The sequence below is a fragment of the Zootoca vivipara genome, chromosome 8 (genome assembly GCF_963506605.1).
Source record: "Zootoca vivipara chromosome 8, rZooViv1.1, whole genome shotgun sequence".
Classification (NCBI taxonomy): Eukaryota; Metazoa; Chordata; class Lepidosauria; order Squamata; family Lacertidae; genus Zootoca; species Zootoca vivipara.
The window spans coordinates 51,115,796-51,259,974 of NC_083283.1; the positions used below are offsets into that span (position 1 = coordinate 51,115,796).

Sequence of the window (144,179 nt, forward strand, 5' to 3'; positions counted from 1 at the left end):
TCGAAACTGATATGTATTTTAATGGGTTTTTTTTTGTACAGATTATTATTTTATTTTTTGGTGGCGGAACCACTAATGAATGCATCAGCGGCACACGATGAACAGATATGAAATTGACATACAGCAGAAATAAATTGATTTGCCCAACAGATTCCTGTGCCCTCACATTTCAGATCTGAACTGACAAAATGTGATGTCAAAGTGCAACTTTTGCTCCGTTTCAAAATGTGATGATGTCATAGTAAGAAAAAATATATAAAAATGCATATTTTACATTAGAAATGTCTCATCGTTCTCTGTATAATTCCATGAAGTAGCGCTAAAGAATTATGCTCCTATCTGAAGCTTCAGGAACTTGAGTAGAACATGGGGCTTTGTGTGAAAACATGACATTTCTTCAGAAGGCAAAATTTCCATTGATGGGTTTTATTTGTACACCAATAGGCACAGCGGCACTTTCGTCTTCTATTTTTAGCTTTCAAAGCAGCAAAATATACAGAAACCACAGGAAGCCATCCAAACAAGAAAAAATTGACATATATTGAATTGAGGGTAAAAAGAATAAAATCATCTGGAATGGGCATCTTTTTATGTGCCAAAAGAAAAAAAAAGAATGAGGAAAGAAACATGTTTACTTTTTAACAAGAGACCTATAAATACCCACGCAATTGTCAATAATTTGAACCAGGCTCTAAAATAACATTGTTAGGTTCATTAACAAAACAGTACATATATCTGCTCAGCCATAGGAAACAGTTTGTATGGGCAGTTTAATTAATATATTTTTAAAAACTTTCAGGGGACGAGGAATGTTGACTTTATTCATAAAGGCACATGTGATCTTATATCATGTATACAGTGACTTCTTTTTGTTTTGAAATCCTTGAGGGCACAAACACAGATCCTGGCTTTCCTCCTGGCAATACTGACATTTCTACTGCAGAGCTGACCTAACGTGTTGCTTACTGTCTACATTGCATAGGGGGGAAATATTCTTTCTTTCAGTTCTCCCCTAATACCACAGTATTTGACACCTACTTAGTTTTATAAATCAATGGACTGAAGAGGCAAAATGACTAGATGGAAGAAATAGGGTAATTCTGGAATGCAGAAAATGAAGAGATGAAACTGAAGTGACATGAAGGAAGGAAGAAGTGTGGGAGGAGCCAGTCATAGCAAAAATGTTAGGGTTATGCAGGAAAACAGAAGCTCCGGCAGTTATCATAACCTCAGAGCAGTGATGGGTAGGAGGTCAGTCTGGATCTGCTGGTAGATCTCTGGGTGATTTGAAAGTGTCTGCCATTATCAGACACACTGCACACAAATGCTAGGGATGATTAAACCAAACCCAGTATTCACCAGGATGGTCATGTGAGGCATAGGTGCCAACTCCCAGATTGAAAAATCCAGGATTGGCAGCAGCACGGTACCGGAAGTCGTGCTGCGGCCATTTTGGAACTGGACAGAGTGGCACCGGAAGTTGCTTCTACGCATGCTCTGCCCATTTCCAAAATGGCTGCAGCGCCAGAAATCGCTTCTGCACATGTCCAGAGACTCCAGACATGCGCAGAAGGAGCCGGTAAGAATCCAGGGGATTTACGGGTTTTTTAAAAAATCTGGGCTGCCAGCGGAAATGGCTGGAAAAACGGGGGTTTCCCGGAGAATACGAGAGACTTGGCAGCTATGATGTGAGGAGCCAGCAGATCTCTGACTCAGCTGGCTGATTCTCAGTGCAACTGAGCTATGCTCAAACAAGCCCCATATCCTGGCTCAGCCAGAGATATGCTGGCACAATTACCTCATCCAGTCTAAACTGGGGCTCAGATGGCTAGACTAAGACTGGTGGATTTGATGTTGCTGTAGGCCTTGAAAAATGGGGTACTGGGGTAGGGGGGATGACCAAGCAAGGGGTACTTATGCTGGTCCCTAACTCAGTTCAACATTTTTTTCCTCCACCAGGCTTAGGCCAGCTCAGCTGGTGATAGCTCCTGAATTGAGTTTGGAATAGGCATAATTTGCACTGTCTTAAATTAAGCCAGCATGAACTTCACTATTCTTTATTTAGAATTACTTTTTAAGCTTACCCTAATGGACACGAGTGGCACTGTGGTCTAAACCACTGAGCCTCTTGGGCTTGCCGATCAGAAGGTCAGTGGTTCGAATCCCCGTGACAGAGTGAAAACAGCCTTAAAATACTGCAGATCCAAACTCCATGTGGAGTGGGGCTGCTGCTGGTTGAGCCAGCCTAAGCCTGGCGAATGGAAAGCAAACTTTTAAAATAGAGTGTGACTTTCATCACCCTTGTTGCCATTGTAAATTCCACCAGGTTGCCAGGTCACATTAATAGAGCTCAAGTTTGAATCCAGCACAAGTCCTTCATCCTCTGATCCTGCTCCTGCTATTCCTGTAGAATACCATTCCCCGCCCCCAACTCAGCTGGCTTAGCCCTAGCTTAGCCAGGATGAAGGAGTTACACCACTGTATCTCCATCTGATCCAGGGTTGGGGACTCAACAGGCATAGCCTGGTTGAGCTGAGAACCTGCTGCCTGATCCAGAGATTTGCCAAATCCTAAATTGCTCATCCCAGCAGATCTAGGGTTAGGACAGCACCCTAATTCAATATTTTATGTTATTCCACATATCCAGCATTTATTGCATATATTGATTCTACATTACTGTATGTATATATATTGGTTTCTACTCTAAACACTGAAATACCATCATTTTCTTCTGTGTATACCTGCATAGGTTGGAACAGGACTTTCCCTCCTTTGTGAGTCTAGCTTTCATTAAATTTCAGTGTTCACCTACCTTCAAACAATTTTCACTTGAATCTGTTGTTAATAAATAAAGGGAAGCAGGTCTGATCTGAAGCCAATTTACTGTTTATTGCATTCTGTTAGCCATTCTCAGCCTGTCTTCATTGCATTGAAAAACACAATCAAATTCCCCATACATTTAAGAATTCAAAAGGAACAAAGCAAGAAAAGAAAATCAGGGGAACAATTGGCTTGTCTTTCAACATCTCATTAAATAATGCCAATTAATATATAAATACAAATTGCACACCAAGCTTCTTAGCCAGCATGTTCACATTTGCACTCACACTTCATTGTGTTGTGTTGTTTGTTACTCCTTCCCAGTTGAGTCCGTACCAATATGGAGAAGGATGTCTTGTCAGACAGAAAATCAGAGTCAATGCAGAAAACCATTTTACATAGTTTTTTTAAAGCTCTCATTGCTTTTCTAAGTTAAACTTGTATTTATATTTTCATCTTTCCCTAAAAAGGCAAGCAAAATATACTAGCCCCAGCCCCAAGATCCTCCTGATCTCTCTATTTGGCCCTCAAGACTTTCCGCAGGATACACCTTGGCCCTGACCCTACTCTGCACACTCCTCAAAAGCTCAAGGAATATGTTCTTGAACTATGATAATGCTTGCCTAGATAGAGGAGAATTCCTGGGACAAATAAGCAGACACCTTGAGTTCCATAAAGAAGCACTCCACCAAAGCCCAAAGCTTTCTAAAAACCAGTTCGTTGATATCCCACCTTCTCCCGCTCCTGCACTGAAAATCAACACAATGGGAAAACACACACCTTAGAGCTGGGCTACACAATCACGACATGGGGGCTGCTTAAAAGCACCTTCGTGATGCAACTGCTCCTCAGAGTGGCTGCTGTTTTAACCCCTCCAACTGAACAGACTGTGAGCTGATTTATATGGAGCAGGCAAGGAAATGATCACATCATTGGCTCAGACTGCATTGGCTCAGACTGCATGGCTCTGTAGCAGTATGGGTAGAGTATGGAGAAGACACTCTTACAGTGCTCTAGGAACACAGGAATCTGCCATCTCTCCATGCCAGCAGTAGATGTGCTTTGGAAAGGCTCCTTGCAGTCCAGCTGACTCACAGCATGTCGACCAGCATCTCTAGTGAGAAGAAGTGGATTGACAGCTTGCCTCCAACACCAAGAACACATCCATAGGGAACGGGCAGGTGAAGCCCCTGCTTCAATTCCCAAGTTTCCACTGCTCTCTGGATAGGCCCATGCTATCCTCGAATATGTATAGCATCCTTCCATTTTGCATTCCCATTGGCGCTTTGGCGTGAGAATGGATTTATCTTGCCCTCTCTTTGCTTCCTTATCAGAATTTGACAACAAGAAATGAAAAAGGAAGGGGCGCACATTCTGCCCATTAGATTACATGTAAAAGGTCACCATCAATTGGTTTAGTAGTATCTGTCAAACAGCCAGAGATAAATGTATGCCAGATTTCTTAGAAATCATGTCGCTGATGCTTAAATCACTGTAGGGCCTATTTTCAGCTGATGACCTTTTCTAGTTAGGAAAGATGTCACAGCAGATCTCATACACAGAAGCCCTGAAACAAAAATCTTTAAAGAGGAATTTCAGTTCTATAAATAGCCCGAGCACGTGATATGGTAAACTGTTTAATCAAGCCAAGCTTTATGTGGTATCTATGATCTGTGGTAACTTTCGTAATCAAGAAATGTGATCTAGAAGAGGCAGAAGGAGCAGGAGGGACCACAATAAAAGCTGTGGCAACAGGTTCCACCACTTACCCATGTGGTGCCATTTCTTTTGCTCAAAGCCACATTATTTGTCCCAAGGCCCTCGAACACACACAAAATAAAACTCTGTTGCCAAGTATGGGATATTTATTATCTGATGGTAGATTTACATTACAATGAACATGCGGCCAGCCCTGAAACTAAAAAGCCAACACTGAATTCTTCCTTTTGTAACATGTAGTTAAACTTACTCACGTCCTGATATCACAAACTCAATGGTAGAGCAACAGCTTTGCACTCAGGAAGAGATGTTGTACATCTGGAGGACATCATATTGACTACTCTTGATTTGGAGTTAAATTCAAGAGCTACCCATAGTCTTGTGAAATTTTGATGCCTGGACATGAGATTTTGGCATTAGCACTGCATCAAGCTTGTCAGGGGGTGAAAAGGCACTGGCATACACAAAGGGCACCGAAAACTCCACTTAGTAGCAGAGAAACTTGTTATTAACTATGGATGGGAGAATCTCTTAATTTTGACTCTCTCACTTATTCATTTTTCCATTCTTAAGCTCACTTCTCTACATTTCCACAACAATTTGAATTTTCTTAAATGGTTTCCATGAAAATTCACCTGCATTTTAGTGCAAAATGCTCCTAACAGACACATTTTTGTATGAATTTTTGCCCAACATACACATTTTTGCAAGCAATTTATCCTCATAAAATACGTTGTTGTATGCTATGGTACTCATATATGCATTTTATGGACACACATGATTTCGCTGAAGAAGTGCATTGCAAAATTCAAAGAAATGTGCTGCTACGTGCGGTTCACACATTGTTTTGGAAAGTGTAAAGCAGACAAGTTTACCTTTAAATGCAAATTGAATCAAATCTCTCTCCATTCCTCCTTAGAGATAAACATCCACCTTTCCGTACTACTGTTCTTCATGCATCAAATTTAATAGCGAGGGTGCATAAAGCACAAGTTTGTTATTCCACTATCAGTTGTCCCTACTGGCTTCTTTCCCCCCAAGATATTTATGCAGTTGAGTTTCAAGGATGAAACTAGATCTGAGTGGAAAATTAGAAGGGTGACTGTGTGTGAATTAGGTAGGTTTTCCCTGAACTGCATCCCATCTTCCATTCCCATTCGTAACTCATCACTCACTGCTCTTCCTTGTAGATTAGCGGGTATCCCTTGAAACAGGGGTGAGAGAGTGCGGAGAAAGATGCCCTTCTTTGCATGCCCTACTTGCTGCTTTCAGCTCCTACATGGTTCATAAAGGTGAAACCATATAACTCCTGGGAACTGAATGTTTAGGCCTGCTTGCCTGATGCATCAAAATCTACACTGTACACATATTACCAGTCAGGAGCCGGAATGTTTTCCTACTGAAGTTGTTATTAGCTTACTCCACCCTTGTGAATTCTCTGGACTCGAATATCTCAGCTTGTCTGACATTTATTAGTAAAGTCCACATATTCTCTACAGTCATGAGAGGAAAGATATACATTTTTATTACAGTTAACTCAGGCAAATTTATCAAAGCCACCCAGAGTTCTGAATATCAAACAGCCATTTGAAAAGATCCAGGAAATCAGTCAAGGAGAACCATAATGTTATTCCCAAATAAAGCCAAATATATCACCTGCTATCAGTGTAAAGCATGAATGAGGGGCTGTGGTCTTCCAGATGCTTTTGGACTCCAGCTTTCATTAGCCCCAGTCAGTATGACCAATGATTATGGATGATGGGAATTGTAGTCCAACACCATTTGAAAATCCACAGGTTCCTATATCCATAGCTGCCAAGTTTTCCCTTTTCTCGCGAGGAAGCCTATTCAGCGTAAGGGAAAATCCCTGTAAAAAAGGGATAACTTGGCAGCTATGCCTATATCTTTGGTGTAAGGAAGCAATAAAATACATTGTTTGGCAATAGTAAATATCTTAAATTATTTACACTAGTGACTATATTACAAGTAAGTTGGAGGAAAGATGAGTGTGAGGAGACAGAAGGATTGGAAAACATGCTTTGGTTTTTGTTTGAAATGAAAACCTTTCAATAAAACATTAAACACAAAATATATCGACTAAATTAGTATGCCAGTGTGATGACTCTCAGTAAAGCTATACTTCAGCTTAGCAAACACGTTTGGTACTTGTTTAAATTTTGTAATTAAAATATTACAATCCCACATAGAGCCTGCCATAAAATGCATCCTTGTGAGAGTGTTCCCCCTGGGATTCATAACATTTACATTATTCTAACTATGACCCCAGTTGAATGTAGAATCTGAAAAGTCGGTATATGGTATAATGGCCATCCATTTTATTATGTATTTTTATATTTGTTGTGCTGTGATTTCATAAAGGTAGTGGGTTCTATCTAACTAAGTTTTACTCAGATTAGACCCATTGAAATGAATGAACCTAACTCAACCTGTCTCCTCAGAGAATGACTAATGCTGGAAACAACTGAATTATTCTTATTATTCTTAAAATTTATATACCACCCTTCATCCAAAGATCTCAAAGCAGTTCACAAGATAAAAATACAGTAATATTTTGAAAGCTTCATATTCTAGGGTGTGCATAGAAATGTATATATTACGGTAGTGAAAACAGCATACAAATATGCAATCTACCTGGGGAAATTGGTTTCTAAAATTGTGCAGATTAAGGGAAATTGCATACAAAAAATGGCACATTAGGAGAAAAGTGCATTAAAATGCTGACAAATCTTCATGAGATTTTTTTTTAAAAAAATTCAAGCTGATGTGGAAATGTGGAAAATGGAACTTAATATCGGAAAAATGAATAACAGAGAGACTGTCAGATTTTGCCATCTCTAAGTGGCATCAGCTGGTAACACAAGTAGTGAGCTCATATCCTGTGGTGAAAGAATAAGATCCAAATGAATATTTTTTTTCCCTCCTGGTTCCCCCAGGCTCAATGCACTCACAGAAATGAGTGTGGGGGTGGTGATTGGATCCGGTGCTTCCTAATAGTTTTGCATATTAATTTTAGCCACTTTCCCTCTTCTAGAAGCATCCCTCCAAAAAGGATACAAAGGAAATTGGCATGTGCTGTGTAACAGATGGATCGTCTCTCTGCCTCTTCCCAACACATACTCGGGCTGCAATCCTGCCAGCCACACTTCCTTTCAGATTTGTTCGCTAGTGTTTTAATAGCCACTTTGGCATTTACACCACTGCCCACTCCAAGATCAGTGAGGGAGGGGCAGCAATAACCAGTTTTTATAGATTAAAACAGAACAAATTATCACAGTCTTAAACCAAACTGTAGACGAGGTTCTGTATAAGACCACTACATGGCTGCTTGAAATGTGTCTAGTTGCCAGTGAAAATAAGACACCTTCATGCATCACCTGTGTGAAGGGGCTATGTTGATGAAAGGAACGTGGAGCTGAGCTCTGCTGACCCAGACAACAATGTATAGTTATTCCTCTTAGTTACCTGACTTTCCAATTACATATAGGGCTCATTGCTATGTACTAAAATTGCACCCTAAATTTTAATCTAACACTGCAGTTTACCTGCTATGCTTGCCCCCCCCAACTAATCATCAGCACCGATATATTGTCATAAATCTGGGGGTGCAATGCACCCTAAATTCCAGATTAAGCCAGTGTTAGAATTTAATTAAGGTTTGGTGTATTAAAACCAGGAAAGGGCCAGACCCATGTGTATCTGAGAGTGACCCACGTGTGTATTTGAGCCATGCTAGACCTTGCTAATCCTTTAATTAAGGCAAGTGTTACAGCTAATTAAGGTGGCCAGTGGATTGGCAGGTCAGGGTTAGGAGTGATATGACAAGCGGAAAGCAAATGGGCAGAGAAAATCACCAATATCTTCTTTGAATCCAATGCTGCTCTTATGGAGGAAGCAAGACCTAACTCTGGAGACTCCTCCATCATAGACTCAAGTTTTATATGTGTGGAAATAGGCCATATATAATAAAGACACCACAGTCTCCGCTGTGCCTCATTTCTCAAAGGAAACAGACCCTGGTAGGTAAAGCACACCTGGAATTGCCTGGAATCTCACACTGCTGTGGCAATTGCGGGTGGCATGTAACAATGTTCAACATTGGTAAGAAAGAGGCCTTTACACTAATTGCTGCTCTATATCATGAGGACTTCTAAGGTGGTCAGAAATCTTGATCATTTGGTAACCTTTCACATGGTCCACTATATACTCAGACATTAAGGGGAGTGAGGTCAGTGGGTAAGTGATTATTTCTCCTCACCACACACATTGGGTATATGATTTGGAAGGGGAACACAAGTGTACCATAATGGCCTGCCTTCTTGAGCTCTGTCCCCCCCCCTCCATATAATGTTAAACTCCCCAATAAGTGGCCATGCCGGCTAGGAGTTACAGTCTGATAACTTTTGCAGGGCACCATGTGGGCTAATCATGCCTTAGTGATCCAGATTGAGATTCAGATGTGCTGTGAACATCTTTTTAAACACACACTCTTTAAAAGGCACAATAATGTATTGAAGGTTGAATGTAACTTTTGCTCCTGTTCTTAGGCACCTACGTTGCTACGAGCCTTGTGCTTTAAAGTCCTTACAATTGAATTTACCATTCCCCAGACTTCTACAATCTATGCTGGTTTATGCTGAAGTCAAAATTCTACTCAGTAATTACTCCACTATAATTACAAGCTTACCTTTGGTAAAAGTATATGCTGAAATAATAGAACAGATTGACACCAACAGTCATCAGAGAGAGAGATCCTCTTCACCCAAATTAACACAAGCACTGAAAAGCCATTAGTATGTAACACAAAGACCAAAAGGTGAGAGCAGCTAGTTCAGCAGGATTTGCTAAAAGAATAATTTAATTTGCAGTCTAATTTTGGGCCATGTTACTATGACAGTAGAGGATGGATTGAAGAAAAATATGCAAAGGAAACTTTTATTTATTCAGGCTGGCTACAAACCTTTAGGATACATATGCAGATGTTTTTAGTTATATCATATATAGCCCCCCCCCCCGAATAAAATTGCCTGAAATCACACACACACACACACACACACACACACACACACACACACACATCATCATCATCATCACAAGGGGGAAGTAATTGTATGTTAGTATTTTGCTTCTTCAAAACAAAATAATAACATCCAATGATACATCCAAACAGTTCCGTAAGATCATGTGCAATGTCCAGTACAGGCTCAGCTTCTTTGAAATAACTTTAACTTATAAAAGAAGCTGACAAACAGAGCTCACTCGCTCTCATCCTCCATTTTGCCTGCATTCCACCCCCAAAACTATGTGCTCCTGGACAGCCATTGACATGTCTTCACTCTCAAAGAGTCTAGGAACAAAGTCTCAAAGGCAACTCCCTTCAAAACAGCAATTTGCAATTCAATACCTTTGTCACTTGATCTAAGGATAACCCTCAGGTGTTAGCTAGCAGAAAACAATAGTTAATTATCAACTCAGTTAAAGCTCATAGTCCTGTTCTTGGCTTCAATATAGCCCCATGGAAAAATCTCCATATTAAAGCCTTCAGTAATACACATTTAGGCATTCACCATTTCAGTGTTAAGTATAAACTAATTATATTTAAAAGCCTATGTGCGGAAACAAAGCTACTTACTGTACAAAGGCGAATTTTACATTAATTACTCCACCTACTTTTTCATCTGGCTCCAACTCACACTGGCACATGACCCTTGGGCTGAAAACCGTTCCCCACTACTGCTGTATAATATGTCTGGATAGAGACCATCGTTTACAAAGGTCCCTGGGAGGCATGTTTGTCCCAGACCGGTAGCTCCATAGCCCAGCCCAACAGTGGGATCCTTCTTCAATACAGTGATTTTGCCATGTTGTCATTTATTTCAGCCACAGAAACTCTACACTTTTGTGTTCATATGCAAACTAGTAGGGAAGAAGACAAAAGCACCAAAAAAATCCATGATCAGATGAGGCAAATGAATCCAATTCCAAAGAAGCAGAAATTATATTTACATCAACTGCTATCAGCCATGACCCTAACATACAATGAGAAACAATGAATGAAATGGAAAACCATGGGATTGGTCCTATGGATAATGGACTGAAACAGGAAGGATTTCCCTTGAGTCTAAACCTTTGTTACAGTTCTGGAAACAAATTGAAACCATTATTTCAGTTCAATAAAACATGTGCCTTATGAGCTTGGCCACTTTGCTGGCATGCTGTGTGTGCCTTTTTACTTTGCTCTTTTGGGTCATCAGACTGAGGCTGTAGGCAAGAATCCATAATGCAACTATGTGGGAATGTGACTCGTAGATACTGCTACGGTGACAGTCGCCAGATGGTGTGATTTGGGTGGGTGGGAAAATCTCACGAGCTCTTCTTCTTGGAGTCAGAACAAATATTTGATCTGAGGCAAGTTATCTGAAATAAAATCTGATCAAGCAGCAGAATTTACTTTCTGAAAAACCTACAGTTGCTTGCACATAACTGGAAGTGCTATTGATCCAGTGGGATGAATGGCCCCACATACCTGCCCTCTTTCAGGTCATGACCGCCATCATCCTCTCCCACAGAAGGAGAAGATGGAAGTTAGGTTTAGACGGCTAGTTGCATAATTTCTTGCATTTATTCTGAAAGAGACAGTTGGTACAATCAACATATGAGATGGCTCTTTCAGAATAAATGTAATCCTCATGTCACTGGTTATGTGAATTTTGAACTGATTGTTGTTTGATAAGGCTATAGACACACACTTCTAAACAACCACAGGCAAGATAAAGTGTTCTCTGCTACTCTGCTGTGTTTCACAATTAATGACAATTATATGACAAGTTTAACATCTAAAGTGTAGATGGTGGAAACTTTGACTATGACTGGGCACAGGTTAGAGGCCAGACCTTCTCTCTGGTAGCAGTGGTAGGAAGAAGTATTTCTCCATCAACATTTCACCTGTTCAAAGTTGGCCAGTTGATCTTTTGAGATGCTGCCAAGCCTGGTGAAACATCATCAGGTTGATCCATCAAAGGACTGTTGTGACCCATTTGCATTACATTTTGCGGATAAAATCGCTTGTCTCTGTTTTGGCTTAGGTGACCTACTTTTGACTGAATCAGAGGTGGAGGCAGCCAAGGTTCTGCTTGGTCATGTTGTTATGGATATTTTGGAGCTTCTGCAGCCTGAGGATGTAAACAAGCTGCTTGGCTGGATGAAGCCAGCCACCTGTGTTCTGCCTCCCTTGGAGGCACAGCTAGTGGCCATTTTCATTTGCAGCACCCAGACTGTGTACTCCTACTCCAGAAACACTTTGATGGCCCCTTTCCTGAAGAACATCAGGCATGCTGTTAAGATTTCCCCCCAAGACAGTTTGTTCATACTGGTTTTCTCCTCCTGCTTGGTTTTAATGTGCTGACTCCTGTTTTACTGCTTATGGCATTCTTATGCTTTGCCTACATTGGCGTGCCTTTAATAGGAAGCCTCATTTGTGATGCAATGGTTTCTTGTCATGCTCAACATGGGATGATCCTACTTGCTCAGGTTGCATTCCACATCTTGGCTCTGCTCTCCAGGCAACACACAACAGATTCCGGTATCATAACAGGCTCCTTTAGTAATGCTGTACATAAGAAGACATTCACTTCTGAGGAACCACTTGGTCTCAGTTCCAAGGCCTGCTCTAACGCAGGTCTCTGGGAAGAAAAAACTAAAACCTATATGATATCTTAATGCTATATCATACCCTAAAAATTAGGGCTTTTTTTTAAAAAAAAATCTTATACTCTATCAAGAAGCATCCCTTTGCAATGACAAAAGCCAAAACTGTCAAATGTCCCTGTCAAATTACAACAGCGACACTTACATTTCAACATTAAAATGTAAACATTTAGAATGAGGATGGCATAATGAAAGCCTGCATGCTCTTCAGGAGTTCTCTTCCATCATGATTTTTATCTGAACTTTCCTCTTTTCTTTCCCCTACCCTAGGATGTCTGTATTGTGGGTGGGAAGAGGGGAAAAAAATCTTCTGCCTACGTATCAACTAAAGTCAGCAACTATTTATGCAGAAATAATGGGCAATGCTTTGAGCTTTCACCCCAAGGTTAGACTATCACATACTTTGTTTTTGGGATATTCTGGGGGGGGGGGGAGGCCTGCACAGATTTCAAACTGGACAAAATGCTGTTGTCGGAATTTTACTCACACTAAGTGGCCTCAGCATGTTGCAAGTATCCTGAGGGAGCTACATTGGCTCTCTGTCAAACATAAAATTGATTTTCAAATTGCTGTGATGGTTTATAAGGCAGGGCAGTTTGGGCACTGTGTATTTATTTGAGGCACTGTCTCAGCATGTGCTCAGTCTCTCTTTGAGATCATATGAAGCAAGTAAATTGGCCATTCCAAACACCACAGTAAGGTTAAAAATCTAAGGTTCTCACACTGAGCCAGTTTGTAGTAGAGTATTGCAATACGACTCTAGTATGTGTTCAGTGACCAAACTTTTCATTGTGTACTTCACTGGCCCATCCCTATAGTAATATATAAAGAAGTTCAGATACTTGAGGGAAGCAACTGATGGACATATTTTTATCTAGACCTGTGCAGTCCATGTCTTCTAGAAGGTAAGGCTCAAAGTCAGTGTGCATTAGACTGAAGACATATAACATAGAAGCCATTACTTTTTTCTGTATAAATGTTGTTGTGACGCCCATGACTCTTTACTTTCATAAAAGGAAGATGCCTCCCCTCTCAGTCATCCCTGTACTGGGGTTTTCCTAGCACTCAGATTTGAATTTAACACAACTTTGGCTGTAGTTCTGTTTCCTTGCATGCTCTCTGATATGTATGGCAAGGCTGTATGTCTGCAAAGGAATCCCTGCAGGAAAGAGGATGCAACCTAAATTTATCAGGAACTAATATGCCCCTCCATTTATCCCAGCTTCACAGAATTTGTGGCTATAAATGGTGATGACAGTTATTTCCATTTTGACTATCTGTGAGGATCTGGATGAGTAGTTTTGTATCAAATCATGCCTCTCTGCCTTGCTGACATGTCTTCCTAGATGTACCTAATTATGATTTTGCAAAGCCACATTTTGCTGTTGCTTTGTTTAATTTCCAAGCAAAGGGTCTGCTGGTTTCTCTTTAAGGTTTCCAGACTCAAAAGAGAGCAGGGCAATTAAAGGCACAGAAGTCCTGTCCTCTATTGAGTCTGGCAACCCTGTTTGAGAGACATTGTTTATGGCCCTTACTTTTTCTGCACACTAGGATGCAGACATGAGATAATATATGGGATGAACAGTATACTTCGTCACATCTCTATCTGCAAGGTAATAAAAAATAATTGTCTCAATGTGGGTATTGCTCATTAACACGATGGCTACATTTTGACTCCATCCCCATCAGGATACCTTTCCCAGCCTGAGATCAGCCCTATTCCTTGTAGGTGATCCTCTCAAGGAGCTGAGGCAACTACTGGCAGAAACATTAACCACAAGGTGTTTCATCTTTCTGTGCCCCAGGGAGGTTTCCATTCCTCTTCCATCCCACCACGCAGGCTTGAAGGTTGATTCAGGCCTAGTTTTACTGAAGTTCTATGTGTGTGATGGCTTTTTGAAAAACAAAGAAACCAAGCCACATTAAATCAGCTTCACTCTGAAATGAAGCAGTCCAGACACAGGTTTACTACCTTTGTGAGATCAAGGCCTCCAAATGCATCTGTAAAGTGATAGTTTTCATATTACCATAGCTCACATTAAATCTATAAAGTCTTGGGAGATTTCAGTAGGTATTGTAAAACTAATTGTGAATAGATTATGATAAATCACAAAAGGCTGCCGCAGCATTTCAAACAAAGAATTTTTTTTTGCTTATTCAATTAAGCTGTGATTTTATTGTGCATTTTTATAACAGATATCAACAATCCTGATGACATTTTCAATATGGATATCAATGTCTCTCATTACAATTACTTCAAGAGCTTTGAACTTTATGCTTTGACAGGGAGGAAGGAAACGCAGATGACATTAGATTTTATGTTTTCTTAACAAGCCTCTGTAGACTATGCTTTAAAAAGTAAAAGTGTTCCAGAACATAAAAATCAATTATAATTATGTGAGAAGAAAAGACAAGAAGTACAATTTCATCAACTTTCTGGAAGTTATCTTGACTGCATTAAGAAGAGTTAAAATAAAAGCAAAGTACCTTCATGAAATTTGATATGATCAGACACTTTTCCTGGTGCTATGGCCACTCTATGGACCATTGTGAATGTTATAACTTTTCTACCTTGAAAATGAAAAAGAATGTTTTGCATTTAACTTGTTTTAAAAGAAAGCTACACTGTAAGTAGCAAAGCAAGCTTATTTCTGATGAGATACCATAGCTTGATGCTACTATAAGAAAAAGGCCTCATCTTCACAGAGCAGGTCCTGGTGAAGATAGCTGTGGAGGTTCATATGAGAGGAGGTGGTTCTTCAGAAACCTTGTTCTAGGTAAGCAAGAAGAAAACTTACTTCTCGGAATAAATTAAATAATGCCAAGAAAATGATGCCAAGAGATAGAAGCGGCATAATTATTTTTGATATCCTAAAAATAAAATAGTATTTGCTACAGAATGTTCTAGCGAAGCAATGCTAGAACTAAATCTAAGCTAATCTAAATGCAAATTCTTAATGCTTTGTTTGTTAGCATGCAAGAGGGGAGGTGTTGGCCCCATAATTGTTTGCCCAGCAGACAGAAAAGATGCTGAACACAAGTTTCGAAACAGTATCCTACTAGGGTTGCCACTCAATAGAGGACAGGACTTCTGTGCCTTTAATTGCCCTGCTCTCTTTTGAGTCTGGAAACCTTAAAGAGAAACCAGCAGACCCTTTGCTTGGAAATTAAACAAAGGGTCTGCTGGTTTCTCTTTAAGGTTTCCAGACTCAAAAGAGAGCAGGGCAATTAAAGGCACAGAAGTCCTGTCCACTATTGAGTCTGACAACCCTATATCCTACAGGGTCTAAGGCTGTACTTGTATTAAAATCCCCATGTCCTCTTTGCAGGATGCCATTTTGAACCAAGATGGCCAGCAGAACCTTTCAAAACTACACTGATTTGGGGGGGGGGGGTTTCTTAGAATTCCTGAGCAATGCTGGGTGTGAGGTTGCTAGTCCTTTGTAAAGAATTAAAATATGTATTTAGTGTTTTGAACTGTTATGTAATACCAACAAACCTGTATGTGTTTAGATATTATTGTCGTAGCTGAGCTCATTATAAACAATCTTTTCAGTAACCTTAACCAAAATATTTTCAAACTTTTAATACTGCAGGTATTTCTTATTAGTTTTTAAAGCCTACCTCTATTTCATTTTCTGTTTTGCAAAAAAGTAATTTTATTTATTTAAAAGGCTATGCATATTGAAAATAAAGTCGTTGGTAAATATTTCTAAGTTACGTAGGTAAAATATAAACAAGTTTTGTCCCAAATGAAAACAAAATATAATAGAATTTAATATTCAATATTCCTCAGGCATTCTGAATTAATTCAGCACTGAAATATAAAAAAGACCCAAAGAAAAGGACTCATGAATGAAGCCAAATACATTGTTTTAACATCCATTATTATTTTTCTCGCTGAAACCCAGGAGGAGGGGGAATATTGATTTACTACATTTGTAGCCGTTAGTTATCATTGATTTATTATTTCTCTTTCTGCCATCAGACTAAAAAATAGCTTAACTACACAAATTCTTAATTTGTATTTCCCAAACTAACCCTTCTTAAATATCAGGACAATTGGCCCTTTTGACACAAGCTTGAGACAGCACTATTCAAATATCAAGAGTTTAATAGCAATTTTCAAATGTTTCAGGAACACAATTTGGCCATTAACTTTTCATCAGCCATTCTGATTAACTATTATCTGTAATAGTCATATATTTATTTCACTTTTATTTGGCAAATGTTTTAGAACTTGAGCCTCGGTCAATATAACATACTTTTTTTTTACAGACTGCCTGAAGAAAAATGCTTTAACAAGCCATGCAATCCCATACATGTATAATTTATATTAGAGATTGATGGTTGCTTTAAAGGATTTTTATGTAAACAATGCCCTTAATTTCAACATCAGAAATAAAGGAAAATAGTTCAGGCAAGGAAGACCGATACAGTCCTGGGAGTAAAGTTAGATAACTGGGAGATGATGGAATGGCATTGGCTGAGGTGGATATAGATTTATAAATTGCTCTCTGCCCTGTGGCTACTGCAGGGTGAAAAATGGTTTCTCACACTGTCAACATGAGATTATATTAGGTTACAAACAGAGTACTTGATTAGTCAGACCAAAGTATTAGAATGGAGGGAAGCTTATTTTGAGTAAAGTGCTGTGTTGATATGCTGTCAGAATAAGGAACAGCTATATTTTTCTAATAGAAATAGTTCACCATTATAATAAACATAAGAGATCACTGAGTGCTCACTGGAAGGACAGATCCTGAAGCTGAGGCTCCAATACTTTGGCCACCTCATGAGAAGAGAAGACTCCCTGGAAAAGACCCTGATGTTGGGAAAGATGGAGGGCACAAGGAGAAGGGGACGACAGAGGATGAGATGGCTGGTCAGTGTTCTTGAAGCTACAAACATTGTTGTTGTTGTTTAGTCGTTTAGTCGTGTCCGACTCTTCGTGACCCCATGGACCATAGCACGCCAGGCACTCCTGTCTTCCACTGCCTCCTGCAGTTTGGTCAAACTCATGTTCGTAGCTTCGAGAACACTGTCCAACCATCTTGTCCTCTGTCGTCCCCTTCTCCTAGTGCCCTCAATCTTTCCCAACATCAGGGTCTTTCCAAAGGATTCTTCTCTTCTCATGAGGTGGCCAAAGTATTGGAGCCTGACCAAACTGCGGGAGGAAATGGAAGACAGGAGTGCCTGGTGTGCTATGGTCCATGGGGTCACGAAGAGTCGGACATGACTAAACGACTAAACAACAACAACAAAGAGATCACACTCAGACAGACCCAGGATGTATCTAGTCCAGCTTTCTGAGCTCATAGTGGCCAGCCGGATGCCCATGGAAAGCCCCCAATCTCAATAGCACTTTCCCACTTGTTATCACCAGCAACTGGTCTTCAGAAGCTTACTGCCATGACTACTGGAAGTAATATAACTATTGTGACTAGTAGCCATCAATTGCCTTATCTTCCATGAACCAACCCTGATCATCATCTGAGGCCCATCTCATGTGCCTTCTCTGCCAGAGGGCTGGAGGCAACACAAAAATGGGCCTTTTTCTGTGGTGGCTCCTTGCTTGTGAAATGCTCTCCCTGGGGAGGCTCACCTGGCACCTCCATTACATATCTTTAGGTGGCAGACTAAAACATTCCTCTTATCCCTGGCCTTTAGCTAACTAAACAATCTATGGCCTTTTAAATTGTGTGTGTTGTGTGTGTGTGTGTGTGTGTGTGTGTGTGTGTGTGTGTGTTATTATGATATGTATTATGCCTCGTGATCTTATGACCTTGATGCTTTTATCATTGAACTTTAGATTGTTAAATAAGAATTTATTTAGATTGCATGAAACTATCATGATCAATGGCTTATGGTTTATTGGAAAAGACCTTAAGTCCAGATCAACCAAAGCTCAGTCTTAAGTTTCATCTAATTCTTTCTTTTCTCTACAATAGTCTGAAACAAGTATAAGATTGGCTCACTTACCTAAGTTAGTGGTTGTATTTATAAATAGTCCTTGCTCCCAGGCAAGCAGAATTAGAGAGACTGAACAGAATCTCATAGGCCTTTATAATTCAGCACCTTGAATTATGGCTAAAACCAATGCACCAGAGATCTTGTAGCACATGGAATAATAAGAGCTGTCTAATGGCACAAAAAGGCTTTGCATTTTCTTAACGACTTGTTAGAGCTGCTAATATCTATTGGGGAGTGGGGGGGGATGTAACTCCTTAAGCTTGATAACTGTTACTTGGAATATGCTCTATAGGTGCACCAATTATCCTTACCTATGGAAGGTTATTATTCTTTCCAGTCCAGCTGGACATCAGCTGCTCATTAATTCAGATTAACAAAGAGAGGTTCACAGCATTCTAGACAAGGGTGACATATCTAGGACACTGTGGAAACCCACAGCACTACCAATGGGACAGACATATGTTAAATGTTCTTATTAAGAATACAGAAATTTCCCGAACTGTGACAATAATAGGACTATGGTTCCATGTAGTAATGAGACGGGCCATTTCCTCTTTAAATACACATGGGTGGTTTTTTTTTTGCTTCTGATATATTTCTCTGCCCTTGAAAAAATGACATTATTTGCCCATGAACTATTCTGTGTTCTTGTGTATAGCACACTTTGTCCATGTAAAAGGCTGGATAGCTCAGCTGGTTAGAGTGTGGTGCTCACAATGCCAAGGTTGCAGGTTCGATCCGCTGTATATTTGATAGATGATCTTCAGGGTCCCTTTCAACTCCATGATCCTAAGTTGGGTGGGGAGGAATTATAGGTTTTCGTTTTACAAAAAAATGATGGGAGATGTGAAATAAGCTTTATTTTCTTGACTAAAACAAGGGAGATAATACACAAATGTGGGAATGCTGGGAAGTATAGCTTGCTCCATCGGCTCTGCTGCAACAGGCCAGCTTTATGAGGGCTCCTCTCCTTTGACCTTCACCTGGGGCAGCCATTCCATCAGACTGCCGCAGTAGAGGAGATAGGTTGTTGTTGTTTAGTCGTTTAGTCGTGTCCGACTCTTCGTGACCCCATGGACCAGAGCACGCCAGGCACTCCTGTCTTGCACTGCCTCCCGCAGTTTGGTCAAACTCATGTTCGTAGCTTCGAGAACACTGTCCAACCATCTTGTCCTCTGTCGTCCCCTTCTCCTAGTGCCCTCAATCTTTCCCAACATCAGGGTCGCAGTTTGGGGATGCCTGGCCTAGACTCTCCTGCCACCTGCAGCCACCCACTTGCCTTCAAAATCTTCTCCAGAGGTTTGGGGTACCCTTTGGTGCAGATATGGGGGGCACCCAGGAAGAGGAGAGAAAGGGAAAGCTGCATTGTGCAAGCAGAAATCCACTGGCACAGTGCTGATACACCATAACACTTATGCACATAGGTCAGAATGGGGTGGGGTGGGGGCTAAAGCCAGAGCACTGAAGGACTCCTATGGGAAAAGGATACAAGAAAATTTCTCTTGTGGAAACATTGAAACAACAACTTCACAGAGACTTGGTCAAAAGGGAGACTAACAAGAGATACAAAAAAAAAACTGTATCAAAGGTAGAAAGTTATATTTCATTATAGTTTTATCAGGGTTCACCAAAGGCTAAATATATCATTTGGCATGCTGAGAATTGTATTTTCAAATGTTCTCACACTGTGTTTATAAAGATAAATAAATAAATGAAAAACACTGTTGATACACCTTTTAAAAACGCGGAGGGAGAAAAGAATTCACAGTGTACCATGGCTGCTGTGTGGGGGAGGCTAGCCATCGCTATTTAACTCAGTAATTAAAGCAATCATAAAATTCTACCACATATGCTTGGCTTTCATTAGAATAGTACTATATAACTGGAAAGGAGTGTTCCAAGTAAAAGCAGATGCAGAAACTTATAAAATGTCCATAGGTATCTGGCATTCTCATCCACATTTGTCTTACTGTTATTTTTCTATCCCATACTAGTTTTCTGACACATACACAAAATCAAGTTGGCATACAGAAGCTTTCTTGGATGAAATTTTATAATTGACAGATTGGAGCAGTGGCCAGAGGGGGTGAGAGTTTCTGCATTTCCTGCTTTGAAATGATGCTGGTTTGTCAGCATTGGAAATTAGTGGCAATAATTGTCCCTGTCTAGCAGCTGAAAGAATGAGGTGCCAACTGGTGGCAAAGGAGGAATACAGACAAACCAACCCTCCATTCTTTTATTTTATTTTTTAGTGCTCCAAAGTGCTGAGAGGCAACAGTGAATTATTTCATACAACTATTCAGAACATAAGTAAATGCAGGATTTGGGGGGATAGCGATCTGCTCCTATTGACTACTTCCATTTGAAGAGACAGGAGTCTGAAAATACTGATTGCTCTTACTGCTCAAACTGTGTTTCCACTGGCTGGATCAGGCCAATGACCCATCTAGTCCAGCATCCTGTTCTCACAGGAGCCAACCAGATGCTTATCCCCTAATAATTTCTCTCTTGACAGCTCTACAGGACAATTACACACAGAAAGGTTGTCATCTATTATCTTCCATTTTAGAAAAATAGCCATTTTAGAAGAATAGCCAGTCAGGTCTCCCTGACTGAAATATTTTAAGGTCTTTTTTTTTTTCTGGTCGAGATGAGGGGGAAAACATTAAAGGATGTGAATTTTCATGTGTTCTGAGAGCAGACAGTACAATGTCTTCCAAGCAAGCCAGGCTAAAGAATGAGAACAGTTAATGTCATTCTTCATAGTAGGAGGTCAATAGGATTGTTATTATTATCAAGAAAAGAGTTATTTTAGGTAATTTACTGCTGTAGCTAACACAAAAGCATGCTGATAGGCATGAAAGGAAGCAGGCTCATTATCAGCCAAGAGTGGACAGGCTGGTAAGTGTTAGGTAATAAGGTTGAGGAAAGATACTGCTGTATCAAATCACAGCTCAAAGTTCAGAGCCACATTATTGAATATGGTTGATGCAAGATGTGGCCTTTCATGCCAAGAGTGCAATATGATGGGAAAGTTTCTCAGCAGTAAGAAATTAAACGCTAAAACTGACCAGCCTCTTTAAAACATCGTCATCACGTTCCAATAAAATGTCAGGCACTTATCTAATTTACAGTGCAGCACTAAGAACTTCACTACAAGGAAGCCCCATTGAACACAGTCACTTGCTTCCAAGTAAACTTTATTGTTAGTGAAACTACTTTTGCTAGTCTACCACTTTTTACTGCTGTTAGATTATTCTTTTTCTAGTCACACCTACCACCACAATTGTGTCCTTGCAACATGTTACTGTGCCCATGGTGACAAGCTAAAAATAATTCATCAGCACCTTCTCATAGATTAACTTATATAGTTGTAGGTTATATACCTGATGTCTTACAATAACTAGATTACTAAAATATCACACACACACACACACACACACACACACACACACACACACACACACACCATTTCCCTATCTCCTTCTCCTTCTGTACTTTCATATTTATCCCTCCCATTTTTAATTTAGTTAAGTGCTTTAAACAAAAACATTGACATTATCTCACAAGAAGCTAAAGTATATTGTATCCATTCTGCTAGCCAAGGATCTCTTTAGGAATTATTGTGGTACAGTCATACCTCAGAAGTTGAACACCTTGCAAGTCAAACATTTTGAATGTCGCAAACCTGGAAGTGATTGTTCCAGTCTGCAAATGTTCTTTGGAACCCGAGCATCCGTCGCGGCTTCCGATTGGCTGCAGGAGCTTCTTGCAGCCAGTTGGAAGACACGCCTTGTTCCCTGAATGTTTTGGAAGTCGAACGGACTTCCTGAATGGATTCCATTTGACTTCCAAGGTACCACTGTATACTGGTCTGTGACATCCCTCTTGCATTCTCAACACCTTTACCTTATGAGAAAATAATCTGCAAAGAATTTAATCTATTTTGCAGTCCCCTCTTTCCTTGCTTTTTTGAAGCTGGACAAGCCTTGGAGATACAGAAAGGTCCTCTCTAACCTGCTCCTCTCCTTCTATAATAAAGAGGATGAGGAAGATCCATCGACCTTGGTGCCTGCCTGTCAAAGCAAGCCCTACCATTGGACAGTGAAGCATCTACACCTGGGAAACTCACCAGACTTGTGATAATCTGTAACTGGGTGTGCACAGTGCAGCTAATTAAATGCTGAATGGTACATAGCTGTAGGAAGGCTGAGGGGCCTGCCCATCAAAACAAGTGTGGACTAGGTTCCAGGAACCATCTTTGTTATGAGAGTTTGGAGGTGAAATGTGAGTTTGTCTGAGCCCTAGTTGAAGGCCAGGGTAGATGGATGGAATCCTACAGTAGGTGAGAGCTAGGAGACTGAGCAATGGTGTGTCAGAAGAAGGCATTTATACTGGCTTATTTATTTATTAATACTTTGCATGAATATATTTCTACAGCATTTGTTGTTATGTTAGTCTGCTGTTTACTGCTTTAATATTTTTAGAATGGAAATGGTCTAAACAAACAAATAAAATAACCTTCTAACCTTCAGCAAGAGGTCTCACTCCTTTATAAAGTGCTTGCAATGTCAACTTCACCCACCAGCTTAGGAACTTCCTTTTCACAAGTTATATGTATGATTGCTCCTCCAATAGCAACTTTTCAACACTGCTGAAGGAGTGTTTTCTCATAGTCAACTGGGAGCGAAATTGAAACCCTGGTTCCACATAGCACCTACTGGTTTCTTCTCATCTGTTTTACCTTTATAGCAAAACTGAGTGATTTCACAATAACAAATGGGAAATAAGGGTGGGGTGGGGGTGGGAAGAGAAGCAACCTGTAATTAAGGTACTTTCCCCCCAGTGACTCTCATTAAAGAATAATTTGGAAGCTAGTCACAGGGCAATTCAAAGGTTATTCACTAGTAGTATCACATTATCCTCAACTAGAAGCAATAAAAGGGAGAGAAACTGGAGGAACCTTTTAATTAAAGGCTCATTAGACCTGAGAGGTCTCTATATATCTTTGCCAGTCCATACTGGATATCTGGCACTGACACTGCATTGTATTACAGAGAGAGGGGGGGGGAGAGAGAGAGAAGGAGGGAGAGGGAGAGGGAGAGAGGGAGGGAGAGAACACAACAGGTTTGAAAAAAATCTGAAAGAGCAATATACCGGTAGAGACCTCTAGAAAATAATGGGCTAGCAATAATATTGTATGGATCCTAGGTAAAAAGTGAGTGGCAAGTTCCAAACTAATGTGATAGTATGTAAAAGCTACCTGTACAACGGTGATGGAATAAATCAGGCCATATTGTTATTGACAGCAACAGTCATGATAAGGGTTGGTATGGCATTGTGACCAGGATCAGTTCATCATTCCACAACCACATATTGATAGAATGGATCTGTTGGGTTTGGACCACCCCAAATCTATTCCATGGGAGTCAGCCAGTGTGGAACCTTGTTGTGGTGCAAGCCAAGGAAGCAAAGCTCTCATTGGGGGACCAGGGTGCAGATTCCAACCAGGCAGATACCCCAACCCAAGCTTGTGAGGTGCCATGGTCAACCTGCCCCTTAGCTCTCCCCGCATACTATGTTGGTCCTGCCCAATGCCATTTCTGCCCTCTTACAATGTACTTCTGCTTAACAAAGGAAGGCCATAATTTCACTGAGGGGAAGGTGAGAAACCCCCAGAACCAAGTGTCTATCATGCTGAGAGACAACATTCCTTTCTGGCTTGTCAACCAGCAACCCAAAAGTGATCGGTGAAGGCTCTAAACGGAGAGTGGGTGGGAGGGTGGGAAGCACTCAAGGCAAAATGCCCCTGAGCTCCTTGCCTAGTGTTTTGCTGCAGTCTATGGCCCACAGCGCTTCGTTTTCTCAACAGATCTATAGCGTAACAAAATCCCACCTCCTTCTCATTTCTATCAGCCTGAAATAAACCATAACCTACTTTTGCATCCACCCACTGTATTTCTTTATTTTGTCATAAACGTGCATCTTGCTTTTTTGCTGGCATCAATTTGCTGCTCTTGAGCTTGTTTGGAGGTTCTAGCAGGGGAGCGCAGCTATCGTATACCTTTGACCAAAGAACGGTCATCCTTCTATCTGGGGTGGTCGTCCTCTTACACCGAGCACACAGCTTCGGAAGGGACGCACATGGAGCGGGGAGGGAGGAAGGGGATACCCGCCTAGCCAGCCAGATCAGCCAAATCAACCCTGGCGATCAATGGAGTGACAGATGTCGCAGCCAGATCGCCTTCACATTTGCTGCTCTTAATGACACGTATGTGACAGGGATTGGTTTCTGTCAAGTTCTGTAGCTATGTCCCCCAAGCAACTTTTCCAGAACTCATTTTGAACAGCGGATAATGTGTGACTGTGAATATGCTAGAGTGAATATGCCAGTTGAGCCTCTGCTCAGCATTGTATAAGCACCTTTTTCTCTGAAATTCCTGATTTGCTATGAAATAATTTGTCTGTTTTTATGTTCAACATCATCCACAAATTTTTGGTTCACTTCCAACTTTTCCATGCCATCCCCTAAGAAAGCCTGCCTTTTTATTACTGGTAATTCAAAGAGTTACCAGTATAGTTAAAGCTATGGTTTCCCCAGTAGTGATGTATGGAAGTGAGAGCTGATCACCGAAGAATTGATGCTTTTGAATTATGATGCTGGAGGAGACTCTTGAGAGTCCCATGGACTGCAAGAAGATCAAACCTATCCATTCTGAAGGAAATCAGCCCTGAGTGCTCACTGGAAGGACAGATCCATAAGCTGAGGCTCCAATACTTTGGCCACCTCATGAGAAGAGAAGACTCCCTGGAAAAGACCCTGATGCTGGGAAAGATTGAGGCCACAAGGAGAAGGGAACGACAGAGGACGAGATGGCTGGACAGTGTTCTCGAAGCTATGAACATGAGTTTGACCAAGCTGTGGGAGGCATTGGAAGACAGGAGTGCTCTGGTCCATGGGGTCACGAAGAGTCGGACATGACTAAACGACTAAACAACAACAATTCAAAGCGACCTGTGGAAGGTGATGATGGTAGGAGCAAGGGCAAAACTCCTAGCAGAGATTTGTGTGTGATGTTGCTTTGATGTTAAGTCAGGCTAAAACTCCTTATTCCATTAAAATTCCCAGCACACTGAACCACAGTGTATTTTCTCTACTGGAGAAAAATACTTTGCATCTTGGAAAGCATATACGTATTTGATTCTTGATGAAATATAGAACAGAATGAGAAATGAAAGATCATTGCAAATATCTTTCCCCATCATCATTATTTTACTCATAATATGAGCAAGAAAAATGAATTAACCAAGAATATTTTTTAAATTCCTAAGGCAATAATATGGATAATTGCAAATATTATTACTTTAGCTTGAATTATACAGACAAGGTATTTCAACAATTTACAGTACAACCGTATACATGTCTACACAGAAGCAAGTCCCAATAATTTCAGTGGGGCTTACTCCCAAATAGATATACATAGGATTTCCAGTTTGGGCTGCAAGCCTAACCCCACTTACTTGGGAGTAAACCCCACTGAATTAAACAGAGCTTACTTCTGAGTAGATCTCTTTAGTACTGCATTGTTGCGGTTGCCTTCCAGTTCTAGGTGAGAAGACAAAAATGCAATCATCCAGAGAGAGAAACTGCATAGAAAAATTGACAGAGTTGTGCATTTGATAAAGGAAAAAATAAATACACAAAGTTACACATAAATAAGCAATGACAAAGAAAAGATTGATTATTTGGGGCTTTAATACCGTGTTTCCCCTTTTTTAAGACACCGTCTTATAACATTTTTTCATCAAAAAAACACACGGTGTCTTATTTTCAGGGGATGTCTTAATTTTTTAATTATGTTTTTATGGTACCTTAAGGCCTCCTTGGCCGGGCCGGGCCGAGGGCTCGGGGTGCTGCTGGGTGCTCTGCATGGTGCTGCTGGGCGCTCTGCGCAGCAGCAGCAGGTTCCAGGCACCGAGGTGACAGGTCGCTGGCTCTTTGCTCTGCCCAGCGCTGCCGGGCGCTCGGCGCTGCGGAGCGCTCCGCCCTGCAGCCGCCGATTCCAGCGGCGGGGCGGCAGGTCTCCTTGGCCGGGCCAGGAAGAGGCCAGGCCGCTGGCTCGGCGCTCCGCCCGCTGCAAGACGCTCCGAGCGCTCGGCGCTGCAGAGCGCTCCGCCCTGCAGAGCGCTCCGCCCTGCAGCCGCCGATTCCAATGGCGGGGTGGCAGGTCTCCTCGGCCGGGCCAGGAAGAGGCCAGGCCGCTGGCTCGGCGCTCCGCCAGCTGCAGGGCGCTCCGCGCACTCGGCGCTGCGGAGCGCTCCGCGCACTCGGCGCTGCGGAGCGCTCCGCTCTGCAGCCGCCGATTCTGACGGCGGGGCGGCAGACCACCTCGGCTGGGGCAGGAAGAGGCCAGGCTGTTGGCTCGGCGCTCCGCCCGCTGCAGGACGCTCCGAGCGCTCGGCGCTGCGGAGCGCTCCGCCCTGCAGCCGCCGATTCCAGCGGCGGGGCGGCAGGTCTCCTTGGCCGGGCCAGGAAGAGGCCAGGCCGCTGGCTCGGCGCTCCGCCCGCTGCAGGACGCTCCGAGCGCTCGGCGCTGCGGAGCGCTCCGCCCTGCAGCCGCCGATTCCAATGGCGGGGCGGCAGGTCTCCTCGGCCGGGCCAGGAAGAGGCCAGGCCGCTGGCTCGGCGCTCCGCGCACTCGGCGCTGCGGAGCGCTCCGCTCTGCAGCCGCCGATTCTGACGGCGGGGCGGCAGACCACCTCGGCTGGGGCAGGAAGAGGCCAGGCTGTTGGCTCGGCGCTCCGCCCGCTGCAAGGCTCTCCCAGCGCTCGGCGCTGCGGAGCGCTCCGCCCTGCAGCCGCCGATTCTGGCGGCGGGGCTGCAGGCCTCCTCAGCTGGGCAAAAAAAGAGAAAGAGGCTAGGCCGCTGGCTCGGTGCTCCGGTCTGCAGCCGCGGCAGGCCGATCCTATGCGGAGCGAACCTTTATCTGCCCGCGCTTCAGCATGCGGGACCCGGGAGACGCTGCAGCGGGGAGAAACTAACTAAAACAACAACAGGGGGACGAAGAGTGTGCGGGGTGGCAGCAGTAGCGGAGGTGGCGATAGCGAGGCTGGCCACCCTCAGGAGCTCTATCCAGGGCCGTCTTAGGTATGGCTTATTTTCGGGGTGTGGCTTATATTTCTCAAATGCTTGAAAATCCTGCTACGTCTTATATTATGACTACGTCTTAAAAAGGGGGAACACAAGCTGAAAAAGAAAATATAATAAACAGAAAGAACATTCAAGATTAATAAGAATTATGATGAGCTGCGATGATTGCAGGATTTTGAAAATAATGGTTTTCCAGTAGTCTTTTCAGCCATCATTATATGGACATAAACCCTGTAATTTCTTCTTCTTCTTTTCATTAGACTGGTAGTAAGCAAGAGTGTTGGCTGTGTTTGGCAGTAGGTTATGAAATGGGGAAAACACCCAACTCAGAATGATTATAGATCAGGATAAAAACTTGAATGATTATACTTCCTAGTTTTGAGGTCACTTGTCAGGGACACACAAATAAAATAGCCACTTTATCAGTGTTTGAAAACAGTTATTACTTTGCCATTCTCAGAAGCCACTGTTATGAAATGCACTTTCCTTTCCAGGGTACAAATTGCCATGATGCATTGACTAAGAAGGGGGTGGTTTGAGGTCTGGATAGCTTTTTCCACTATAGCTGAACATGACCTTACGTTTGAGTCTGTGCAGTTTAAATATGAGTCTGAGCAGTTTACATAAAATGAAATTAGGAAAAAATATAAAGTATTATTATTATTATTATTATTATTATTATTATTATTATTAAATACTAGTACTACTAATAGCTTCCCATGAGGCATACCAAAGTGATTTAGGATCCATGATACAAAATGCAAAAATGACAACAAAACTTTTAAAAACATAAATAAAAACAGAATAAAACCAACCATAGATAAAACTGAGCAGTTTTATTCAGTGTGAGGGGCAGAGGTTTGTTTCTTTGTGGTTTTGATATTTTTCAGTTGAAACTTTTGAGAACTCTGTTGCTGACATCTTGTGATCTGGAACTTGATCCTTATTGTATGCTCAATGTCCTTATTCAGACCAGATCTCTCCATGGTTTTAAGCTTGGTAAAGACACCTGGTCTGAATAAGGACATTGGATTCTTATCTCATTCTACATGACAAAGCTTTCTTTAGCCATCTCAACCCTTTGCTTTTTCCTGCAAGACCAATTGCAGTCGTTAACAGTTGTTAACAGGTTTACCACTCCTATCAGCCAATCACCCATTCCCACCACCCTTCTGAGTAATACCCCTCCCCACCCTCTCACTATATATAAGGGTCTGGTGACTTCTGTTTCGGTGTATCTGAAGAAGTGTGCATACACACGAAAGCTCATATCTATGACAAACTTAATTGGTCTCTAAGGTGCTACTGGAAGGATTTTTTTTTTATTTCCAGGTAGGTTTGCTTGTTTGAAACCCTGGAGAGCCACTGCTAGATGAATCAATGGTCTGATTCACTAGGCAGTTTCCTATGTTCCTGTATCTTTTGGGGACTGCAAATCTAATACTGTACCACCATACATTTGAACAATGCCACTTGAAACGGCCTGAATCAAACAATATAATAAAAACACAAATCTGACATTATTGGGTCATTTCTCCTGTAATGCCCTATCACCACTTCTGATCCAAGTGTCTTGAAGATTAAGCTAAGTTTGCAATTAACCTACCGGTACATGGTTTTTCTACCGGAGTCCTTTAAACAAAATAAGCTTGTTTCATTCTTCTTGAGAAGACTGGTTTTTATGGTAGCATACTTGGTTCTCCCCTTCCTCATTTAATCCTCACAACAACCTTATGAGGTAGGCCAGGCCGAGAGGCAGTCACTGGCCTAAGGTCATCCAGTGAGCTTAATGGCTGACTAGAGATTCTAGTCTCCCAGTCCTACACACTAACCACTATGCCACACTGTCTCTCCAAGTTTGTCCAAGGCTTTCAGAGGGATCTGGAGTGTTAAGAGATATGTGTATCTCTTACTAGGTAGAGGAAATAACAGGTAGCTGAATATTTCGTCCCAGAGTGTTAATATTATCTTCTCTCTCTCTCTACCCCCTACTTCCACTCTCTATTTCTTTCCCTTTCCTTCTGAGTCTCACTTCATTCACTTTTTATGTTCTTTATGTCGCAATAAAAATACTATTAATGAACTTTCTGCAGGTTTATAGACTTGAGAGGCAGGATGGCAGAAAATACATTATGGCATGTATCCTTGATCTACTTACCTTGCTGTTACCATCTTTGTACTATCTTGTTCCCTGCGTGACTCTGCATATCTTTGCTGGGATGTCAAACAGGGTCCCAGTATTTTAAGAAATTAGTGAAGTTATAACCGAATGAGAGATTATATATAGTTCTATTTAGAAAGAATCCATAGCAAATCCATAGCTGCCAAGTTATCCCTTTTTTTAAGGGATTTTCCCTTATGCTGAATAGGCTTCCTCGCGAGAAAAGGGAAAACTTGGCAGCTATGAGCAAATCTACATTAGCTTTCAATGTCATGCTTCCTCTCAAAACAGCTACCTCTACAGATAACCATATTCTCTCTCTCTCTCTCTCTCTCTCTCTCTCTCTCTCTCTCTCTCTCTCTCTCTCACACACACACACACACACACACACACACACACACACTAATAGCACAGTGCAAATGTATTCCTAATTTGCCTCCCCTTCACTCTAAGGCAGGCACCCCCAAACTCAAACTTCAGCCCTCCAGATGTTTTGGACTACAATTCCCATCATCCCTGACCACTGGTCCTCTTAGCTAGGGATCATGGGAGTTGTAGGCCAAAACATCTGGAGGGCCGCAGTTTGGGGATGCCTGCTCTAAGGTTTTGGGACAGGTTACAATCACAGAAATAAGGTGGGTTCTAAAAATATACAGCTCAAGTGTCAAAAGCCAGGGTAAGCAGTTGAATCTTCACCATTCACCAAAAGCTGAAACTCCCTTCCAGAGACTCCTAGGGCTTGAAGTGTAGGGCAAGACAGATGAAGAAAACCATCCCCCGATGGCCAGTTTAAAGGCTCTCACCCCGTCATGTTTAGGCAGAAGTACATGGAAAAGAAAAGCAATGCCTTTTCAGATCCATTTTGGATGTGTTTTGTTGGTTTTTACAGAACGCTTCAACTATGAAACATGCTCAGAGGAGCAAGCAGGTTTGCATGCTTCCCCCCTTGGGAAATGTTAGCAGTGGCCACTGGCCAGTACACAAATAAGATTTGTGTCTTATAAATAGTCTTGTACATGCTAATTACCCTACTGGAAATGTTCAGTCAAATAAACTGTTGCAGTGGGGGAAATTAGAGAAGAAATGTAGCTGCACGCAACAGATCTAGGTTATTTCAAAGACATACAAGCTGCCATTGTGGGAAATTAAGAAAGAATGGGGCCCAACAATGAAATAATGTTCAAGGTTACCCATGTATGCTTACAATTAATTAACAGAAATGAGTGCATTAGTGCTACTTAAAAATATTGACGCTGCGGCATGATGTAATGGCATGGGGGAAGCAAGAGTCAGCTACTGCTGCAAGTCAAGTAAGTCTGAAATATTTGCATTCGATCTCATCTAGTCTCACCGACTCACAGGTTGCTAATACAGTTTAACTTTGAGATTGCTTTCCCACATTGCCTTTCTATATAGTACAACTACTACTATTAATTAATTTTTCTATGCCACCCATCTGACTGGGTTGCCCCAGCCACTCTGGCCAGCTTCCAATATCATGGAAACTGAATTCTATTATGTGTAGGCCATTTAAGGTGCATCTAAGCAGTCACCATAACTAATGGATAAAGTCTGCTAAAAGCCAGTTCTCAAGATTTTCATTCTGCACAGTTTTTAACCTTGAAAATGTCTGTTTCTGGGTCCTCAGAACAAATTCTTCTTTGTACTTTATAGGTGGACATAAGTGATGGATGATTTCCTTAGCTAGTCTGTGGCCCTGAAAGAACAGTGCAGCTCAGAAATCTTCATGGTAACAGGTCTTAGTGCTATGGGCCCACCTGTGCTAATGTTGCTTGACTTGGATCTAGTTCTGTTTATAGCATATTGGCTGCAGAACTGCCTAGTTGTAGTGTTTTTGCTGTATGGCTTTGTTTATCTGATCCCTTTGGGAAAATCCAAAACATTAAAGCCTGGAGTACTAATAAAATATACATATATGGCTTCTATTCTATATAACAGCAGATTTTATTCTATTTTAGCAACTAACCACCACACAATTTCAATGAAAATGTCCACTCACCTTTAGCTTCACTGTGACATTAATCCCGAATCATACAGACTAAAAGATATAGAACTACAGTGAATTAAAATGCAAGTGAGCAGCCTGGTTCACATTTGTTGCACTTATATCCGGGGGAGACAGTGAATTCCTGCTAGACATTTTACAACTGCAACCTTAAGTAGATTCATTCAAATCCAAGCACTTTTTCAAAGCTACTGTAATGAATTTTGCTATCTTTAATGTGCCGTACCTACACTGATCTCCTGCCAACTTAGCAGTTCGAAAGCACCTCAAAGTGCAAGTAGATAAATAGGTACCGCTACAGCGGGAAGGTAAACAGTGTTTCCGTGTGCTGCTCTGGTTCGCCAGAAGCGGCGTTGTCATGCTGGCCACATGACCTAGAAGCCGTACGCTGGCTCCCTCAGCCAATAATGCAAGATGAGCGCCGCAACCCCAGAGTCGGTCACGACTGGACCTAATGGTCAGGGGTCCCTTTACCTTTACCTACACTGATCAGGTAGTAAATCTTCTAACTTATCATGGCTTTCTTCTGAATTTCAGCCATAGCAATTACACATTTCTAGTTTCCCACTGCATTAAAAATATGCAAAAGAACCTGTATTCTACATAGTCTATATACAAGGTACACATATTGCGGAGTTGTTGTGGTAAACTTAGGGAGCAATCTTATGCACAAGAAGATGGCATAAAGCATACTGCTGTTAAGTTAAGTAGGCGTGAAGTTACACCAGATCAAAACACTACTCAGCTGCACAGCTGCTGTTGCTGTTCTGCCTGGTAGAAGCAGGGGGGACAACCTTTTATAATAGTATTTTTTGCTGGGTTGCTAGGTCTTGTGACAGAGCTGAACTCGGTCCTACGTACCCCCCTCTGGACCTGCCCCCTCCTTTGTGGGACTGAGCCCCAGCTGAGGCAGGATGAGCAATTTATGCTAGTTCATCTTCAGCTGAGCAGCGGCTTGGCCTTAACATTGGCCAAGCCCAGCTGATCTTGCCACAATATTGCCTCCCTTAGTGACATATTTGACTAAGTGAAACTAGAATGCCACACCTGAAAAAATTTTTATTTTAGGAATGTCATTTGCTTACATCATATTTTGATTCCCAAACACCACATTTGCCTTGATCCCTTGATCTATTGGGGAGGGTGATGAATGCAAGGCTATCAATGAATGCAAGGATGACCTATCCTTGCACCTTCTGATGTAATGCCCTGAAGTGTGTGTCTTAAAAAAAAAAAAACTCCCATAGGTTGTATGACACCAAATGAGAAGTAAATGCAGAAACATCAATTAATTTTCAATCTAGTTACTCAGTGGTCTTGGTTAACTCATCCTTGGCAGGGGGTTGGACTGGATGGCCCTTCCAACTCTATGATTCTATGAAATACCCCAATAATTTAGGAATTATTTAGAAAGGAACAATGACAGCACAACATTTTTGACAGTGCTCTCACAGCTACAGAGTTTCCTCCTCAGGTAAATGCTCACATACTGACTTTTAAAAGAATGTTGACATTGTCTTCTAAAAGAGCCATGAACTTTATTTTTTAAAGAGCTATGTTTGTTTGATGTGGTTTATGTGGTTTTATGTTTGTTATTTATTTATTTATTTATTTATTTATTATTATTATTATTATTATTTTAAAAAATCCTTCTTAACCACCTTGGGAGAGCTGTGCTCTGAAAGGGAGGTTAGGAATAAATAAACCACAAATAAATAATACCTACACAGTAGCTCACCAGGGACAGCTACCAGGAAAAGTGGGATTTTTCTTGGGTCATTTGGCTCAGAAGTCAGCATATGTAGTACTAGCAGCAGCATAATGGTGACTGTGATAGAACTAGTCAGGTGAGTAGAATTTAGACCTTAGGCATTTCCCTTCATTATTTTTTAGACAGAAAAGCTGCAAATTCTTTGGATTTCAGAGAAACCTGAATGCATTATGTGAGAGAAAATCCAGAAATCGCAATCTTTTCAGTTGAAGCGCTCCTCTAACAGACATAAGTTTATTAAAGCCCTTTATGAAATACTCTATCTGACTGCCACTGAAAAGTTAATCACAATATGAAGCTGTGACTGGATATCAGGATTTCCCCCAATAAGCTCTGTGATCTGCACAGAAGGCTCCACTGTAGCACTTCTGTGCTTTACATGTTCAGGCTTGGACCCACAAAAACCACTTTAAGCTGAAAAGAAAGGCAAGAAACACAGTAATCAGAATTTAACCTAATGCAGGAGCATGAAAGGATCTATATAATCATGTGCTTAGTGAAAGCTGCTTGTGCAGTAATTCTCACTAAGCACTCGTTCCTAACGCCCTTAGTAAAGGCACTGCTTAAAAAGATGGCAAAACTATTCTTGTCAGCAACTAAAATTACTGCAAGGACAGCAATTCTTAAAATACTTTTTGGGTTTAAAAAAAAACACATTTCAAAGCTCACTGCAGTTGCTTTACACTAATCTAGCAGTTTGGAGAAAACTGCTGGAATGACGATAGAGGTATTCCACATTTAATGACATGGCTTATTAACTTCTTTCATCTTTTTCCGGAAAACTGTATCTTGTGTTGTGTGGACCATAGGGTAACAAAGCATCCTGCTAGATTTAGGCTGCAATTCTGTAGACACTTCCAGGGAAGTAAACCTCATTGACCTGAGTGGGATTTGTTACTGAGTAGACGTGTGCAGGGTTTGCATTGTTTGTGGAAGCCTGACTCACTGCAAATAGAGAAATGTGGATGGCACTGTGGGTTAAACCACAGAGCTTAGGGCTTGCCGATCAGAAGGTCAGCGGTTTGAATCCCTGCGACGGGGTGAGCTCCCATTGCTTGGTCCCAGCTCCTGCCAACCCAGCAGTTCAAAAGCACGTCAAAGTGCAAGTAACAGGTAGGTAGCCATGTTGGTCTGACGTAGTCAAAACAAAATAAAAAAAATTCCTTCCAGAAGCACCTTAAAGACCAACTAAGTTTTTTATTTTGGTATGAGCTTTCGTGTGCATGCTTATATGTAGAGAAAGGGTGGGGAGGGGTATGGGTGATTGACTGACTGATAGCTGTTGACGACTGTAAACGACTGCAAATGGTCTTGCATGAAAAAAGCAAGGGGTGAGATTACTGAAGATCGCTTTATCGTGTATAATGAGATAAGAATCCAACGTCCCTCCATGGTTTTAAGCTTGGTGATAAGTTGCAATTCAGCAACTTCTCTTTCCAGTCTATTTCTGAAATTCTTTTGTAGTAAGACAGCTACCTTGAGAGCTTGTATAGAATGTCCTGGGAGATTGAAGTGTTCTCCTACTGGTTTCTCTGTCTTGTAATTCCTGATGTCAGATTTATGTCCATTTATCCTTTGGCATAGGGTTTGGCCTATTTGTCCAATATAGAGAGCTGAAGGGCACTGCTGGCATTTGATGGCATACACAATGTTAGAGGATGAACAAGTAAATCAGGCATCCCCAAACTGCAGCCCTCCGGATGTTTTGGTCTACAACTCCCATGATCCCTCGCTAACATGACCAGTGGTCGGGGAAGATGGGAATTGTAGTCCAAAACATCTGGAGGGCCGAAGTTTGGGGATGCCTGAATTAAATAGTCCTGAGATGGTATGTTGGATGTTGTTGGGGCGAGTAATGGTGTTGTCCGGGTGTATGTGGCAGCAAAGTTGGCATCTGGGTTTACTGCAGGCTCTGGTACCAGTGTCCATGTTAAGTCTGGTGGTTGTATTATTATGGGTGAGGAGTTGTTTCAGATTGGGTGGCTGTCTGTAGGCAATGAAAGGTCTTCCTCCCAGAGCTTGAGAAAGAGAGCTGTCATTGTCTAGGAGAGGTTGTAGATTTCTGATGATCCGTTGTACTGTTTTAACTTGGGAGCTGTATGTGATAACTAGTGGTGTTCTGTTATTTTCTTTTTTGGGTCTGTCTTGCAGCAGGTTCTCTCTAGGTATCAGTCTGGCTCTGTTGATCTGTTGTTTAACTTCATCAGGTGGATATTTTAGTTCGAAAAAGGTTTGCTGTCAATCTCTTAGGTGAGATTCTCTGTCTGTAGAGTTGGAACAGATGCGGTTGTAACGTAGGGCCTGGCTATAAAGTGCAAGTAGATAAATAGGTACCACTCTGGCGGCAAGGTAAACGGTGTTTCCATGCGCTGCTCAGGTCCTCCAGAAGTGGCTTAGTCATGCTGGCCACACGACCTGGAAGCTGTACACTGGCTCACTCGGCCAGTAAAGCGAGATGAGCGCCACAACCCCAGAGTTGTCTGCGATTGGACCTAATGGTCAGGGGTCCCTTTACCTTTAGACATGTGCACTGTTTGTGGAAGCCTGACTCATTGCAATCAGAGAGGCACACATTTCCAGCTTCAGAGAGGTGGTAACCACTGGGCCTGGATGATATTATATCGACCAAATATCCATATTTACCAAAGATAGTCTGTTTTTTCTGGGGCTATGCTGAACATTTCTCCTTTTCCTACTCAGCCATTCCCCTTTCACTTAATAAGACAATAAAATGTATTTGAAAATTATCAAAAGGTAGATAAATTATCATAGGTGTTTTGCCATATTTATTTTTATTTTCAAGGTGGATGTTGGATGTTTTCAAATGGCCTTCCTTTAGTTCAACAAATCATCTCTCTAGGCCACCTTATAGTGATAAGGCCAACTCAAAACCCAACACTGAAAGAAATTATGAATTATGAAATTATGAAGTGCCATGAGAATGAGAAAAACGGAAGGGCAAGAACACTTTTGAGAAATTGGAGGATGGATGTTGGTATAGAACTAGAATTTTCTAGTAACTGTCCTGGGAGAATGACTGCCCTTTTGCTCTTGATGCCAGAGATATTCAAGTTTCACTCCCCAATCTCTAGAATTTGAAAGGGGGAGGGGGGAATGAAACCTAACTCCCATGCAAATAGATGCAAATTTCAAAACGATAGTGCACTATCTTCCTACATAACACTCAAACATCCTTAAGCATTGCTTCTTTCCACATATACTTTTATTAGTTTAGGATATAATAAAATAGTAATGAAAGGATGGAGCAGCTCTAAAGGCTCACTATGATCTAAAGAGGACATGGGAACTCTAACTGCCTTCTGTTCCAGACATAATGGCCAAAAGTCCAGAATGATGGAAATTGTAGTTCAACATATCCAGGGCTGCAACTTCCTTGCTCCAGGCAAGAGGTGGATCTAGCAGGAACATGCAAGTTTTACTGACTTGGGTTAGGAGCTGCATTTTTAAAGAGATTTTTTGGGGGCAGGGGTGTGTGTGCAGTTTCTTTTTCCCTAAGGGAAAATAATATGAAAAGGATTCCCTGAAGGTATCCTTTTCTGCAGGTTGGTAAATTGACAATGGTGTCTTCAGCAACAAGGAAAAGCTCTGTATCACCATTCATGTGTTAATAATTAGAGAAACAACAGCGACTCCTTGTGCAAATTGCAGCTTTTTATCTGCAAATATGATGAGATGCAAACGGAAATGAAATGTATCTACAGAACACACACATCCTTTTAGGGGGTGTCTTTAAATGTGTTCATTTCTTGTCCTGCTTTGACCATTTGCTTTGTGGAGATGCAATATTCACTCTTTGTCAGTGTTTAATGTTGGCAGAAGCCATTTCACTTTGCTTTCCAAAGGCAGAGGTTTCCTATCATAAATGATGTTAATGCATAATGATGAACTTTTATTTCTAGCACACATTCCTTTTTTATTGACATAGTTCTCTGCTACTTTTCCTTCACATATAAAATGCATTAGAAAGGCTGTATTGCCAATCCAAATAATTAAAAAAAATCAGCCAGCAATGTAAATGAATTTCACAAAACCACTATGCAAAGACACTTGAATAAAGCATCAGGTAGCCTACATAATATGAAATTCAAAGACAGCCTTTCCTCAGGTTGGGAATCCTTTGTCAGGAGAGGGCCGCTGGGCTCTTATGGTGTTATATATCCTTTTAAAAAAACAAATATACAAGTAGAGTTTAGGTGGAGGAAAAATTAAAACAAAGATAAAGCACTATTTCTTTTTTCTTTGCCTGTTAAATATAGTGTTTTTCAGTTTCCTTCTCACATTTACTATGTATACTGTATATGGCAACTTGTATTTCTCCAAGGGAATCCTTCTCTCTCCCCTCACCCCAATTTTGTCAATATTTCCAGCCTTATTTCCAGACTATATATTTTATTTCATTTTGTAGCTTATCTCAGCTCTCCCTAGTGTTGCAATATATCCCATTTTTATCATTGGCAAATGCCATTAAAATGCTGTTTATCTCCTCTTCCTGATCATTAATGTAGGTGTTATAAACAACGTGGATCCTGTTTTTTGCCCCAGGGAACATTTCCCTCCATTTGATGTGTTGAAGTTTATCATATTCCTTTATTTATGATCCTTCAGTTACTTTCCAATTCTCTTGACAAACTAGGTAGGTATAATTGTCAAGAATATGGAGTATCTGGCTGCTGACTAATTTACCTTGAGGCTTTGACTGTTTATCTTCTTCTTCTTCTTCTTCTTCTTCTTCTTCTTCTTCTTCTTCTTCTTCTTCTTCTTCTTCTTCTTCTTCTTCTTCTTCTTCTTCTGTGCTAGTCTTTCATTAGCCTTCATATAAACTGCTAGTTATCTAGTACAATTTGTATACTTTCAAATACCATTAAAATTATAGGCGCCTCCTTTCTTTAGTGTAGTATTACTCTGGCTGAATCTGTGATGTCTTGAAGCGCCTGTTCCTTCATAAATATGAAGCATGACTCATTTGGTGTCAGGCAGACAATTTAGGAAAAATGAGGGACATCTGCTGCCACCTTATTGAGGATCCACTCTGTATTTATCAAGAACTGCTTCATTATATTTATCAAACACCAAGTGCTTACATCTTGTTGGCATGTAGTGAATCATGGGGCAACAGAAGTGTGCATGTCTGGAGCGGGAAGGAGAACAGCAACCGTCTGATGATGGTAATTGTTGTGCTACACACCTTCCAACATTTCTCCAATAAAAATAGGGACATCCTACTATACCAAAGAGGAGAAGAATCCTTGGAAAAGACCCTGATGTTGGGAAAGATTGAGGGCACTTGGAGAAGGGGACGTCAGAGGACAAGATGGTTGGACAGTGTTCTCGAGGCTACGAACATGAGTTTGACCAAACTGCGGGAGGCAGTGCAAGACAGGAGTGCCTGGCGTGCTGTGGTCATGGGGTCACAAAGAGTCGGACACGACTAAATGACTAAACAACAACTATACCAACATTTCTCAGATGAAATTTAGCATGCCATGGTGACATAACAATCTACAAAAATGCAAACACAACACACTGGCTAATAACTGTTAGTAAATATGTAATCGTCTCACAAAGGTCTCAGCTACATTATCCAGTGATCCACTAGTATGATCTTCACTAGTATGTTTATTTCATTGATAATTATTCGGTATGTACCTCTTTATATAGGGATACAGGTGGCGCTGTGGGTTAAACCACAGAGCCTAGGGCTTGCCGATCAGAATGTCGGCAGTTTGAATCCCTGTGACGGAGTGAGCTCCCATTGTTCAGTCCTCCTCCTGCCAACCTAGCAATTCGAAAGCAAGCAATGCAAGTAGATAAATAGGTACTGCTCTGGCGGGAAGGTAAACACCATTTCTGTGCACTGCCCTGGTTCACCAGAAGCGGCTTAGTCATGCTGGCCACATGACCCGGAAGCTGTACTCTGGCTCCCTCGGCCAGTAAAGCAAGATGAGCGCCGCAACCCCAGTCATCCACGACTGGACCTAATAGTCAGGGGTCCCTTTACCTTTACCATTACCTCTTTATATATTTTGTTCTACTGTATATCTTACATACAGGTTGCTCAATTTTGCTGTCATTCATTGCTAGCAATTCCATTTCTAGCTGATGAAGACTTTATTCTGAAGCAGTTGAACTATTTCAGATGCACTGTCCTGTTGAGACTTTTGTGAGATTTTTGTCTTCCTTTGAGAGAAGGTTTGGCGTTCCTCGCTATTCATTGGTTGTTTGAACCTTTGTTTGACTCTGATACATATAACAACTTGCAGTTGCTTGTATATTTTGTGAGATGTGTTGTATAATATATATATTATTTTGAAGTGGCTTGTTCGTATATTTTGAATGACATCATACCAATTATATATTTACTAACAGTTATTAGCCAGCATGTTGCATTTGCATTTTTGCAGATTGTCACATTTTGCAACACAGGGGTTTGTGTTTGTTCAGATGGTGGTATAACAGTCAAAGAGCCACAGCTGTATAATGCAATGGGTGCTGCTGTGTAAAGGGAACATTAGCAATTGGGACAGTTTGTATCTGTTAAAATAACACAATAAACCCCATGTCTGAATGCAGCCCTAGTCTCTGTGGCTACATTGAGCTGTACTGCCTTTAAATAACATAACCAATTCAACAGGGCCGGCTCTAGGTAGACCCCCGGTGGCGCGGTGCGCCAGGCCGCCGGGCCGGTAGGCTGGGCGCCACGCGGCAAAGACGCACGGAAACCATGCTGCACCCTGCGAGGGCGGGAGCGCCGGAGTGATCTCCGCCCCTCAGTGCCAGGGCGGCCAACCTGCTCAAGACTGCCCTGCAATTCAATATTAATGGCAAACAACTGGTTTGTTAATTGTGCATCCAGCAAGTGCAGTTCATGAGAACAGAAGTACTAGAGCTTGTGTTAGAAAATGAGTGTTTAATAGGACATCTGAAATAGGAATGTTTGTGGAACTGGATTCTTTGTGAATTTTGATATCAAGTGAGCTGATTCGAGCCACCTGGATTAATGTATAAAATTGAATTAGTTATCCACTGGCTTTTGTCCTTCCCAAACATTGCATTTCAATCACAGTTTCTCTGTTTCTCTGTTTCTCTGTTTCTCTCTCTTCTCTCTCTCTCTCTCTTAGTATATACACATTTTTTAATTCAGTTTTTGATAAAACACATTTAGAAATAATTTTCTTTGAGAAAACATATCATTAAAATACATGTTTTCATATGGACTTTTTCATATGGACTTTTATATATCTATATCTATATAAATCACAATTGGCACAGAAAAAGCATTGAAAATGTATTGAAAGCAGATTTATTCATCCATTCCCTAGTCTGAAAGGGGTTAGCTATGCACATAGAGCTGTAATTGTACAGAGGCTACATGTGATCAGGAATTTTGACCGTGCTGGATTTTTATCAACTGGAGGGCCTCAATATTTAGATTGTATGCATACATATAGACTGTATACACTCAGTCTCAGCTATTTCACTGAATATGTGGACATCAAGTGGGATGACAATGTAACCTGATATATTCTTAGTGAAATAATTGTGTCTTACTTTTACAGTGGTTTGGGGTGTGTCGACAGACAGATGGATCTCTCATTGTTATAAGAAAGAAGAAAAAAGCCTCCTTTACTTAAGAGAGAGGAATGTGGGTGATTATCATTTGTGCTCACAGGTATCCCTGGGTGTCTCTGCCAATGAACACATGGAATAACTATATTTAGTTTTCATAGCCACATTCACTCCCAGTTATGTATCTCCGAGATGAAGTTTCATTCTTCACTTTTAAGGAGATCTGTAAAACTTCAGGAACTCCTTGGTGCTACACCACATAAAAGTAATTTAACGAAGTGTAGTGAGGAAACTCTCAAACTGTAGTGTCCATTGCTTTTACTTTGACACCTCCACATAAAAGAGGAAGCATGCCCTGAAAACTCAAAGTACCATGTTATATGGGGGTTTGTGTGCTGTTACTCTATATCCTCCAGCTAAAGGGAGAGCAGCATAGCCTGTGCTTTCAAATATCAAATCCACTGAATTTCATATTTCATCAGATCCCTAAAGGCAGAAGGTGTACACATGCCGTTATGTCCTACATTCTGGCTTTCTAAGACAGCACAGAAAATGTCCTCAAGCCAGGGATATGTGTGTGTGTGTGTGTGCACGCACACACGTAATTTCATTTCATTATTATAACAACCAAATAAAGTAGATTAGGCTGAGAGAGTAAGAAATCCCTGAAACCATTTAAGCAACTTTCATTGTGGGGAAAAGATTGAGTTTGTGGCTACCCAATACTTAAACTTACCTCTTTAGTCCCGGTATCTCCAGGCTGGGTGAATTGACCTAATGTTGCTGGTGAACTGTCCTGTCTGGGGACTGCAGTAGTTATTATGGACAGCAGAGGTGGCTAACTGAGGCTATCCAGATTTTGTTGTACTCCAACTCCCATCAGCCCTAACCAGCATGACTGACGGTCAGTTATCATGGAAGCTGTAATCAAACAGCCACGTCCAGCTTCCAAGAGACTGTGATCTACTCCCTAAGCTTTTTTGGGGGGAGGATTCTTCATAGCTGTTGAGCTTTTTTGGGGGGGGGGAGGCTTCATCAAAATTGCTGAGCTATTTTTAGGAAGGATGAGCCAAAGTTGTTGAGATTTTTTTTCTTCATCAGACCAGTTGGACATACCTGAGGGTCAGAGGCTATTCACCCCTGACGGAGGTGACATATGACTGGACCTATGCCGTTCTATTATTCAAATAGGAACTACTGAGAAAAGGATTTAGATCAGGACTACAGTATGGGGAAGGGGAGTTCAATACTTTCCTTATCCAAATGACTTCCTCACACCATTGTTAGTCAAAAAGAGGGATGCATAAAAGCTCATTTCTCTTGCTCCCTTCATATGCTTTTCAGGAGAAGAAATTATATGGGTGGAAAGATCTCTCTCTCTCTCTCTCTCTCTCTCTCTCTCTCTCTCTCTCTCTGTCTCCACCTGCACATGAATATTCATTATCCTCTACCCCCTGCAAAAGAGAAAAACAAAACAAAACCCTACACAGCCTTTAGGAAAGTTCTAGAACATTACTTGGTGAGGTCCAGTCACAAAACAACTAATTTTGGCCCTAAGAAACTCAAGATTGGCTGAAAGGGGCTGTGGAGGATTTGCAGAGGAAGCCTGGGTACAAAACTGTCAGAGACGCTTTAAGTGCAGGTTGTTTTGTTTTAAATAAAGATTGAATTAAATTACCAATATTGTCTCTTACCAATTCTAATACACTATAGTTAAGATGGCAGGCAAATTGTCCCTTTACCAGCAGCTTTCCACTTAGTCTATACTCTTCAGGTTTCGGTTTCTGTCTAACAAGCAAGTATAATAGTACAAACACTAGTATTTGCAATTCCGTTTGCTTTTTGCGTCTCCATTTTTGCCTCAATGGTAATTCATTTGAGATTTCCTGTCTGGCATTTCTTTTGTTTTTGTTCTTAAAAACAAAGTAGCTGATGGACTCGTTTTCCTTATCACAATGCCAGCTTTCGGGTATTGAAATGTTTCAATTGATTACACGACGCGGAGGCCATAAAATAAACACCTAATAGAAACATGGTAAATAAATAAGAGGCAAGGCTCTCTGTGCACCGGATGCCATTTGAATGCATTTGATGGCTTTTAGATCACTACATTTTGTGCTGATCAGCCAGATGGATAAAGTGACAGAGAATAATAGTTCTGAGCCAATTTTATACTGGCTGTAGATTGTGCAAACAAAAATACAGCAGGGGAATTTAATTTGGAAGACTGACTCTATTCCTGAAAGATGAAATGGAATGGGATCATTTTCTGAAGAGCTGGATTAACATTAAAGTGTTTTACTATCTTATTATCTAATGTTATACATAAAGTTTTATGTCCACCAGCTTAGCATTTTAAAGATCCTTAATACTGTGACAATAAAATTGAGTGCTGCAGCTAATTTTATATTCCATAATAAAAAAATAATAAATCTGTGCTGGGAAATCAGTCATTTTTTAAGCTCTTAATAAAAAGGGAAAATGCCCAGATGTGAATAGTATTTTGTTTTATGCAACATGCTTGATTACCATAGTTAAGTTGAATATTGATTCACACTTGAACCTGCTATATTTTTACTTTTTCAGGTTCTGCCAGTGAGAAAATTAATTAGGAGTTTAACAAGAAGTCACACTTAATTATGAATACGGTAGATATCGGCTGTTACAGAGATCTATGTTTTAACACAGATAAATTAGATTTATTTCAATTTCATATTTCAAAATAAATACTTTTGCTGAGAGTCTAAAGTATATGTACAGCCACAACAAAGACAAATCGCAAATTATGTGCACTTATTAATTTGTCTGAGAAAATGTAGGTGAAAGGCTCAGAGAGAGGAAAATGTGAAAAAATAAAATGACTATCGCAACTGAGTTTCAAATTTCTCTAGATAATTCTAGAATTGGCAGTGAAACACATTGGGTTTTTTCCCCCTCTCTCTCCAAGATTTCAGGTGTTTCTGTATTCACTATAAACTGTACAAAATTCCATACTGTATGAAATGCATATACATTTTTGATTGTGATTATTAAATTGTAGCCAACAGAACTTTGTAAATAGTTGAAAAGCTTAAGCTGCACAGAATATTGAAAGAATATTTCTAAGTTTTTCTGTACTTATAATGTTGAATGTCTTTTTCTGAAGAAGAAAAAATAGATCATACTGATAATCTGAGATGATCATTTTAAGCAAGGATGTTTTTTTCGAATGCAATATCCCTGTACACAGAAAATGGTGTCTAAGCGACAGATGCACCAACTCACAAGTGGGATCATCTTTAAGGATGGCCCTGGTTGCGGGCAGGCCCCCAGGCCAGTTCCTCCCCCCCCCAGCATGGGTGGAGTAATGCCATCATGCCAGAGTAGCACCCCGATCGCTTAGCCAATCACTTTTGTGGGGGGATATAAAAGTGGCAGTGTGACGCATGTCAGGCACCTGCTTCACGCTGCCGAACACCCGCCCACCCGCCCTTTATTTTAGATGTCCTCTGGCCTTGCTTTGGATTTTCATTGGTCACCTGTCTTGGGCTGGGGGCCAGGTAGGCATTTTTCCATTTGGCAGATTGGCACTAGCCACTTGGTTTTTGCCTACCTCTTAGCAATCGTCACAACTTTGTAAGGTTTTGTGGTTAGGCATTGGTTCATTGATTTGTGGGGGAGGGGAGGTCAGCCATCGCCTGCCTCTCCATTGACCAAAGGTATTCCATTAAAGGAATCCAGGGCCTGGATCCTGACTGAAGTCTGCTTGATGGGCTAGAGCCATGTCAGGCCTCTGGGGATACTGAGGGGAGCTACAGGCAGGTTCCCCCCGATGTGGCTTCCTCTTTGGGTGGTTTACCCTTACTGACTTCCTGCAAAGGGGGCAGGAGTCCGATATAGTCCTTTGCCAATGCTTAAGCCAATACCACTCACATTTCTGTAATCAATAAAGTTGTGGCCTAAAATTTTGCCCAATAACCTTAAACCGAAATTTGTGTCAGTGTGGATTTTATTCTAATGAGGGGCTGGTTTGGGGGCCTTGCCACACAATTTGCTTATCTCAAAATCTTCCATTTTTGAAGGGAAGGTGGATAGCCTTTTATTCTAGCATCATTTTTGTATGATGCTGCCTGTACACAAATATATTTCTAACAAGCATATGCCAAAAATACAATTTAAATAATAAGACTTGTGCTGTATTTCAAAACCGCTTGGCTTTGCCATCTGTGTTGATATTTCCCACTTTCTTTTGTAACTATTGCCACAGTCATGTCTGCTGGACTTTCCCATAATGTCACAATTAGCAGTGCCTATGGCAGGGGTGTCAAACTCAAATTCATTGGGGGCCGCATCAGCAGTTTGGTCACCCTCAAAGGGCCGGTTGTATCTGTAGGACTATGTGTCCACTCTTTATTATCATAAATTATTGTCACTGCATTCAATTCTTACTGTTTTTTGTAATAATATAAGTAATAACTAGCTCTGAAAGCAGAAACATAGTCAGAATAATGGCAAGTAGATATTCAAATGTACAATTATTGTACAATTTATTGAAAAATGATTTTTGGTAACTGCACTGGGTGGTGGAGGCTCGCTAGGGTTTTATGCAGGACCTTTGCAGATCTACTAGTACCTGGAGATGCTGGGTCCTTCTGCATGCAGGACAGATGTTCTGCCAGTGAGCCACCACCCTTCACCAAAGGGACAGGCTGAGGTTGACTCACTGGAGCTGCTCTCCTGGTTCCAGGGTTTAAGGGCCAGAAGTATAAAGCAGCATCCTATGTTTCTGAGGAGAGGGAGAGGGAGGGGAAGGGAGGGGAGGGAGGGAAGAAGAAAAGAGGGAGTGGGAAGGAGAGAGGAAGGAAGGAAAGAGGGGAGAGAAAGAAGAGTAGGAAATAAGGAAGGGAATAAAGAAGGAAAGAAAAAGAAAGAGGGAGGGAAGACGGAAAGGGAGAAATAAGGAAGGAAGTAGAGGGAAAGAAAGAATAAGAATGAGGGAGAGGAAGAAAGATGGGAAGGACAGAAGGAATAAAGGAAGGAAGTAAGGAAGAAAGAAAGAAAGAAAAGAGGGAGCAGGAGGGAGAGAGGAAGGAAAGAGGTGAGAGAAAGAAGAGTAGGAAAGAAGGAATAAAGAAGGAAAGAAAAAGAAAGAGGGAGAGAAGACAGAGATAAAGAAGGAAGGAAGGAGAGGGAAAGAAAGAATAAGAACGAGAGAGAGGAAGAAAGAAAGGGAAGGGGGGCTCGCCGCCTTGACTCAGCGCCAGAAAAGAGTGCGAAGGGACCCAGGGGCAAAAAGCATTTCCCGTGCAGCGTGAGGCACCGTTTTAGGAGAAATGCGTAAACCCTCAGAGTTGCACGTTCGTGAGGCTGAGCCGTGGCAGGAGGAGGAGGAGGTGAGGCAAGAGGAGGAGGAGGAGGAGGAGGAGGAGGCTTGCCGGGTCGGTGCCCGGCAGCGCCGTGCGGAGAGTCCCGAGCCTCTCGAACGCAGCAGTGCTCTGTAGCACTTTGAATCCTCCTCCTCCTCCTCCACGCGGCGCTGCTGGGTGCTTTGTCTGTGCTTCAGCAGCAGCAGGAGCAGCAGCAGCTGTTTCCAGGTGCCGAGCCGTGGCAGGAGGAGGAGGATTCAAAGTGCTACAGAACACTACTGCGTCACGGAGGCTCGGGACTTTCCGTGCAGCACTGCCCCGGCCGCCTTTCTACCCCCCCCCCGGCCCCAGCTGTTTGTTGGCGCTTTGTCGGCGCGGCGCTTCAGCAGCAAGGTCCCGCTGCTGGGTCCCGCTGGCTGGGGCGCTCGGCGGGCCACATGACGAGGTCTGGCGGGCCAGATTTGGCCCCCAGGCCTTGTGTTTGACACCCGTGGCCTATGGCTTTGCCCTCTTTGCAGAGCCCCGGCTGCTTCTTAAATGCTTGAAGCGGGATCCCAGTTCAGGAACATAGTCATAACTTTCATCCTGTTCAGAAGAACTTGATCCCAGAGAGCTAAGAGATCCAGCTATTGAGCCAGTGCCTTCAAAAGCATATATCTGAAGGGAATCATAAGGGGGAACATCGGGATCAGAGTTGGCTTCTTCTAACTTCATTGTAATGAATTCCCGGAAAACAGCACTCTCGGGGCCAACCTGCAGAGATTGCCTGTAAAGGCTCTGGATCTGTGTTGTGATATTTCTTCGAGGTTTGTGTTCTCTGAGGACAGTTTGGTTCCTCAGGGCCGAAATATCAAAAGCTTCCGTGTCCTGCTCCCCGCCGCCTTCGTCGTCATACTTCACAATGTTTTCTCTGAATGCTTCTCCTCCTTTCTTTTGAAATAGAGATTGCTTTGTCTGCTGCTTCAAGGCCACAATTGCTAGAATAAAAACTGCCAAGCAAACAAATAAAAGTGTGGTGCTGATGAAATACTTGAGAAATTCACACACACACACACACACACACACACACACACACACAATTTTTATTAATCTTGATGCTACTACAATGTGACTAATTTTATAGACTCTTTCATGGGTGAGATAGGAAGAGCGTGAATCATGAGCATGGTAGTATTATGATCACATATATGTGCATGGAACTGGGATAGATAAATGGGGTCTATGAGTAAATGGGGTTTTGTGTCTGGTGCTTTTTAGTTAAAAGAAATGAGGTACTCATATCTTGATAAAAGTGCTATAAGCACCAGCACAAAATCGTTGTCATTGGTAGCAAAGGAAAGAGATGGTGGCCCCCTGTGCCAGTGAGTACTATCACAGATACAAAAGCACAGATTGTGTCCAGGATATGATCACCATGAAGGTGTTGAAAATTAGGGTTGGAGAAACTCAGGGCTGGGAGTCAAGTGTAGTCCTTCAGGCACCTTTATCTGGACCTTGGAACTCTCCCCAGGCTATGGGTTATCTCATCAGGCCCCACCCTCACTGGTGCTACTTTGTACACCAGCTGTTTTTGTCTACCTATAATGCATTCTTTAACTCTAACCATGTCTCTTCCTTGTCTGGACAAGGATAGTGAGGATGTTTTTCTGTGATGTGTGTAGAAACTAGCCTACTATACAACAATAAAAGTTACATTCATTCCTCTGTGCTATGTTGCCCCTGGCCTTGTCAACCACTGGCATCTTGCTCTAAGGAGATTGCCCAGAAGTGAATACAGGGGTACCTCAGTTTTGGAACATAATCTGTTCCAAAAGAACATTTGAGTTCTGAAACATTTGAAAACTGAAAATTCTATAGCCGACAGCTGGGCCTCAGGATCTTGAACTCAGCGGAAGCTGCATGGCATGCTCGACTTTTGAGGCATGTTTGAAAACTGAAGCATTTACTTCCACGTTTACAGCGTTCAAAAACTGAAATGTTCATCAATGGAGACATTCAAAACCTGAGGTATCACTGTATGGTCCTCTGTCTAAAAAAATGGGTGTAGTCCATCGATTCAAACAAATCAACAAAACCAAGAAGACATAATATGAAATGTTATGGCCAAGATGACGTAATATGAAATGAACAAAGTATTGTTTTTCTTACCTAATATTATTAGTAGGCAAGCTACAACAGCAACTAAAGCTTGTACACTGATGCCCATTGAGAAGAGCATTGCTCCATATCTGCATGACTGGAGACTAGGTTCGTGGTCACAGTCGCACACAGTGACGGTCAAAGTGTTTGTGCCGGTGAGGGGTGGACTTCCGTTGTCAGCAATTAGGATTGGTAAGGTAAAAATAAACTGTTCTCGACGATGAAATCCACCTCGTGTGGTGATAATTCTAGCTGTATTGTCTTAAAAAACAAGAACAAAAAGATGATTTTGTTTTATGACACTGCTTATGGGTCTCCAAGTCCAACAATTCACGTTCAGTTAGAATATCTTATTTATGAGAAACACTGTGCCATATTTTGTGCAGATAAAGAGGCAAAGTTGGAAATCATGATGCTAAGGGGACAACTTAGTCCCACTGAGATCAGTAGAGCTTGCCTCCTCATAAGTGTGTTTAGGATTATGATGCACATTGGCTAAAATCTGAATAATTCAGATGCACCGCTATCATCATCATCATCCCTACAAAATCTCAGCAACCCTTGCAGTACTAACTCAATAAGGTAGGCTCGTATTCTATGCACGTGGGTGGTGTGAGGCTGAGAGGCAGTGGTTAGTCTAAGGCCACATATTTTGTGGGCCAGGCAGAGTCTGAACCAAGCAATTTCTTATTCAGAATACAGTGAACTTTCCAAAAGTTAGCTGTATTGATTTATTCACCTAGCCAGAACATTCAAATAATTAGCAAAGTCAATATGAGCAATGTATACTTTAGTTGAATTTGAAATAGCTCTTCTTCTAAGTCTCAGAAGGCTGCCTTTAAGTGGTCTCCTTTCCTGCAATTTCATCAGCTGTTGAACTTAGGTTTTCCCCTCAGATTAGTTTCGATTGGTGTCCCCCCTTTACGATTCTTTCTCAGCCTAAGGGATCAATACAAATGCTGCATAACATCGCAGCACAGAAAAGTCATTCATATGATGTCATCTGCCTATCGATGAAAACAGTGTAATGGGGGAACAAGAAACAAAGTTAAATAATTGTGAACTGTGCCTTTGTCTTTAACTGTGTTTTAGCAGAACTAAATACAAAGTAGAAGCTTTTATTAATATTAAATCTTCACTTCATTTTAAAAACCTGCTCTCTCCCTTGCATGCTCTTCCCTTTTCTAATACTACCAGTGTTTGGCAGTTTAAGAGATAATGGGAAAGTTATTACTCCTACAATCTGCCATATTTAGAAAGCAATTATTAAGAGATAAAATTGGCTTTTGAGATTTTGTTCTGAGGTTTTTTATTATTATTATTTCAGAGCACTATATCTGCAGATCTGTGAAAGAGCTGCTGGAATAAGAATCTGCCAGCGGTGCTCTGCACAAGAGAGAAGGAATTTACCGTAGTATCCTACCACCAAATCCAGCTTCCTGTTTTCAACAGTAGCCAGTCCATATGTATCAGGATCAATCAAGAAGTGCATGATGGCAATAGGCCACCCTCAGTGATTTACTGTCCCTGAACTTGGAAGTTCTACTTAAATATCATCTACATCAGCCTCCCCAACCATGTGCCCTCCAGGCGTTGTTTGATTACAATCCCCGTCATTCCTTACTATTGGCTATGCTGGCTGGGCATGATGGAAATTGTAGTCCAAAACATGTGGAGAACACTGGGTTGGGCAAGGCTGACCTTTATAGAACAGGAGTGCTCCACTCTGCAACATTTTGTTATAGAGCCCACTTGTCCTGGCTAACAGCTACTGCTCACCTTATCCTTATCCTTCTCCTTTTGCAATGCTGTCAAAGCTAGTAGCCATAGTGCCTCATTTCACCATTGATTCTGCACATTTCATTGCTTTTGAATCAATTCTATTGGTTGACTCTTAGTACGATGAGATGAGGAACATCTCCTCCCTCTCTTCATACTATCCTTACTTTCTACAAGCAATCCTACCATTCCCACCAACCCCACCAGAACCAAGCTAAAGATGTTGCTAATGAACTGTGTGCAGTCTCCCAGTGCCCTGGACTATATTGCTGTAGAAGAGGCTGCAATCTGCCTTGCTACTTCTCTATAGGCTTTCTAAGTCAGAATGCAGCTTTTTTTTTTGCTGCAAGGAAGGACCCTTGGGGAGAAACCTCATGAAATTCAGCATCACCTTTGGTTTAGTCCTTAGTCGTCTCCCCCCCATCAGAAGTCAACAATTCCTAACAATCTGCTACAACTGCCCAGATAGTTGATTATTTGAGTAAGTGCTGCATAAGTTTTTTTGTTTTGTTTTTTTTACACCAGGAACAGTGATGTAAGTGACTCTGGCAGGACTTACAATTTCTATATGCCTCTGGCTGTAGTCCTTTACATCCATGAGATTACACAGACTTAGGTGACTACAGCTGGCAAGAATTACGGTAAACACAAATGTTATTAGGGACAAAATATTCTGTCCCTGGGTTGGGGCAAATGTATCCACCCTTGATAGGAGACTTGCAGAGGGTAAGATCAAGCAGGGTATGGAAGGCTTAAGGCAGGCATCCCCAAACTTCGGCCCTCCAGATGTTTTGGACTACAATTCCCATCATCCCTGACCACTGGTCCTGTTAGCTAGGGGTGGTGGGGGTTGTAGTCCCAAAACATCTGGAGGGCTGCAGTTTGGGGATGCCTGGCTTAAGGTAATGGTGTGGAGAGCAGGCAGAGAGGAGGTTTTCTCCTTCTCGTAGAACTCAGGGTCACCCATTGAAGCTGAATGTTGGAAGATTCAAGACAGACAAAAGAAAGTACTCCTTTATATAATGCATAGTTAAACCATTGCATTAGCTCCTCCAAAAGGTAGTGATAGCCACCAACTTGGATTGCTTTAAAAGAACTGTAGACAAATTCGTAGAGTTGGAGGCTATCAATGGTTACCAGCCATGTTGGCTGTGTTCTGTCTCCACTGTTTGAGGCAATATGCCTCTGAGTATCAGTTCCTAGGAATCACAAGTGAGAAGAACACTACTTTACTCAGGTCCTGCTTTCAGGCTTCCTATAGGCATATAGTTGCCACCTGCGAGCAGAATGTTTGACTGGATGTGCCTTTGCTCTGATCCAGCAGAACTCTGATAATGTTCTCAAGCTACACAGTAAGAAAAAGAGGAGACCGAATATGATAGTAGAAATGCTTGTAGGGATCTACCGGTATGTCCCATTCAGCAAAAACAGCACTACATCTTATCATTAAACTACGGGAAAGAGGTGTAATTAATTTGTCAGAAGATAAATGATAGATATGCCATAAATACAAACCTAATTTCTTCCACATTTGGTGGAGGAATTCAGGAAGTGAAAAATCTTGGAAGCAATAACTAATCAACTTCCTGCACCTTAAATAGAATATTTTATTTGATTTATGAGTTATTTTATTTGCATTCTTATAATTAGATAAAAGCGAAGCATGCCAGTTTAATTTTTGCTTATTAGCTGCAGCTAAATTATAAATAGCTAAATTGGGGAGGGGATGACATCATGAGATCACTGCCTAATAAGGGTTTCAAAAACAGCAGACATAGCGGAATTCTTAAAGCAATCTTTTCCTGGCCTGATGACAAGTATTTAAGATTTCTGTCTTGTGGAATGTGTGCCTGACTGTTGAGTATGCTGTCTTTGGTAGTGTGTTTTATAAAAGCTCAGTAAAAATACATTTTAAAAGAGGAAATGGCTCCATCACTCTATAGCAGGCATCCCCAAACTGCAGCCCTCCAGATGTTTTGACCTACAACTCCCATGATCCCTAGCTAACAGGACCAGTGGTCAGGGAAGATGGGAATTGTAGTCCAAAACATCCGGAGGGCTGAAGTTTGGGGATGCCTGCTCTATAGCTATTCTATTCAACAAATGAAATGGCCAATGATAACAAACATCCTTATTCATTTTAATGTATGTATATGTGGGTGTTGTTTTTAGTATGTTTATGCACAATTCTTCTCAGGACAGTTTGTAACATATAAAAATTAAAATTTCATAAAAAACCCAAAGATACAGTGTCATCATTTTTAAAAATAAATAAATAAAAATAAATAATAAAAGTGTTGCCTATTTCAAAAGACTGCTAGAACAAAACCGTCTTTGATGCCTTGCAAAAAGCAGCAAGTGTGGGGTGGGACAGTATTTCACTACACTTCATTGGTTTTCCATATTATGGGACCAGTCTGGAGAAGGCTGTATCCCGTATCCTCATCGACTATGCCTTGACCATAGGAAACACTTTTTCTAATCAAATGAAGTGGGCAGGATAATAAGGGAGGAGATGCTCCCTAAATTGTCTTGGGCCTAAGCTATTTAGGACTTTAACGGTAAACACCACCTCTATGAAGTGCACCTGTGAGCAAATTGGTACATAGTGCAGATATATTTGTGCAAAGTGACCCGATTTGCTAGTATTCACCATCAGCTACAGAGGTAGTACTATGTGGAGTGCATAACCTAGATGCAACTAAGGCATGTGTTACCAAGACGAGGTTTAATTTCCTAAGGTATGTGCACTGTTGGTGCAGCAGCCTCAGCTGACCAAAGGGACAGCAAACCATAGACACCACTTGATTATCCAGGTGTAAAACCAAAACCCGGTGGGACGTGGGTGGCACTTTGGGTTAAACCACAGAGCCTAGGGCTTGCCAATCAGAAGGTCAGCGGTTCGAATTCCCACGACGGGGTGAGCTCCCGTTGCTCAGTCTCAGCTCCCGCCAAACTTGCAGTTCAAAAGCATGAAATGCAAGTAGATAAATAGGCAGGAAGGTAAACGGCATTTGTGTGCGCTGCTCTGGTTCATCAGAAGCGGCTTAGTCATGCTGGCCACATGACCCGGAAGCTGTACACCGGCTCCCTCAGCCAGTAAAGCGAGATGAGCGCCGCAACCCCAGAGTCGTCCGCTACTGGACCTAGTGGTCAGGGATCCCTTTACCTTTTAAAACCCAAACCAGGATGATGGAAAGGGACTGTTCCTGGCAACTTTGAAATGATTAACTGTGAGAGTATGCTGCAGATTTATTTTAGATGAAGACACCAGTCCAGGTTCTAAACGCTAGGATAAAAGCCTGATAATTATGTATGTGGGATGTATTCATTGGATATTGATAACTATCTGGCCATATCGAGAATAAATTTACAGACAGCAAGTTAATCTCATTCATATTCCTGTGAGGTAATAAGAGAGAATGACATCATCAACAGATGTTCATAGCTGAGCTATGAGTCGAGCTTGGCATTCTAAATCCTGCAAATTAAGCCATTGTGTGGCCCACAGTGGTTTTCAGATATGCACTGCAATTTGTACTATTAACTGGATAAACAGTAGACTTGCTCAGATGTTAGCTTTCAAGAGTTCTCAGAACATATGGAGAGAGGACAACATGCACTGCCCCCACCCCCAGTGTCCACATGTGAAAAAAATCTCCACCCTCGATTATAGTGCACTGAGTGGGAAGGTCAGCATGGAGAAACTTTGCACATTCAGCTGAACATGTTTAGAATTTTCTGTGTGAAAAGGAACCACAATTGCTCAGGGATTCCAGCTGCATAGAGGATACTAATAGCTTTCTAAGTTCTTTCAAATGAACACATGGAAATTCCATCTTTAGATTCAAGATCTAAGACTGCAGGGAGCACAAACAGGATATGCACAACCAGTTCCTCCCTCCACATTTTCTGAGAACACATGAAGGTGAATGTCTGAACAGGTCTAGTGATAGTTTCATAATTAAAGTGGCAAATTGAGCATTCATTCTTTACAGAAATATTTCAAAGGCTGTGCCCACAATACCTACTTTGATTATCTTTGACTGCAAAACCAGAGCTGTTTGTGGCCTCCTCATTCAAATAGTAGAAGAAATGATGATCCTCCACAGAATGGTCTTTGTCCACTGCACTGATGGTCTGAATAACCTGAAAGCAAACAATGGCAAACAATATGCTCAGCACCAAATATTATTGGCTGCCTTTGAAAGCAATGCAACAAAATTGCGTGCAAGACATTCCATTCAATTAGTAAGGTCGAAATCCCCCTGCCTTGTCTCTGAAGGGCAGGAAATGTATTAGCTGCAGCAGCAAATACACATCACTTAACACAAGCCTGTTGAGCTTGTTGATTTTCTAATGTCCTACAATTATGCCACTTGATTTTGTATTGATTGGGAGGAGATAAGCACTAAAGTCGTGGGCTAATGCAAATGGCTTCTGGAATTGAAAATGCAAAGGTTAAATAAAGTTTCCATAAGGAAAAAAAAAGAATAATGTATAAAGTATTTTGCCCTTCCTTTGTTCTTCAAGGTGAAAAGTATATCATTCTATATTTGAACACATCCTTCAATACAAAAACCTATTTCCTTCCAGCCCACAAACATCATAGGCATCACTCAAGTGATGTATTATAGTTGCCGTGACCGCAAGATTGTGACAAGTTCATGTGCTGAATTGTTGATTCTTTGAGATAGTAACAGATTGATTATGGGAACACTTGGTTGTGTTTTCAAAGAAACAAAATAGCCCAAATTTCCAAACCTATTGAACCAGATTGTCATTTGCAGGAGAACAGAGTCAAAATTAGCATCTTTGCATTCAGAAATCATTGATTCCATCACCTCAAATAAACAAGCCATGTTGCAGTTGTTATAATGAACAGTTGTTCTGCTTGCTAAGAGTCAATATTTGTTACCATTATCGGTTGATACTATTGGGCAAATCGTACATTATCAGGGACAACATTCTTTATCTTGCTATTTCAGCTCCACATTATCTTGCCATTTCAATGCACTACCAGTTCATTTCTTTCATTAAGAGGGTAAGTCTTCTAAAATGCTGTTTAATGGCTAATTGGGGCTTAAAAACCCAGCCTTGCCAAGTACAGGGTCAGAGAAGCCAACAGACAGCCACAGAAATTACTTTGTGATTATGGCACAACCATAGTTCAATGCAATGATGGGCTAATAGAGGTTTTTTTTAATAAATGCTTTTTAAATGTTTATTTTCATCGATAACGGCCTGATTCTATCATCTGCTGCTTTAGTCCTTAGGATGAGATGCAAACTTCTGCATCAACCTGACATAAAAACAAACTGTTGCACATTACACCTATGACACCCTGAGTTACTGATCTAATCATAACAGGATTGCAACAGCAGGTCCTCTGACTACCACAAGTTGTCAGCTGCCTCTTCAAGCAGCAGCAGCAGCTCCTGTGCCTTAGATACAACTCTATGCTGGCAGAATACTCATGGACAGGTTGGGTAGGCAAACTCCCCTTGCTCCCTCTTCCCCTTCAGAAACAATAGTGGATGTGGTTTAAGAATGGAGCATCTGTCAGTGTCATCCACCCCACCCAGTTTCTCATTTTTCAAGACTCAATTTTTCTGCATCAGTTTGCATTTTTAAAAAATCCTCTTGAAAATTCACCAGCATTTCAATGCAATTTTTTCCTGTGCACATTTCTGTAAGCAATTTTGCCTGGCAAATACATTTTTACAAGCAATTTCCTCTAACATGCATGGTATATTATTTTCTGTAATATATGGGGTTTTGTGAATAATTTCCCCTGAATATATGCATTTTTGTACATATTTATTTGGTTAGAGAATTGTCTCACAAGAGCCAGAGGAGTGCAAATTTAAAACAATGATCTCCGACATCATTTCTACTTTGGTCCAAAACTACCTGATAGACGGTAGTTCACTAGTTAAACCATCATCTCCTTTTTTTTAAAAAAATGAAAACAGTGCACTAATTGTTTCTGGATCAGGGTCTAATATGACTTCATGCTTTATGTTAAAACAAAGGTTTTGGATATTGCTTCAGAAAGCTTGCATTGGTTGGTTTATTGATTGTGCTGAAATCTAATTGCCAAGAATTGTGTTATATCAAGGCTCATTAATCTGAAAACTGTAATAATCTACAAGTCATTGGGGAAGACTACTAACTGGGGAACTTGCCTGGTCATTGTTTAAAAAGGAAATTGGTTTGAGTAAAAATCCAGGCTTTAGAGAAGGGTCAGCCCTAGCATTAGACATAGTGAAGCAACTGCTTCAGGCAGCTGCATTGAATGTCATGAATGGGGAACAAATTGTTGGTTACAGCCTTTATCATGATTATATTTGTACTGCCATAGAGGGTGGGGAGCTTTCAGCGTAAGTTGACTGGCCTTGGGTATTCCGCATCTTGACTCGGGGATGAGGACTTTAATGCTCAACCTAAGGCAGCAGCAAGGTGCCTTGGGTCAGCCTTTGAGTGGAAAGCAGCTCTGCCTCCTAAAAACCTTGAAAGCAAACTGAATCTTTACAGCTTGAAGTCTGCCTGATACAACCAGAGGGCCTTGAAATTATTGTGGCAAGGGATAGAGAAAATGGGCAACCACAGTTTCTTTCAGTTTCATATTTTTCCAGTCTTGGGATCAGGCTGCCACATTTATGCAGCCAGGCACAATGTATTTCTTTTTTTAAAGGAGTCTTCATTAAAAAAAAGCCAGCATTTTAGTGTGCATTTCTAATATGAACATTTTAGCATGCAGTATATATTTTCCAGAAATATATGCTACTTTGTGCACATTATATATGTATGTCTGCACACATTTGCGCAGACAGGCGGAGTCCCCCAAACCCCCGAGTGACCCCCTGAGCGGAATAAAGACGCCTCACGCCCCTCCCTCTAGGAAATCACCAAAGAATTCCACCCAAGGCCTGACACCACCAAGTTGTGACATATTGCTATGGGAAAAGCAAAACCTGCCAATGCAGGAAAATTCATTTCCAGCCCTTCAACAGCGAACTTGATGTAGCAGCGCCTGTGTACCTGTGGGAAAAGGTTAACCTGCAAAAGAAACTTGAATGAGGGTGTGGAGGGTGGGAAAAGCTCTTGGAACCAACTGGTGCTTGGAGGTCAGATTCAAATTCTATTGAGTGAGCTAGAAAGTCCCTCCCCTTACCTGGCCATCCCTTGGCAACACCTCCCCAGGCAGAACTGGACACTAGGCTGGGGTAGGCGGAGACCCCTGGCACCCTACCTGGGAAGGTGGTGCCAGGTATGTCTGTGTTAAAATGCAAACTCAATTGAATCTCTTTCCCATCACAACTTGTAGCTAATCTGGCCTTCACTTCAAATGAGTAATCCAATTTCTTCCCCATTCCATCCTTAACACTACTAACCTTCTCTACCAGTTGGAAGGGAAGGAGAAAAGAATATATATAAACTTTGTGGGTATTGAGAGAAAAATCATTCTCCAGCCTTACACATACATTTTTCAGTGGGTGATCCTCTCACTTCCCCACCTTTCATTTCCCACTTTCTTTCTCAGCACTGGAGCCAAAGGTAAAGATAAAATCAGTAGCTACCACACAAAATGAATTTCCAAACTGGGAAGAGAAGCTGTGCGCTACTGCAACAGGAACTTGAAGCCTTCTTAGGCATTATGCCATCTCATTGGAAGGCAAAAATTGCAGGGGAGATGCTGTGGGCATGTGTGGTGCAGGCGCCCCTTGTCTTCATCCTTGTCTTCATCCTTGCATGGTCAAGCTTTGACCTCTTATTCCTTCTGTCTCTCCCAGGGTCTGTTTTGCTTATTTGTCAGTGGCTGATTTTCATTGGAAAAAGCCATGTTCATCTGAGCTGTCTCCTTTTCATTAGTATTACATGGGAGCTTCAAACACACTTCATTTTTCTTTCCAAGGATGGTTAGTGATGTTCAAGGATTTCATTTGACTTGAAGATTTTTACCTGATTCACATCTCAGGCTCAAACTGCAGTTTTCTTGCACTTCAAATTTTGCATTATACTTCACAGCTCAAAGAACATACAAAAAATGTGTACAGAATATATACTTTAGGTTAAAACACAAACAAAATGCACACAAAAACACCACACCACACCACACAACAAACCACCCCTATCAGTGGAATGCAAAGATTCCCCTCCATTGATCGTAAAGCACAGGTGGGCTGATATAGGGAGATATTCAGGTATTCCAGAAGCAGGTAGAATCATATAATCATAGAGTTGGAAGGGACCACAAGGGCCATCTAGTCCAACCCCCTGCCAAGCACGAAACACCCCCTGCCAAGCAGGATGGTTACCAATTAAGTTTTACTAAGAAAAGACCCATTGAATTAATGGACCAAGTTAGCCATGTTAATGGACTTCAATAGGTGGCTTACTCTGATTACGAGTTATATTTGAGAAATCTAAGCACTTAACTACAAAATTGCCCCTACAAGGTAGCATGAAAGGTTTAATAAGCATCCCCAGGAACTAATTTCACAATTAGGGATGAAATTTGTCATGGTCTAGAAGTGCATGTAAAACAAAAAACAAAAACTGGTCTCTGCTGACGTTTTCCAACACTTTTCACTTAAAGTTTCTTTTTTTTCTTGATCCACTACATATAGATTATCAATATTGTTTAAATTTCTACAGAATGCCTCCCTAGTTTTATATTTAAAAAAACCTAATTTGAATTATATTCAAGCTGTTATTCTTCCTGGCATTTGCAGCATTATCTCTCTTTTATAGAGAACTAATGTCAAGTAAGTAGCTTTCACTTTGACTCTAATTGCTGACTATTTTATTTTATGCTAAGTGCTGGGTAAATATGTATTGCCTTGCTATCTCTGTTTCAAAGTGCAAAATACACATTCATCCACTTTACGAGCTAATAAGTAAATGGTCAAGTAAATTGGTGCATCAAAGTCAATTCGCAGATGATACTCAAATTGCAGGTATTTGTGCCAGAATAAATATGTATTGGAGAGGACAGTATTATTTCAGAGACATACAAGTAAACACAGTACCTCACCCTCAGCAAAAAATATTATTCTTCCTTCATGCAAAGCAACAGTAATGTCCATAGCAGGGAGATACTACTACAGTATTATTGTTATTATTATTTTCTTGTTGTGTTGGTTATTAAAAGAATTATTGAGTAGCCACTCATTTTAATGATTTTTCTGTACTACTTCTGAAGGTGTTTTTTTTAAGATTTGTGTACTGATATGCACCACCCTGATATTTTTGAGAGGGTAATATATAAATGCTTTTATAAATAAAGAAATAAAAAACCATTGGATGCCATGCTCTTCAAGGGTGTGTGAACACTGAATACTGTTTTCAAGCTGGGTTTTAAAAAATACAATACTGTACATAAAAGTTCAAGATCTGAAATAGCAGTAACAATGATTAAAATACGGCAGCAGATAAACCAGTTATTAGATCCAACAGTTACAAAATCATCCCAATGCAAACTGAATTTTTTTAAAAGTCTTTACGAAAACCATAGAAGGCAATGGAGAGAGTGGAGGGCACTCTGGCAAAACAGAGCCACCATGAAGAAGACTTGATCCATGTTACTTACGAACTGAATCACTTTCACTAGTAAACTGGCAACATATGGTGATGAACAAGTTCAGTCAGGTACATATGGATGTAAGCAGTTCTTCCAATAATGACCGCTCTCCACATCAAACAGAGGGCGCCCTTTGTGTGCCCGGGCGCAGTACCCCTGATCCTATGTGACTCCTGGCAGAGCACTCCTGGACCACCTCCCCAAGTCGCAAACCTCAGTTCAACTTGGGAGGTGGAGCCGGGGAGCAGACCAACTAAGGGTTAAGCAAAAAAGGGGGTGGAGCCTACCTGGGAGCTCTCAGTCAGCTCCAGAGCTTCACCCGCCCTATCCTCCCTTCGTTTAGACCTTTTATTGCAGGTTGACTTCTTCTTTATAGGTATGCGGGTGCTGCTGCAGTCTACAATGGTTGCTGTTAAAGGACCGGGAAGGAATTTCCCCTGCATTGGCAGGTTTCGCCTTCCCCGTAGCAAAACGTCACAACTTTGGCCATTTTAGGCCTTGGCCAGAATCCTTTAGTCTATCTTCCCTAAATGGGGTGGGGGTTGAAGCGGTGACACACACCTTTCCCCCTGCGGCGGCGGTCCCAGGGTTCCCTGTTAAAGGGTTGTGTTGAGGGGAGTCACTGGCCATACGCTGAAAGGTTGCCAGTATACTCCCCTGTGTTGCAGTGAAGTGGGGTGCAGGTTCTCTGCTTAAACATATGTCTTCCAAAGCCAGCCCAGTCCCCAGACAGATTGGTTAACCCTGATGTGCCCCAGATGCCTGGACGGGGACTGGGAGGGATAAACGCCCAATGCCTAAGCCAAGGTCTTCCTACATTGTGGCCAATTTTAATCCCATAACACATTGTCATGAGTCATTATTCCACCCGGGTGTCGCATGGGGTCAGGGGGTCTCTGCCTGGGCACGCAAATGGCTTACAAACCATTGGGGGCTTTAAAGAGCAATAACATAATGCTTAAATTGGCCCTGAAATCAAATAGTTAGAAAATGTGACTGGTAACAACAACAACAACAACAACAACAACAACAACAACAATGCAATAGGATCAAGATGGCACAAGCAATGCAAAGCAGATGCTCCTAAAAATGTTCTTGTTTTGCACTCTGAACTAATTGAAGTTTCCAGATGTCCCTCGTGTTTCGTTCTCAGCTTGAAAGTCATGGTTTGAGGACCAATGCCCCACATAATCTGTGTTCCTTTTTTATTGGCTAATCAAAACATTCACCTCAGCATTCCACTTTGCAGCTTATTTGCTGCCCATATCTTCTTCCCCCCCTCCCCCATTTCATTCCATTGCAAGTAATCCAAGCCATCTGGGATCATGTATTGAATGCCAAAATACTAGGCAGCCAACCATTTTGGGTTATTGTCTGACATCCCCAAGGGCAAATGAAGGTCATTTAAGCAATGCTCACTGTACAAATCATTTGCACAATCCTAAACAATCAGGGATCACAAACTATCAGGGATCAAAAATGAGACTTTATTTATTTATCCTGAACAAATGATGAAAGTGTATTACTTCTTCCACTTCTAGCAAAGTTGTGTGTGTGTGTGTGTGTGTGTGTGTGTGTGAGAGAGAGAGAGAGAGAGAGAGAGAGAGAGACTCCCTTCTGGCTCAGCCCTACATATAATACACAATAAGAAATGTTGTTCGGCTTGCTTACTTACTTGTCTACAAATACATTTGAAGCAGGATGTTTCAATCTTCTTTAGGTCAGAACCAGGTTGTGGTAATTCTGACTGAGTCAGATTAATTCTGCTGTAGCATCTAAGATAAATTTGGTCCCCTTTTCTATTGCTGGATATATTGCTCCTATTCTGGCACCCTTGTTTGGAAGTAAGCACAACTAAAAGCAATAGGATTTATTTGCAATCTGACAACTGCTCTGTCCTGAACATTTATGCTTTACTGCAGCAAGTCTTATCCCAGAATGGACTAGAGAGCCAAAGACAAGTGTCTCCAAATAACAGCAAACTCAAATCTACCTTGATCATGTTAAAGGAAAGGGCAAGTGATAATTTAGTCCACCCCTAAGTCATTTTTACCCTAGCTCTAGTCAGATATGAGACATTTTACTAGAAAAAAAAATAACTTGGGAAAGGAAACTACATAGTAAAATGGTGTGTTTGGTGTGCATATTTATTCACTCTGTCTCACCCATTTCTCTGCTTGGTACTTTAAATCACACATTCCGCCACTTAAAGCAGTTCCAAGTTTGGGACCGCTGCATGGAGTTTGAACCTTAGGAGCAGTTTATAAGCGATAAATGCTCTACAGGTTGTATGGATGTAAATTCAAAGTTCTGCTGCACAAGGACTTGGGAAAGACATTCTGTCAGCCTAAACCCTGCATCTATCAAATGAGAAATGTAGCAACCAGCATAATTTATAAAATGGGAGTCTTACATGTGTGTGTGTGTGTGTGTGTGTGTGTGTGTGTGTGTGTGTGTGTGTTGTGTAGGTGAATGGCATAATTACTTTGCACTTTAAGAACTGTAGAAATGACAGGGAATAATAAATCAGTTAAATTACAGTGTGCAGCTAATTAAAAAAGATCTTTGTTTTGTCAGGTTTTAATCTGATCATATTGCCCAGCTTTTATAGTTTGTTCTGAAAGCTGAAGAGAGGCAGTGTAAATTCATGTAAATGTAACACACAATTTACTGGTATTACTCTGTTACATCTGATGGCTATCAAAGGATTAGACTTTCATTTTATTGAGTTCCTTTCATGCACGTCCTGTTTTTAAGTGTTTTACAGACCAATGAATCCAACGCTAGGAGTCCACTGGACTTGGTTTGTGTAAGAAAAAGCCAGCTATTGTGTAGCCTGTGCCTGGGTTTGTGGAAGGTGTAGAGCACTGACATGAAAAGTATAATGGAAATCTATTTAAAGTGTCTGGTAAGCATGATGGATAGAGTTATGGAAAAATCAATCTCCTTTTACATTTAGTTTTTATTACCAAGTTATGTTTTCATATGATAGTCCCAAGGACTTACATATAGAGAGAGACCCATTTCCAGAGGGTAAATCAAAAAGTTCAAGAGCACTCAAAAGTCAAAATAAAGGCAAAAAGAGGATACAATCACTCTACTAAATGCAGCTTTCTCCCCAGAATCTTGATAAATACTAAATACTAAAGAAATTTAGTATAGATAAATACTAAAGAAAATTTCTATGGATGTGATTTTTATTGGGAATTTTACAAATGGACTCTCTTACATTGGATTGAACAGATGTAAGCCACATTAGCATAGAATCCCTTTTTACTTTTAAGGTAACTATGTAGAGGGCTTTATGTAATCTTAGCCCTGGTTCATATATTTGGTCAGGATCAGTGCTGAGATATTGTTGGAGAAATATCAGTAGATCCTGTTCCATTAGGTAGGGCAACCAGGGCTTAGTCTGACCAAACTAAATTTCCAGCACCTCCCGACTCAACCAGACACCCACTGAATCTTAACCTTGCTTACCCCAGCAAATTTCCCTATACAACTGCTCATTTAGGTGCTGAGTATTGATGAAACTACAATGTTTTAAGTCTCCACAGTTTCTCTGCAAAGAAGAAGGAAAGGAGAAGAACCAGAACAGGTGGAGGTTACACAACTTTTTTCCCCCAGCAGAGAACAATACTGAAAATATATATGACATTTTTCAGTATGGTTAGGTGCTGCCTATTTATAAGCAGCTAAACCTTAAGTGTCTGGAATATATTTGCAAGCTGAGGAGCTGCCTATGCCCCTGTGCCCTCTCACTTGCCACACCACATGACCTCTTAGAAGTCCCAACAGGTCTAGTGCACATCAGTTGCCACTGGGTGTGAGTCACTAGGGAATTAGTCTCCAGTGTGAAACAAACCCTCTATCTGAGCACACAACCTATGAAGGCCCAGTTCACATTACAGTCATACCTTGGTTTAAGTATGCTTCAGTTTGAGTACTTTCAGTTTAAGTACTCCGCGGACCCGTCTGGAACAGATTAATCCACTTTCCAATACTTTCAATGGGAAAGTTCGCTTCAGGTTAAGTACGCTTCAGGTTAAGTACAGACTTCCAGAACCAATTGTGTACTTAAACTGAGGTACCACTGTATTTCTCCTCTTCATAAATTGGTCAGGAAGAGCATACGTGAAATGGGACGAGATCCTGGCTTTTCATAAGGCCCAATTTCACATTATTTAAACACTAGGAGATGATTTGCTTGAAAGAAACTGGCACAGTGACTGAAAATATACGTGCTACCCTTTTAAAAGGGAGAACACTAGACAGTCTATAACCTGCAGTTTTCTGGCCCACCTGCTGCGTGACTGGCAAAGTTGATGTATTGTGTGGTGACCTTGGCATTTATGATTCACCTGAATAGCATTGTTATTGGTTTCTAGGCCCCCCACAATTCTTGTTTTCATCACTATGGCACTCGTATGAGATTTGTGCCCTTCTAGAGTGATCAATACATATTCCCTGCTCATTGTACATCACCTTTCAATACCATGGGTTATTATGAGATGCTGGTGATGTTTCCGTGGAAGCTAACAGGCATTTGAGAGATCTTATCATGTCCCTCTTTGTAGTCAAGATAAACATGAGGCTGTTAAGTGGTATGTGTTTAATGTACTGCTCTTACTTCTTTCTTTAAATGTCTGACCCAGATGTAGTCTGGATACAGCTGGTGAGCCAATAGAAGCTGGAGTACAGGACTAGTACATGGGACATTATGCGTTTAAATCAAAATATTTACTGTGTATACCACGTTTCATTAAAAAAAAATCCCAAGGTGGCATGCACCAGGATTAACAAAAGGAGATAAATAACTGATATAGATCATAAAAGTGACTGGCTCATCTTAAAAGTTTAAACCACTGAATAGTGGACTTTCCCCCCAGGATTCTGGTCAAAATAGAAGGGTTAAACCTCCACTTTCTATGTACTGTGGTCTGAATCCTGATTCCAATTCCAATTTTTAAAAAACCCCTGACATTTCTGCAAGCCACCCCTTTAACATCCTGTGTAGCTAGTCCTAAGTTTGAGTGAATCATAAGCAGGCGGTATATAGAAAATAGGAGGATTCATGTTAGTGATTAGATTCAACTTCCTCTAGATATCTGGTGAGTAGTCTAGGGTACTCTTGGATTCAGTGACAGTAATTGGAATGGTAGCCGGTGATGGTGGATGTGAACAATTCTCATCAACTGTATCTGATTAAAATGAGTCATGACATTATATTTCAGTTTCACAGCTGATGAATGTCAACCGCAACTTTGAACCCTGCACAGTAATACTGTGCTTGCAGCAGAGAATGCGAGAGGAGGGAGGCCGACAGACACACAGAAAGAAAAGGACTACAGCTTTCATTAACAACACAAACAAGCATTATGGAAGCCTGGCACTGAGAGGACAAGGAATGAAGCAGGTAGAAAGTAAGAGGACAATGCAGATCGAATCCTGAGTCAGTTGTTTCTGTTTTTGTCGCATTTCACAGTTTTACCAGTTCCGTTTCTTCTTCAAAATTTGCATACCTGTCCCAATATATAAGTTCCAGTTTCAACAGTGGACAATGAAACAACTTTATTTAAATACAATTTTAATCCGAGTGTTAGTTTAGGCTTTTGGTTAACCATTCGTCCTTCCCTAAGAAGGACCGTCTCCATCTGTCCATTGTGGACAGGACTCAACTCATCTGTCCACTTGGGACAGGACTCAATCATCTGTCCCCTTAGGACAGGACTCACATCATCTGCCCTCTTGGGGCAGGACTCACTTCATCTGTCCACTTGGGACAGGATTCACCACTGTCCGCTTGGACAGTACCAGCTCCAACTTCCTAAAGGGAAGTCAAGTGAACACCCCTGGGAGAGAAGGTAGCTGAGGCCAGGCATTCACTCCTCTCTTTTTCCAAGAATGTTAGAAAAACATTCATACTCTTATAATTGGCCCCTCCATTCCCGCCTGTGGCGGGGATGTAAGGACAAGAGCGTAAGCCCCGGGATTCCTTTAATGGAATACTTCTATGTGGAGCAACAAAGGTGGGGGGGGGGTAGGCATCTGAATGCCACACCCCTCTTCCAACCGATTCAACAACCAAAAGCCTAACTGCCAACCTAACAAGTTGTGACAATTTGCTAGCGCAGTAGGCGAAAACCAAGAGGCAAAGCCAATCAGCCAATTGGAAAAATTCCTACTGGGCCCCTGAATACAGGCGACCCCTAGAGAGGCAAAGCAATGTCAGGCTAAAACCTGCAAAAGAAAGCGGCAGGTGGGAGGGAGATTGAACGCCAAGGCAAAAGTGATCAGCAAATGGAGGACACAAGCTTAAATGGGGGCCCCCTCCACCAATCCCAATACATGCATTTAAATAACCACGTCCCCATTACTCAGCATGGCCCTAGCCCAAACCCTATATTAAATTTCTTAACAGCCCTACCACAACCCGCTTTATATTAGATGATATAAAGCACTTTGTAGGCCAAAACATCTGGAGGGCCGCAGTTTGGGGATGCCTGATCTAAAGGGATGCCAAGCACTGATTAAAAACCCAGGATCATATGGCTGATTTTTTTTCTCATGGCCTTCCAAAGAAGCAGTCAACAAACACCCACAGTGATAACAAAAGTGAAACAGAAAGCAATGCAGATGAGGAGATGCAATGTACTCCAATGAGATGAACCACTAGAATCAGCTGCCACTGAAAGAAATCATTCATCCCAGAGTACCTGTCCAAATAAGAAAATCTTACACAATTTCGGGCAGCCAAGAAAGGATGAGCACTGGCAGATCTCAGCAGGGAGGAAAAGAGATCAACAAGATTTTTTCATCTTACCTGTCCAGAACCTGCATTTTCACACACATATGTCTCATAGTAATCCGAAAATTCTGGCGCATGTTCGTTAACATCACGGACATGTATATAAACGTTCACTTTCGATATTTGTTTGGGGTTCACTGAAGCAAAGGAAACAAAAGTAAGTATAAATAAAAGGCAAAATTGGCAGCTCATAGTCTACTGTGCGACACTGTAGTATGACATATGATTTTGTCATTAGAATGCTTTGTTCAGCTCTAGAAGACGTGACTATTGTAAAAAAAAGAACACATCTCCTGTGAGACATACTGTGCCTTTGATTTCCAGAACAAATAATATGACTGTTGCATGTTAGTATATGCCACAAATAATAGTCATTTTGCATAGCGTTACCCACTGTGCTGATAGAGTCTTCAATAGGGGTAAACCGCTTAGCATTCCATGACTACCTGTGACTGGGTCACATACAACATTCTAGAGCATGTGGCAGGTTCATTTAGGCAAGTTCCTCCTTTGATCAGCACAAGCGGCAAATTGTGTATGCGAAAGAGCCATTAAAGAATAAAGACCCCAAACAAATATTCCCTGATGTGACTTAAGACAAATGTTGTAGGTAAGTGAACTGAGTAAGCAGTAACTGAGATATGGACAAATGCGAAAGAGAATTACTGAAAACCAGAACCACTGAAGGAAGGAATTTGCTTTCTTACTTTCCTTCTTTCTAGCAATTCTTTTACAGAAGATATGCTAATTTTAAATGCTTTTGAACAAATGAATCTTTTGCTTAAGACAGGTATGAGTATTGCAGTCCCACACTTAAATCAGCTTAATTTTCAATAAGTACTTGATGAAGCCACTTTTTGTCTTTACTTGTGCAAGTAAATGAAATCTAAAATTCTCTCCATTGACTATCTTCAACAGTTTTATTTATTCTTGGGATTTTCTTAGTCTTTGGATATTGTTCCACAAGTCAACATATCATTGCTTAGAAAAAGCAGAAAAGGTTGATTTTCCCTTAGGTTGAAAAGAGGAAAGGGATTGCAGGAACTGGTTGTAAAACTTGGACGTATTGGCAAGGTCAGTCATGCCAATGGAAATCTGCTATAATGAATAAATGAATAAAATTTATAATGAATAAAATTACAAGCAAAAATGAAATCCATATTTTGAATAAAGGCCTTTGTGACATTTTTTTGACAAACAAATAATGCCAAATAGTTCTGTTCTGTTGTTTGGAACAAAATGTTTTAGGCTCTTTTATCATAACACCTGCTGTTCCAAAGAGGAATTTTCTTCTTCTCCCCAATTAGCTGTGCCACTGTTTGATAACAACTAACTTGACTTGCTTTTAAGAAATGAGGGTAGGGTTACAGAAATTAATTCAATGTTTTTTGAAAAACCTCTGGAGAACAAAGATGTCAAACTAGATTTTTCCATCTTATGTAATGCATTTTTTTTATATTGACCAAATTAGTATGGCAACTATCACTTCCCAGATGAACAACAAAATAAAAGCTAGCATACAGGTATAGAACTTCTTTCTGGATAGTTTATCTCTAGATAGTTTCAGACAACCAGGCTTTGCCCAGTAATCTGTAGCTTTCCTGGTCAGCAATGGATTGGGAAACTGTACTTATTAGAGATTTCTGTAACTAAGGGGGCAATCCTGTAGCAAGATTCTCTGGGAGGAGCAGTTTAGCATGCAGTGGTTCAGCTACCGTTAAGTCCCCAACCCTGGTTTAGCCAAATATACACCACTGTAACTTGCTCATTCTATTCAGGACTCAGTACGTCCCCCAAAAGGGATGTTCCAGCCAAGGGCATGACAGGGTGGGGTCAGAAAGGGAGGATTTAGGCTGCAACCTAAGCCCATTCAGCTCAGTCACAAGACCTAGCAACCCAGCACAGAACATTATCTGAAAGGCTCCCACCTCTGCTAAGCTTAGCAGAGCAGCAGCTACAGCAACAGCACACTGCTGAATGGGGGTCTGGATCTAGTGTAAATTTATGCCAGCTTAATCTACGTTGGCTCGCTTTTCTTGTGCATAGGATTGCTCCCTAAATCTATTCTGATTTTCAGCGTCTACAAACCATTGTATACAGTGATCCAAGACTTTCTAAAATTGGAATTTTGTGAGAATTATTGATTTCAGAAAAAGATGGGAGATATGTAGAGACAGATAATGCAGACTACTGAGTATTATTCAGGATATTACATGAATAAGATCTCTTTATTGTCATTCTGTGTTGTTTCTTTAAAGGAAACAGACAAAAGTGAAAATGAATTTCTCGTGGAATGTTGCAAGATGGAAGGGAAAAAATAGGCTATATTATTTGAGTTAAACTGAACTCAGTTTAAAATCTATTAGGATTCTTTTTTTAAAAAATGTATAGTTTTTCCATACTGTAAGTAATTTTTATTTTGGTATGATTTAATTTGTGTGTGCATTATCCTTTATAATGAAAAGCCCACAGCTCATCTTTTTGACAAGACAATCTCAAGTTATCTGAAATTGTTCCCTTGTGGTTTTCATTTACTCTTTTTATTGCTAGGCACTAAGTTTCTGGCACACTGTTCCAGATTTACATTTTTGATTTTTTGGAATTACTTCCCAAAGGCAAGGTGACCTGTAAGTGAGCGCACAAACGAGGCAATTTGCATTTGATTTTGAGACAAAACTGACAGGTGATATCTATATAAGGAATGCTTTCCTGATTTAATTGCAACTGTATGGCAGTCTAGCTGATTAAAGCCCTGCTTTCACAATTAATTTGAGACACAGGTTTCAGACTGGTGTTAAATTAAACCCTGGCTAATTTCATACCAGTCAAAAAATCTGCTGTGAAATTAACTGGGGTCTAATTTAACATAAGATCTTGTACCAAGACAGCAGTTTTATATGCTTCAGTGTAACTTAAAACTGTTTTAGTTTCCATTATTTTCTTTTTTTTAAAATGGTATAATATTTCATGAGAGTCCAAGACTTGGAAGCTCAAACATTATTTGGCTTCCAACTCATCATTTTAGCACTGCTACATAATGGTAGCAATGGTGAAATTATGAAAAAGTAGCTTATTTTCCCAGTTCAGAAAGAAGAGATATCCTGAAGATAATTGCAAGGAACTCATGCCATCGCTCAAGCAGAGGGTTCCTTAAAGTCTTACTCACTTGATTCTGTGGCTGAAACGGTTATGTTGTGCCAAGCCGCTATCTCTCGGTCCAGAGGTTTGGTTATACTGATTGTTCCATTGTGTGCATTGATGCTGAAAAATCCCTTTAAATGCTTGCTGTGGACAATAGAATACCTGCACATCAAAGTAGGGAAGGGGGAGATGGAGACTTTCTTAAGAACTGAACAAAAATGGTACTTCTGAAACAAGGCTATATAAGCTATTGTCAGTGAAGAAAAGAGAGTGGTGTAGATATGAATATGGATGTGTTCCCCAGCTGCTCAGAAACCATGAAAAATGTACACTGATAAACATTTAAAATTCACTGCTACCAAGATCAAAGCGCTTCTTTCTATGAAACTAAATATGCCTCAGACCTATATTAATGTGAACCGAATCTAAAATGCATTATTCATTCTTATTGTGCAGGCAGACTCACAGCAGGTGAGTGACTCCATTCAAAAGAAACAGCAAAGTGCCACTTGTGAAATGAGTAACACTGGCAACTTAGTTGGGATATAACCGTACATTTATTTCATCATGGTTGGCTTGATGCCGTGTCAAAGAAGCAGAGCAAAGGAGGAAGAGCTGAAAAGAGCCCCTTTGATAGGATGTATCCCAATTCTCTAAAATAAAAAGAAAAGGTCAGAAAATAGCGTTGCCAGGAAGTGAGGGAAAACACCTTTGGGCTTGCTTTTCACAAACTGTTTTGTAAGACAGAATAAGGTTTTCCTACTTAAAAGACCACCTTCTTAGCTTCCCTACAGTATTCCAGCACCCCCTCCAAAAACAAAACACAAAAAACCTGGATATTTTTTTCTGTACCCTTGGAAAGGGGGCACTCAAAGATCATTTTTTTGTTTTAAAAAAATGGCTTACTTTAAAGCAGGTGTCACCAAATGTGGGGTCATTTGACATTTTGAGAAAATGCTTGCAGAGAGGGCAAAGCGTAACACAAAATGGCTACCATGGGGACATGGCATAATGGTTGCCACAACTAAAACAACAGAAAAAATGGAATCATAGAATTGGAAGAGACCACAAGGGCTATCCAGTCCAACCCCCTGCCATGCAGGAAACACCATCAAAGCATTCCTGACAGATGGCTGTCAAGCCTCTGCTTAAAGACCTCCAAAGAAGGAGACTCCACCACACTCCTTGGCAGCAAATTCCACTGTCAAACAGCTCTTACTGGAGCAAGACCATAAAATGGAACAAGACCATAAAATGGTGTGGGCATGCCCCTCATCAATGAAGAAAAGGCACCTACACCAGCCACCACAATTCATCTCCGTCACTGAGATGAATTATTTGGACTTCTCCTCTGTTCAGATGACATGTTCATTGGCACAGAGGCTGGGCCAGTGCAAACAGGAACTGAGCAGGAACAGCAAACAATCTCATATATTGTGGATTTTTGAGGAAATATTTACTGAGATCTTTTGCAGATACTATTGGAAATGCTGACAGGTAAACTGGTGCCCACAGATCCCATGATAGGGACCCCTACAATGAGATTTTGCAGAGTGCATGAGATCTCATGATATTTGGGTGAGATCTTTTCGAAATCAGTGGCGCTGCTGCTGGTGCTTCTCTGCCAGTGGGGGGGGGGCAGGGCAGCACTTCTCATTTTACCTAAATTGGCAAAATGGGATGTGCCACTCCTGATTAGATAAGCCATGAAAAGCAGCTGCTATTGAAAGAAATCATGCATCCCAAAATACCTGTCCAAATAAGTAATTTTTATCAGATTCGTGGCAGCCAAGAAAACATGAGAAGTAACTCTGTTTCAAAATGTTTGTATTGTTTAATAACTCCATTTTCTTTTCCAGGATTCACTTTACTTCACAAACTATAAAAGCAGTTATATTTATAAATCAGCAGTTCTTTCCAAACAGCAAATGTGCAACTAAACAATGAATGTGCAGAGTTTGGATTTGCACACAAAGGTCCCCCTGTTGCAAGGCTTTGCCATCGTATTTAAGGGAAACAAAGCTCCATAAATGCACCATTTTAAACACAAACAGGAGAGCCTCAACTGAAATTAATGGGGGAGTGCCATACACCTCTCAGACGGCACATACAGGTCTAGATTTGAGCTGTTGTCTTCAGTGTTATTCAAGAATCTATTACAATCTCAGCTGTAGATGTATCTCTTGAAGCCACACCTGATTGAACTGTTGACACTGTCTGGATCTCTGGAACTCACAACTCCTACAAATGAATCATTCAGATCACCTTCATCAATCTCCATCACAAATTCATCTAACGTGAAAATGGGAGGCTCATCAACATCCTTCACTCTGATCCTAAGATAAGTTGTGTCTTCAAATGGCCCATCTTTCAGGAAGCGCTCATCTATGTGCCTGTTGAAACCTTTCACTTTCATATTATATATGCTTTGATTCTCATAATCCAATATCTGTACGTAAGAAAAGGAAGGGGGGAAGTAAAATATTTTCCATTCAGCATTAGGAAACCAATAATAAGTGTAGAATTAAAGACAATAAACATATTAATGGTTCATCTTTGCCTTACCTCTCTTTGCTTTTACTATTAAGTTTACTCCTTTAGTTTCCTGGTGTTTTTGATGATCAGTCATTGGGTTGGAGCCTGGCTTTATGAATCTGCTCCTCCCCTGAGCTCTTCCTCTTTGCATTTTGTTGTATGCTCCCTCCCTATATGGAGTGTGGGTTTTGGCTAGGTGCCTTTTATAAGAAGCTGAGCATGATTTTTTTTGGGGGGGGGGGAGTCCTTTATTGCCCCTTAAGGTACCTCCTTGTTTGCCTACTCCACACTGCTGGGAATAATTTGGCTTTAAATAAATCGGAGTTCTAGTTGTAGATACACAGAAAAGAAGGACACCAAGAACTCTGGCCAGAAATTTCAATGTTAGGAATAAATCCTACTCGTGAGTTACAGTCAAATAAGGTATGTATTCTGGTATGACTATCAGAACAGACTTGAACAGAACAAATAAATACAAACAAGAAACTAGCTTCAAATTCACTAGAGTATATGTAGCTTGAAATAAGTGTTACAACTTAGAATTCATGGTGAATTCATACCTTATTTGACTGTAACTCACGAGTAGGATTTATTCCTAACATTGAAATTCCTGGCCAGAGTTCTTGGTGTCCTTCTTTTCGGGAATAATTTGGCTGGCAGTCTGGCGAGTGGCATAGATTAGCTGATCATGGAGCATTGAGCCTGGGCATGTGAGGAAGCTGAGGAAAAAAACCTTAGGTGTACTCAGGCATTATCTTAGGGATCCACCAGTGTTTTAGGTGTGCTGGGATTGGGGAGGTGCCCTGTATACCTGACATACATATTCTGGATGAACACTGGGCAACAGGGCCTGGGTACACATGGTGAGCTCATACTCAAGGCTCTCCCAGCAAAAAATGCATTGTTTCCTCCTCATCCTTTGCTGGGGAACCGTAACCTTCAGCTGTATCACATGCCCAGGGGGTCTGGAGGGCTGCTTCCCTACCATTGGCAAAATTCTCAGCTGACCAGTGTTTCTGAATGTGGTTAATTTGGTTTGTAGTTCCTGCAAGGTGTTGTATTAATTAAAATGCCTTTGTCCCATGTTTGGTCTCATGAATTTGTGTGGGTCTAGGGCCATACTTTTCTGCATACAGCCACTCTATCCTGGATCATGCCAGAGTGTGGCATACGTCTGAGATAAGATTTTCTTCTTCAAAACAGCCCTTTATATTGCATTGATATTTCATCATGACCAACAACACAAGGCTATAACAAGCAAACATACTTAATCCTGTCTGTTTCGATGATTTCCGTGATATTTCTTTGTCAAGTAATGGCTGACGTCTCACCTTGTTTAATATGACAGTTCCTTCTTGAGTCTCATTGTTAGTAATGATGCGAACAATGTGAGGAGTGTCTCCTTCTATTACATAGTCCATGGCTGCATTCTCTCCCAGGTCAGTGTCATCTGCCTTGATTGTGCCTAGGATGCTGCCCACAGGAGCTGCCTCAGATGCATACATTTCATAACGCTCTTAAAAAAACAGCCAAATATCAGAGGAAGTTGCCAACGCAATCTTGATCACGAACATAACAACTAAATCTAGACCACTTTATATTCTGAAAATTGTCCTGTTACACAAGATGTATGGTTTGGGGGCTGGGGAGCTTATGTCATGGGCTCATTTTCTTTTGTTAAGCTTGGCAGCCTTGACTTGGACCATCCATTCATGCGTTTCAACATTCATGAGCCAATTCAACATTCCAGTTGTTTATAAGTTCGCTTACATGCTTGTGTGCAATACAAAAAACTCCATTGAACAATGAGATATCAATTGTCCAACAACCAATTTCAAAGAGGGGAGATGAAAAAATACAACTAATTGTGATTGAAACATCCAAGACTGACTTCATTTTTAAGGGAGACTGGAAATATGTACGATGCTTTGCAATATATTTCATTAGCTGAGCATCCAGAAACTGTCCCTAAGCAGTTTTGGGTTGTTTCGTATTGAAAGCAATGCATTCTACATTCTCTAATGATGTGTTCTTGTGTAAACTCTACAGGAAAACACTGGGAGAGGTCATGTCTAGCATATTTTTCCTTGTGCTTTCATTGCAAAGGAGCAACCTAGCACCCACTAAAATTAAAGTTTAAAGCAAACATTCCACCTTCTGTGACTTATTCCAGACCACTTTGTCTTTTGAGGAAACTGTGGAGAAGGTTTGAAGGAAATGTCATTACATGTGCACACCATTCACTGTACTGATCAGGACTGCTGGATCTCACCATTGTCTACTTGAACTGAAAGTGCACCCTAAATTATACTCAGCACCACCCTGCACATGAGAAAAGTGTTTGCAGCATTGTAGGAGAGGAGAGAAAATTGCAGGCTGCCTGTCTTTTAGGGAAACACATTTTGTCATGACTGTGGTTTTTTTTTTACTGAGGAACACCTGATAAGCTTTTAGAGAATCCAAGTAGTGAAAACTATAAATTACAGGTTTTCTGTTATTAAAAACCCAAGGTGTGCTATGCCTTGCCTGCTAGATTGGACTGAGATGTGTTGGTCCCAAGTTACTCAGTTTATATTTATCACTTAATTAGTTGGTCCTCAGAGGATTTTTGTCCTTAGCAAAACCTCATTTTATCCTTGTCGGTATATCAACAGTAGTTACAAAAATATAGGCTGCTATCCCCAAGAGAGGTGGAAATTGTATTAGGTGTTCAAAGTAAGAGTTTCTTTCTATTTTAAATATCTGTAGAGAAAGTGATGAGGCTGAGACAAAATGGCAGGGAACATGTTTTGTGTGAGTTTTACCTCCTCCCAAAAGAGATGCTTCCTCTTTCAGCAATGGGAAATACAGTGGTACCTCGGGTTAAGAACTTATTTCATTCTGGAGGTCCGTTATTAACCTGAAACTGTTCTTAACCTGAGACACCACTTTAGCTAATGAGGGCTCCTGCTGCCGCCGCGCTGCCAGAACACAATTTCTGTTCTCATCCTGAAGCAAAATTCTTAACCCAAGGTTCTATTTCTGAGTTAGCAGAGTCTGTAACCTGAAGTGTCTGTAACCTGAAGCATACGTAACCCGAGGTATCACTGTACCAATATGGAAAAATAATAATATTTGTAGCATGGTTCTCTCTCTAACACCCATTGAAGGTTAAAGCGATGCTCCTGGACCTTATTCTGAATTGCCTTTGTGATGCAGTCAAATCTAAGTGGCTCTGTGGTATTCTTACATAATCAAATGTATTAGGCAATCCCTGTTTGGTTGGATCATTCAGGGAAGGGGAAGACATAGCGGAGAGGTACATGACACTAAAGCAACAGTGAAGAAAAATATTTTTTCAGGATTCTCCATGTACACTCTAAACATTTTCACAGGGTGACTATTGGGAGAACTCTTTGTTCAAATGAAGAAGCTGCTTACATTGGTGATGGTCATACAACTAAAGAAGAAACAGTTGCAGTTTTCTGACTGTGTTTTCTTTACAGGTTGCTCAATGCTTTTATTTTTGATAGCTATTTAAACATAGGGACTATGTTTATATAATAATAATTTGCTCCCAACATTTTTTTTTAATTGAACCAGGAGACATTTTACTCACTCTGCTGAAATCGAGGAGGATTGTCATTAACATCAGAGAGGTTGATAGTTACAGTTGTGGTAGCTGTAGGGACACCTGCTTCACCAACTCTGGCTTGAATGACAACAAAGCACTGATCCTGTGTTTCTCTGTCCATTGGATAAGCCGTTCTTACTACCCCTGCAAAACATACAATATTTACAGCACAGTTAGATGCCAATGAGACCTGCAGGCTGGCTAGCATGTACAGCCCTGGAGTCTTAAAGTTCAAACTATTTTTCTCACCCCAACGCATGAGAATATTTTATCATACCATTGCCCCAGTCTATAAAGGACACTTTGCATGCACAGAGGGTTTCCATGATTGGATAGCCTCTGGCTCTGCCTTTGTATGTACAAAAAGAAAGGGTATTCTGATAGCCCCAGCTGTTTTGAAATCTGAAGGTACTGCTGAATTAGTACTATGACCTGTAATCTCCCCCCTCCGAGATTATTAAACTACAACACCCATCATCCCCAAACACATAGACTTGTGTTGATGGGAGCTGGAATCCAATAACATCTGCAGTACCACAAGTTTTTCCTTCCCTGTTCTAAGAGCCCAGTTGCCTGTTTGGGGAAAAAACAGTCACTCTCTACCTGCAGCTGGTGAGAAGTGCAATCAAAGCAATCAGGGTTAGTATCTGTTGTTTTAGAAGCTGTGCTTCTATATCAGGCATATATCAGGCATCCCCAAACTGCAACTCTCCAGATGTTTTGGCCTACAACTCCCATGACCACAGGACCAGTGGTCAGGCATGATGGGAATTGTAGTCCAAAACATCTGGAGGGCCGAAGTTTGGGGATGCCTGTTCTATATGAATTGCTCTTAAAAATGTACCCAGCTGTGTGTTTTTAAGAGCAATTCGTATATGGAAGCTTGTTACAGCTGGGACAAATGCACAAAGTCCCATGAAGAAGAAGAAGAAGAAGAAGAAGAAGAAGAAGAAGAAGAAGAAGAAGAAGAAGAAGAAGAAGAAGAAGAAGAAGAGTCATCCTTCCTCCCACCTTCATCTTTGTCACCACAATCTGAGTACAGAGTAGGCACTGAAAGGGCAACAGAGATGGCACCTGGAGGGGATTCCAAAGGGCAGTGATCACACAACTTAAGACCCGATGCCTACATTGTGCGGAATGGACCTCCTGAAAGATAATATCTGCAGGGGCCCCTCACAAGCAGAGCAAAGTGATCAATTTGGTATATAAGGAGTGAGATTATCTTTGCAGGGTCCCCAGTCCTCAGTGGAGCATGGGAGCAGGGGCCACCATGGGGAAAAGGCAGCATCTTCCTGCAGCTCCATTATGTGCATTTAATCTTAAATGAAATCTGGATCTAACCCAGTTCTTTTAATTCAATACAAATACAGATATAACATCAAAGGGAAATTATTGGTTATACAGGTTCTTCACACCCATGTTGTGCATTACTGATACTCAAGAGTCTTATATCCATAACCAGCAATACCTGTTGTTGGCTCCACAGAAAAATAGGGTTGTTCAGAAGGGATACTGTAAAGCAGGCGGGCCCCTGTTGGAGCTATAGCTGTAACCTGAATCACCGAAGTACCTGTGGAAGTGTTGAGTGAAAGGCTTTTTTACTATAGCTAGCCATGTAAAAAAGTTACTCAATGTTTGTTAATGTTTCTATATGTATATAGACATCTAGGCAACATAAAGATACTTTCTTTTCAAGATCCTGTTACTGAAAGTGAGGGTTAGGGTTAGTTTACATGCTTTATTCCATATATAAATAAATACCATATTCCTTTAAAGTGTAGATGAAATCCTCTTTTGTGTGTGACCCTTTTTTTACCGAAGTATAGTGGATCTCTTTACAGAGACACTCAGCTTTTGGAATTATTTACCTGAAAACCTGCCTGTCTCATTTTTTATGAGATTGCAAAGCCTAGCAGAATCTAAATCTTGTCCTGCTTTTTACTGAATTTTTACTGTGAATGCCTCCCATATCACTGCAAGGACAGCTACTTTTGGATTGCATTTTGCCCATGGTAACAATGTGTAAACTAACCATTTTATGTATTGCATTATTTTAGATTTCTACTATGGCCTTTGGACAAATGGAAACAAAACTCCACCGACAGCACAATCCTATACATTTCTGTGGAATTTAAGTAAGGTAAGTAATGTAATCCAGACCCATGATCTGGCTGGATTAGAGTTTGGATTTGGTAGATCTTGGGCTTTCCTGGCTGAGCCTTGCGTCAGCCAGGGCTCAGCAGCTTTAAGTCCCTCTCAAAATAGACATCTCAAAAACCAGTCTAAAGAGGCACATCCACCAAAAGTTGTGCAATGAAGATGCACCTGTTTGAGAAGGGAGTTCCACATTATAGGGGCTGCCACAGAAAATGCCCTCCCCAGGGCCACCCCCCAAGCTTCTGAGGGTGGTCGGACAGCCAAGAGTATTCCCTATGCCAGGCTTCCTCAAACTCAGCCCTCCAGATGTTTTGGCCTACAACTCCCATGATCCTTAACTAGCAGAACCAGTGGTCAGGGATGATGGGAATTGTAGTCTCAAAACATCTGGAGGGCCAAGTTTGAGAAAGCCTGCCTATGCTGATCTGAACACCAAGGGGTCTGTAGGGAATGACATGGTCTTCAGCTATTCAGGGCCTCAGTCATTTAGGGCTTTAAGCACTAATTTGAACACCTTAAATTCAGTCCAGAAATGAGCTGGCAACCACTGCAGTTGTTTTTAATTGGCCATACCTTTAAAGCAGGAGTATGGGGTCACGAAGAGTCGGACACGACTAAACGACTAAACAACAACAACATGGGACCTGTGGCCCTCTAGATGTTGCTCAGCTACAATTCCTATCATTCCTGGCCTTTGACTATGCTGGCTGTGGTTGAAGGGAGCTGAAGTCCAGCAAAATATTGAGAGCCACAGTTCTCCCATTCCTGTTTTACACTTTGTTTTTCACACACATGTGTACGTACATATGCGAGATGCTCTCTTAATTTTCCACTGGCTACAGGTTTAAGAGCTAATAAAGGACTCCATATTAAAAACAACGGCACCACCAAACCAGGAGCACTGCATCAGTCCTTAATTTAATGCCTGTGGTGCGGCTTAAAAGAAATAAACTCAAAACAAGCAATGTAGGCAAGACACACAACAGGATTCTGATAGCTTTTTATATCCTTGAGGTTGGTAATGAGCATTTTCCACTGAATAACAGATAGTGCAATCCATCTAGAGAAGACAATTTTGTCTCTGGTTGGGAGCTGGCAATATCCTAGATCTAAATCTGACACCATCCCCACAGGCCTTTCATAAGATTATACCCATGAAGGAAATATTCGTCAGAGCTTCTCATTTTATAATGCAGTGTTTATGTCTAACTCATTTCTTTCCTAACTCCTAAATACAAATACAAATCGACCTCTCTTGGGGCACGCAAGACCTCCAGCCACTTTCTATCATAGAATCACATTATCACATCTTATCCCAAGACATTCCACTACAACGGCATGTTTCTCGGATAAATTAGTCAGCAGCACCCTGAGGACTTTTAGATGCCTATATAAAGCTGTAACATTATCTGTAAATATGTTGATAGGGAATCTGGCTGCTTTCATGGCATAAAAAGAAATGTCCCAAACTAATGGCTTCTGTGTTGTATCTCACCTGCAAACTTATTTGTATACTATTACTTAAGAAAGCAGCACTGAGTATTAAATTTATCTGGTTGGAATCTTCTGTGGGACCACATCATTTAAGTCATTTATGTCTACCCTGTGGGCCTTCAGAGGTTGTTGGACTACAACTTTCATCATCACTGACCAATGGCCATGCTGTTTGGGGCTGATGGGAATTGGAGTCAAATAACTTCAGGAAGGCTGCAGTTTCCCCATTCCTAGCATATTTTGGCTGTGACTTGGTTTAAGTAAAAAGGAAGTCACTACTAAGAAGATAATCCTTAGATAACACCCACTATTATAACCTTATTTTTGTGTGGCTTTAATCATGTGATTTGTTTGAATGGCCTATGAGGCACTGAATAGCTCATGAGGCTAGACATATGGCACATAAACTGGATTGCTACTTACATATGTTTATATGCTCCTGAGGTAATACGAGAAGAACAATTCTGAAATCTGCATTACAATAACCAGATGGATATTCAGCTTTTTTGCAGACTCATAAGGCCATTCAGGAAAATGCTAGTAATGTGGCAACATAATACAGCAATTTCAAAAATACAGCAATTTCATGTGTGACTATCAGGCTACAGTGTTTAAACTGGAATGTTACTATCACTCACTGGGTGACTTTGGTACAGTACAACAACCTGTCAGAGTTGATGGAAGGAGAGAACCATGGATCCCATGAATGGAATAAGAATGCGATAATAAAATATGTCCTGAATTTGCTGCTAGACAGTGGTATAAATAAGAATATCATGGAAATTGCAGAAAAACTATATGGATAAATTTTTAAATCAGATCTTAAACCCACTGAAATATAAAGTATGACCACTGCACTCAAATCTTGCTCATTTTTATAAATGCATTGTGTCTATAGACATTTAAACTATATGAATTACACTCATGGAAAGTACCAACTAGCAGGGGGTGGGGACAGAGATCATAGCATTGTATTTGTGGAAGAGTTTTCGAACGCCGTAAACCCAAAAGTAAATGCTTTGGTTTTCGAATACACCTCGAAGGTTGAACATGCCACGCAGCTTCCACTGAGTGCAAGATCCTAAGGCCTAGCTGTCAGTTATTGAGTTTTCAGTTTCTGAATGTTTTAGAATTCGAATGGTCTTCCAGAATGGATTGCGTTCGAAAACTGAGGTACCACTCTATTTCCTGTTACACTTTAATTTAGTATAACACATGTATTTAAAACCTGAAGAAAATGTAAATGCTGTCTATAGTGGGGAAGTAAGAAAGTGTACTAAATAATAAATTAATGTGCAATCATGTTAATACAGATATTGATTCTTGAAGCTCAATTAGAGCTAAATATTTTGCTGGAGAAGCTATATAATTTGAAGAGTCCTGAAGAGACTGTGTGAATGTGAGATAGCAACTGAGTGCTAGGAAGGAAGCGCTTAAAAAAGAAGTTCAAACTTAATTTAACCAGTTAAACCAGATTTAAATTAGTATATCTCCTATCCTTTTGCAACCCCCCCCCAAAAAAAGAAGGGTGTGATCTAGACAAGCTACAATTTAGATCTCAGGAAGCAAACTAGTCCAAAAGAGATGTTCCGATGGAGAAAACAGAAAAATAAAACCAAATCAGAGATTAAAGACTCATACAGACAATGTACGATTAAAGACTCGTACAATGTACTGATTTGCTTACTCAAGGGTTATACAGTGTCCACTCTTTTTGAGCATTTGTTCTGATTTGGCTGTGGGAAGCTTATGTGGCAAAGAGCCTTTTCTGCAGTGGCTCCCCATTTGTGGAATTTACTCTTCTGGCCCTTTCATTACATATTGTTACTCCATAACCTGGCCTTTGGTTGATAAAAGATTGTATGGCCTTTTAAATATGTTTGTGGGAGGAGGGTTTGCTTGTTTTATTGTGTTTTGTGTTCTCATTTGGTATTTTTATGTAACTTTGCCCAGTATTTTGCTGCAATCTATGGGCCACAGCATTGCTGGGCAAAGGCATCCCATGCTCATTGGGCATGGAACGAGGCTTATAGGAATGAGAGGGATGTGATGATTAGAAATGCTGGTTTAGAGAAACCACATTGGTTTGCACATATTTAAAGTCCAGAATCTTTTCAAATTTGGATTTTTTTTAGAAATATGAAATAATCTAGCTGCAGCAGCCTACTTCATAAACACAAACACATGTAGAATCAATACAAGGTTAAAGTACAACACACAGCACCTCTTATAGACATTTCGGGAACAGTAGCTTCATAGGGCTCATCCAAGAAATGTGGTCCATTATCAGCCAGGGAATTGTCTTGTTTATCTACATCAGATTTCAGCTGCAAGAATAATGAGTAACAAGCTGATCTCCAGATAGGATTCAAACAAGCAAACCTTATCAAATTTAATGTCAAGTCAGTTTCCCCCAATAAGGTCAGCAATCCCTTTAATGTATTGATTCATACCAAATTGAATGAGATTGTAGTATGTCATTCTGATTGCAAAGCAAATGGAGTCTGCACAATTTATTTTCGTAATTAGCAGAATTTTCTCCTTGTAATAGAAACAGTTGCAGAATTTCACGAATGTCCCATGATTTAGCAGTTGAGATACAAAAGGTGCCCAAATATCTGGAAAGAACTTTCTGGAAACAACTAAAGGCATTTTTGATCTGACAGACTTTAACAGCTGAATAAATGGGTCTTTGTCACAAATGTCTATTTTGTACAATTTTAGTTTTGTTTTAAACTTATTTGCTGTTTTGGTTGTTTTTATTGTAAATAATCTTGAAATGGTGATTTGGAGTGTGATTAATTACAGTAATTGATTGATTGATAATTCTTGTGAAGACCAAATGACAAGTATTTGGATATGGTATCCATCATTATCTATATTAGCATGGTGAAATCTTCTCCTTAGTATGGCATCAGTGAAAAAAGGCAAGTTCATCAGATATGACAAATTTAAATGATATGAGGTGCTAATGAAAATTCAAATGATATGAGGTGCTAATGAAAATCCAAATATATATCAAACAATCTTTATATATTCAACTTCAGTTCCCAAAGTTGAGAAACACCAGCCATCTTGATTAAATCAATCGCTCTTCCCATGGAATTCTAGGAACTGTAAGAGCAGGGGTCCCCAGACTATGGCCCGGGGGCCACATACGGCCCCCGAGGCTCTTTTATGCAGCCCCCGGGGACCCCCCCCGCCCGCTGCCGCCGCCTGCTCTTACCAGCAAGGTGTGGCGTGGCTGCCGACTTCTGACCCAGAAAAGCGACAGAAATAGCTTGTGTGCACGCGCAGGCATCATTTGCGGTGTACTTCCAGGTCGGAGGAGGCTTCTGCACATGCGCACAAGCTATTTCCTGTGCTTTCCAGGTCGGGAGTGTGCCAGAAATAGCATTTGAACATGTGCATGGGTGCACACAGCCGTGCATTCCCACGCCCCCGCGTGCACTCCCCCACCCTCCGGTCCACCACGCAATCGGCGTGGCGGGCAACCGGCCCAAAGCCGGGTAAGTTTGGGGACCCCTGTGTAAGAGGAACAGTGGTCTCCTAACAACTCTCAGCACCATCAGCAAACTACAATTCCCATGAATCTTTGGAGGAAGGCATCTCTGTTTGAAGCGCTATAATACTGCTTTGAATGCACAGTGCACATGAGGCCTCAATACAACTTTTTTAGGCTTATATATTTAAGGAGAAACTTCAGAAGCAGTTTCTAATTGCATTGATGACAGAAAGGAGGGGCAAAGGTACCCGGGAAATGCTTCCTATAAACAGAGGCCCTTTGCATCGCATTACAGCCTGCAAATTAAAATCCATATTTGCTTTTTCATATTGCTCTTTTGGTTTTGTTTTAAAAAGCAAACTTTCTGAAAGCTGATCACATTTTTGTGACCTTTCTGTTAAAAAAAGTGACCCATATTTGCAGATGCACAGAATATAAAGGGATTGTCTTGTTGTCTCCTTTTGAAATGAGACATCATACTTCCAGAGTTTTTGCTTTGAAAAGCTGTAAAAAGTAATTAATGAATTTTGAGCACTTCATCCTTTGGGCCCAATTAAATTTTAGTGCCCGTTAATTAGTGGTTAAACTTTTTTTTGCCATTCATTCAGCTCAAAAGTTGCCTTACAGGAAAAGGATGCAAGATGGAGAAATTAAAAATGGCTTTGCCGTTGTGTGTTTTTCTTCTCTTGTTTTGATTTGGGTTTTGTTTTTTAAGTAACTAAATAACAGCAATAAAGAAGAAGAGGAAAGAATCATTAAGAAAATTACCGGGCATCATATGCATTTTCAAACAGGGTGAAAAATAATTGCTTATTGTGCCCAAGTCACGTTAACATAATGAACTGTGCCGGTTCCCGGTGCTTTCTTACTGGTAAAAAGGATTTAGTATTAATCTGCTTCATTAAAAATTAATGAGGGGTAAATCAAATGCCACTTAATGTAAGAGAATATCAATCTAAATAGTGTTGGTAAGCTGCATTGCTGCTCAGTGTGTCTGTTCTGATGCAATGCAAAAAAAAAAAAAAAAAGCCTAAGCAAGTTGCCAGATGTTGATAAATGAGTCCTTTCTTTCTTTTCGGAAGATGGAAGGGAATTTCAAAACACTTTTGTCAATACAGCATGATACTATTTTTTAATTGCACAGTGCATTTCCCTGTGCTGTAACAGCCCAGATAAAAGTCCAGAAATATGTACATACCAATCCTCAAGTTATACTACTATGATTGGATACCTCAGCCCATAGGGAATTCAATTCTGAGTTTGTACGGTCCTTCAAGGAGCCAGGGAAATGCTGAGAAGTGGCCTAAACCAAATATGGTTTTAAGTTATTTATACCAACTTTAGTGTCAAACTGTTGAAGGACCGGCTGGATAATGAAGAGTGGTGGGAGATGCCAGCCTTCTACAGTGGCCTCTCCTCCTCCACTGACACCAAGATCACGAAGAGCCTTGCACATTGCTGAGCAACAGGTGAGATAGGCCCAGAGGAGGGGTCCCTCCTCCTCACCATAGTTTATGTCTGCTTGGGAGGAGTCCAGAGGCAAAGGGCTAAAAAGGGAAGGAGGGGGCAGATGCCAGCCCCAACGACGTCTTCAACTAGGGCAGTTGAGCCTCAGTGAACTCTGCTGTGCTTTCCTTTTCTGAATGAAAAAGCTGGCTGCACACTGAATCCTGAGTTGTCATTCTGACCTGTGGATGATCCTGCCTATTTGACAGTCCTAACACAGAACCTTACATGGCTCTCTGACCAGGTCCAGCACATGCACAGAAAGAGGCTCCGGTCCCAAGTAAAACCTGGTCAGGAGATCTTTCAGATTCTTTGATGCTAAAACAGCTTTGAAAATATGGAGCAGATCTTTAAACCGTATGAGAAGGGCAAAGATGGCGCTTATTCTTTGGGCATTGGTGTATATTGCTGCGCATCTCAGAAGAAAGGCTTCAAGGAGACTGTTCTTTCACAAGGCCAGATTGAGGGAAGAATTAGAAAAGAAAGCAGGTACTAATCAACACCTCAGTGAGATGTTAAACCTCCCACAGAAAGAGTTACTGTACCTGGCCTGATTTCAAAGGATGTGTTAACATCAGTTCTTCCTGTACAACCAGCAGGCTCCGAACCCCACCATGTTTCACTCTCCGACGTCTCACAAATGCTTGCTCCAAGTCATTGGTGTTACACTTGTGCGTACAGGGAAAACAGGGCCCAAGCTGAGCCAGGGTCAGTGCGAGTGAGAGCCATTTGTAACAATGCATGCTGAAATTTCCTTTTCAATCAATATGCATCTGTGGGAAGACAAAAAGTAACTCTTACAAAGCAGAACAAATATTGATTCTCCGTCAAACTGAAGGCTCAATTTTCGCCATTAGAAAGACTTTCTCCTCTTGAAAGAAAGGAAGTAGAATAAAGCCACAGGTTTTTGATTAGAAACACAAAAAGCATAAAGTCAACCTCCCCCTGCCTTTCTTTGTTTGGGAAATGTGTAAACGCCACACAGACACATTTGCCACATAAAGGAAAATAATCTTTCAGTTAATTCACCTTACGTATTAAGCCTGGTAATGCCTATTGTGCAACCAAGCCATTATGTTTTAAGTAGATTCCATTGTCACATTCTACCTACCCAAAATTCATTTTGAAATGCAGGTGCCTAGGATATGAACGAAGCATTTTTTGCTGATTCTAATGAGTGCAACAAGAAACAGGCACCCTAAAAATTGTGGTCGGAATACACATTCTCTGTTCTGAAAAGAAATACTTCAGAAGTCTCATTTATGTGTTGCTCATGGGAAGAGACTAAACATGAAGGCAGGAGCTGTGAAGTCCTGTCTCCACATCCACATGCCTCCCACTGCTCCTGATTTTTCAGTCACTGTATTCACCATAACTTATTCAGCAGAAATAATACATGATTTAGAACCTTGGTCCTTTAGGGTTCAACAATGGGCAAGGAGACTTCAGGCAAAGAGCAGGCTCCCTATTGGCAGAGGTTATGATGGGCGCAATGATGTCAGTGGAGGGAGCCATGTAGTCCCTGCTACCACAATTACCCTCTTTATACCAGAAACATGTGAAGCCTATTACCCACATGTTTGAGTAAAGATGGATGTACCTTCTAATTTCATGTCCTCATTTTTCTGATCTTAAATTCAGTTCTCCACATTTTCATCAAATTTTTTAATCTGTTTTGAGAGAGAAAAACAACAACCCACAACATTAGTGAATTAGTCAATTTCTCCTAATAAATAGTTTTGTATTGGGTTTTTTTTAACACATATTTTTGCAAGTAATTTTTACCCAGGCACATTTCTGTTTTGGTTTTTTCATTAATGCATGCATTTTTGGACCCTTCCCCAACTCCTTCCAAGGGCAAAGCCATTCTGAGTCTTCTTCCCAGGGAAGTTGGGTTGTGGCAAATTCACCTCTACCCTAAGGTGGTAGTAGCTGTTTCTCATTAAAGTGCAAACAGAATGAGATCCTCCCCACAGCCCTATGTGTGAGTCACATGGTTTTCAGGATCTTTTCGCCTCCTCAGAAACAAAGTATCGCAGAATTAGGATGAACTTCATTTTCACATGTCTTCCCTCAAAAAATCATGGGAACTATAGCTTACCTCTCACAGTGCTACAATTGCATCTTAACAAATAATAATTTCTGGGATTCTTTGGGGGAAGTCATGTGCTTTTTATGTGTGTATATGCACCCCGAGTTTCAGGAACATGATAGAATCTCAGCAAGTCTTTTTTATGAAAACATAACAACATCTCGTGTGATTTGAGAGGAAGAGACTTTTGAGAGGAAGAAACTAGCATGTGGAAAAGACTAGCTCCCTAACAAATGATACAGCACTTCTTTCTCTGTTTTTCTTTTTAACCTTTTTATGTCCTTTCATGCTATCAGTTCATCTGACAAAAGGAAAATGTGACCCGCAAGTTCCTGGTTTAAAATGCATGAATGATAAATTGATGATGCAAACGATGCACTTGGTGAGCCAAGCATTTTTGGAAGATGTACACAATCAGCATTTGTTCTGAGTGGTTTCTTTATAGACAAGGTTAATAAACCTGGGCATCGGAGGCAACGCTTCAAATGACTGAGCACGGCTTCCCACCTTCCATGATGTAAATAAAATATTTCATAATACCCATCCACTCACAAGTTTTTATTTTATTAAGAAAAACAGCTAAATCTAACAGTGGTAGGCATTTAGAGTTTTACAGTTCTTAGAAGGAAAGATCTGCCATGTCTACCTGCAGCAAACCTGTCTGCTCCCCATTTACAAAGTGTGTTTGTGGGCTGCATGCGTGTTTGTTCCAGGAGCTACAAGCTTGCATGAATACAGGCTTCCCTAGGCTAGACCTGGCAGAGCCCTTCTAAAGGCATCCTCTGAAATCCTCAGAGCTTGAAATCACAGGGCCTAGAAAAGGCAAATGGTTGCATTGCGCCTCAACTGACAGATACAGCATTCAGGGTTTGAGGCCTTCAATCAATGGATAACTAGTCTAGGCTATAAAGCTCAGTTGCTTCAGGACACCATTGAGGCAACTTGCATGTTTTGCTGTGGTGCTAAAGTCCACACCTAGGCCACTCTCAAATCTTGCTTTGTTTCATTTTCTTGTCTGGTGGGACACTGGAACTACTGGCCTTATCCTTGCTTGGGCCTATCCATGGTGGTGGGCATCACTACAGATCAGGACATTTATGTCAACAATCCAATTGCTTCATTTCATATTGCACCTCTGCCACTTAACACAAGTATACCCTAGGGCAGACATCCCCAAACTTGGGTGTCCAGCTGCTTGGGGGCTACAATTCCCATCACCCCTGACCACCGGTCCTGTTAGCTAGGGATGATGGGAGTTGTAGTCCCAAAACAGCTGGAGGGCCGAGTTTGGGAATGCCTGCCCTAGGCATTAGCTTCTTCTGTATTGACAACATACAGTTGACCCATGTAAAAGGCATCTGACTTGAGGACCATATCCCTTCCTTCTGGCTGACAATAGCATTTAAATCTCAACTAACTGAGACCTGCAGTGCCTATTTAAAGTAGGCAACAGCTATGGAAATGTTCTCTTATATCTTCCTATATAAATGTATGTTAGAGACTGTACAGGGAAAAGGTTACTCAAAGCCCAAGGAAAGCTGCAATACAAAAATATTTATGCTTAAGCTCACATCATACACAAAACCATAGGGGGAAATCTTGACAGGCCTCAACCCAACTTATTTACCAAATATATTTACTTATTTCTGACTGAGTTAATCTTACAAAGCATAAGGAATAAATTTGTCCTGAACTATTTCTCCTTCTCTTTAGCTCAAGCTGGCAAACCACTTACAAAGATTTGAATCCATCCTACTTTTGCACTCTGTGAAAGAAAGGAATTTGATCAAACCTGAGTGACAATTGGCACTCACTGTATCATTTGAGCCATTTCACAATATAATAATTCCATTTTCTCCTCAGGCCAGCAGACAGTTTTGAATCCTGAATCCTGATTTGATACATATATATGCTATAAATTAGCAGAAATTTTGATCCCCTGCTTTTGGCAACGATTCCTTTGCACAACCAATTCGAAGTGTGTCCTCGCAGTGGAAAAGAACAATGTGAAAGGAAGCTTGTTAGGGCACACTGGTGACACATGATACAGACATCACTATCAGCTTAATAAGCATACCCAATATGACATTACCTTTCTAAAATAAGTATCCCACAAGGAAGGTACTCAGCAGATAGCCGTCAGTAGAGGAACATGTACAGTCTCTAACTAGCATCTGTGTCATGTATCACTGATAAATATGAGGCACATATTGAGTTAAACTAAGGCTTAACCTAGCCAACTACTGTACAGTAAACTGAATGTGCAGAACCTTTTCTCACCTTTCAGAGATACTGTTGAAATTCTTCCCAATCAAATTCATGCCTGGACTTTTACTTTTATTTAGTTCTGGATTACCTGATCTTCATTAGAAATGATGCATTAGGATTTCCCCATTGTTCTGATTTTGGCGAGGGGCCATCACTTAGTGATGGAGCACCTACCACAGAAGGTCCCAGGTTCAATCCCTAGAATCTCCAGGTAGGACAAGGGATTTCCTTGCCTGAAATTGTAGACAGTACTGAGTGACATGGTCTGACTCAATATAATACAGCTTCTTGTGTTTCTACGTACATGGCTTGCCATGGACAATTATGTAGGGGTCACCAACTTCAAATCAGACTTGAGAAAAACATCATGAATGAACTGGGGAGGGGGAGGATTTCTCGTCCATAAGTACAGAGCACCCCCATCACAAAACACCACTCCATCAACAATAAATCCAATGTATCAACTAAAATAGCACAGACATTTGGAACAGAAAATCAGCATGAATGATATTTGGCTGGACCATAGAATCATAGAGTTGGAAGGAACCCCCATAGTAATCTAATCCAACTCCCTGCAATGCAGAAAATCTCAACACATGGTACCCATCCAATCTGAAACCATACCAGACCCTGCTTAGCTTTGAAAATGTGCTAGCCGTTTTATTGCCAATTTCATACCGACACAAAACATGGTTTTAATTTTATTAAAAATACAATTTATAAAGAGGGCCAATATGGTATAGTGGTTAAGATTGTTGGAGTATGACCTGAGATAACAGGGTTCAAATCCCCTTTCAGCCACATATGTCACTGGGTGATCCTGAAGCAGTCACCATCTCTTAGCCCAACCTACCTCACAGAGCTGTTGAAAAGATAACATGGGAAGGAGGAGAACCATGTATGTCACCTTGAGCATCAATCAATCAATAAAGTATTTTTTATAAAATAAATAAATAAATAAATAAATGTACTTTTAGCTTGCATTTCAGATGCATGGTGGGTCTATTCCACTGAGCAGATAAATCTGGTCCACCTCTCTGTAGCTGACAGCCATCCACCCCCCAGTAGTCCTGAAACATGAACCAACCACAATATAGGATAATATACTATATTTATATTTTCTAAATAACAATCTATTAACCCAAAACCCTGCTGCAGTTTGCTAGCATTTTAGAGCCTCGGTGAACCTTTAACACAATTTGGCAGACTAAAAGGGTTGTTGTTGTTGCTGCTGCTGCTGCTGCTGCTGTTCATTAAATTACAGAAGATGGTTGCACAAATCATTAATATCATCAGAAGCAAGTAGTTTCAAGACTACTGGTTTTGTGATCAAGCTCTATTTTTTTTTATAAAAATCTTTTTTTAAGAGAAGGAAGATGCTTCATCACAGCAGGAAAAATATATTTATTTTACAAAAAATTATATGCCGCTTAATCGTAAAACACAAAAACAAAACTCAAAGTAGTTTACAAAAAAGTAAGGTATTTCTTATGTTGATGTGATTCTTCAGCTTTGCCCTATAACTACAAGACCCTACAGCTAGTTCCAAGAGAGATGAGAGACATCACACTACAAAGTGCTTCACTTCAGCTGAAAATTTCACAAGACTATTGAGCAATTTAGTATTAAAATGGGGGTTGGCAGAAGGAAACCTGCTGACTGCAATTCTGTAAGGGTTTATCTACCATATTGCACTACACCAGGAATGAGAAACCTTTGGCCTTCCATATATTGATGAACTCCCATCAGCTCTAACAAACCTGGTCAATGGACAGAGATGATGGGTATTGTGTAGGCTCCCCATACCTGCACCACTTTGAATTACCTGGTTCCTTTATGCTCACTCTCATGTCATTCTGGGTAATCTCTAGTGCTTATGCTCATTTGATTAAGGCACATTGCATGACTGCGCAGCACACAGTTGACACTTGCCTGGAATAACATAGCTGCCAAGTCTCCCGTTTTTCACGGGAAACCCCCGTATTTTAAACCATTCCCGCTAGCAGCCTGGATTGGAAAAAATCCCGTAAATCCCCCGGATTTCCTACCTGCCAGGGAGGCTCCATTTTAGGTCCTGGCACCGCCTGGTTTCCGGTGCCCAGACATGGGTAGTGCGGCACCAGAAGTTGCTTCTACGCATGTCCAGACATGCATAGAAGCGACTCCCAGTGCTGCACTACCCATGTATGGGCACCAGAAATTGGGCAGCACCAGCACCGGAAGTTGCTTCTACGCATGTCCAGACATGCGTAGAAGCGACTTCCAGTGCCGCGCCGCTGCTGATCCCACATTTTTCACTGGGAGACTTGGCAGCTACGTGGAATACATAACCCTGTACTTCAGTAATCTCACCTTCTGTGCTGATCAGAAATAAAGGCCTTTCAGTGGTGGCGCTTCAGTTCTGGAATGAGGAAGATACATTCACTCAACGCTGTACACGTTTTTGCCATCTGAAGCACATTCTTTATCTCACAGAATTCTGGGCACTCTTGTTTGTTAAGGTTTACTGGGAATTGTAACTTTGTGAAGGGTGAACTACAGTGTACAGAATTCTTTTGAAGGAGAGAATAATGCACTTTGAATGTGCTTTAGGGTTGCAGTGTGTACACAGCCTAGCTTCCAACAGAGAGATGCTAAAACAGGGATGGGAAGCATATGGCCTTCTATCAACCCTAACCATTGGTCATGTGTGCTTGGGCTACTGGAGTCTAACAACATGCCATTGTTCTCCTCTGCACCATGGGAAACAGGTGAGGTGGGTAAGATCTCAGAGAAGTCCTTCATTGCTGTGGCGCCTGTTCTGTCTCTGCACCGCCTCTCCCCCTTTCAACACCAAAAATGGCATGCATGTCAGCAGTCACACATGTTTTGATTGCGTACAAGTAGGGAGGTATTAAGTTCAGTGTAAACAAATCACAGACAAGAGAGTAAGGACAAATCCTACCATACGTCTGCAGTGCATTCAATACACATACACTTGGCTTCTCCTAAAGAATCTTGAGAACTGTGGCTATAGCTAATATTCCCAGCATCCGTATCAAACTACAATTCCCAGGATTTGGGGAGGGGAAGTCATGTGTTATAAAAGTGTGTTGGATACTCTTTACTTGTATAATGTGCATCTGTCCTAGGAGTAAAAATGGGAATATTAATGCTGCAGTTGGGGAACTGGCACTCAACTTAGTCATAATCATTATTTTCAACATGTCTGCTATGAGGAAAACCGAGTTGAATGCCATCGCTAATGTTTAAACACCAGTTTTGAAGAAATGGGATGCTTACAACATTGGCTTGCCAAGTCAGCACTGTGACTGATGCAGTGCCTCACAAAAGCTACACAAAGGAGCTTATGCACAGACCTTATAAACGCAGCTTTCTACCTAGGGAAGTGTTCAGGGCCAAATCCCTCCTGGTTTACACTGCTTTTGTTAGCAGCCATTCAAATCGGGGGGGGGGGGAAGCTTAATGTATTTGATTATGCTTCTGATTTAGAAGTGTGCTTGTTTGGTTCATGAATAATTTTCACTTTCTCTTCCATGCAGATTACGCTTGAACACAGCAAAATTCTTTTCCAGTCAAATTGCATCTGAATGCAACCACTAAGCTAAGCAGGGAAAGGGTGTAGGGGTGGAATATTTATCTGAAAATTGGATATTATGCCAAATTGCATTCATTTTGAAGGTATTTAATAACTGTGGCAAATGTGTTTTATTTATGTATCTCAGTCCTTGTACTCAATTGAACAAATATATGTACAGAGTCATTGTGCTGGGACTTATAAAATGGGAGTGCATGCCAATCTTTGCTTCTGTTGCCCTTACTATTATTATTTTTTATAATGAGTTAATGTTGAGAGTCAGGTGTTCCTACCATGGGAATTTGCTCTTGCTAAGCATATTTGTCCCAATAATATGAGATAAAATGAACTCTGACAGACTTAGTTGTTCCAAGTAACTAGAATGTGAGTCACGCCCAGAATAAGGACTCCATCCAATGACAAGTTCACCCAGCATTCATTCTGTTTTGCTTGCAAAAAGGTGATTCAGTGGTTAGACTATGTCCTGTTTTTACAGAGCATTCATACTTATTAGTTGATCGGGTGATTTTATGGCAATAATCATTCATCCTGATTTGCTTGTAAGGTCTTGACCTGACTTCCAGCTAATCATTTGTCCAACCCACATTTTTTCAAAGCATTTCCCTGTCATTTTTCAAACTGCAAAATATATATTTTAAAAATCCATTTTATTTTCTAAGTGAATTTGTTGCATGTGTGTTGTGTGGAAGAGGAAGTGTTGTGTGTGCTACACGTCCTGTTTTGCAATCAGCAGGCTTTCCTCAGGTGCAGCAGATGACACTTTCTTTGCTAGTGCTGGAGAAAGATTTAGCTGCTAGTCCAGTCAACTTCTGTGCATGAGAATTAGGGGAGAGGGGGCTATCTTGTTCATTGCCTCCAGCAACAACATGGCTTAACTCAGCCCTAGCAGTCAGGTGGTTTCATCATGTCTCTCATTTCTGAGCACAATTCAAAGTGTTGGTGCTGACCTTTAAAGCATAGGCAAACTTGGCCCTCCAGATGTTTTGGGACTACAATTCCCATCATCCCTGACCACTAGTCCTGTTAGCTCAGGATCATGGGAGTTGTGGTCCCAAAACACCTGGAGGGCTGAGTTTGCCTGTGCCTGCCCTAAACGGCCTCGGCCCAGTATACCTGAGTAAGTGTCTCCACCCCCATCATTCAGCCTGGACACTGAGGTCCATCTCTGAGGGCCTTCTGGTGAGAAGTGAAGTTACAGGGAGCCAGGCAGAGGGCCTTCTTGGTAGTGGCACCCACCCTGTGGAACACCCTCCCATCAGATGTCAAGGCAATAAACAACTATCTGACTTTTAGAAGACATCTGAAGGCAGCCCTGTTTAGGGAAGTTTTTAATGTTTGATATTTTATTGTATTTTTAATATTTTGTTGGATGCTGCCTAGAGTGGCTCGGGAAACCCAGCCAGATGGGTGGGGTATAAATGTTGTTGTTGTTGTTGTTGTTGTTGTTGTTGTTGTTGCTCACAGCTGTTAACAAGAGTAAGTTGTTAACAGGCAAACCCTGTTCAGAACCTCATTTAACATTCCAAGTCAGAAAACAACATCCTGGAAAAAAAAATAGAAACCTGCAATTCCTAATGCAGCTGAGCACTTTGAGCTGGACAAATTTGTGCAGCAAACCAGGCAATTATGAATTTTGTCAACATCACTAATCATTTTCTTAGTTCCAAGTCAAGGCATTTGACTCTCGGAGACTAGAGCAATACTATTTCTGACTGCTCCTGAATGGCAATGCAGTTATTAACTGCTGGAAGAATGCCAAGATTCCACTGTCCCTTGGTACTTCCTCATCACTATTCATGATTTAATCAGGGTGCTGAATATGGTTTGCATCCTTATGCAGATTTATTTACATGGGCATTATTTTCTTAGCTGTTTTGAATTGCTTCTTCCCTTTGAAAAGATATTCAGCCACGGTTGTTCAGAAATGCTAGAGCCATTTGGGTGTATTTGATATCACTTAGCCTTATCAGTGATTATCAGAGTGGTGGAGTGGGCAGGATACAATTCCACCCTATATTGGGTTTAGGAAGGATTTTCCTTTCCTTCTGTGAATTCAGCTTATTGGCAAAAAATATAAATAAAAATTTTAAAAATGGTAGGGAGCAGATGGCAATAGACGGGTAGTGATGGTTTGGGGGTCAGATACCTTACATTCCCTCAAACGTCAACCTAGCCCCTTCTCTCTGACCCCCTGCTAGCACTCTTTCCAGTGGATAGTTCAACAAACCCCACAATCCATCACAAATGTCATTCCTCTCAAACATTGTATTGCTAGAAGTTGCTCAAGCTGAAAAACCCAAAATGGGCCTTCTAAGAGGGGTGTTGAGTGTGGGACATAGCACTTTATGAACACTTAAGCTGTCATCATAGAGTAAAGGGAATGGTAAAACATAAGAAGTCTGACAAAATTTGGTTTCCATTTATCAACTCTGTAAACGAACATAATGTAAAACCATCACCCTCCATGCCAGAGAGGTTGTCTTATGTTCCAACAGTCATGAATGAGAATGAGCTTTGCTCCCCTTGGCTACTTCAATATGATATTGTGCTTGTATGTTTATGAACTGTGGTACCTGTGATACATTTACATGTTTTCTTGAAGCAAAATAAAAAAAAAATCCTTCAGTAGCACCTTAAAGACCAACTAAGTTTTTATTTTGGTATGAGCTTTCGTGTGCATGCACACTTCTTCAGATACACTTGAAACAGAAGAGTCAGACCCTTATGTATATACAGAGGGTGGTGGGGGTGGGTGGGAATGGGTGATGGGATGATAGGAGTGGTAAACCTGTTGGTGGCTGTTAACGACTGCTGATGACTGCAATAGGTCCTGCGGGGGGAAAGCAAGGGCTGAGGCACTAAAGAAAGCTTGAGAATGCATAATGAGATAAGAATACTATGTCTTTGTTCATCCCAGGTGGCTCCATGGTTTTAAGCTTGGTAATGAGTTCCAGTTCAGCAACTTCTCTTTCCAGTCTGTTCCTGAAATTTTTCTGTAATAAAACAGCTGCTTTGAGATCTTGTATAGAATGTCCTGGGAGATTGAAGTGTTCTCCTACTGGTTTCTCTGTCTTGTGGTTCCTGATGTCAGATTTATGTCCATTTATCCTTTCCATCACCCATTCCCACCCACCCCCACCACCCTCTGAATATACATAAGGGTCTGGCTCTTCTGTTTCAGTGTATCTGAAGAAGTGTGCATGCACACGAAACCTCATACCAAAATAAAAACTTAGTTGGTCTTTAAGGTGCTACTGAAGGATTTTATTATTATTATTTTGCTTTGACTCAGACCAACACGGCTACCTACATGTTTTCTTGAATTATTGTTTACAGTGGTACCTTGGTTTAAGAACAGTCTGGTTTAAGAACAATTCGGTTTACAAACTCCACCAAACCGGAAATAGTGTCCCAGTTGGAGAATTTTACCTCAGTCTAAGAACAGAATCCGAAAGGTGGAAAGGCACCGGTGGTGGGAGGCCTCATTAGGGAAAGCACACCTCAGTTTAAGAATGGTTTTGGTTTAAGAACAGACTTCCGGAATGGATTAAGTCCGTAAACCAAAGTACCACTGTGTAAATATATGAGTGGCAAAGAGACAGAGAGATGGGGAAATACTTGCATCCCACCCTTATTTCATTGGCTTGCAATACCACATCTTACCATGCTTATTCAGGGTACATATCTCAATACAGGCCCTTGGGAACAGCAGGGGTCTGGGGCTTTCAGTCTGGGGTCCTCTTCCTTCTGCAGCCCAGAAGGAAAAGGAAAGAGAGAGATGTTTCTACTTCTCTATAAATCTGCTGAGCTGGCCAGAGTCCATATGCAATGGAATAAGAACAATGAGAGTCCTTGAAAGTTTCCACAAGAGACACGGAGAGAGTCTATGGGGGTCATGATACTAACATTGCTTTAAAAATCCATGCTGCATTTGAATTTGCTTCCCCACCCCCTTGATAACTCTCTCAATGTGTATAGGCATATATAACGTATTTTTTATGAAACAATGCTAAGTGTTTCTGCCTCTTTCCCTCAATGATAAAATCCATTCTTTGTATGTAGTAAAGAATATACTGATTGCCCTGTGCCACTTGATATACAATCACAAGGATGAATAGAATTAGAGACACTGTGTTGTTACAAAACAAGAAGTAAATCAGGATATGCATAAAGAAACACACACAAAATGAAATGGGCAGGGAGTGAAAAAGTTAGCATTAGTGAATGAACTCTTGTATGAACTTGATTAATACCGTATTGGCCCGAATATAAGCCATACTTTTTTTCCTTCCAAATTATGACAGGGAAAAGTTAAAGTGTGGCTTAAATTTGTGACCTTACAAAAATTGCTGTGGTCAAACCACAGCAGCCTGTGAGGTACAGGGTGGTGGGGAAGGAGCTGAGAAGTGGGGCCACAAGTGAGTGGGGCAAGGCGGGCTTTGTATGTGAGGGGAGAGAGAAACCTCCCCTCACGAGCGGCCCAAGTTTGCTCTCCTCTTTGGGGAGCGCTCCCGCTTCTCTCTTCGGCAGTGGACTCCTCCATATCCCCCTCCCTCAGTCTTTCTCTCCAGTAGCGCCAGGACGCCTTGAGCTGATAGGGAAGCCAAGAAGCCAAGGCAGGAGCAGGAGCGATGATGGTGGCGGTGGGAGAGCATGTGCCTGTGCTGCTTGCGAGGAGGAACCGGCCTGGAGGGCTATCAAGAGCGTGCATGAGAAAGAACCTCAGACAGACACACCTGCCGAGAGGCTTATGCAGTAGTACCTCAGTTTGCAACCACAATTGGTTCCGGGAAGCCGGTCGCTCCCCAAGTTTGTCGCTCCCTGAGGCACGCTTCTGTGCATGTGCGAAGCGCCGATAGAGCGCTTCTGCACATGCACGCACTGCACAGATAGCTTCTGCGCATCCGAGCGCCGCGGAACCCGGATGTAAACACTGCCGAGTCCACGGTGGTCGAAACCGAAGCGGTCGCTCCCTGAGGCGGTCGCACACCGAGGTACCACTGTATTCAGGTATTGTCTTTTTTTTCCCTTTCTTTAATTTTAAAGGTGTGGTTTATTTGCGGCTGCGGCTTATATTCCCTTGACTCATAGATCCCAGCCAGCCAGGCCAAAGGTTTACCATTGTAAGTATTATGATTCCTTTCACTAGGTTGCTTCCATATTGGATGGTATTAAACTAAATAACTGGAGAGGTGGAACAGCATCCCCTTGTGCAACAGGACTTCTCCCACATGCTCTGCACCATCCTTAGATCTCCTTTGGAAGGCAGTGGGAACCCAAAGAACAGATTTAGGAGGGGGTAGAGCAGACATCCCCTTCATGGATCAATGCCTTGTCGTGGCGAAGGAGAGACAAGAGGGTCTTCTTAAATGAGCAATGCAAAGAAATAGAGGAAAACAATAGAATGGGGAAAACCAGAGATCTGTTCAAGAAAATTGGAGATATGAAAGGAACATTTCGTACAAAGATTACCATAATCAAGGACAAAAGTGGTAAGGACCTAACAGAAGCAGAAGACATCAAGAAGAGGTGGCAAGAATACACAGAGGAATTATACCAGAAAGATATGGAGGTCTCGTACACCCCAGGTAGTGTGGTTGCTGACCTTGAGCCAGACATCTTGGAGAGTGAAGTCAAATGGGCCTTAGAAAGCACTGCTAATAACAAGGCCAGTGAAAATGATGATATTCCAGCTGAACTATTTAAAATTTTAAAAGATGATGCTGTTAAGGTGCTACACCCAATATGCCAGCAAGTTTGGAAAACTCAGCAATGGCCAGAGGATTGGAGAAGATCAGTCTACATCCCAATTCCAAAGAAGGGCAGTGCCAAAGAATGCTCCAACTACCGCACAATTGCGCTCATTTCACACGCTAGCAAGGTTATGCTCAAAATTATACAAGGCAGGCTTAGGCAGTATGTGGACCGAGAACTCCCAGAAGTGCAAGCTGGATTTCGAAAGGGCAGAGGAACCAGAGACCAAATAGCAAACATGCGCTGGATTATGGAGAAAGCTAGAGAGTTCCAGAAAAACGTCTACTTCTGCTTCATTGACTATGCAAAAGCCTTTGACTGTGTCGACCACAGCAAACTATGGCAAGTTCTTAAAGAAATGGGAGTGCCTGATCACCTCATCTGTCTCCTGAGAAATCTCTATGTGGGACAAGAAGCTACAGTTAGAACTGGATATGGAACAACTGATTGGTTCAAAATTGGGAAAGGAGTACGACAAGGTTGTATATTGTCTCCCTGCTTATTTAACTTATATGCAGAATTCATCGTGCGAAAGGCTGGACTAGATGAATCCCAAGCCGGAATTAAGATTGCCGGAAGAAATATCAACAACCTCAGATATGCAGATGACACAACCTTGATGGCAGAAAGCGAGGAGGAATTAAAGAACCTTTTAATGAGGGTGAAAGAGGAGAGCGCAAAATATGGTCTGAAGCTCAACATCAAAAAAACCAAGATCATGGCCACCGGTCCCATCACCTCCTGGCAAATAGAAGGGGAAGAAATGGAGGCAGTGAGAGATTTTACTTTCTTGGGCTCCTTGATCACTGCAGATGGTGACAGCAGTCACGAAATTAAAAGACGCCTGCTTCTTGGGAGAAAAGCAATGACAAACCTAGACAGCATCTTAAAAAGCAGAGACATCACCTTGCCGACAAAGGTCCGTATAGTTAAAGCTATGGTTTTCCCAGTAGTGATGTATGGAAGTGAGAGCTGGACCATAAAGAAGGCTGATCGCCGAAGAATTGATGCTTTTGAATTATGGTGCTGGAGGAGACTCTTGAGAGTCCCATGGACTGCTAGAAGATCAAACCTATCCATTCTTAAGGAAATCAGCCCTGAGTGCTCCCTGGAAGGACAGATCGTGAAGCTGAGGCTCCAATACTTTGGCCACCTCATGAGAAGAGAAGAATCCTTGGAAAAGACCCTGATGTTGGGAAAGATTGAGGGCACTAGGAGAAGGGGACGACAGAGGACAAGATGGTTGGACAGTGTTCTCGAAGCTACGAACATGAGTTTGACCAAACTGCGGGAGGCAGTGGAAGACAGGAGTGCCTGGCGTGCTATGGTCCATGGGGTCACGAAGAGTCGGACACGACTAAACGACTAAACAACAACAACAACAAGAGCAGACATAGGCAAACTCGGCCCTCCAGATGTTTTGGGACTACAACTACCATCATCCCTAGCTAACAGGGCCAGTGGTCAGGGATGATGGGAGTTGTAGTCCCAAAACAGCTGGAGGGCCAAGTTTGCCTATGCCTGGGGTAGACACAGAAGTCCCATTGCACAAGGGGAAGTTCTTCCACTCACACAATAAACTGGTTGCCTACCAGCCCGTGTTCTTAATTCCAGAGATTTTAGCATTTTTAAAACAAATTTGATGCTCATGGAGCCACTGCATTTGCAGGATTAAAATATTAATAAATCCTAAATAGATTTCTGTTCTTTAAAAGGGTTAACATTTTGATTGCTCTGTGCTGGCTGGGATAGAGGTTGGAGTTTGACAGGCAATCAAGAAGTCATGATAGATGAACCGGAAAAAAACAATTCAGAACTCTCTCTTTTCTATCTGGCAGAGCTGGAGAACACAGTACATTTTTCATTCATTATGGCTTTATGTTTATAATTAACCAACCCCTTCCACAAACCCTTTTCACACAGTAGACATTCTCACTTTGAAACTCTGCACATAGAAAGAAAAAAGGTTGGAAAGGGCAATAACAGCAAGGCTAATGCTGGTGCTTCCAGTTTTTAATGCTAATGAGGCTATGTAACCCGATTCTCTCTGCTTCAGTTCACAAATACAATTTTTGGAGACCAAATAAATGAAAAAGTGGTATGACACAGAGGTAAATTTGCCTGAAAAATACTTGATGCATCACATTCGTGTGTCATGAAATGTCCCATTTATTTTGATGCATTTTATTCTCTGATGTTGAAATGTGTATGATGTAAAAAAGTCTGAATTATACAATGCGATATCTGGAAGGAAAGTGTCAGAACTAAATAACAGAAAATAATGGTATTTTCGTGGCTCAGACAAACACCCAACCTTGGACTTGGCTTCTGGAAACAAGGAAAGTGCAAATAAAGCCTGATGACCAAGTTCTCGCCTAGGTGAGGGATTGATAAGCATTGTATGGTAATTCTTGCAAGCAACACTGATTTTGTTAGTAAAACAAATAACTAAATAAATATAATGAGCTCTAGTTGAGCACATATCACTTTACACATAATGATAAAGCTAGAAAGGGAAAGGGAAGAGTAACAATTCTCTTGCAGAAAGAAAGAAAGAAAGAAAGAAAGAAAGAAAGAAAGAAAGAAAGAAAGAAAGAAAGAAAGAAAGAAATGCTTCCCTAGGCATAGATGTAAAAGGACTAGAAAAAGAGTACAATTCGTCATTTGGTAGAATGTTAATAGATCTAAATAGAAATATTCTCAAATAACTTTAAAGAATGGGAATGCCCATATAATTGAACTTGTTGTTTAGTCGTGTCCGACTCTTCGTTACCCCATGGACCAGAGCACGCCAGGCAATCCTGTCATCCATTATAATATAAAGCAGGCATCCCCAAACGCCAGATGTTTTGGGACTACAATTCCCATCATCCCTGACCACTGGTCCTGTTAGTTAGGGATCATGGGAGTTGTAGGCCAAAACATCTGGAGGGCCGCAGTTTGGGATGCCTGATATAAAGGTTTATGGTTAATCACACTTTCGTAGTGACTGATCATTCCCCTGTCCATAACAATAATATTACAGGGATTAGGCCTTCCCATACATCCCTGTTTTATACACATACCACCCATCACTAACTTATGATAAAGCAGACATAGGCAAACTCGGCCCTTCAAATGTTTTGGGACTACAATTCCCATCATCCCTGACCACTGGTCCTGTTAGCTAGGGATGATGGGAGTTTTAGTCCCAAAACATCTGGAGGGCTGAGTTTGCCTATGCCTGTGATAAAGTAAGCTCATCCCCACCCCACATGGAAATTATTAAGGAATTCCCAAATGGCCTGCAAATGATGAGGACAAATGGAAGCCTCTTTTGCAGCAAAAGAAAGCTTCTGAGAAATGTAGAGCAAGTTTCAACCCAGGGCTAATATAATCAATAAAGTCAGTAGATGTGGCGGTGTCCCCATTACAAAAGTATGATGCACCTCCAGGAGTGATCTTCGAGCATTGGTTTCCTAATGCTGATAGACTCCTATAATCTCTCACTATTGACTAAACTGGTCAGGGATGATGGGCAACATCTGGAGACAACTGTTGAAGAACCCTGCAGTCCAACTCATATTCCTGCTCACTGATGTCTTTCATTTATTTCATACCCTCCAACAGTTCTCCAATGAACATAGGGATGTCCCATTCAATAACAATAATTTTACTATTCATACCCCACACATCTTACTGAGTTGTCCTAGCCACTCTGGGCAACTTCCAACATATATAAAAACATGATAAAACATTAAGCATTTTAAAAAAAATATCCTCTACAGGGCTGCTTTCAGACAGCTCAGGGGTCAGATAATTCCATATCCTCCAACATTTCTCCAGTGAAAATAGGGATGTCCTATGGAAAAGTAGGACATTCTGGGATCAAATCAGGAATGTCCCTGAAAAATAGGGACACTTGGAGGGTCTGTTATTTTAAATTTAGATCTCTGACTCTATTTGGCTTGTAATAACAAATCATAATCACTAGAATAAGCAGAATAAAATAACTCAAAGCTTGGTCACAATCAGCCCATTGATTCTCCCTAGTAGGATCAGGCAAGCTCCCATGGATTCATTTTGTAATGGCCCTAACTCCAAACATGCAATTTAGACTGAATTAGATTTGATCCTTGGTCCTTAATTCAGAATTGGCCTGGAGGAGCTTATCTCAGTTTCTGTTGGACCATTCTGTAAGACCTCCCCACAAACCTACCCTGTCAAAGGTTGGGAGACCTTGCATCAATTGAGGCTTCAGATTAAATCTAGGTGCTCCTGTGAACATTGCCATTCTAAGTCTTTAGTGGAAGATGCTGTTTGCCTATGAGCACACCTGTGTGAGTGATGGAATTCATCTGCGGTGGTTTGGTTCAGAGGTAGACAGAGGAGATTTCTTGCCTGCCTGAACAGATTGTATCTGCCTGCATTTGTTTGGTTTGGTTTTATTTATTTATATAGCAAATAATAATTTCTGACAATGTTTTATCAAATGCTTGGTTTTCCAATTCTTCAATCCTGGTGTAAGGTATGTACTGGACTGTTTCTCATAAGTCAAGTGGAACTAACCCAAGACTAGTAGCTTTATGATTGCTATGTAACACATCAAAACACTATACTTTGCAGTGCTATTTGTGTTGTTCATGGTAAATTTTAGGAGACATTGTCTTTTATGTGTTTTGTTATATTGTTTTCTGTTTTAAGTATGGCTCACACTTAAATAGCTCGGTAATAGTTTTATGCTATTTTCTACAGAAGAGAACAAAGAAGGATAGAACAAAAATAAAATATTATTAGTGGGAACCAATTATACTTGCATTCAGAATAGCCTTAAATTGAGTTGAATGCCAAGGTAGTTTGGAACAATGTAGATTTAACCCTGAGTTTATGAAAGAAGGCAGTGCTTTATACAGACTTATAGTTTAGGTAAGAGCAATCTGTTGTGACCATTTTATTGCTCCATGAACAAGAAGGGAAATTAGTGCATGCATATGAGCTTCAAAATTAAAATTACAAAAAACCAGTCATTAATTAGATAAATAGATAAAATATAAATAGATAAATAGATAAAATATAGATCGATGATATAGATCAGGCACCCCCAAACTTCAGCCCTCCAGATGTTTTGGACTACAATTCCCATCATCCCTGACCACTGGTCCTGTTAGCTAGAGATCATGGGAGTTGTAGGCCAAAACATCTGGAGGTCCGCAGTTTGGGGATGCCTGATATAGAAGTATAAACATTAAGATAAAAAGTCAATTGAAATATTCATTCTATTTCATTCAGCTTTTAATCTCTCTCTCTCTCTCTCTCTCTCTCTCTCTCTCTCTTATACAAGGAAGAAAATACAATGGCATTCATCTCAATCTGGAACTTGAAATTTTATGTTGGGGGGGAACTAAACTTTTCCCTGGCAGAAGCTGTTGTTCTCACATTTTCTACAATTGACTGGAAAGCAAATGAGAATAGTTTTGTCTGTTATAATTGAAGTCATTAAGGGTCCCAGGTCAAATATTAAATAATATGCAGATGCATAGGTTTCTATATGATATGGCAAGATGCCATTTGGAAAATGGGGGGGTGGGAGATGGTAAACAAATATAAATAGAGGCACTGGCGGAGGAAGGGTGCAGTGGGTGCAGTTTACCCTGGGTGTCATCCCTGAAGGGGGTGACATCGCCACGCCTCCCCCCCTGGGATGCTAACCGTGGGCGGCGCCCCCTTAGATGCTCACCCTGCCCCCGTGGGCGGGTAGGTGGGTGGCTAACGCCACCCCTGTAGGCAGCTAGCCCCGCCCCTGGGCACACAGCATGTGTGCCGCTCTGAATAGAGGAGAATCCTTAACAGACCACTTAATGGTTCCTTACAACACATTTAACATAGAAATTGAATTGGATTCAAATGCCACATCATTAGATAGCTGAAATACTTGGTCATTTTCCTAAAGAAAGTGACCCCTGAAACCCATCAGGAGCTTTTGGAAATGCTAAGCAGATATAAACTGTGCTGATTGCTCAGCTTTCTGTGTGTACACACACAAATACGTTAATGACAGAGAATAAGATGCTTTTGAACTATCTAATTGATGACGCATGTATATATTGCAGTGCTCAGAAAGATGAAGATGAGCTCAGTCAAAAATATGTGAAAGAATGCTCATTAAAGATCAGAGAAATTAAGAAAGCTTAAATGCTTTGCTGGAGAAGACCGGGACTGTGGTCATAAAAACATACAGAGAGCTAAGCTTCATTGGATACATTTGGGACTCACTTTGTGGGACTATATGCACATTGTGTACATCTAAAACTACATTTGATCCAGCACAGCATCTCCACAAGGAGCTGGAAATCTCAGAGGCAAGGCACTAGAAAAACAATTGCTATGGTAGCCTTCAGATTGCCAGTATTCTGCAGAAACAATTCAAGTGCATACTGGAAATTTGGGTTTACTTAATTAAAGTGTACAAAAGCGCTCTGTCACCCTGGCACAACAAGCCCATTAAGAAAATAGAAGCCCAGACGTTTTGTGGTTAGGAAAGTGGTCATCAAATGCATTGAAAAGTGTGGAGGCAACAAAGGATCGATACAAAGAGGCATAACCACCCCACAATCAAATCTGGATGAATGCTCATTACCCTATAATCTACCTGCAAAATAAACAAACAAATAGAAATGAATGCTCACTTCTGTAGTCTACTCCTCCTGTGAGCTTTGGGCAAACAAACGAGGGTGAATGCTTGGGTAGGCAAACTAAGGCCCAGGAGCCGAATCTGGCCCAATCACCTTCTAAATCCAGCCAACAGATGGTCTGGGAATCAGTGTGTTTTTACATGAGTAGAATGTGTCCTTTTATTTAAAATGCATCTCTGGGTTATTTGTGGGGCATAGGAATTCGTTCTCTTTTTTCCCCAAAAAATATAATCTGGCCGCCCACAAGGTCTGAGGAACAGTGGACCGGCCCCCTGCTGAAAAAGTTTGCTGACCCCTGGCTTAGGAAATAGGTCATCCAGAGGAGTCCCATGCCCTCGTTGGTTGCCCTAGCTAACATTTGATAGATGCCAGATGGGGTTGGGGGCAGTCTTACAGAGGAGTTACTATGGCACAGAAATCTGGAAATTGTAAGGGCACCACAGAAGTATAGGATCCTGTTTGCCACCACCATGCCCCTTACTTTCAGTGCTTTTAAAAATGAATTTTCACTGGTAGGGAAGGAATTCAAACAAGCACTTTTAACCATGTGAAAATTCATTTTTAAACTTATATAAAAATGCAAATTGCATAATAAAGCAATACTGTGATAAATGTTTTCCACCATTAAATGTGATTTAAATAAATTTAGAACTTACATTTAACAGCAGTATTCTCTATTCCACTCTCACACCACTAGCAACAGGAACCGTCATAGAATCATAGAACTGTAGAGTTGGAAGGGACACAGAGAATCATCTAGTCCAACCCCTGCATTGCAGGAATCTCAACTAAAGCATCCATGACAGATGAGCACTCAACCTCTGCTTTAAAGCCCCTAAGGACGGAGAGTCTATCACCTTACGAAGGAGTCTGTTCCACTGTCAAATACCTCTTACTTCTTTAAAAAAATAATTTTTATTGAATTTTCAAATTATAACAACAAATTTTCCACAAATCTTAATTGAAATACCTCTTACAATCAGAAAGTTCTTCCTGACGTTGAGTCAGAATCTCCTTTCCTGCAACTTCAAGCCATTGGTTTTGAATCTACATCTGCAGCAGAAGAAAACAAGCTTCCTCCATCTTCCATGCAACAGCCCCTTGTATATTTGAAGATGCCTATCAGAGCTCTGCTTAGCCTTCTCTTTTCCAAGCTAAACATATCCAACTCCATCAACCATTCCAGACCCTTGATCATCATGGTCACCCTCCTCTGCACATGTTGCAAGTTGTCAATATCATTCTTAAATTGTGGTACTCAAAACTGGCCCCAGTACTCCAGGTCTGACCAAGGCAGAATAGAGTTGGACTATGACTTCCCTTGAGCAGGACACTATACTCCTGTTGGTGCAGCCTAGAATAGCATTTGCTTTTTTGCTGCTGCATTACACTGCTGATTCATGTGCAACTTGTCGTCTACTAACACCCCTAGATCCTTTTCATATGTACCACTGGCAATCCAGGTGTCCCCATCTTATATTTATGCAGCTGGTTCTTCCTGCCTAAGTGCAAAACCTTGCATTTGCTTCTATTGAAATTCATTTTGTTAGTTTAGGGGAAGTTCTCTAATCTGCTAAATTCATCTTGTATCCTGGTTCTGTTTTCTGTGGCATTGGCTACCCTCTCCCAGTTTAGTGTCATCTGCAAATTTGATCCCCTCAATTCCTTATAAATATGTTGCTTATAAATACGTTAAACAACAATGGCCCCAGGACAGAATCCTGTGCTACCCCACTTGTCACTTATTTCTGGGATGACGAGGAACCACTAGTAAGCACACTTTGCGTTCAGTTCTCTGAGTATGGTTTTTTTTGCTTTCTGTACAACAGCATTGGTCAGTTTTTGGTTTGTTTTCTGATGCTGTTATTCTAAGTCTTGTTGGGTTTTCCACATACTGTAATTTTATCAGCCATTCTCTGCTTGAGGAGTATCGTCTACTAATTTAATTACAAGAAGACTTTCTCTAACTCAGTGGCACCAGCAATGGTGTCAGCTGAAGAGCGCTTGGCACAAAAACCTTGTTAATGCATAACATTAGGGAATTTACAATGGCATAAATTTTGTTGGCTTAAGTTCCACCAGCATAGATCCAGTTCAGCCAAGATGACTTGAGCCAGGACAGACCAATATCTGCCTATTCCAAACTTGCTCATTGAAGCAGATCTTAAATTTGGATTGCACTGTTAATCTCACAACTCAGGTGCATACCTAGATTCCCTATCTATCACATAGAGTAAACTATCAAAGATGTGTTTGCTTGAACATCAATTTCTCTTGTTTTCCAGCAAAAGCTTCATGTTGGCCTTTAGTATATCACATGTTGGCCTTTAGTATATCAATGTATGGAACTAAGTAAAGGGGTTGGGACAGCAAACAGGTCATGTAAGGACTTCTTCTAATTAGGCATGACACAAGGAACTCTCAAAAAAGTGGTTGACTGATGGCAAAGCCATCATAATCCAGAAATCAACCCACTCACTAAAGTGAATTAGAAAGACAGGTAACAAAGAAAATAAACCAGTCATACCCTCTGTGCCCTTGTGGATTAGCCCTAATATAAGACATGACTGCCTGTAGCCAATGGAAGGAATGTAAAAATGTCTTGTCTGAGGACTGATTCATACAAACACATCGATCACTTGATGCCTGAAACATGTGTGGCTGATGCAGAAAGCCTGCCCACAATACTCTGCCTGGTCACATATTTGTTCCCAATGCCATATCCAGGCCACATGCCCTGTGGAAGAGTGAAGAGTACATATGTACACTCAGAAGCATCCTCTAACGCAGCTATCATTGGTTTAGTAAAGGCCTGCACATCTACATCTGTACAGAAGAGGAGGAGGAGGAGGAGGAGTAGTTTGGATTTAATATCCCATTTTATCACTACCCAAAGGAGTCTCAAAGCGGCTAACAATCTCCTTTCCCCTCCTCCCCCACAACAGACACCCTGTGAGGTGGGTGGGGCTGAGAGACTTCAAAGAAGTGTGACTAGCCCAAGGTCACCCAGCAGCTGCATGTGGAGGAGCAGAGACGTGAACCCGAGTCTACTGCTCTTAACCACTACACCACACTGGCTCTCAGTGTACAGTACAGCCCTTCACACTTCAGCTGAAGGGATGGCTGTCAATGAATGGCCATGTCAAACATGTCACGACAGGGTCTCAAAACAAAGATGTACTCCCCCAAGCGCACATTCCCAGCATGTGCTCTCCAGGGTGCTGGCTTCAGGCACCAGGCCCATTGACAGACCAGCTCTCTGCATTACAAAGCTGTCTATGTGAAATGAATGCTGACAACATTATCCTTGCCATGTGGGAATTCCTTGCGGATGGTCGCAGTGCCTGGAGACAGACAGTCAGGTCATGTATCCACAGCAGTGATCAGAGGAGGAATGACTGTTGGGAGAAGCGCAGAGATGCACCTGTAGCAGCAAAATCAGACACCTTCATCTGCCCCACCCTGCAACACCACATGCCTCCCCCATATCGGTCTCTACAGCCACAGCAGCTGCTGTAATTCACCAGCAGTTTGACTTTACCCCAAAGGAACACTCTTCTATTGTCCCCTGAGACAGATATATGACCACAGCAGCAATGGATGCAGCAGGCAGGCCTATTTGTGCTTGAGGGTGTGGCCAATATGTGCCTCATTTGTCTGGTAAATGCAAGAGAGGTACAATGGAATATTCTTATACTGACATCTAATCATTTTGAGCTAGTTCACACATATAGGTCTATAAATTCGTTTATGGCCAGCAAGATTTGGTAGCCTTGTATACAACAGCTTAATTTCTTGGCACTTCATTGCTATATACACACTTCATTGTGTGGCTGATTGTGAGAACTAACGCCATTGTAAGACACTGTGCATTCAGCATTATGTGAAGCAAAATTATTCTGTCTTTGGCTTTACATTTGCAGTGGGCCATTCATAATTCCTTTTCAGGAGCTAGGGATCCAAGATGACTGAAATGATGTTAGGTTCTGCTCTCAGTTTATGCATGATAATTTGAACATTTATCAATGTCTCCCACTCATACAGCTACGTATGTGGGAGCTATGGACAGATATAATAACATACGCATGCAATACAGAGCTTTCCCTCCCTTGATCGATGTGCATTGAGAATAGAGGTATTTGGGCATGTCAATATGTGATGTTGTAGTAATTAAGAAGCAAACATGCATATGTGAACCTGCTTCAATAACTGAGCATTCAAGTGATGAGAAAAACAAGCTCTGTTCATGAATGTGTAAATTAGTCTTCAGAAATATGCAAGAGCTACATACAGTTCTTTTCTTTCTATCTTTCATCAGCTCATTGGTAAAATTAGGACACAATTCAGCTCCAAATCGGTTATCTCAAATGGTACAAAAGTTGTATGCTTTACTTGAAGTGTTTAAATACAGAAATTGTCAGTATCCTTTTAAAATAAAACACAGCACCCACCATGCTTTAAAATGGAGAAGAGTTTTCAACCAGAAAAGAAATTTCAAGAGAGGAAAAGTTGTTGGTTTTTTAACTGCTGGTGTTTTCATCTTTCTCAAAGTAAAAGTAATTTTGTTTGATGGAGCTATGACCATTTCTTCCGCTTTAGACACCTTGAGAAACAGGAATCTATTTTCAACCTACCTAAAAACATACTGTAGCTGAAATAATCTCACAGTGTCAAAGAGATAAAATAAAAACCCTTCATCTTTCAAAATTTAAAGGAAAACAATTTGTGTGTGGGTGTAGAGTCAAGAGCTAGCATTTTAGGGTGAAACATTCTGTTTGTATGGCCAGGGTTAAGCTGAATTTTGGCCTATAACTCCATTCACAGTGGCTTCCTGCCACCTATTTTGAAGAGTTTCAGTTATTTGTGCTATTTGGGTTAACTAAAATCCATCAAAATTACCACTTGCTTAGTTCTCTCCCTCATTGAAACAAATGGAACACATTGAACTTTGGCTGAATTATGTCTTTGTCTTCAAGGTTTTAATGTTCCACTTGTCTTCAGTATAAGGTTAGTCTTTTATTGAACTTCTCAGTCTATTCAATTTATCTACAAGTTCAAGAAAAGACAGCAAAAGGCATATTTGAAAACAACAACTGCTCCTTGTTAAACCATTTAAAATATACAATGAACTTCAAACTATAGCTGCAGTTTTTCCATCACAATTTTTTTAAAATTAAATTATTAAAACAGATTCTTTGCTCATAATGCTGTATTATAATGCTGTAGATGAAAATACATTTTTAAAATAAACTGAACAGTATAATCAGCATGATCAAAAACTGATTTTCATTTTTAAAAATATTCCAAGATAAGTATATTTCTTTACTCTAGAGCCATATTTGCATTAATTTATAGACTTCCAGTCATTCTGTATACACATATAACTTTTTCTGCTGTTACAGTTCTGCCTCCTCCCATGCAAAAATACCAAACTTTTGCATATAAATAAATCCAGAACTATCCCTGTAGCTTTAATTTGGGTAGCATTTTCAATAGCTCTTTCCTAAAGGAAAGTGTTAGTGGTAATATTTTCATGGCATACTACAATTTCAAATCTGCAGTTCAAGAAAGTCATAGCAATTTGTCATGGAGGTCTTGGCTACCTGAACATGTTGTATGAAACTATAAACCAAAATGAAAGAGAAATGTGAATTGCTGAGGTTGACCGCTGTTGTAGTAAGCTGCTGAATTATGGAACAAATTAGTTATGAAACTGTTTCTGAAGGAATCAGGGAACTGTACACTCTGCAGTACTACAAAATCAAATGAAGATCTTCTAAATGAAAAGACACAAGTCTATTGTTTCCATGCATTTTTGATCAATTTTTGGTGCCTTCTATGAGCAGAGATAGATAAATGCTTTAACCATTCTTTGGCACAAAAGTAGAAACTTCCCTCATTGGAATGGACTTCTGATTTGATTTTCTTAGGACTGCAGCTTTAGTTAAGGAAAACTAATCCTAAACACACACTCAATGACTAGAAACTATTTCCCTCTGAAATCAGTTGGAAATATACTTAGGATTGCATTGTTGGTGTCATATTCAACATTTACCAAACTTTTAAAAGAATATCTGAACAAGTTTGCACAAAATAAGATATTTATATTGGAGAAATTACAGAACAGTCCCATTCTCTATCTCTCCTCAGCAGAAAAGAATCCATTTATTTTATTGCTGTGATAATGATGATATGATCATGAAATGTGGTTATTTTTCATCCCATTACTGTATTTGCTTCAAAGTTGTTTTGAAGATTTTTCAATGCTGCTTCCAAAACCTAAAAACACTTCATAGATTTCAAATGACAATGAGGCCAAAGAAATATATGTACAACTTTGAGTATAACACATCTGGCTCCACCTTGGTGCATCCCTGTAGACAAAGCACTACTTCTCTGTGTAACCGAGTTTACCAGGTTGCTTGGAGAGAAAATAAATAGCAGTATGATTGTCAGCCACTATTGTTGTAAACAATAATAACAAGATTTCCACTCTGATCCAAAATACATTTCTTGAAGTGTAAAGTGTCCACCTCAATCAAAAGATGTCACTTCCAAGTAAACGTATTCAGAACTGGAGCACTGGTCTTTCCAAAACTCCCATTTGAAGTCATTTTAGATTTTATTCTTTTATTAAAACAAGTACAAATATTTCTTTCTTTTTTAAATAAAAAAAAAGGTATTGAAAACTTACCTGTGCGGCACCAGGCCTTCCTAGCTTTTGAAGAATGAATAATACAAAAAAAATGGCTTAAACGTCTGATGAAAGAAAGGAGAAGTTCTTTTGACTTCAGAGCCTTCTGAAAGCTTTTGGAAGAAACAATTTCCTGCCAGTAAAAGGCACTTATGCTTTGGGATTTGAAAACTCACAGTATGTCACTGCTTACTGCTTGCTATTTTGGGTGTTCCTAGTAAAACATAGACTCTTTTGTGCAAAACATCATAATGCTTCTCTGATGTTCAGGCTGAACCCAGCATTGAAATGATGCAAGACGGATGTAGTGAGCAAAATGAAAACGGATTTTCTTTCTTTCTCTTTCTCTCTCTCTTCTGGAAAAAGAACTTATTGGCAAGTACCAGATGTGTTAAAGAGAAGAGTCATTTTCTGTGTGAGTATTTTGCAAATGAAATAGACATACCCTCCACATAGATGTTAAGAAAACAATTGATCATTTTACAGTAGCTACAAAAGTAATATGAAGTAAGGGATAGTTACAGGTAGGTAGCCGAGGTGGTCTGCCGTAGTAAAATAAAAATAAAAATAAATCCTCCCACTAGCAGCTTAGAGACCAACTAAGTTTGTCATTGGTATGAGCTTCCGTGTGCATGCACACTTCTTCAGATACACTGAAACAGAAGTCTCCAGACCCTTATATATAGTGAGAGGGTGGGGAGGGGTATTACTCAGAAGAGTGGTAGGAATGGGTGATTGGCTAATAGATGTGGTAAACCTGTTGACAACTGTTAACGACTGCAATTAGGCAAGGGGTGAGATAGCTAAAAATAGCTTAATCATGTATAATGAGATAAGAATCCAATTTTCTATTCAGACCAGGTCTCTCCATGGTTTTAAGTTTGGTAATAAGTTGCAATTCAGCAACTTCTCTTTTCGGACAGCTACTTTGAGATCTTGTATAGAATGTCCTGGGAGACTGAAGTGTTCTCCTACTGGTTTCTCTGTCTTGTGATTCCTGATGTCAGATTTATGTCCATTTATCTTTTGGCGTAGGGTTGGCCCATTTGTCCAATATAAAGAGCTGAAGGGCACTGTTGGGAATTGATGGCATACACAATGTTAGAAGATGAGCAATTAAATAGTTCTGAGATGGTATGTTTGATGTTGTTGGGGGCCAGTAATGGTGTTGCCCAGGTGTATGTGGCAGCAAAGTTGGCATCTGGGTTTATTGCAGGCTCTGGTACCAGTGTCGATGTTAAGTCTGGTGGTTGTATTATTGTGGTTGAGGAGTTGTTTAAGATTGGGTGGCTGTCTGTAGGCAATGAAAGGTCTTCCTCCTAGAGCTTGAGAAAGAGAACTGTCATTGTCTAGGAGAGGTTATAGATCTCTGAAGATGCATTCTACTGTTTTAACTTGGAAGCTGTATGTGATTACTAGTGGTGTTCTGTTATTTTCTGTTTTGGGTCTGTTTTGCAGCCAGTTCTCTCTCGGTATCAGTCTGACTCTGTTGATCTGTTGTTTAACTTCATCAGGTGGATATTTTAGTTCTAAAAAGGTTTGCTGTAGATCTCTTAGGTGAGAGTCTCTGTCTGTAGAGTTGGAACAGATGTGGCTGTAATGTAGGGCCTGGTTGTATACGATGGATTGTTTGGTGTGCTTGGGATGGTAGCTAGAAGCATGTATATATGTTTGTCAGTCAATTGGTTTATAGTTTAAGGTGGTGTCTATACGTCCATCCTGTATTTTTATAGTAGTGCTGTATCTGAAGAAGTGTGCAAGCACACGAAAGCTCTTACCAATTACAAACTGAGTTGGTCTCTAAGGTGCTACTGGAAGGATTTTTTTTTATTTTGTTTCAACTACGGCAGACCAACACGGCTGCCTACCTGTAACTAGAATGAGCATGTCACTGAAATCCAATAAAATATAAAGGAAGAAAAATGTACTGCACAACTGATTGCCTATAGCTTTTACTAGTAGCACTAAACACATGGACAACCACAAATATTTAAAAACAACAAAGATCCTTGTGGCAACTTAGAAAGAAAGAAATTTACTATGGCATAAGCTTTGTGAGCTCGAGTCTGCTTCATCAGATGCATTGCCTATGTCTGATGCACAAATGTATTATTTTAAGGTTATACAAGATTCTTTGCTGTTTTTCTTCAACAGACTACCATGGCTCCCTCTTTGGAAAATATCACAGTAGAATCGTGTTGCTAGATGTGGAGTATGACAAGGAACTGCTTGACCTTTCAGTGGACTGCAGAAATTAGTTATTTCTGATACACTTTTGGTCTTTACTCCATCTATTATTTCAATTTAGTTTTCTTGGAAAAGAACATAGTGACAAAAATTCACTCAATGGTGCAATACTGGTCATGAGAAAAGAGAAGGAGAAAGCTAATGAATTTGACACCGCCGGGTGGCCTGATAGCTTTTAGCAAAATTTTGTAATATATGAACTGTATAGAATGCAGTGTGCAATGAAATTTAGCTCTTGTACTTTACAGTACAAGATGCATTTTGTACTTTACAGTACGAGATGCATGCAAGAGCTTGGATCAGCACAAAACTGTTTCAAGCAATCACCAGGAAAGCCCTTTGCCAGTTCCCTCATAAAACAAGGCCAAATTTATGTTTGTGACTTTAATCACAGATACTTGTGGAAAAGATGCTGTGCTGTATCAGGGTGGAATTAAATGTGACATGGGAAGTTGGTGGTGATATCTCCCAATGTTTATTATTATTATTATTATTATTATTATTATTATTATTATTATTTGGTTAAAAACAGCTGGGCAGGGTGTGCCATTTGGATTTTAGCTGTGGGACAGGAGAAAGGAGCAATGGAAAAGGACATTCCACACACCAGGACAGTCACCTCATTGTGTCTTATTACAGAAGCACAAAAACACTAAGGCTTCTGACAAACCTTCACAACATGGGAAGGTATGCCTAAACAGTGTGTAAGCATTCACTAAAGTTATCGTTATAAGAGGTACATTTCAAATTAGGCTTCAGAAGTTAACACTTGTTCTTGGCACCTGGCATGTGAAATAGGGGCTTTTAAATGGTAGTGCTGATCCTCATGAAATGTCCCCCCAATCAAGGTTTGTCAGAGTCCCTCTTTTTATTTCTTTTGCTAGGCAACACTTTAATTTCAATGGGCTTTTAATGTGTTAGCACCTCATATTATTGCTCCCAATTTTAATGTGTAATACCATTTACCCTGGCTGCTGTTAAGCTTTTGCTTTGTTTCATTTGTAAGTGTTGATTGTGTTATGTCCTTTGTTATTGCTTTTCAAAATTGGTTGTTGCATTTGATTTTTTTTATTTTGTAATTATGTTGCACATGGTTCTGTGGACTTTTAGTGTAAGAGTGGGATCTACACTAATGATGATGTTGATGATAATAATGACAAATCACACCTATCCAAGGGTGTGTGTTTCAGCGTAACTGATCTTTCATCTCAATTCACAAAACACGGACCATTACAAACTTTTTATTACTTAATTTTATCCCCATAAAATTTCTCCATCAGCAACTATCATAATCACATTTGACAGATTGCACTCTCTGAAAAGTTAACCAGAATGTTTTGCTATTTAAGGAGCTTCCTAAATCAGACTCATTTGAGGCCATATGGTTTTCCTTTCTGTTTATTAACTCTTCTGTTGAAGGTAAAAAAAAAAAAACCTCTCTTGGGTTTCAAGCCTACTTCTGGGAGAACTTGTATAATTGTTTAATTGCACACTGAAATGGAGAATGACATTGTGTATGTTGCTAAGGGTTTAACATTGGGAAATTTCATTAGAGTTTTCTAAGCTAGAAAGAGGTCTCTGAGCTTCGAGCTGAGTTGATAATTAACTGTTAATGTTGTCTGCTAGCCTTCACATGGGTGTTTAACCTTAGATCACATGATTAAGGTATTCCATTGCAAATTTTCCATTTGAAAGAGAACTACATTTTGGCCTTTTGATTCCCCAGTCACAGTGAGAAAAGGATGTGAAAATTATCCTCTCCAGGAGCTGCTAATGTAAGCTTTGGAACAGACAGAGCTTTGATTTTAGCCCGGATCATAATTACGTTATACATTTAAGAAGAAGAACTTATGCCTGGTTATGCTTATGCTTTATACAACTTTCTGGGTGTATCACTGATTGTTTTCTACCTGTTTTGAAGATGTTCTGGTTAGTAAAGTTCTGAATCATATTTATGGGTCTGGACAATTTTATTCCAAAAGGAGTCAGCTTTTCTGCATCCAGTTGCTTCATGTTGCACAATATTAATATATGCAATAGGACTCTCTGCTCTAATCGTTGCTCTTACTTTCCCCTTTGCCCCTCACCCTCTTCCCACTCCCCCAGTTCTGAACGTGTACAGCTGCAATGAATAGGCCACATCCACACCATACATTTAAAAGTCATTCAATGCATATGGCTCCCCCCACCAAAAAATAATGATAATTGTGGTAACTGGGTGCTGGGAATTATAGCTCTGTAAGGGACAAATTACAGTTCATGGGACCCCACATGTTTTACATGTGCATTAAATGGTATTTAATTATATGGTGTGGATTTGACCATATATTCTTTAAGCTTGGGTTTTCTTTTTACAAAAAGAAACAAAGTTTATATTTCATCATTTGCTCTGTTAATGTAAATCTTTGTTATTCATATTGAAAACCACATTAAATACAGTTTGAAAATTATCAGCATATGGAATGTACACATACATTGCAAACTATCACATCAATTCAGTCGTTTGTTGCCAAAGACTTTATCACTATCCCACAGCATCTCTTAATGCATTGCAGTATAGAACTAGCTGCCTCTGTACTCTAAGTAGGTCTGTTGTGGAATGGAAAGGAATAAAAATGATGTGCACAGCGCAAGGAAAGTGTGGCAATGAAGATAAAGAAAGCAGAACATTACGGAGAGCTACAGGTGTGGAGCACAGGAGGTTATATCACAAGGCTCAGGCTCTGCATTTAGGAAGGGATTAAGGCAGTGCACAGTAGACGGAGGATATATGTAAAAAGGGCTGAGAATGAAAGAGTTATAATTGAGAAGCAACATCAGTTGATGTTTCCAAGAATAAACCAGATGGAAAAGCTGCAACTGGGTTAGCTTGGCGAGACGCCAGCTGAAGAACTAGCTTACCCAGCAGACAAGAGGAAAAGAAATTATCCTAGAGGCAAAACAGCAAAGTCCCAGTTAGATCAAGTGTTGGCAAGCCCAGCAGCAAGGTCAATCATTTCTGGAACCAGCTACCCACTGGCCAGATGGAAACACCATTTGGGTGTCAGCCTGGGCCAGGCAATTGCTAGAACAGCTTGACCACTAAGCAAAATAACAAGCAAAATGGTAGAATTTCAAACTCCAAAGGTGCCTAAAGGTACAGTAGGTTATAATTATGCTTTAACAAGCAAATTAAGACATTTTTGGAAGGTATTAGCAGTGCAAGCAGATTGTTAGACCAGAAGCAGTCATTTGCAAATATAGTACCTGCTAGCTTATATATCTTACCCAACTAGTGTTAATAAGTGATCGCACCGGCTGCATCCTGCACTGTGACTGAGAGGGGAGGCATGCAAACTGGTTAACCAACCCAGCCCCTATTTCTTTCCTCTTTTTTTATTATCCTTAGCTTGGAATTTGCCTTTTTCACAACTGGAACTCACTCTCGACACAAGGAAGGTTTCAGTGCAAGTCAATGTGCATGAGAACTCGGAGAGGGGGCCTGTATGCCCACAAATACAGTTTAAGAGTGTTCGGGTAAACACCTGCAAATGCCACACTAAGGAGTGTATCTGGTCATGGTTCCAGCTATTCAGCCATGCCATCTTTCAGGAAATTCATTTCTGTTGTTTTGAGGGAAGGGGGAAGACTTGCTTCAAACCAGCAAGTAAATAAACGTTCAGACATCACTGTCAAAACAGTCTCTTCAGTGACAATAATGCATTTGCTGTGAAATATCTCATAGGAGCCTCTGAAGGAGAGTGCCTGATGAGTGCTGAAATAGCTTAGTTTGTTTAAAATAAGAGGATGTGAAAAGTAGCTCAGCCCCAGAAGACTATTTCTAGAATGGCTGTAAAAACGTCATATACAATGTATGGCTTTGACCGGCTAAATTCAGTTCACACAGTAAAGAATAGAAAGAAGGTCACTATTGCCCCCCTTCATTCATACACTATCACATCTTCTCATTACTTGAGCTAAAAGGAGCCTTCTGACTCAATTCTGGGGCATTAAATTCCTCGACATTCCTAAAATTCATTTAGCATTTAACTTCCTAGTGAAATCAGCTGGACATAATTCCACAAAATGTGCTTAGGATAAAAATCCCAGTAGCTTATATATATAAGTATTACAGTTTAATTCAATTGTAGATTGTACTATTAAGACTAGATAGAGTTGCACTGATGTGTGGTGCAATAAATAAAATGCAAGAATGGAAGAAAACATGTCTCTACATTTTAATTATCTTTGTTCATAGTGATGTTTCCTGGAAGAGCCAGCCCAGAAATCAAAATGAGGAAAGGCAGTTTGTGATTTCAAAACCAGAAACTCGTCAAAAACAGCTCAGGTTTTTACTGAGGAAGTAATTCTGTGCCTGGGCTGGGCCACTTTTGAAGGGTCCTGTGGAGATAGACCGTCTTGTAGAGCACCCTTCCTGCAGTGTTGTGGTGCTGGTTACCATCTTAACTATGATGACAACTGTTATTTTATTATTTTAAAACTGTATTGTGGAACAGTACTTGCCCTTTCCTGGGACTTTGTGGTGCAAAGCAGGTTATAAATTCAAAGAAATAGAAATTAAATTGAGTTTATTCATATGAAACTTTGACTTATTTAATATTATTTATATTGGACTTTATCTAATGTGGCATGAGCAGTGCTTCACTCATGCTACAAGACTTCCCTTCCCTCTCCTCCCCAAAATTTACCTAAGTCTCCCAACCATCTGGAGCAGATTTTGAGATTGCCTGGGAGGTTCCATGAGAAACAAGGGGAAAGTACCATGATGCAAGTGGAAGTCTGCTGTGCAGCTGAACTGCAGCACTAGATAACAACCCATTATTTATTCCACCATTTGTAAGCCATTTTTCACCACTGGGTGATCAAAGTGGTTTCTAATAGCACTCGATAAAGCAAACCATCAAAGCAATGACGTTTTTTCAAACCACTAGGCTGCCTGAGTTATATGGCTGCCCTTTGCCTCCTGCCTTCAAGGAGGAAGCTGAGTCTGGAGCTCCAATCCACTCCATCGTTGGAGGGAGCTGCTGCAGCAGAAGCTACAGGTGCATGGACACTGGGGCACCCATGGGTGCTTTGCAAAGCTTTTGGTTTTCATCACCCAATGTCAATCAACTCATGCTACTGGAACTCATATTACTAGGTCAAATGGACCATTACACTTTTGGGTATAGCAATTTGCTCTATCTTTCTAGTGGTTAAATAATTGCAAAGGGTTACAGTCATCCCCATTTCAATATGGTAAGGATCATAATCCAGCAATGAGTTCTGCTGTAGAACTTTTGTTGCCATCCATTGTCTCAAGAGGGTGAAGTCAAACTGTTGGCACTGCAGAGATTGGTAACTCATAACTGCTGCCTCTCACATTGTTTTTGCTGCAATAAGGTAAAGGCAAAGGTAAAGGACCCCTGACAGTTAAGTCCAGTCACAGACGACTCTGGGGTTGCGGTGCTCATCTCGCTTTACAGGCCAAGGGAGCCAGTGTTTGTCCACGGACAGTTTTCCAGGGCATGTAGCCATCATCACTAAGCCGCTTTTGGCACTGGCGTAGGAAGCCACTCGGGCACCCAGAGCGGCAAACATGAAGCGCACCTGGGGGCAGGGCGTCGCTATGTAGCGCACATGCACAGCGTCACTACGTACGACGCATGCGTCGCTACTTAGCAATGCGGAGCATGCACGCTACGTAGTGGGATGCCAGTGGCACTGCTCGCACTGCCCCCCAAAAGACAGAGCTAGAAGCAGGCCGCCACCTCCGCTCCCCCCTTGCTACACCCCTGGCTTCTGGCACAACGGAACACTGAAAGCAGAGCAGAGCACAGAAACACCTTTTACCTTCCCGCTGGAGTGGTACCTATTTATCTACTTGCACTGTCTGGCATGCTTTCGAACTGCTAGGTTGCCAGGAGCTGGGACCGAGCAACAGGAGCTCACCCTGTCACGGGGATTTGAACCACCGACCTTCTGATCGGCAAGCCCAAGAGGCTCAGTGGTTTAGACTGCAGTGCCACCTCAAGTAACCACTCCAGGGCACAAACCCGGGCAGTGTGTATGGAGGTCCTGGGCTGCTCAGATGACAAGACCGCACACTCAGCCTCACGGATGTGGTCCAAAGGAAAGGAAAGCAATACATTTGGCACCATCTTGGCTGAATTTGTGTAGTCTTTACTCCTTAGCCTTTTCTTCTCCCCAAGGTGTCCTGCAAGACCGTGGGTACAGATTTTTCCTCAGAGTTTATTCCTGAAGCCTTTCTAACAAATGATTATAGCCATAAGACAGTGGAGATTTAGCATCAGAGTTTTCCCTTTTCCGTACAGAACTTCCTAATAAATAGATTAAAGGGTGTGCAACAATCAACAGGATCTGCCTTGCTTGCATTTGCAACATTTGGAAGCAGCCCAATTTGTTCAGTTTATTTTTTGTCCTGCTTTTGATGTGGAACAGTCCCTTCAGACAGCAATAATTTTGTAGCACTAAAGAAGCATCACAGAAACTAAAGCAGAAAAAATCCACCACTGATGCACTATTATTGTGTTAAGAACATTTTGCACTGAAACACCTGTCTGGAGAGGCACTTAGAACAAGTTGGGTTTAGGAATGGCATATCCCATTAGCCATAGGAATCTGTGTAACTGACGGTGGATCAGGACATTTTCCTATACACAAACTGCACTCTTGGTGGCATTGCAAGGACTCATACCTTGATTATTATTTTTATTTTATACATTGTTCCTTTTTAGCCATATGTTGGATATTTTGAAGGGTTTGCATATAAGCCGCTGTCTTCTCAGCTGAATAAAGGATATACCAAGTGTCATTGGTATAAACACTTCGGCTTGAATGGGTTGTGGTGAGGAGTCTGAAGTTCTATACTGCCTCAATCGAGTGTATTTTTGATGTATGGACTAAATTAACCTTCTAAATAGTACAATTCATCTTTTAATTCAAAAGAAACTGTGGAAATGAGAACTCTATTAAGGGGAAGGAAATTTACAGACGACATTCTGAAAGCGCTGTCAATGGCCCAATAAAATGGCCTGACGAATTAGCAGATAACAGCTCTTGTGACTCAGTGTCATGTTCCTCTTAATTGTGACTGCATGGACACACACCAAATCAAACCCCAGCCTTTTGCATTGTTGCTAAAGTTGTTGGTGTAAAATGAGTGGTGAATCACTGTTCATGATGTCAATTAGAAGGTTGAGTTTTCTTCTCCTTTTTTTTCTTTTTCTTTGAAAATGGGAAAATTAAGAGACTATAAGCACCATACTGCCGAAATGGTGATTCCTTTCAGTTCCGCAAAAGCACGCCTCCATGCCTCTCTCCCACTGAAATGGCTAGCAGCCATTCATCAGAATAAATCCTGTACGGTGAGCTAGAGTTGCCCCCTCCTGCTATAAAGACTGACTGCCTCTCAATTTAAAGCTAGTGAAAGAGGCGTCTGCGGGTGGACAGCTGAACAATTGTCAAACCAGACAGCCGAACAGTGGGGTGGTGAAGGCCACAGTGGAGAGGGAAAGAGGGTCGGTTTCTGTCAGAAAATGAACAATGACAGTTTGACAAATTTCACAGTGGCACTTTTTCTTCTCACACAATTAGCGGTGCTTTAATCCAAAGGTAGCAAAATTGCATAATTAATGATCTGTTTAAGCACAAATGTTAAAAAGAAAATTAGAAGCATCAGCCTTACCTTTACGTCTCTGCTCCACCTTATCACTTCAGCTATCTATTTTGTCCCCTGGTAATTGTAGCTGAATTAAAAGGGAAACATAGCAAGTTTTAATAGGCAATCTTACCATTGAACTTAATGTTATCACAACATGTCACTGGACAAATTCATCTTACCTCTGGCTGTAAAATGCTTTGTATTCCAGATGTGATTCCAGCATACATTTTGCTCCTGAACAAAAATAAATAGACATTTCAGCTGTTGTCCAAATTATACTCCCAATATTAATTTTACTGGGCATTTCAGCCTCAAAACAAATCCTCCATTAAACATCTTTCACTAGGGCACGTTCCACATTAATGATTGAACATGTTATACTAAGCAAGTCACTATTAAATTAAGCGTTTTATTGGAAATATGCTTCTGGTGCATTTAAGTTACTCGTAAATGGCAACTGTTTTCATTGGCAGAAACAAAATAATTGCTCAAAGATATTCATCTCTAGTAGTCAAAGAGGAGTCTGGAAATATATTATATTTGGCAACGGGCATTTGTAGTTGTACCTCCTTCCCAAGGGGTTGCTTTCCTACTGAAGATAAGGGTCCAGAGTTTACTGAGATGAAGCTAGTTACCCTTCACTTCGCCAAAAGCTTCTCATTACATCAACAGAATCCCTGTCATGTGGGTTCACAGGATTTTTCCCAAGGGAGGAGACAATGTAAAACACTGAAAGGCAAACATGTTAGCTCCTAACAACAATAGAATGAGAATATAAATGTATACGTCACCTTTCATCCAAGGATCACAGGATCATTTACACTCAGTATAAAAAGAAGAAGAATACCAGATAGGGTGGGAAGGAGATCTTGAAATTATGGTTTGGGGGTGTCAACTGCTCCCAGCCGCCCATGGAGTACTATGATCGCAGTATACACATGGTTTGTATACATCCAGCTTCCACAGGTTCAAACATACCAGAGAGGTAGTCAATATTCTTGCAAAATAAACCCAGTCAAGGATTTCAAAAGCTCTCTCTATATGCATTGTGTGTGTCTATTAATGAAGGCTGGCTCTGTTGATAGCTGATGGTACCTAGAATTAAAACATCCATGATCAAAACCAGCACATTTCTCATTGTCGGATACTGAGGCCAGACGAACACAGGCTGGTCTGCTCATTTTTGCCCTGCCTTGCAATCATATTTGGGACATCTGGCTGACCATTGTCTAAGAACAAGAGTACTTGACTGTTCTTTTATCTCACCCATTGTATTATTATATTCTGATGATGCTGTGCATAAAAACAATAACTGACAACGACTTCATTGGACCTCATTTTTCAACTGCCAAAATGAAAATGGTATCCAAATGTGTTGACTGCTTACGTGATTTGTCAGACAGCGATGAACTGCCATTATTTATGTACAGATTCCACCGTATATCAAGTTGGAAATAGAAAGATTTATTTGCTCTTAAGCATTCCCTTAAATGTGCAAATGTGTAAACACTGGTGCATTTGCATGAAATACTTCTGGGTGAAAAACAAATTGAATGCTCAGGAGCTCGATGTAATCTAAAGTACAGGTTCATTGGATTTAAATGAGAAATTTTGCCTACGTCCCCCACCTTTTACATATTTTGGCTTGAAGATAAATAGCCAAGTGCCACTTATTGAATATCCTAAAGTGCTATGCATCAAGAAAAATTACTATCAGAGATATCAGAGCAAATTTGCGCATCACATTAGATTATTTTTTATGTCATCCCTAAAGATGTATGACTCCTCCACAACATATCTTCATGAAGATTTAATGGGTTATTTTTAATGAGTAAGCTTTTCTCCTCCTTCTGGTATTTCTCTGTCATGTTAATTGTTACAAGATAAAGCTGATAAAGCTCTTTCCCTCCCTCCCCAGTGTTTGGTTAAAAGTTGTGATGATTTATTTGATTCTTTGGGAAACTACAGTTCTTCAGAAGTATCTTTTCAAGTTGGGCATTCTCTTTTGTTTGCTGGTAGGGCTAGATAGAGTCTTCAAGAAATGAATATGAACATGAACATATTTTCTGTGGTATTTTCACTAATACATTCGCTTACATGAACACTTTCCCCTTCATGCATCACAATATTTGTGCAATTGTGAATTTTGAAAGACAACTGTGTCTTGGTTCAGGTACTGTTTTGGAAAGTTGTGATAAATTCACCTTCAAGTGAAAACAAATGAATTTCTGTCCCTGTCCCTACTTGCAATATTAAGAGAGTGGGAAACTGGGAATATATCTCTCTCCATCTGTGCTACCATTCTTCTTGGCTCTGCTTTTGTCTCTTCCCTACTCTATGTCGCAGTTAAGGAGCCCTCTAAAGGCAAATGGGGTTCATGAGATCACCAAATTCTGGAGATGGTTGCAGTATCAAAACCTCATCTAAAATATGCAGCAGCACCCTATTGACCAAAAAAAAAAAAGCTAACCAGGAAATTCTTATCCCTTCTCTTACTTTTAGAATATGTTATGGTCTTATAGAAGGGGTTGGGCACCTCAACCTCTGGAGCAAAATGAAGTCCTCCAAGCCTTTCTGCTCAGTCCTTGGGACTCTTCCCAGGCCACAACCCACACCAGCCCTGCTTCACACCATCCTTGAGTGTTTTTGCCTGGCTGGAATGTGTCCTGGAACTGTGATACTGTCTGTTACTTGTCTGGAGGGAGGTCATAAGAACCTCTGGCTTTTGTGTGGCTGGAGCATAGCATATTCCCAACAGGCTTTATCAGCAGTTTAATTTTATTAGCCAGTCACTTTAATGATGATCTGTGTTGGCTTTAGTGGTGTTTTATGCTTTAAGGTTGTACAAATTTGTATAAATATTTTTATACAAATAAATGAATAACTATCACATCCCTTCCCCTGTCTACTTTCGCCTTTGGCTAAACTGGTATGTGATCCTAAAAAGGTTGCCCCACAAGGGAATTGTTTGGATCCTAGAACAATAGGCAGGTAGGATCCTAGAATGCAACAACTGATTGTCCTGCAGGAGCAGCCCAATCAGGCTCCAGGAAGGAAGCAGAATCAGCCAATCAGATGGGACCTATTGTGTAAATAATGTATATAAAGCCAGAGTGTTGGGGGGGGGGAGGATTCATTCACTATTTTACAAGCTGCAATAAAGAGCATGAAATCACTATGCAACTCTGAGTATATTTCAGGAATACTGCCCTTAGTCTACAAAAAGTTTCCTATAGGAGGCTGCACAACAAAGTGGGATAAATACTGCTACCACACAATGGCCTTTGATCTGCACAGACAGTGGGGTTTGCCAGACAGTTATCTGATGATTCCCTTGTGCTGCACATAGAAGAAGTGTAAACCATACCTATGATGGTTACATATAAAGCCACTCTTGCCTCTTTGACAACACAGAAGAAAAGAAGACAGACAAATCATTTCAATATAGATTGATACAGATAAGCAAAGAAACACAAGCCTTCCAAATTGTATCACTGGATGTGCAAGTGCCATCACAATTACTGTGTGAAATGTCCAAACAGTAAGCTATTCTTCTTAAATTGCTAAAAAGGAGCATGGCCCAATTGTCTTTAACTTAAACCTTGGCTTCCTGTGTTGTTTTCATTCTCCTTAACAGGAGGCAGAAAAATCAATATTTTATTTATACAGAAGGAACAAAAGACTTATTTTCACTCTGAGTTCTGTGCATGAAAGAGCATCAGTCACCCACTCCCTTCCCTGCCCCACAAGTCTTCTTTTTGACCTATCAGTGATTCTACTTTGGAATCCCTGGTTGCCTATTCAAACCAATGATGACCAGCAGCCAATGAGACTTGAGTACAAACAACTGGTAGGAGGTTATGCAGCAAATACTTCTTGACATGCTGCATAATTTACTATGAAATCTATTAGTGCAATGAGTGGTGGCCTCTAGGCCATCCTAAGGAGGGCTTGGGGACATTTAAAGCAGTAGATTCTCCGCCATGTCCAAAGCTTTGCCAGCATGTGCTTGCCAGGGTGGAAGGTGGGATTACTTTTCTCTGTCATTTTCATGAGAACAGCTCTAGACAATCGTAGTTGAGGGGAACCATGGGACTTTAGATCCAACAATTCCAAAGCCTCCGGTGTCTCACTCCCACTCAAAGTGCCCTCTTGCCATGTCTACCACAGGCAACTGTCAGCGGGAGAAGCAGCCATGGCTGCGTTCCAGTTGCTAGGGTGAAGATGAAATCCAGTGCTGCATCTCTCTGTCAGTGGAGACTGACTAGCATAAACCTATGTGCCATCCTAACCCTGCCCCATACCAGGGGCTGGGTATGGATAGCACCTGGGTCGCTTTTAAAAATAAAACAAACCTCATTTGTAGCTTCTACATAATGATTGCTGGATTTTTGCACAAGTAACAGGAGTGTGATCAATAGAAAAAAATATCATGCTGGATCATTGGTCTGATCTAGCAAGGCAATATCTATGTTACTTTATTCCTACAGTCACTATAAAATTCCTGATAATATTGTTGATACACATAGAGCCTTCTACTATATTCTTTTTGGTTAAGCCACTGTCTATCATTGCTATTTAGGCTGAGCTGCTGCTCATTGCCACATTCTTTGGACAGATTTCCCTGATACATTGCAAAATACAACCTAATAACATGAAAACTCATTGTCAGACTACTTTATTTCATGCAACTGCTGAAGACAACAACTGCCTAGCATGAGCTCAGTTAACCAGGTACTATCCAAAGGGTCAGAGACACAGGTGGCACTGTGGTCTAAACCACAGAGCCTAGGGCTTTTCAATCAGAAAGTCGGCAGTTTGAATCCCCACAATGGGGTGAGCACCCGTTGTTTGGTCCCAGCTCCTGCCCACCTAGCAGTTTGAAAGCATGTCAACTGCAAGTAGATAAATAGGTACCGCTCAGGCGGGAAGGTAAACAGTGTTTCATGCTCTGGTTCGCCAGAAGCGACTTAGTCATGCTGGCCACATGACCCAGAAGCTGTCTGCGGACAAACACCGGCTCCCTCAGCCTATAGAGTGAGATGAGCGCACAACCCCAGAGTCGGCCACGACTGGACCTAACGGTCAGGGGTACCTTTACTTTTACCTTTATCCAAAGGGTCACAACCCTTTTTGTTTTCAAACATTTTCTACTATTCTACTATTTCTACTATTTTCTACTATTATTCTCCTATTTAAACTCTACAGTGAGGTGTTGTAATGGAAACAATGTGAAAAGCAACTGAGAAATAATAATAATAATAAAATCCTTCTATTCTAAACCTTATCTCTATCCACAAACAGAAATATATAGTCCTGCATAGATTTCCTTACACACATCAGAGATCCATTATCCCAGAAATGTGGTGTAAAGGCTAAAAGACATAAATTGTGTGGGAGCTGATTGACTTTATCATGAGGCAGGGTTGTTATCAATGCTAGCAGGCATCTGGCTGTATTCACTTTGATTTACTCTGCTGAGCATTTTTACAGATGTAAACCTGCTTTGCCAAGACAAATGGAGTGGTAAATAAACTAAATGCTCATTGTATAAGAAGAGGAATTGTGTCAAGGCTCTAGCCATAGCAGAAGGGTGGTTAGAGGCGGGGGAACCAGGTTCCGAAAACACAGCCTTCATCTTTCCTAAAGGATAGACTGAAGCCAAAACAAAAGCCATTCCAGAGAGGGATAAAACAGCTCTAAAGGCAAAGGGGGAAAAACAGGCCTGCTGAGGTTAATCTTTTTATTTATCTGCCCCCCCCCAACCCACAAAAGACATCTCAGCAAACAGTGGCAGATGTCACCCTGACAGGAAAAGTGGCAAACTTTTGTGACTTCTTTCACCAAAGTCAAGCTGTTTTTTCCACTCCATTCAGCATGTTTGTGCATGCTTGATTTGGTTGGAAGGAACAGGGGAGGAAAAAACCGCAAAAATAAAAAGGGCAAGAGTTCTGGAATTCAATAGAAGGTCAAAATGGCAATCTTTTTGCCGGGCCCAGCTTCCTTTTATACTTTGACATCTGGTGCCCATTACCAGGACAAATTGGAGCAATTCAAATAGTTGGAGTGAGGAGGGGAAATGAGGGTTTCTCTCCTTTTTATATACCGCACCAGCGACAAATTTGAGGACAGGAACCGGGGCTCTGCATGACGCAGCACAGCAATAGATTGGCCACACTTGTTTCACAGGCATGGATGACTACAAATGTAATCAGTGATCACACTAGAGATGGCCACCCTGCAGGACACTCCTCTCACACAAAGAAGAAAAGAAATAATTATCCTGATGAGTTTGCGCTGAATTTTCAGCCTGTTATAGCATGAAGCTCAGAGATGAAGTTGATTCACATCGTGAGGAGCCTATTACATGGCATCTCTATCTCTCTCCTCACCAGTTGAGCAATTGAATAAATCTAGCAATGCAACATTTCCTACAATGTTCCGACTCCGGGGCATCACATAGCATCATAGAACTTGTGAAATCTAAAATATATCTTCTGCCTTAAACAACACACCAAAACATAACAGCTTCACAGAATCTCTCTCAATTATTTGCATTCTAACAGGCTTTACTTTCATCTTTGGCATCAATTCACAAAGAGGAGGAAACATACTTTTGAAGGCCCATGGTACACAGTTAACAACCGTACTCCCTGCTACAGGCAAAAACAGGTCTTGAACATAGAATCTGTAAGCGAGATTTGCTTCAGAGAAAAGGCAATACATTATGTCCAATTGCGTTGCACTTCACCAGGGAGGCGATAACTTATCCATTCAGAGTCTTTCCATTGAAGCACATATGCTATATCTGGGGCTGAGATTTGCTTTTCAGTTAAGATAGGTCATTCATATAAATATCTTGCCCCCATGGCTCTTTATTTCACTGACAAAGTTAAGTCTTAAGTATAAATAAGAGAGGGGAAACCAGACTCTAAAAAAGAAGCCCTCCTGTTCCAAACGAGATAAATGGCTTTTCACACAACCTTGGTTGAGTCCCAGCTGCACAGCATGACTGATGTAATACTTAGCAAGACATCAGGCATATAACTGACACTATTTATGACATCATAATATATATATATATATTGAAGATCCTTAACTTACTAGGAAGCATGGAAGGTCTCTGTGCAATAGTCAAAGAGTTCCTCCCATCACAGAATTTTTGTAATGATGTTTGACAAAGTTCAATATACTGTATATTCCTGCGTATAAGACTACTTTTTAACCCAGGAAAATCTTCTCAAAAGTCGGGGGTCGTCTTATACGCCGGGTTGTATTTCTTATACAGCGAGTATATCTCAAACACTATATTTTAACTGGAAAAGTTGGGCGTCGTCTTATACGCCCAGTCGTCTTATACGCTGGAATATACAGTAGTCTTACTGATGTAAGGACACTTTGCAAAGGCAAATTAATGGCTGGCTTTAGATATGCATTGTCATGCTTTAAACCTGACCACTACCCTCTGGCTTCTGACTATTACTGTAAAGAAATAATAATGTTGCCCTTTGGGCAGATAGTATTGCAAATGAAGAGCAGATGCTCCAGCCATGGAAAAGTTATGAAGCAAAATGAATGAACCAAATTGTGGACCAGAATTGTAGACACACGCACTGAATCCCCCTTCAGACATTCTTAATGTGGATTTTTAAAAAAGGAGAACACTGGAGATGAGCATGCAGCACACACACACACACACACACACACACACACACACACACACGCTTAAAAGATGTGGGGAACCTGCACAAGTACAGGAAGCTCTCTGCTTCACAAACGCACCCTCCATCTTGTGGGGTGTGTGTGATGAAATCAGTCAACGTGTGTGGGGTTCTTGCATTGCAGGGGTTGAGCTAGATGACCCTCATGAAACACAGCTACCATTCAAAAGTCACACTTTGCTGAAATTTGTGATAGTTCTCCAACCGATGCAAGCAAAATGTGTAAGTTAGTGGGGAAAATAAAATAAAATGCATTATATTAGGGAAACTTGCCTGCAAAAGGTAAGTTGAGGCAAAATTGCAAACTAATACAGTATGTTAAAATTAGGAGATATGTGCACTAAAATGCTGACAAATTTTCCTGATTAAAACAGTAAATAACTCACCATCTGATGCAGAAACGTGGAGAATTGAACTTCTTTAAAAAATGGGAAACTGAGAGAACCCAAATTTGAGAGATTCATGCACCCTGTCCCCTTTTAGAAAGTGTTAGTTGGAGACAAGGGAAGAAGGGATTCTTCTATCCGAGGGTTTGGTTACTAATCATCTTATGACGTTCTTAGAGGAGATCACACACACACAAACATTTTCCAATGGGGGGAGGAGGTTCTGCAGGTTCAAACTGACAATCACCCTGTCCTAGTTGAAGGCTTCTGATACAAAAAGCTTTACTGTGGGCTGGAAGCCAAGCACTTTATGATGCAGGCTAACAATAGCAAATGATTAGCATGGGCCCTGCTCTTGAATTCTGCCAGTGGCCTTGACTCATTTACCCCATCATTTTCCTTCCCACTCAGCCCCTTCCCTGTTGTCCCTCCTCAGCTGGGGTCACAACATTGCCTTGCTTTGCTGAATTCTATTTTTTTTCCAAACCAGTCAGAGTCTTCCACATAATGTATTCTCAATCATTTTTTTCTGAACAACATCTCAAGCGCCAAATACCAGACTTCATTAACTCTCCAGGACCCCTCTATCCCCACCCTCAGCTGCTTCTTAGGACACAGATAAAGAATGACTGCAGAAACCTACCATCCCTAGATTTGTCTTCACCCAACCAAACATACTTTCTCCCATTATGGTAACCATTTCTATCAGCAACAATAGCAAAATGTAACAGCTATGTTCAGAGGCAGTATCCTTCTGAAGAGAAGATCTTGGAGACAAGCAACAAAGGGATACATTTGTTCATTCTTTACTGCTTGTCAGCCTCCCAGAAGTTTTTGTGTTGCCACTGTTGAAAGTGGTGGGCTAAATAAAGACAAGTGATTTCCCAAAAAAAACCCACAAACTGAATTCAAGGAAGGGGTAGGGTCTAAGCTGAATCATGTCTTTCATTCCAAATTTGCTGCTACACAGATTGCAAAACAGTGAAGTTGAGTGATAAGAGATTGCTTGTTAGCAGAGAAGGAGGATAGGGAAATGCCCTGATCCAGCATTTAAGCTTCTATGCATCCTGAATTCCAAGATTTCCATTTATTTCTCCAAATTTAGAGAACAGCTTATTCCCCTGTGGCAATGTCAAACTCCTGATTTGCTTGAACAAAGCTTGCATGGACAATGAACTATGCTTGGTCTGTATTGAGCACTTGTTCTGATTTGTTATGGTGAGGTTGGGGTTATATGGCAATCAACACTCATAGTGATTTGCTTATATAGTGTTTACACTTCTTCCCATTAATCAATTGTTCCTCCCACATTTTTCAGTTCATTTCCCTATCACTTTCTTAACAGGAAAAGTCAGGTCCTTTCTTAAAGTGAATTTGTTGTGCAAGGGCATCCAAATATCTAATTACATGTTTTTAACTTTTAGTGTAGAATATGCTTGTTGTTGTTGTTTTACAGAAATAATAACTCTGTAAATAATGCAGAATTCAGAGAACTGCAAATTTCAAGACACAGCTGTTTCAGTACATATATTGTTTTGGAAAACTTTGCCTTTAAATGCAAATTGAATTTCTCCCTCCTATCCCTAGAGCAGGCATGTCAAACATGCGGCCCTCCAGATGTTTTGGCCTACAACTCCCATGATCCCTAGCTAGCAGGACCAGTGGTTGGGGAAGATGGGAATTGTAGTCCAAAACATCTGGAGGGCCGCATGTTTGACATGCCTGCCCTAGAGTGATGGCATGTCATCTGGCCACAGTTCTTCTGGGGCAATTGCATCTGCATTTCAGCAAGAGCAGAAAGACAGCAGAATGTATGTTGACATGAGACTCAATTTTAGTGTCAAACCATGGTTTGGTGTTGTATCTAAATGAACTAAGAAACAAAACGTGTTTGATTTGATATTAATTCTGCCAAGAAAGAAGTTGCAGTAAAACATCAGGAAGGAACTATGGATGAAATGTTATGTCTAGGAAGCAGAATAGCAGTTATTAAATCCGACGATGACAACGATTTGTCAAAATATGTCAAAACTAAAATCTGCCTATAAATTGTAACATTCCATTTTTTGTGACATTAACTACAAAATGAAATGGGACTGCTGACACACTGGGTGTTTCAATAGCTGTTCAATGTTTCCAGCTTTGGGGCCATTGCAATGCAAATTAAAACCCACACAGTAACACGTTGCTTTAGGCATATAGCACACGGTTCTACAAAGGCTTAGTGCTATGTAATGGAATTAATGTCATTGCTGATTTCACCCTATGGCTGCTATATACCAATTGTGATGGAATGGGGCTTTCCTGTCCTGAACAGCCTGTATAGGCCATAGGAATGCATATGTTTCTGTGTATATATTGGGGAAATGTATGTCTTTCTTGTATGCATTGCTGCATCTGGCAAAAGCATGGATATTTTTGAGGAGCATAGAGTTAACTTGAAGAAAGGCAAACTAAGGAAGAAAGTAGATCAAGGGTTCTCAGCATGAAAATAGAAGTTTTGAAGTCTGAGAAGGCTTCAAGGAACAAAGTAGGGATTTTGCTAAGAGACCAGTGAGCTTTAGAGTCTGTGTGGACCAGGCATAGAGGATTGTGCTAATCTATCTTTAGATGACTTTAAAGAGGGCTTAGACAAATTCATGGAGAATATCTGAAGAAGTGTGCATGCACACGAAAGCTCATACCAATGACAAACTTCGTTGATCTCTAAGGTGCTACTGGAAGGAATTTTTTTATATTGTTTTGACTACGGCCAGACCAACACGGCTACCTACCTGTATGGAGAATAAGGCTATCAATGGCTATTAGCCATGATGGCTGTATCCTGCTTCCACTGCCGGAGGCAGTATGCCACAGACCACTAGTAACTAAGGTGTACAAGAGGGGAGAGTTCTGTTGCACTCAGATCCTGCTTGTGGTTTCCTACAGGAAACTGGCTGGCCATTGTGAGGACAAGATGTTGGGCTGGATGCACCTTTGGCCTGATCCAGAGGGAACTCTTCTTCTTGTGTTCTTATAGAAGCATATCCTGGAAATGTCAGAAATGGCTACAAAACCGAACAAAACATAGTTGGAAAAGTGGAGGAAGGAGCTCAGAAGTAATGAGAGTAACACAAGTGGATAACTGAGTTCCTGGTAAAACATAAGACTATACCTCTGTCTTTTACAGTCCCTTATTACAGCATACAATATGCCTCATTTTTTTCACAGTGAGAGTCAGCTGGTGAGAGCCAACCTTCAAATCCATTTTGGTAGTGAGAGAAAAGTGACAGAAAAGCATTCTGCATATACTCAGAGTCTCTCTGCCTCCCTCCCTCTTCATTTCACACAGACACTTTTCTATAGAGCAGGCATCCCCAAACTGCGGCCCTCCAGATGTTTTGGCCTACAACTCCCATGATCCCTAGCTAACAGGACCAGTGGTCAGGGATGATGGGAATTGTAGTCCAAAACATCTGGAGGGCCGAAGTTTGGGGATGCCTGCTATAGAGCATTATGACAACCAACAATCACTCAGGGCATACTGTAATTAGGATCCTGCTTTAGAGGAAGTCCTACATAGGTTACACTTTTGCAGTATTCCATAAGTTTGACCATCCCCCCCCCTCCTAGCATGGATTCTGAAACTGTACAATCTAAAAAAAAATATCTATTTTTACTGATAGTCTACATGGAAAGACATTGCCTACAGGACTACAGGACTACAGGAAGCAAAGTCCCTTTCAAGCTAGCCTGTCAATGCTCACATCTAAAAGGCATCTAACAAATCCCTTCCTCTGAGCTTTTTATATCTTTCTCCATTCTACTTGCTCAAATAAAACTGACTTCATTTGAAGTGTAACACTTCCCTGCAACTTAAAATGCAGCAGCATTCCTGCTGATTCTGGTGCCAGCAATCTGCCATCTCTGAGCTGAGCAAGGTTGTTTCAGATCTAAGTGGGATGACATTGTCCCTTTAAGGGATCATTCCCCCCCCCCCTCCCACAGCTTTCAACCTCCTAGAGAAACTCTTTCAACAGATAAGGACATCATGAAATATTTTCCAGGTTTCTCGATTTTATTTTCTTTGACAGCATCTGGGTTTTTTTTATTTAAAGAGATTATCTGGGGGGGGGGATATTGTTCTTCACTGTGTCACTTGTATCTCCTTTGCTTGCTTTTTTAAAAAAGTGAATATTAAAATGGGTAACATCATGATCAGATGTATAGTTCTACTATGTTATTAGAAGATTAGAATTTCATCTTTAAAAGTAAATACATTTTAGAATCTTTTTACATGAGCAGATTGGTAGACTGTAGGTGTAGCATGGTGAAATTTAGTTTCCAGAGCCATTGCAAATAGTTGTTCATCTTTGCATAGCTCTGTATAATGGTCTCACTTTCAAGTGTTGAAACACCTACTGTCACTTACATACCGGTAGCTGCCAGTTAAGGAATATTTTATTCTACCTGCCAGCCAGCAAAGATTTATCAGCAGGGCTGATTTGTGATAACCAGCCCTTGTGAGAGGTTCTTTTTTGAAGTCCTCATATCATCTTAATTTGAAGTCCTCCATTATTTTCTCACCTTATATTTGATTTGAGGACTGGATATCTTGGCCATCAGTTAAGAGGAGGTTTCAATGGAAAAATTAACATCTCCTCTTGTGTTCAACCTTGGTGAAATTACAGACAATGGCTTTAAGGAGGGCGAGAAAGATTTGATGCCTGAAGGCAGAGTCTCTACATTACAATGAAAATGAAGCCGTATACTGATATTGTCAGAACTGTATGGCTCATGGACTAGTCCTGCTTTCCAGCAACCTTTCTCGCAGCTACATCTCTGACCTTCATGCATTCAGTTGGAAGGTCTGAAGGGGCCTTTTATCTATGTTGAGCTACAGGTGGTCAAATGTCCCCTGTGATCAGGAACCCTGGTTACCAAAGGCTTCCAATTGCTGTATGTTCAGCTGAGCATGGCTAGAAGACCTTTTCTTACCTTTGTACTAAACATCTGAATGTCAGAAGTGGAGACCAGTGTGGATGTAAATGTTGGAGGCACCCAGGATTGATGCATGTGGCCCCATGATTCAGTATGAGTTATTTAACCACAGTTCTTATTAAGTCTGAAACAAGCAACAGGTAGGGTGACATTCTGTTTGTTTAGAACAATAGGAAGTACTAGGATGTGGTGGGAGGGACAAGATTTTGTTATTGTGTGGGCTTGTAACATCTACCATCATTTCCTTTGTATACCCCCCCCCCCACTTTTGGTCCAGAGTCTATTAATGACAGATATAATTTTAATTCATTCCATGGCCAGCCATATTCACTGAAAGTCCACACAGTGCAAGGTTGTGCATATGCTCCTTTGTGACCACCAATGACCATCCAAGTAACTTTTAGAGAAGACTACAAAGTCGCATTTGCTGCGGCATGTTAATAACTAATGGTCTCAAATCAACAGATTGAATTCACCTAATAAACCTGTGAATGGAGGCCTTATGCAAGGGATTCCACTTATGCAATGGGGCTTTCCTCCCCCCCCATGCACCCCCTACAATTGGCTTGGAGGGTTTCAGGAGAGCCCTAGGATGGCATGCAACAGGGAGGAGCTTCCGTCTGGGAAGCTGCTGCTATGCTTGCAAAGCTGGAACATTTGTAAAAATGCAATGTTGAATTCCACTTGACATGTTGAACTGTTGATCCTTCAGATTGATTAACTATGACCAAATCACCTGCATGTCAATAGTATGTTTCCTAGGGTGCACTTCAGGAGCGCAGTAATGGACATTCAGCAAGGTATAATTCGATGGACGCTGGCTGCAGCTGCTGCCTTAGATGCTCCAGGATGTGTTGTCCTAGCAGTTCTGTAACCCCACAACCTCTTGAGAGTGGGGAGGTCTCCACCAGAAAGAAACAGTGGGGACCACCAGTTAGCACAGAATTATATGATGTTTAGGGCCACTGCATGTGGGGAAAATTAAGATGGTGGCTGCCCAGAGCCTCATCAGCAGGTATTATCATTGGTTGTGGGCCCTGACAGCTGTCCAGGAATGCTAGGTGGTGATGTTGGGTCTGATGTGAACCACTGAGCTGTCAGATATTTGGAGCAACTTTCTTAGTTAGTGTGGCATTTGGCCCTGAATGTCATTACAACCATTGATGGCAATGCCCCATTTTTCTGACCCAACTGCCAGTTTAAGAAAGGAATCCCATTTTTCCTATACAGCATTAACATACAAATAATATAAAAATCTGGCTGTTGCTAATCTTTCAGCAGTTATTTTCTTATTTTTTTTTTAAAAAAATATAAAGTTCTTTTTCCATGCTGATGATAAAAACTTGTTTTACTTTGGTACTCAAAGAGCAGAGGGATGCTACCTGCCATGATTTCTGCCAGTACAGTGATGTATTTGCAGTATGAGACACAGACCATTTTCTCCCTCTGGAATTACAGTGAGGAGAAGTGTTGGGTATATGTGCCTGTGTAGTATTATTATTTTCCATTGAACTGGGGCACTTTAAACTGTTCTGAGAGACTATGTCCCTAGTCCCTGACTTAATACAGAAAAATAATAATGTAAGAATAGCAGTGGATCGTATACAGGAAGGCTCCAGCTGTGATTGCTGGCTTTTTAGTCTACAAAGCAGCACTAGGAGACTCGACTCAATTTAAGGGCTATGGCAGGCTCTATTTCACAAATGAGAAGTTTAGGCCACAAGGGAAGGGGAGAACAAGAATTGTATGCATGTGTTCATCATTAGAGTTGAGTGAACCGTTCACTACATAACTTAGCTTTAAGCAAATGTGTATAAGAAATCTTGATATACACTGATTCATTATTAGACTGATCAGTAACAATAGAACCCTTGGGAAAGAAATAGACTGATTGGGTCAGTCAATTGTTCCTTCTTAGCTCACAGAGGGTATATTCACACCAGGGCTGACTCTACCATAGAGTAGTGCTGTACCACTCACAAATCATCTGCAGAAACAGGCTACATCACAACAGAACATCATCCAAGAGGCACAACTGGGGAAAGGGAATATAGAACACTCATACAAATATTCATCTCTCCCAACAGAGCTCTGTGTGATGAAGTCACCATCCCACGGCCTATTCACACTGCAGGCAAATGGGATGTATCATATGGGCTGGATATATCCATGTATTAATAGAAGTGCTAATTGCATAGTATAATCTTCGTAGTGACATGTATGAAGCCGACTTACACATCCCACTATATAGTGAAGGCCCTAGGAACACAGTGGCAACTTATTTTGTTGTTGTATTGTACTGTTGGTTTTGTATACTGCCTTTGTGGTGGTAACAACAACAACCCATATAAATGATTCTGTTATATGAAACCATTATTGCTGGTGTGACTCTAGGAAAATTGCATTGCCACTATATGCCATATGAAAGCTATCCAGAATATTATCCAGAGGGGTTGCTCAAAATGCATATGCCAGCCATGTCCCCCAGCCTACTTGTGACCAACATCAGTCTGAAGGGGGACTACCGTATGTGCAGGGATACACAAGTATGAGCACCGGCTCTGTTGATGTCACATCAGTTGGCAGGATGCAGACAGTGGAGGTTACTCTATCAAGGCAAATGGGGTACCTCCTCACCATCCTCGGTTCCTCCAATTCCACTTCCGCCCGCCTTCTTATTTACAAGTGACCAACTTCACATGTGGGCACTGGCTCCTGTGTTACGGATAGCCTCTTCATACTTGAATATGGGTTATGGGAGAGGTTTGTAAGGTTGTGGAGAAATTCCATTGAATCCTGAGTGAATGGTGTACAGTGGAACCTCGGTTTACAACTACCTCCATTTACGAAAACCTCCGTTTACAAACGCCGCAGACCCGGAAGTGTTTAAATCCGGGTTCCGCGGTGTCGGATGCGCAGACACGATCTGTGCAGCGCATGCGTGCGCAGAAGAGCTCTATCAGCGCTTCGCGCATGCTCAGAAGCGTGCCTTCAGCGAGCGAATGCCTCGGCGAACGAACGCCTCCACGGAACGGATTGCGTTCACGAACCGAGGTACCACTGTACTCCAGAGCTGATGAAAAATCTCAGGACAGGTGAGCAGAAAAAGCACACAGGCTAACTTCCACAGTTACCAACGCTTTAGTTACACAGACAAGCAGTTTTTATTCCTCAGGTATTTGTTATAAACCTTGACCTGTGATGAGCCACAGATGATTTATATTGTATTAGTGGTAGTTCTTCCTTGCTCTCAACAAGCCTGACTGATATGTTGGATTAGCCGTTGTGCACTCATGTTTTCTGCCTCATTTTCCAGGGTAAGGGTTTGTTTGTTGATAATCCTCCTTATAGCTCTCTTTCCTCCCTAGCCCTTATTCAGCAAAAAGCATTGGACAAGGTATACTGTTTCTTGCTCTTGGGTCTGGTAGATATTGACAAATCTCTGTGGAGAGGAATATAAGGCCCAGGGTTAAAAGTGAAGAGATGTATCCATACTAACTTAGTTGTGCTTACTTCCAGTTGAAATCAATGGGGCTTAAATCATTACTAGCCTGTCCCATTGATTCCAGTGGGCAGGAAAAACAAATGGGAAGGCACAGATTCCATATATCACAACACCAATCACAGGTAGAAAAATAAAGATGACCTTAAAGAGCTGAGGAAAAGGTTTATTAGGCCCAACACATTTCATAATGAATCCTACGTCAATAATGCAGACATAAATAATATGGAAGTATGAAATCGATTGACCAGAAGTCTGAAATACTTATATGAACCAGTACTTAATGGTAAGACTTTACATGGTCTCAAAATATCAACAGCAACCAGGAACAGGACAAACAACTCATCCATTGTTTCGAAAGTTCCAACTGGATTAAACTGGATTTAGCCCAATTTCTTTCTTTCTCATCAGCAGATGAAGCACACCGCAGTGAGATCTGATTGAGATAATAGACATGGTTTAACTTCATGATATTTTGCATGTAGCTCATACACAGTTTTCTTGGGGATCTGAACATATGGAAGAGCAGTCAGATCAGTGCTTTCTTTGCTCATTGCAAGCACACTCTGTGCCCTATTTGCCATACACACCATCTGTTGTTAGGGCATATGGGTTGGGCCGTTGTCATGTGCTGAGCAGATAGTTGTACCACCAGAGATTAAGCAAGTAAAGGAGGAGAAAAGCAGCAATGACTGGAAAGCAGTCAGGGGTGAATGATGCGCTACTTCTAATACTGCTAATTTATTTAGTATTCAGACTTCACTGAAGAACCTTTTGTCAGATCATCCATCACAGAATGGCACTGGAGAGATGGAGTTTAGAAAAATTAAAAACCTGTTTGTTACTGTAAACCAAAGAGCATGAACAACATCCATCAAACACAGACAGAGGTGGAAGATAAACAAGAGTTGGTTGGAACCAATTGATGTGCACTGATTTTTTTTGTAACTCCAATTTATTAAAATGCTTCAGCTAGAGATTAACTATCTGTAGTGCAATATTTATCTTCTCTCCCCTTCCATCTGCATGGCTGCACATAGCAATTTCAAACACTTAAAAAATTTAATTGAGGAAAAACATGTTTCTTCTTCTTATTTTTTATAGTTTTACAGCTTGTGCTAACGCCTGTATTTAGAAGACACACCACAGCTACATTTTTCAGTATGTTATAGCACATGGCAGGCATAAAAGGTATGCCTCCTACAGTAATTCTAAATGTTGCTTGGCTTATTTCCCCCTAGTGTGTGCACAAGTATATGAGTTCATCCAGTGAATGGAACAGGCAGTCTTGGGGAGGTTCTATCTATCTCAGCTTCCATTTTATTTTATTTAAACATTTTATATACTGCTTAACACAGTAGTCTCTAAGAAGTGTACAGTAATATTTAAACAAGCACAATAATGGTAAAATCAGTTAAAACCATAAATAAAAGAAGTCTTTGCTCAGCACCAGAAGTTCAACAGGAATTGGGGGGTAGGGGGCATGTCTGATCTCAGCTGAAAGCTTGACAGAATTGGGCCCACAATTGAGCACATGGCTCCTGATAGAGGTGAGCTGTGCATCTAAGCCACCACTAGGCGTGACTCCTCCACACTGGACAGGGATATAAGGAATCAGATGGCCCTTAAGGTATCCTGGACCCAATTTGTTAAGGCCCTTGTAAATTAATAGAATAACCTCAAATTAGTTTCTTTGTGAATTAACACTTCTCCATGTCTAAACTGGGTATAATAGTAAGTGTACAATCTCACAGGGATTCTTGTTTTGATCACACACCAGAACCTTAACGAGCATCTATAATTTTAAATGGAAAGGATCTATGAAAGGGGATGCATGGCTATAAATGATCCCCAAAACACCCATAATCAAATATCCTGGAAGTAATTCAAAGTGGTACTAAACAAAAGTCCTTTAGTGGTGTCATAGCTGCACTAGCACAAACCCCCCCAAACTCAGCCCTCCAGATGTTTTGGGACTACAACTCCCATCTTCCTTAGCTAACAGGACCAGTGGTCAGGGATGATGGGAATTGTAGTCTCAAAACATCTGGAGGGCTTAGGTTGAGGATGCCTGCAGTAGCAGAATGGCTTGTGCAAGAGAAGGCACAGGAAGTCAGCATGGGTCTCATTACTGGTTGTATAACTGATTGTTGTAAGCTCCAATACTTCCTGTTGTGAAACCTGTTGCATGATAAACTTCCACTAGTGCAGCTGTTGGATTTCATATGGCACAGCCATTATTCTTGCTCTTATGCTAGCACAACAGCCCCTGCACTGGCGATCAGAGAACATTGAATCTGGATTCATGGCTAGTACCAGATGGTTCCAGGCTAGTGTGCAATGGGTGTTGCACAACGTAGGAACGTATGCTCCTACCTTGGGGGAAATTGCCACTCTTTTCAACATTTTGATTTCCTTTGAAGGTTCTCAAATGTTTTAACTGTTCAAGAATTCAACCTTAAAATTTGCTTTTGATTCTACATGAGACAAACATTTTGCTGCTGCATGAAGGATTCTTGAAATTTGGAGGCTTAGATTACACTAAGCACTTTTGAAAAAATAAAAGGAATAATAATATTAATAATAATATGCAAGAGTGATGACAAACGGTGATTCATTCTTTCCTGTTTGGCATCTCTGGTATCCTGCAGAACAACTTTTAGATTCACTGAAAATGACTCTGAGCTTCACTTCAGTTTGAACACCTCTGAACTTCAACCATTCCCATGTATCATCCAGACTTTGTACTCAGCACGCTGGAAAGTAGATGCAATTTTCTTTTAAGGCAAACTTAATTACATTTATGCCTTTTCAAAATGACTGCTGCCAAATTTATATCTGAACTCATCATATCAGTGGATTCGACATTCCGTATCATTCCCTGCTGCTGACTTCTGAGTATTATTTACTTGATTATAAAGCCTGGTTTGATGGGACACAATCACATTTCTGTTCTCAATTATCAGCCCAAACTGTGTTAGTCAGAGATCCCTTTGAATAAAGAAAATGACCTAATGGGTTAGTTCTCTGCCATGGAATTCAAATGTCTCTATTCAAATGTCAAACCAAACTCACTTTCGCTCCCTCCTAACCTTTTTAAGTTAGCTAAAAGTATGGAAGCAACAAGCAATTTGATTTGCAACTTAGGGGCAGTTCAAGCATTATTGAAACTGGCATTCTTATATATGCAGTGGAGCACAGGCTACATGTCTGCTGCCTATTACATATCAATTATAATGTGATTCATATATCTGCACAAGTACACATAACCCGGGCAATCCATCTTCCTTGAAGAAGAAGGAATGGGCGCTTTAGAAATTATGAACCGTATATTACAGCACCCAAATCCATGTTGTGTGTGCACCAGTAATCACTACTATCCCAACACACTTTTTTTTAACACACACACCAATCACTATAAATAGCATTTATAGGTGGTACTAGGATGACTGTGAAACCCTTGTACTATTTTGAATGCGAGTGCTACTTCAAAAATACATTATACTGTACAGAGTCAAACGAAAGCCGAACCGTTTAATTATCACTTTCTGCATTCATATTCCTTGGACACGATTCTGTTGTTTCCAGTCTTCCTTTTCTTTTCTCTCTGTTAAATATGAAATGGGAGTAATTAATTTTAGACTCCCTAGAGCCTATTGCAACAACCTTGGGAATTGGATAACAGTCTGCACGAGGCTAACCATGTTGTCAAGATAATTTTTACTGCAGCTTGATGTTTCTTGTGCTGTTCTAATAAAGACCACTCCATTTCACGCACATAAAACTATATTGACAATCAATCCTCCGCACTCTGGCTATTCCAACCATTTGCGCTCTTCCTTTAATGCCCTAGGACACCTCTGTGGAAACTTACAGCGTGGTAACGTCAGCTGCTTGCATGTATAAGAACTTTGTTGTTGTTGTTTAGTCGTTTAGTCGTGTCCGACTCTTCGTGACCCCATGGACCATAGCACGCCAGGCACTCCTGTCTTGCACTGCCTCCCGCAGTTTGGTCAAACTCATGTTCGTAGCTTCGAGAACACTGTCCAACCATCTTGTCCTCTGTCGTCCCCTTCTCCCAGTGCCCTCAATCTTTCCCAACATCAGGGTCTTTTCCAAGGATTCTTCTCTTCTCATGAGGTGGCCAAAGTATTGGAGCCTCAGCTTCACGATCTGTCCTTCCAGGGAGCACTCAGGGCTGATTTCCTTAAGAATGGATAGGTTTGATCTTCTAGCAGTCCATGGGACTCTCAAGAGTCTCCTCCAGCACCATAATTCAAAAGCATCAATTCTTCGGCGATCAGCCTTCTTTATGGTCCAGCTCTCACTTCCATACATCACTACTGGGAAAACCATAGCTTTAACTATACGGACCTTTGTCGGCAAAGTGATGTCTCTGCTTTTTAAGATGCTGTCTAGGTTTGTCATTGCTTTTCTCCCAAGAAGCAGGCGTCTTTTAATTTCGTGACTGCTGTCACCATCTGCAGTGATCAAGGAGCCCAAGAAAGTAAAATCTCTCACTGCCTCCATTTCTTCCCCTTCTATTTGCCAGGAGGTGATGGGACCAGTGGCCATGATCTTGGTTTTTTTGATGTTGAGCTTCAGACCATATTTTGCGCTCTCCGCTTTCACCCTCATTAAAAGGTTCTTTAATTCCTCCTCGCTTTCTGCCATCAAGGTTGTGTCATCTGCATATCTGAGGTTGTTGATATTTCTTCCGGCAATCTTAATTCCGGTTTGGGATTCATCTAGTCCAGCCTTTCGCATGATGAATTCTGCATATAAGTTAAATAAGCAGGGAGACAATATACAACCTTGTCGTACTCCTTTCCCAATTTTGAACCAATCAGTTGTTCCATATCCAGTTCTAACTGTAGCTTCTTGTCCCACATAGAGATTTCTCAGGAGACAGATGAGGTGATCAGGCACTCCCATTTCTTTAAGAACTTGCCATAGTTTGCTGTGGTCGACACAGTCAAAGGCTTTTGCATAGTCAATGAAGCAGAAGTAGACGTTTTTCTGGAACTCTCTAGCTTTCTCCATAATCCAGCGCATGTTTGCTATTTGGTCTCTGGTTCCTCTGCCCTTTCGAAATCCAGCTTGCACTTCTGGGAGTTCTCGGTCCACATACTGCCTAAGCCTGCCTTGTAGAATTTTAAGCATAACCTTGCTAGCGTGTGAAATGAGCGCAATTGTGCGGTAGTTGGAGCATTCTTTGGCACTGCCCTTCTTTGGAATTGGGATGTAGACTGATCTTCTCCAATCCTCTGGCCATTGCTGAGTTTTCCAAACTTGCTGGCATATTGGGTGTAGCACCTTAACAGCATCATCTTTTAAAATTTTAAATAGTTCAGCTGGAATATCATCACTTCCACTGGCCTTGTTATTAGCAATGCTTTCTAAGGCCCATTTGACTTCACTCTCCAAGATGTCTGGCTCAAGGTCAGCAACCACACTACCTGGGGTGTATGAGACCTCCATATCTTTCTGGTATAATTCCTCTGTGTATTCTTGCCACCTCTTCTTGATGTCTTCTGCTTCTGTTAGGTCCTTACCACTTTTGTCCTTGATTATGGTAATCTTTGTACGAAATGTTCCTTTCATATCTCCAATTTTCTTGAACAGATCTCTGGTTTTCCCCATTCTATTGTTTTCCTCTATTTCTTTGCATTGCTCATTTAAGAAGACCCTCTTGTCTCTCCTTGCTGTTTTTTGGAAATCTGCATTCAGTTTCCTGTATCTTTCCCTATCTCCCTTGCATTTTGCTTGCCTCCTCTCCTCCTCTATTTGTAAGGCCTCGTTGGATAGCCATTTTGCTTTCTTGCATTTCCTTTTCCTTGGGATGGTTTTCGTTGCTGCCTCCTGTATAATGTTACGAGCCTCCATCCACAGTTCTTCAGGCACTCTGTCCACCAAATCTAAATACTTAAACCTGTTCCTCACTTCCAGTGTGTATTCATAAGGGATTTGATTCAGATTGTATCTTACTGGCCCAGTGGTTTTTCCTACTTTCTTCAGTTTAAGCTGGAATTTTGCTATAAGAAGCTGATGATCTGAGTTAC

General features: G+C 41.0%; 1 protein-coding gene and 1 long non-coding RNA gene across 3 annotated transcripts in view; both read right to left on the reverse strand.

Annotated features, from left to right (window-relative positions):
* Positions 1-43,867: 43,867 nt before the first annotated feature.
* On the reverse strand, positions 43,868-112,202 carry LOC118090306 (cadherin-19). 2 transcript variants are annotated; one of them, XM_060277921.1, is made up of 14 exons: positions 111,619-112,202; positions 86,142-86,211; positions 85,087-85,314; positions 81,755-81,857; positions 77,348-77,449; positions 75,865-76,023; positions 73,598-73,782; positions 71,927-72,180; positions 69,757-69,893; positions 66,606-66,727; positions 54,228-54,345; positions 48,427-48,678; positions 46,774-47,267; positions 43,868-45,222 (listed from the first exon to the last, which is right to left on the reverse strand). In XM_060277921.1, the coding sequence occupies exons 3-13, from the start codon at positions 85,282-85,284 to the stop codon at positions 46,774-46,776; spliced, it is 2,124 nt and encodes a 707-aa protein (XP_060133904.1). In that variant the 5' UTR covers positions 85,285-85,314; positions 86,142-86,211; positions 111,619-112,202; the 3' UTR covers positions 43,868-45,222. The 2 variants fall into 2 exon arrangements, with proteins under 2 accessions (XP_060133904.1, XP_060133905.1); XM_060277922.1 differs by lacking the exon at positions 111,619-112,202 and adding an exon at positions 96,163-96,576.
* A 29,299-nt stretch (positions 112,203-141,501) lies between these two features.
* Positions 141,502-144,179, reverse strand: part of LOC132592586 (uncharacterized) — a 7,586-nt gene continuing 4,908 nt past the window's right edge. The window contains exon 4 of the long non-coding RNA XR_009558093.1: positions 141,502-141,724. This is a non-coding gene — a long non-coding RNA (uncharacterized LOC132592586). The remainder of the gene's footprint in view (positions 141,725-144,179) is intronic.

Excerpts from the sequence above, each read along its gene's own strand:
- LOC118090306 (XM_060277921.1), bottom strand. The coding sequence starts at position 85,284 with ATGCATTGTTACAAATGGCTCTCACTCGCACTGACCCTGGCTCAGCTT. Across the intron at positions 72,181-73,597 it reads GAACTGTCATATTAAACAAG|ATATTGGATTATGAGAATCA; the intron begins GTGAGACGTCAG and ends TCTTACGTACAG. Across the intron at positions 47,268-48,426 it reads TTGCCTACTAATAATATTAG|TTTTTATTCTAGCAATTGTG; the intron begins GTAAGAAAAACA and ends TTTGCTTGGCAG.